This window comes from Panthera uncia (genome assembly GCF_023721935.1).
Source record: "Panthera uncia isolate 11264 chromosome B3 unlocalized genomic scaffold, Puncia_PCG_1.0 HiC_scaffold_1, whole genome shotgun sequence".
NCBI classification, from domain to species: domain Eukaryota; kingdom Metazoa; phylum Chordata; class Mammalia; order Carnivora; family Felidae; genus Panthera; species Panthera uncia.
Window position 1 is genome coordinate 84,325,602 of NW_026057582.1, and position 144,179 is coordinate 84,469,780.

The 144,179-nt window shown below is 42.6% G+C and overlaps 4 protein-coding genes and 2 non-coding genes across 10 annotated transcripts in view; 1 reads left to right on the plus strand and 5 right to left on the minus strand.

Moving 5' to 3' along the window:
* PLA2G4D (phospholipase A2 group IVD) overlaps positions 1–11,619 on the minus strand; it is a 27,016-nt gene extending 15,397 nt beyond the window's left edge. Inside the window, exons 1-6 of the mRNA XM_049614127.1 lie at positions 11,566–11,619; positions 3,454–3,526; positions 3,151–3,287; positions 2,428–2,559; positions 1,671–1,711; positions 1,285–1,327 (exon numbers count right to left, since the gene is read on the minus strand). Coding sequence (XP_049470084.1) covers positions 1,285–1,327; positions 1,671–1,711; positions 2,428–2,559; positions 3,151–3,287; positions 3,454–3,526; positions 11,566–11,619 — 480 coding nt within the window. The remainder of the gene's footprint in view (positions 1–1,284; positions 1,328–1,670; positions 1,712–2,427; positions 2,560–3,150; positions 3,288–3,453; positions 3,527–11,565) is intronic.
* Positions 11,620–42,523: 30,904 nt separating this feature from the next.
* Positions 42,524–57,236, minus strand: PLA2G4F (phospholipase A2 group IVF). The gene is made up of 20 exons (XM_049613430.1): positions 56,432–57,236; positions 55,352–55,424; positions 54,619–54,755; positions 54,410–54,538; positions 53,922–53,962; positions 53,616–53,658; positions 53,072–53,138; positions 50,834–51,003; positions 50,589–50,702; positions 50,338–50,375; positions 49,967–50,102; positions 48,144–48,280; positions 47,650–47,872; positions 46,417–46,531; positions 46,054–46,191; positions 45,844–45,951; positions 44,443–44,637; positions 44,025–44,191; positions 43,037–43,223; positions 42,524–42,744 (listed from the first exon to the last, which is right to left on the minus strand). The coding sequence occupies exons 1-20, from the start codon at positions 56,540–56,542 to the stop codon at positions 42,524–42,526; spliced, it is 2,550 nt and encodes an 849-aa protein (XP_049469387.1). The 5' UTR covers positions 56,543–57,236.
* A 1,255-nt stretch (positions 57,237–58,491) lies between these two features.
* VPS39 (VPS39 subunit of HOPS complex) lies at positions 58,492–105,316 on the minus strand. 3 transcript variants are annotated; one of them, XM_049613421.1, is made up of 25 exons: positions 104,399–105,316; positions 96,619–96,684; positions 93,311–93,375; positions 92,731–92,773; positions 91,456–91,550; positions 90,165–90,263; positions 89,679–89,771; positions 87,532–87,715; positions 84,290–84,410; positions 84,060–84,180; positions 77,224–77,353; positions 70,142–70,284; positions 67,062–67,205; positions 66,443–66,584; positions 66,216–66,302; positions 65,842–65,915; positions 65,402–65,500; positions 64,691–64,808; positions 64,081–64,209; positions 63,337–63,439; positions 63,071–63,116; positions 62,016–62,165; positions 61,716–61,850; positions 61,361–61,452; positions 58,492–60,570 (listed from the first exon to the last, which is right to left on the minus strand). In XM_049613421.1, exons 1-25 carry the CDS (start codon positions 104,469–104,471, stop codon positions 60,495–60,497), a joined length of 2,628 nt encoding a protein of 875 aa, XP_049469378.1. In that variant the 5' UTR covers positions 104,472–105,316; the 3' UTR covers positions 58,492–60,494. The 3 variants fall into 3 exon arrangements, with proteins under 3 accessions (XP_049469378.1, XP_049469379.1, XP_049469380.1); XM_049613422.1 differs by lacking the exon at positions 93,311–93,375; XM_049613423.1 differs by lacking the exons at positions 89,679–89,771; positions 90,165–90,263.
* A 2,010-nt stretch (positions 105,317–107,326) lies between these two features.
* The window catches only part of TMEM87A (transmembrane protein 87A), a 39,913-nt gene continuing 3,060 nt past the window's right edge, over positions 107,327–144,179 (minus strand). Inside the window, exons 3-20 of one of the 3 annotated variants that reach the window (XM_049613426.1) lie at positions 142,206–142,291; positions 139,015–139,128; positions 136,777–136,830; positions 136,656–136,700; positions 131,919–132,036; positions 127,314–127,375; positions 126,343–126,526; positions 125,248–125,347; positions 122,648–122,741; positions 121,811–121,882; positions 118,997–119,105; positions 117,906–117,964; positions 117,032–117,135; positions 111,728–111,801; positions 111,252–111,313; positions 110,543–110,598; positions 110,021–110,051; positions 107,327–107,526 (exon numbers count right to left, since the gene is read on the minus strand). In XM_049613426.1, coding sequence (XP_049469383.1) covers positions 107,485–107,526; positions 110,021–110,051; positions 110,543–110,598; positions 111,252–111,313; positions 111,728–111,801; positions 117,032–117,135; positions 117,906–117,964; positions 118,997–119,105; positions 121,811–121,882; positions 122,648–122,741; positions 125,248–125,347; positions 126,343–126,526; positions 127,314–127,375; positions 131,919–132,036; positions 136,656–136,700; positions 136,777–136,830; positions 139,015–139,128; positions 142,206–142,291 — 1,466 coding nt within the window. In that variant the 3' untranslated portion in view covers positions 107,327–107,484. Of the gene's footprint in view, positions 107,527–110,020; positions 110,052–110,542; positions 110,599–111,251; positions 111,314–111,727; positions 111,802–117,031; positions 117,136–117,905; positions 117,965–118,996; positions 119,106–121,125; positions 121,199–121,810; positions 121,883–122,647; positions 122,742–125,247; positions 125,348–126,342; positions 126,527–127,313; positions 127,376–128,876; positions 129,538–131,918; positions 132,037–136,655; positions 136,701–136,776; positions 136,831–139,014; positions 139,129–142,205; positions 142,292–144,179 lie in introns of those variants that run through there. The other 2 variants (XM_049613424.1, XM_049613425.1) reach the window with 2 other exon arrangements.
* LOC125910658 (U2 spliceosomal RNA) lies at positions 138,666–138,862 on the plus strand. The gene has a single exon (XR_007454140.1). It is a non-coding gene; the product is annotated as a U2 spliceosomal RNA (small nuclear RNA).
* On the minus strand, positions 141,121–141,222 carry LOC125910464 (U6 spliceosomal RNA). Its single transcript, XR_007453974.1, has one exon. It is a non-coding gene; the product is annotated as a U6 spliceosomal RNA (small nuclear RNA).

The following is a 144,179-nucleotide window of genomic DNA, read 5'->3' on the forward strand; positions in this document are numbered from 1 at the left end:
CTCCCTGGCTTTGCTCTCAGAACCCCTCTGTCCCAAATCCACCACACGCAGAACGGGAAGTGAGGGCCAGAGTGGGACTGGAGGCAGAACCCCTGACTCGAGACACTTCTAATCTGCTGCAACTGCCAAGTCAGGTGTTCTGGAGCAGCCAGGAGAGTCCCTTCTCCACCCTGCACACCCAACCCCCGGCTTTCCTAGATTTGCCAAACATCAGAGATCTTTGAAGGCCACCCAAGCCTCAGACACCATTCTTTCTTCTCTGTGTTTCTCTGGACTCAATCTGGAGAGTGTGTTCTACCATAACTGCCCCCAAACAGTAGCGTGCAAACCACTGGTCTATGATTGGAGAAGCCTTTACAATGTTAACAGTGAAGGTACCTCCAGCCTGTCCTCCTGTTGACCTGCTGGCCAAATGAGCCCGTAATGCCTTTCATTCTCTGTAATGCCTGTCAGCTGACACCCACAGTCCACCCGGCTCTTGTTACCGATCCTCTCCTGTAGACCTGCTGACTTTATCAACCCACCACTGGTCTCTATCACTCAGATAAAAAGCAGCTGCCTAGGTATGATGATTTTAACATGCATTTGTAAAAGTGATGCTAGCCCATCAAACAGGCACTTGCACAACCCTGAGGGTAAATGCTTTCTTCAGTTTGGGACTCTATGTGCCTTACCTCACCTTAGGCCCAGCCCTGCTCCCAGGTCATGGCTGTGTTGCTCACCTGTGAGCTTTGAGTAGAAAGTGCATTGGTTACCACTGCAGCTTTGTGAGTTTGCTCTGTTTTAAAAGAGCTGACCAGGACTGTCCAGTGTCTCAAGGAGGAGCTGACTGACCCCCTGATGCTATCCCAGAGCCCCCAGATTGGAAGCAACCACACTGGAAACTCCCTCTGAGCCTCTGCTACTTCAGTACTAACACCCCAGCCCGGCCTGGGCTTCATGACTTGCTCACCACCTTCCAAGGCTGAGAACTTAAGTCCATCACAGGTGACAACACTGTCAGGAACACCTAAAATTCCCCCAACACTCCCTCAGCCATCCAGCCTTGGGCTACAACCTCCTCTCAGCAGAGCCTCAAACTCTCTCTCTCCATATTCCCTGAAGGCCCTGGCCCTTCCAAGCCCCAGCCCCTGATCACAGCCCCGGTAACCACCTCGCTGGGAGGCCAGGGGTGGTAGTACCACAAGCCTCTGTCCCTGCCTGTCCCTTCTGCACCTCCTACCTCAGTTTCAGCTCTGGGGCCCCTCCCTCAGATGCCCTTACAAGCCTGAGGAGAGTGGTTACCACAAGGACGTTGTTGGTGATGAGGTTTTCTGGGCGTTCTGACCTGGAAAAATCAAGACATCGGGAGCTCAGCCTGGCAAAGGTGAATACTCCCTGCACTGGGCTGTCCCCTCACAGGCTAGCCTCCAGCCTCCCTGGGGCCTCCCCAGGGAGATGCTGAGGGACCCTAAGTCCTGGGTACCATTCATGAGGAGGGTGCTTCTGAAAAGTGCAAGGTGAGGAAAGAGAGGGACAGTGGGGCCAAGGAAGCAGTGACTTTCCTCTAAGACCCTCCACCCAGACTGGCAGGGGTGGGGACTAAGGGATGGAGAATCTGGGTCAAAGACATTTCCCTAAATAAATCCTGGGTCCTGAGACTCTCCCCAGACTGTGTGATTGTTACTCACATTTTTTCCATTAGGAACTCCACGTCCAGCTCCTCCTGTCCCTGAAATCAAAGACAAACAAGTCATCAACATTTACACATATCTTTGGAGTTGACACAGTTCTTTGACAACGCACTGTCTCGTCTCGAGCAGTGTCTCAGGGATGCACAGTATAACAATTCTTCCCACTTTACAGATGAGGAAATTGAGGCTTAGGGAAAGATGGTCTACCTGCCCAAGTTACCTACAGCTGATAAGTCTGCAGAGAGCAGTTCTCTCTTCTTGGCAGGGCTGAAGAGAGGGATGAGCACAAGCCTAAAGAGGCTTAAGGACACCCAGGGCCCATCTCCTGTTCCTCTGGTGGGGAACCTGACCCCAGAACCCTGCCTTCCCACTCCTTACCTGCTGGAGAAAGAGCAGAGGCCTTCATAAAGCAGGCCTTGGGTACCACGGGAGATCAGAGGCAGTGAGCAGGAGTGATGGATCCCACAACTGCCCCAAGGGTTAGTTACCCTGAGCTGTGTTTTGATGGACATTAGGAAGTTGTTCACCACTGAAACCTTCCTCCCATAGATGACTAAAATCCCTCCATGGAGTGATTCAGTCTGTAACAGTCTAGTTAAGCCTTTTCCTTTCCTATTAATGTGTAAATCTCTGGGAGGGGTTGCCATCTTTCTGAGATGAATTCAACCCAGCAGCATCCCAATAGATAGGCAAAAATGTAACTTCCTCAGCCTGGAGCTGAGAGAGGTGGGGCCCAAGGGGATCCCCCACCCACCTGGGGACGCAGGGAGAAGGTCTTCTGGAGCAGCTGGCCAGGGAGGACTTCTGAGACGTCATAGAGAATCTTGAAGCAGGCATCATCCTCCGTGACTGGGTCCTCATCATAGACGTTTAGCTCCAGAATATTCTAGGGACCCGAGAACAGCAACTTGACACATTATTTACTCATTACTGTACTTCACACCTGTTGAAACTTTACTTGATGTCCAGGGTCAGGAAAGATTATTATGCCTCCATACTTTGTACTTCAAAATAAAAAGGATAGTAAAACTTCAAAGCAGTAAAAGGAAATCTGGCAAAGTTCCTAATCTCCCCCACCCTTTAATTGTTTTTTATAAAAAATAAAATCCTTTCAGTGTTTCCTCACCTCCAATCTCCCCCCACCCCCCGCCGCCCCCACCTCCACCCCAGCTTGCTGGTCCCCCAGGGCACCATATGTACCAGGAGCTTCCATGCATTTATCTCATTTAACCTCACAACAACCCCATCAGGAAGGGATTCTTCCTGTCTCCCTTCCACCCATGGCCTTAGAGAGGACCAGCAACTTGCCAGAGGTCAGACTCACAGCCAGCTGCTGGGTCACACATTCTCTCCCACACAGCCGTATCCAGGCTGGGAACAAAGATACCTCCCCAGTGTCTCCGACTGAGCCCTGGAGGGAAATGTGTTCCAAAAGAAGGATATAGCCTGTCCTTAGGAGGGTGGCCCTGGCCTTTACCTTGACCCGACTCTGGATCAGGAAACTGAAGGTCTCATTCCATACAGGATGACTGGAGTTGGTGATTGTTTTGGTTTTAAACTTTGTCCCAGGTGCAGTGGGCAGCTGTAGGGTCACGTAGGGGTCTGCCTCACTCACTGCCAACATCAAGAGAACAGTGTCAGAGAGAATTCCTTACACTCCTCTCCAGGGGACTCACCAAGTTCCTACCACAACCAGCCCAGCCCCCAGGTTCTCGCCTGGGCCTTTCCCATAGGGTCTGGTCATCTCTGCACCCCTGGAGCCCAGGAAACCATTACTCACACAGGTCAGCCCAGCCCAGGTTCCTGGCCTCCAGGACCTTCACAGTAAGCCGCCAGCAAGCAGAGGCCTCCACCTGGAGAGAAATAACAGACTATTCAGTCCTTCCTGCCCAAACTCGAGCCCACAGTCTGTGCTGAGGTTTCTCCTAAGATGCTCCATGATGCTGCATGGCATTCTGGGGCCAAATAGCCTGTGCCCACCACTGTCCTCGGAGCTGTGGTTCCAGGCTATAGGAGTCAAGGCATGGCAGGCCACCCAGGGGGTGGAATTTGTGGGATCCCCTCCCCTTCAGGGACAGGATTGCACAGTGCAGTGGTGAAAGCAGGGAAATGAGGGCCAAGGAATGGCCACCACACTGGACATGTCAGTTTGGGGTTGCCCCCACCCAGGGCCCCCAGAGAGGGCAGCCCTTTGGTGAAGCATGTGAGTCTGCTGTTCAGCACCCCTCAGCCCTCTGGACAGGACATGGGACTCGACACCAGGGAGGCTGGGCCCTGGGAAGCCCAGTCATCTGTGACAGCCATGGGCACTCACCCTCTCTTGAGTGTGAAATAGGAAACTCCAAGAGCATCAGGCCATTACCGTGAGCAAGAGGCCATTGTGAACTAAGGCACTGGGGAGGCCACATTAGCCCACAGACAAAAAGCCCAGTGAGGAGGAAGAAGGAACTGAGTGGGCACAAGTGCACAGGGGCAAAAGGAGCAGAGGTGGTGAAGGACAAGCAGTAGGCAAGTAGGATGCCCCAAGTCCTGCTGGGGACAGGGCACCTGGGGGCTATCCTCACATCCCTACTGCTGAGGGCCTTGCTACTGCCTAGATCCTGGGTGCCTAGGGTTTCTGTTCTTCTTGAGGCCTGGCTATGGAGCTGTTACTGGGCACCCTGCGCAAGGTTCTTACAGCAAGTCCCTGCGGGCTGAGGTAGAGGTGACACTGTGCTTCCATGATAGACATTCGGCCTCATGTGGTGGGGAGATAGTGCTGCGATGACACCAAGGAGCTTTCTTGCTTTGTGCCCTCCCACCATCAGTCCCTTCTGTGCCCATGATCCAGAAGTCTCCTGCCAGGGCCCATCTCAGCTCTGCACAGACACTGCCTGCTGGGGGCTGCCTCAGTGTCCACAGACCAGCTCTCTATTCCCACAGAGAAACTTAAAGGACAATGGACCACAGCAGGGTCGCTCAGGACCAGTGCCCTGTGGGTCCCCACATCACTGTCCTGTGCCTTCATGCTGAGTATCTTTGTCATTCCTGTCAGCTTTCTGGCAGAGCATATGTGATATCCAACCCCCCCCCCCCGCCTGCCCCGACCCCGAACCCCCTGCAAGGCCTACTTGTTTCTCCCTTCTTGGGGCTTAACTCCAGTGACACTAGCAACACTTTGACCCTACACGCCTTAAGCCAGAGCTTATAAATGGTAGACGTTTCATGGCTTTTTAGACACCTGGTTCCATGTCCTCCCTGCACCCAGATTCTATCACTGCCTGGACAGAGGAAGTGATGGCTGGGGTCCTGGGGCCCAGGAGGGAGCTGTGCTTCCATGCCCCACTCCAGGACAGGGCAAGGACAGAGGCAGCCCCTGCTCCCCCTCATTCTCGAGGCCACAGCCTGTGCGCTGCTCTAGAGCCACATGGGGCTTCTAAGTGTCCCCAGTTGCTCCTTTCCAGACAGTCACCGTGCCCAATTTGAGCATTGTTGCCCATTTCTCTCTCTGGTCACCAAAAGCCTCTCAATCTCAGAAAGCCCACTGTTCCCTGGCGGGATATTTTTCCAGGGTGAAACCCTATTTCTTGTCACACCTAAAACCATCAATGTTGCAGAGCACCAGAGGATGGGCAGTGACAGTAATTACAGTAATTACTACTGAGGGAGGTGGAGTGGGGTGGTCAAGGCAGGCTCCCAGCCACGATAGCTGGATCTAAACCCTGGTCCTCTGCTTACTTGCTGTGTGACCCTGGACAAGTCACTAAACCTCCCAGTGCCTCCAATTCCTCATATGTAGTGGAATTAGTAGAGGCTAAATGTGTTAACACCTGTAGAATGCTTAGCAAAAAAGTAAAGTTTCCAGATAATTGCTCTTATTACTGTTTATTAAGTGCTTGTCATATTTCTAGGTACTAAGCATTTCTAGGTACTAAGCATGTTATGTATTCCAACTTGATTTATCCTCCTGACAACCTCCTAAGATAGTACAAGATAGTATTCTGCTTTCCTCCCATTTTACAGATGAGAGAACTGCTCAGAAAGGTCAACTTGCCATAGGTCACAGAGTTAGTAGGTGACATAGTCAGGATTCAAACCCAGATCTTTAAGGCCAGAGCTCATATCTCCTGTGCTGTTCTACCTTCCCAGGACTTTGCTTCTTTGTAAAAGCATGCAACTTTCCCCCACTGCCCTGTGGATATCTAGACAGCAGAATTTCATAGATTTGTTTTAGACCAATGTGAATATTGAACTAATAGGATTCTCCTGAGGGCACTGCGGCTTCCCCTTCCCTTTTGAAATGTCCTCCCATCTGAAATCATCCCATCAATCCTTAATTGATGACTGACCCTGGATGCTTATGGAGAGCTTCTCCAGGAAGGACCCCCAGCCCAGCTTCCTGGAAGATCCTGGGAGTACCTCCCTGCTGAGAGTGTCAGCCACTGTTTCTCCCAGGGCCTCCCCCAGCCTCCTCCCTATGGAGAGACTCAGTGCTGACCCCTGCTCAAGACAGGAGATATGACCCAAGGAAGTTTGAGGGGGCTGGAGTCCCCATATAGGGGTCTGGAGTATCTGTGACCATGGGGTCTTCATCAGGAGGAGAAAAATGAGCAGGCTGCCTTTCCCCCTGTTGGCACCCAGGGACCTGTGTGGTAGAGGAGGTTGGAGAGAGGGAGGTTGGAAACTTCAGGAACAGCCTCAGGCCCCGTGTCTCCTGAGTCATGCTGAGCTGATTCTCCCAGATCTCACAGCAGGCACGTTCCAGAGCAAGTCCTGGATGCTTCGCCTGTCCTGCCAGCTCAGCTCCTGCTGCCAGGGCAGGCTCCAGTTCCCTCTTCCAGTAGGAAAGACGCTGGGTGAGGCCACTACTGAGGCTGCCCCAGGAGCCAACTTGAAGGCTGAGGGTTAAGGGTCTGGTCTTGGGGACTCAGTCAGTCCCAACAACATCAGCTGCAGGAAAGGTGTTTTCCAGGCATGTGGGCCGACTCAAGCTCCCAGAGCCACTGCACCTTGAGCTTCAGTTTTGCCCCTGGGCTGGGCCTAGAGCAGGCAGAGGGTAGCAGGAAAAGATGCCCGGCCTTCCCCAGGGAGACAAGGACGAAGACAGATACTTCAGAAACTTCCACAGCTGGAGGCTGTAGGGTCAGGGGCTCAGGCTCCTGACAGGAGGAGCAGATTAACCCCGGGCTGTCCAAACCCTCCACCACCAGCTCCTGCAGCCTTGGGTTCTTCCCAGCCCCCCATCAAGGCGTTTTCACTAATGTCCACCTTGGAGGGGGTGGTCTTCTAGACCTCAGGTTGACACGGGCTGGGGCAGTGGGTGTCATCCTTCAGTGGAGGGGTGTCTCTCTATCCTTCCCCCGATTGCCTGGTCCCTGGACTGAGTCAGGCAAGTCTTCTGCAGAAACACCAGTCTGGAACTGCTGGACTGGATCTGACTCAGGCCTGGGTCTCAGGGTCAAGGTTCCAGAGGCCTGGCAACGTCTGAAGAATGAGGCAAATGCCTCAGGACAGTGTGCTTAGCACACTTAGCCCCTGTCATGGCCACTGCCTGGGGCACCAGGGGAGACCTGAGGAGCCAGTCCCTCTGGCCTTGGTCCACAGCAGAGGAAGACAAATCTGGGCTAAGGGGAAGCACACGGAAGGAGTGGGGCTAGTTGTTTATAGACCTCTTTGGCCTGGTTGCAGCCTCATCTCTTGGGCCCGGGAAGTAACTGGCAGAGGGTGGGGAGTTGGCCTGGCAGACCTCTTGAGACACACAGGGTGGTCCCTTGGCCCCAACCATTTCCAAGAAGTTCACTACCTGCAGTGGTGAACTATGGGCCTGGTGGGGTATCCTTTGGTGACACGTAGCCACTGTGTTCTCTGATGCAGCCTGTGAGCTTTTGTGGGAAGGAGGGTAAGAGCCTCTAAGGGGGCTACTGGCTGATCACTCACAGTGGAGAGGGAAGGCTCTGGTCTCCCAGGCCCTCTACTTTTATGAGAGCTGATCATCTATCCACCCCACCCACTCCCCATCCCCAAACACAGAACCCCTTACCTTCTACTTCCCACCCTTGGCCTCTGCCTAGGCTGAGACCCCAGCTCTGGGACCCAGGCCTTTGCCAGAGGTCAGAATTACCTCGGTGTTAGCTATGTCAGGCTTCTCAGAATGCACCCTGGCCCCAGGCCCTGCCCTGAGCGATGCCCAAGGGCTTGGCAACACTGTTACCTGGTGAGGATGGCCAGGTGGTCCCCTAGTTGTCAGTCTTTCCATACTGACACTCCCAGACTCCAGCTCCTCCCAAGATGCCAGCTCCCTCGCTGGCTGGCAGCAACTATTCCAAGGGAATGGGACTGAGAATCTGCCAGGCTCCGAGGAGCCATGATCCTATAAACAGGTTGGGGCTCCACCCCCCCAAGTCACTCCTTTAGCCTAGCACCTTCTCCTCTTCCCCAAGAGGCTGGGCCAACCAGCATCTCCAGAAACCTCTGGCAGGGCTCCAGGGCCCACAGGTGGAGCACCCCTTTCAGACATGGAGCAACAGAATTGCAGATGCAGCAAGGAGGGGAGACAAGTCCTAGGAGCAGTGGCAGGAAGCTGGTTTCCCTGAGGCTGAAGGTCTTGGCCAGGGTAGGGGCAGAACTGTGGCAACTGCAGCCCAGCCTCAGCCTGAGCCAGATGAGCCTCTCAGGGAGGAGGGCCAAGCATACGAGAGGAGGGCTGAGCATATGAGAGGAGACAAGAGGCCAGACCTCCTCAGCAGCTCTCTGCCGCCAGGATCCTGGGGATGCTGGTGTGGCCGGCCCTGTGCAGAACCTGAAGAGCTCTGGACTCTGGTTCTAAGCCCCTCACCCTCAACTGTACCCTCACTCCTTTCCTTTGGCTAATCCTAGGAATTTAGAGGATTTCCATTAGACTCAAATGGCAAACCTACCACATAAAGGTAACAGAGACAAAGCAGGAAACTCTTAGACTATGGATACCACAGAAGAAGACTTTGTGAAGTCACCTGTTTAAACTTTTCAGTGTACACAGTGGCACGAAGTGTTCTCCTAAAAGGACGTGAATTCAGTGTTTTCACTGTCAGTTCACTATGTAATTTAACAATATGATTTGTTTTTCAAGGCAAGTGAAACTGAATTAATGTTAACTTAGCACAAATGGATCTAAAAGGTATTATTACAGAATTGGCAAAAAAGAAAAAAGAAAAAGAAAATTAATAAGTCTCAAAAAAGTGAAAAATAATTTAATGGGGGAATATTTCTAATTTGTATGAGCCAGCTATAAAATCTAATGGAAAAGTCAATGTAAAACATAGATAGCTATGAATGAAGAACAACTTATTCCAAAGTGAGTCATACATGAAGCAATGCACAAAGACCCACAGCTCGTGAGTGGCAGAGCCCAGGATTATGCTCTCTGGACTAGAAGTCTGTGTCCCCTTCCCCAGGCTGGGCATAGCCTAGCCTGGAGCCCACCTACCCTCCATGACCAGGGCCAGTCTCAGAGCCATCCCTGAAAAACACATCTCGCTGAGTGAATAAACATCTCCCTGAACTGATGTGGGCCTCATCTGGAACCACCAGATTGGCAGGGGAAGCTACAGAGGCAGAGCTGAAGCATCACATACCATGAGGTAACCCCCAGTGCCAGCCCTCCACACATGCATGGCAGGGCCAGGCACCCCCACCTCCCCAGAGGACAGGGTCCCTGGGCTCAGCTCTTTGGACTAAGAGGAGAGTTTTGTGCTCAGTTTACTTCGTCTGTGCAGTATGGTGTGGTTGATGCTGAGCCTGGTAAAAACCATGGCATTCCTGACTCAGAGATTCTCAGCTTGAGCTAGGGCCCATGGATGGAACTTGGGGCACTCTGAATAGTTCCTGAGATTAGGTGCAGAATTACATGGGTATGCGTGCATGAGAATGCTTCTGGAAAAAAGGCCTAGAGCAGCACTGTCTAATAGGAAAGTCATGCAAGCCACATATGTCTTACTAAACTTTCTAGTGGCCACATTTTAAGAAGTAAAAAGATATAGGAGAAATTAATTTCAACAATGCATTTATTTAACCCAATAATTCAAGGTATTATCAATTCAACTATAATCAACATATGGAATTATTAAGGAGATATTTTACATTTCTTTCATACTAAGTCTTCAAAATCCACTGCGTGTTTTACAGTTTATAGCTTATCTTTTTGTTTACATTTCCTAGGCTGTATTTTTCATCCCCCTGACTTACTTATTTTATAACTGGAAGTTTGTACCTCTTAATCTTCTTCACCTATTTTGCCCATCCTCCCAACACCCCCCTGCCCCAACCACCAGTGTGCTCTCTGTATTTATGATTTTTGTTTCTGCTTTCATTTGTTCATTCATTCTGTTTGTTAGACTCCACATATAAGTGAAATCACATGGTATCGGTCTTTCTCCGTCTTGACTTATTTTGCTTAGCATAATACCTTCTAGGTCCATCTCTGTTTTTCCAAATGATAAATGATAAGATTTCATTCTTTTTTCTTGCTGAATAATATTCATATGTATATTCATGTATATATATATATACCACATATATTCATATGTATATTCATACACAAACACACACACACCCCACATTTTCTTTACCTATTTGTCTGTTGATGGACACTTAGGTTGATTTCATATCTTGGCTATTGTAAATGATGCTGTAAAAAACATAAGAAGGCATGTATCTTTTTTAATTAGTATTTTCATTTTCTTCAGTTAAATACCCTAAAGTGGAATTACTAGATTGTATGGTAACTCTATTTTTAATTTTTTGGGGAACCTCTGTACTGTTTTCTATAGTGGCTGCACCAATGTGCATTCCAACCAACAGTGCACAAGGGTTCCTTTTTCTCCATATCCTCTCCCACACTTGCTGTTTTCTGTGTTCTTAATATTAGCCATTCTGAAAGGTCTGAGGTGATATCTCATTGTGGTTTTGATTTGCATTTCCCTGATGATGAGTGGTGTTGAGCATATTTTCATGTGTCTGTTGGCCTTGTGAACGTCTTTTTTGGAGAAATGCCTATTCAGGTCTTCTGCCCATTTTCTAATTGTTTGTGTTTTTGGTGTTGAGTTGCACATGTTCTTTATATATTTTGGATATTAGCCCCTTATCACATATGCCATTTGCAAATATCTTCTCTTATTCAGTTTTTTTGATGGTCTCCTTCACTGTGAAAAAGGTTTTTAGTTCAATGTAGTCCCAATAGTTTAGCTTTGTTTTTATTGCCCTTGCCTGAGGAGACAGACACCAAAAAATATTGCTAAGACTGATATCCAAGAGTTTTCTGCCTGTGTTTTCTTTGAGGAGTTATATGGTTTCAGGTCTCACATTCAGATTTTTAATCCATTCTGCATTTCTTTTTATGTGTGGTGTAAGAAAGTGGTCCAGATTCATTCTTTTGCATGTAGCTATCCAGTTTTCACAGAACTTATAGCATGTCTTAGTTCAGACTAGCTACCTTTGAAGTGTAATAGAGTGGCCACACATAGCTAGTGGCTACCTTGTTGGAGCAGGTCTATAGAGGGGCCACGGAGTTCAGAGTGGACAAGAGAAAATGAATTATGTGCCAAGATTTAACATTTTACTTAATTCCTTTTCAAAGTGGGAAGAGGGAGGGACCAAGAACCAGGAAGCAAATTTGTTGGCACAAGTCCTGCTGATCTCCCCACACCAGACCTCCCTGCAAAGGCTGTGATTAAGGAGCAGGGACAGGGTGAGGTGGACCAAGAGGAACAAAGGTCAGGGTGAGAGGACAGGAGACAGGCAGAGGACACTTGGGGCCAGTCAGTCTGAAGCAGGGCCAGCAGGCGCAGCAGGGTTTGGCTAAGGCCACATGGTGCTCACCCAGGCCAGTGGGATCCTCGGAGGATGGACATGCCTGTTTAGTCTATCAGGGCCTTACCCAAGCTGCCAAGCTGGAGAGGACCTTGGACACCTCCATTTTCCATTCTGTCATCCCTTCTCTTTTGCTGGCCTTCCCCTTTCCTTCTGCTCTCTCTTCTCAGAGTTTGCTCTACATTCACAGGAAATGGACATCTTTTTTCTCATTCAGCATGCACAGACCCTTTAATTTTTCCAAACTGCCTCTGTGAAAGCAGCCCCTTCCCTACTCTCAACCCCCACCGTGTGGGGAGTATTCTTCCACCTTTAGCTGCAAGAATGCAACATGAGGTGTACAATTCGTTGGACCCATGACTCAAGTGGGTACAAACGAAATCCTGGTACATGAAGCACTGAAAGAGGCACTTTGTCTTTCCTGCTTCACAAGAACTTGGCAGGATATGAATCTGGAGCTACTGATGGTAGACATCCTGCCACCACAAGGGTAGGACTTTCAGAAAATGGAGCCAACAATAATAGTTAATGCTTAAGCAGTTCTTACTGTATGCAGGCAGAGGGGGGTTTACTGTGAAGCTAATGTTGCTTACACTGGGCCCTCCTCTTGCACATGCCCATCCAGGGCTCTGAGAGGACCCCAGCACTAGGTCTTTGTGTTAACTCATAGGTATTAGTAAAATTTGCAAAAGTAAGCTTTCTAAACTACAACTGGATGAGATCTCTGGTTTCCCATTCTTTCATCTCTCCTATTCACGTTGATGTGACTATGTATTTTTAGGATCTGGCTAACGAGAAGGTGAGTTAGAGATAAAATTAATTTTGAGTTATTGGGGCATAGTTATGTGGGTTGTAGTCAGTTTCATGTATACTGAAGTTACTGTTCACCTTTGTGGTTTAGGAATAGCTTCCAAAAATACCCCCACCTCCCACTGTGCGGACTCATCTGGCATTGTGACACAGAGGTACAAGACTGGAGGTTGTACTGAGGTATAAGAAGAATAGGGTAGAGGAAGAGAAACAAGATGTGAAATACACAAAGCCAGACACTAGTCTGTGGAAAATTCGTCCAGTCAAGACATATAAAATCCTAAGTGAAAGATTTAGTTTCCATTGACACCTGATGAAAACAGAGCCTCTCCTAACAGAGATGTTTTTGATGTCTGGAATGTCTTTTTTCCTTTATCTGATAGAAATCTCAAGAAATGGAAGTTACCATATTCTTATTCTAATGAGCACATCTACAATAGCTCAGGTATAAGAGACGCTTGAAAGATGCAGCAGATTTGATTTTTTTTTTTTTCTGAAGATGGTTGCAACAATATCTCCCATCCTCCATGCTCTTCTAGACAGAACCTTGATACTCCCTCAGCAAGAGATGGGGGCAAATTCCCCTCCTCTTGAATCTTGGACTGCAGACTCTCTCTAACTAATAGGAGATAAGGAACTTGATACTGCTCAACTCTGAGGTTAGGTCATAAAATGTGAGGCAGCTCCTTCCGCTGAGAGCCATATGAGATGCCCAAGTCCTCCTGCAGTTGCCCTGCAGGGAGGAAGCCAACCCCGGTGGAGAGGCCATGAGTGGGGACTGGACTCAGCAGTCCTGTCTCCAAATCCCCCAGCCCAGGTCCAGGTCTGGGGATGAATGAGCCTTCAAATGGTTCCAACCCAACTGTAGAGTTACCACCAGCCTGTGCCCCTTCTGAAGTTTTCTTTTTAAATGTTTGTTTGTTTGTTTGTTTGTTTGGAGAGAGAGAGAGAGAGAGAGAGAGAGAGAGAGAATCTCAAGCAGGCTCCACACTGACAGCACAGACCCTGACATGGGGGCTCAATCTCATGAACCATGGGATCATGACTTGAGCAGAGATCACGAATTGGACATTTAACTGGCTGAGCCATGCAGGAGCCCCACTTTCTGCATCTCTGACACACAGAATCTATGACCCTAATAAAGCGGTTGCTGTTTTATACCATTAGGTTTAGGGGGTCGTTACAGAGCCATAGTGACTAAATCAGAGGTGTTCCCAAATTTGCAAACAATCCTAAGTTTTATAAGACTATCAATGAAGAGAAGTGAAGCAGAAAGAAACTATCGATAATTAACTATATGACCAACAATTTTTAAGTTTATTTACTTATTTTGAGAGAGAGAGAGCAAGCAGAAGAGGGGCAGAGAGAGAAAGAGAGAGAGAGAGAGAGAGAGAGAGAGAGAGAGAGAGAACCCCAAGCAGACTCCACACTGTCAGCACAGAGCCAGCCAGACACAGGGCTTGATCCCATGAACCATGAGATCATGACTTGACCGGAAATCAAGAGTCCAACGCTTAACCAGCTGAGCCACCCAGACACCCCAGATCAACAATTTTTTTTAAGTTTTTTATTTAAATTCCTGTTAGTTGATATATAGTGTGATATTATTTTCAGGTGTACAATATAGCCATTCCACACTTCGACAAAACACCTGGTGCTCATCACAACAAGTGTACTACTCCTTAATCCCCATCACTTATTTTAACCCATCCCACTACCCTATGACTAACAATTTTTAAAAATCCTCAACCAGGCTAGAGGGAAGATTGCTTTCTATTTGCTACGAAGAAAATGATATTACAAAATTGGTGTTGAATAAAGAAGAATCAAAGAGTGTACAACCAAATAGCAAAGGGAAAAGTATAGAGGTTAATTGCAGTTTTTTAGAATGAATAGTATGTGGGGTGCCTGGGTGGCGCAGTCTGTTAAGCGTCCGACTTCAGCTCAGGTCATGATCTCGCACTCCGTGAGTTTGAGCCCTGTATCGGGCTCTGGGCTGATGGCTCAGAGCCTGGAGCCTGCTTCCGATTCTGTGTCTCCCTCTCTCTCTGCCCCTCCCCCGTTCATGCTGTGCCTTTCTCTGTCTCAAAAATAAATAAACGTTAAAAAAAAATAGCATGTTATTTTTAAAATTTTGTGCTGTTTTGGCATTTATCAGCCTTTTAAAATTTTTATTTTTGTGTGATCTCTTTTATCATTCTAAATAAATACTTTTGCACCGAATTTTGTATCAAACTTCAGGCTCCTTGGAACATGGATCTAGGTCACATACCACATTGTTCAAAGCACTTTATAAATATATATATATGTATATATGTTTATATATATGTATATATATGTTTATAAATATATATATGTATATATGTATATATAATATATATATGTATATATATAATATATATATACATATATGTATATATACATACATATATTATTATATATATTATATAATTATATATATTATATATTATTATATATTATATATTATATATTATATATTATATATACATATTATATATTATATATTATATATAATATATATTATATATTATATATTATATATTATATATATACATATATATAAATATATATATGTAACATATTTATTCATCCCCCCCCAAACCCTATAAGGCAGGTGTTATTATTATCCTCACTTTACAAATGAGGGAACTAAGGCAGGAATTGGTTGAGGGACTACCTCCAGATCACCCTGGGGATCTCAGCCGGAGGCAGTATTCTTAACCACCATTTATGATATGGTCTCTCTCCAGCAGAAGTGTAGGCAAGGAGGAGCATAAGAGAGTCCCTGGATCAAGCCTTGCCTGAGGGAGTAGATCTAGTTCTGGGTTTTTCATTTGGGTCTCAGCTCCTCCATTACCTACTTTAACTCCAGGGAAGAAGGATTCAGTCACTCCCCTCCCTTTCCCTTCCCCTAGAAAAGCACTCAATGACAGTGTCATAGAGGAGAGGATGCACCTGACAGGGGTGGAGGTGGAGACAGAGCTAATGCTCAGCTGAGTCTCAATTCCAGGCAAAAGTCCTGAAGCAGGTGGTGGGACAGGTGGCAAGATATATCGTGTAAGGCAGGGATGACACATGCTTCAGCATTCAGTACTAACCACCATGTCAAGAGCAAGGCACAGTCAGGTCTGCTCTCTTGCCTCACAAGGAAGTGGTTATTCACTCTGTTGACAAAAGAGAAAAGACCATTTCCTGTCCAGGACTGCTCAAAACCAAACAGGGAAGAAGCACTGGTCGTTCTCTCCATTCTAAGGCTATTGGATTGGATAAGCCTCTTTCTAAGCAATGGACAGTATACTATCCAGCCCATCCATTCATTCATTCAACAAATATTTATTGAGCGCCTACGATGTCCCACTGATCCCCACCTGAGGAAGCTTCTGTCAGGCATAAATCTGTCCTCCACTCCATGTCTCTCAGCCAATGGAACACATCGGTGTCTCAGAACCTGGGACATTACACTGCAGGTTCTGGAGTGCTAGGGCAGGTATCTGACCCAGAATAGAGCCTCTGGAATTTCAAAACAAAGAGCCGTGGAAGAGCTATAAACAAACATTATTCAGCTAATAACTTTGTCTGGAGGCAGTGGTAGCAGGTACATGAGCTTCAGGGTAAAGTTAACCAATAAGAACATTTCTCAAGAACTACTAATGTACCTGGACCAACCTCCCTTCAGGACTCCTCTGCCTCCCCCACCTGGCTTCCTCCATATTGGTCTTCTCTTCCTGGATTCCTCTTTTCATAAACCTTCCACGCACTGGAGATATGTGTGAGCATTTTCAGTTTATCATATTTGTAACTGTTATATTTTAGCTCATAATTTTATTTATTTTCTTTTTTAAAATGGAAATTCAAGTTAGTTAACATACAGTGTTGTCATGGCTTCAGGAGTAGAACCCAGTGGTTCATCTCTTACATATGACACCCAGTGCTCATCCCAACAAGTGCCCTTCTTAATGCCCATCACCCATTTGGCCCATCCCCCCACCTACTTCCCCTCCAGCAACCCTAAGTTTGTTCTCTGTATTTAAGAGTCTCTTAAGGTTTGCCTCCCTTTCTGTTTTTATCTTATGTTTGCTTCCCTTCCCTTATGTTCATCTGTTGTGTTTCTCAAATTCCACATATGAGTGAAATCCTATGATATCTGTCTCTCTGACTGACTCGTTTCACTTAGCATAATACCCTCCAGCTCCATCCACGTTGTTGCAAATGGCAAAAATTTTTTAAAAAGATAAGTTAAGTCTTTTATACATTCCAAAACACAAGTCAAAACTAAACTGTTGTAAGCATGAACAAACCCTCTAATGATTTTTATCTCTCTGGGTTAGTTTATCTCAGTAGAAGAAAAACCTTTCTCTAAACTTCATTGGTTTAGAGAATACCCCCTGACCACCACTGGATTTCATGTGAGAACCCTACCCAGACCCCATATCCAGAGTTGCAGTTGTCCTGCTCTGCTACCAGGAGTTCCTATGAAATTTACTCTTCTCTCTCCACCCAGCACTGACTCATCTGAAATGTGATAGTTTTCCTGCAAACACCCAGCAAACCAACGACCCCAAGGTGGAGGGCCCTGAGACAATGATTAACTTGCCTGGGTTCAGGAGGGGTATATGTTATACCATGCCATCTGCAAGGCCTGGAGCCCCAGCCAACTTGACCCCTTCCTGCCACTGAGTAGGGCAGCCCCTGAGACTTCTGTCTCGTGCCAAGAACACTTCCCTCCCTCAGGCTCCAAGGGAGCTGCAGTGAGTAACTTGGGATGGAACTGAGTGCTGGGGGTCAAGCCTGTCCCCTCATCACGCTCCTCAGCCACAGCTACAGTTGATATCTTTTCTCATGTAACAGGATTTTAAATATATATGTAAACATGCTTTTAATGTTTTGACCCTTCCTCCTGCTCATCTTCCCCCTCTTTGGCCAATGGCCAAATCTGGGATTAATCTTTGGGATAAAAAACATAGCTAGATATTAAAATATTATGATCTGTATAAAATGATAATTAACAAGTTTCAGTAAGATGTCCTCAAAGTTATCAAATAAGAGCTGGCCTTATTTGAGGGACTCGGAGGAAACCTAGAAGTTTGGAAGTTTAAAGTTTGAAAGGTTTTTTTTTTTCAATTGAAGTATAATTAACATTGACTTATATAGATTCCAAAAGAGCTTCTCCAGCACCTGGGATTATTGGCTCTTGACTCCAAGATAATAACTTTGACATTCTGAGTTTCTTAAGAACATACTTCTAAAAAATATCAAATAATATTAGGTCTCTGTCAACTTTCTATTATTAAATATTTATTTTTTATATAGTGTTTGTTATTTTAAATATTTTTATTTAGTTCATATACTGACCACTTATATTTAATGTTAGTATTTATGTAAATGGAGGACAAGGAGCAGTGGGGGCAGGGAAGCCGGTCATACAGCAGGCTGACTACAGGCAGCTCAGCAGTGAGGGGCACACCAGTGTGGAGGGATGAGACTGCTAAGTCAGAATGAATCTCCTTTTCACTAAAATCTGCTGACCCTGGAAAAGCTCTCAGTATTTGTTGGATCAAAGTGGCTTGGGGGAATGAGAAACAGAGACAGAGAAACAGACTTGCTCAGATCAAAGGATGCATCCATGACAGAGCCAGGAATCTGGACTAGGATCTCTCATGCATGTACACAACATACTCTTTTTACACACATCATTTAGTTTCCAGAACAATGAGCCCACGTTTGTATGGGGTGGCAGCTGTACAACTGGCCCAAGTTCAAAGAGCCGACTGTGGATAATTAGGGAGGAAACTGTGCACACCCATCAACAGGAGCCATGCCAGCATGGGTCCATCACCCCATAGCCTTCAGGAGGCTGAGCAGAGAAGCTTCTGGATTGTAAGAAGGGATGGGAGGGGCTGGAGAGCCAAGAGAAGGAGACAAAAGGATGGTGAATCAGAAGACAAGACCAGCAACTGAAAACAAAGTACCAGTATAGACATAATAGTGAGTAAAAGAAGACAGACACAGAAGACTATATACTATCAGGATCTATGATTACCAGGATCTGGAACAGACAAAATTAATCTCTGGTGATGGAAGTTAAAATGTGGTTACTTTTGCTTGGGATTATTTTCTGAGAGGAGGCACAAGGGAATCTTCAGATGTGGTGAAAATGTTCTTTTTAAAATTTTTTTTCTTTAATGTTTATTTGTTTTGAGAGAGAGAGAGAGAGAGAGAGAGAGAGAGAGAGAGAGAACACATCCATGAGTCAAGGAGGGTCAGAGAAAAGGAGAGAAAGAATCCCAAGTAGGCTCCATGCAGCATGGAACCCAGTGAGGGGCTCGAACCCACAAATTATGAGATCATGACCGACTGAGCAACAAATATTGAGAACCAGAGAGTCTCCAGATTAAAAGGGTTCATTGAATACATGGAATAATAATCAACAACAACAACAAAGACCCTCACCAAAGCACATTATCATAAAATTTCAGAAACCTGGATATAAAAGTAAATAAAAAACACAAAAAGGTCTTGAAGAGGACATCTTTTGGGATGAGCACTGGGTGTAGTATGGAAACTAATTTGACAATAAATTTCATATAAAAAATACAATGAAAAATACTATTAAAATATTTAATATAAGAAAAAACACAAAAAGGTCACACACAAAAAAACCTGGAAATTATAATGTAATTAAACTTAACAGCAACACTGGAGGTTAGAAGACAATGGGAAATACCTTGAAAATTCAGACAGAAAGTGACTTCCAATTTAGAATTTTATTCCCAAACTATCAGTTAAAAGTGAAAGTAGAATATAGGTATATACAAAAATACAAGTTCTCAAATTATTTTTACCTTTCTTATGAGCTATCAGAGTGCTTTCTAAGCCTTAAAGTACACATGGATCAGCTGGGGAACTTGTTATAATGTAGATTCTGATTCAGTAGATCAGGGGTGGGGTCTGAGATTTATCATTTCTAACAAGTTCTTGGGGTGATGCCAAAGCTGCTGGTCTATAGCTGGTGTCCCACCAAAATGAGAGAATAAACCACGAAAGAGGAAGGAAATGGATCCAACATAAAAGCAAGTCAAAGGGAATATCCAGAAGCATGCTGAAGGGAAATTCCAGGATATTTCCTCTAAGGCAACCAGTAAATTGGGACATCAAGGAAGTATCAAAAGGAGGAGGAGGTTAAAGAGGATAAAATAATGAAATTGATGAATCACCTGACATATTGAGAGATTTATACTTCTGGTGGAGAGTTTGAGGACAAATTCTGGATAGTAACATAGAAAACTAAGCAAATGAAAAAGAAAGGCAAGCATTAACTCCAAAGAAAACTAAAAGTTAAAACTAAAAGAAATATAATCATATACTACATAGTCAAATTAATATAAACAATATATATTAACCAAAAATTATAACAATAATGAGGGAGGGTAGGATAACAGAACTAAACTCTTATCTTCCATAGTAAAAAGACAATAAAAATCAAGAAGTAACAGTATGAGGATTGTTGTTTAGAAATATGGCGGTAAATACCAAAAAAAAAAAAAAAAAGCTAAAAGAATTCTAAGCAGCGGCTGCTAGGTGGGTTGGGGTAGGACAGGAAATTAACTTTTTTTCATCAAAAGCTTTGTAAAACTATTTGATATTTTAAATACTAAGTACATGAATAATTTTATTCAAAATAAAAATAAAGAAAATATTTGAATGTTTTGTCATTAATGATTTGTCATTAATAATAAACCACTTACAATACACATCACAATATATTGCCAGCCCCCAGGGGCAGGAAATATTTGGGGATACATCAATAATGAGTTCCAGAGATGTCTCTAAAACTTTCTGACACCCAGGGGGACATGGGATAAGGTACTATGTTATGCCTACTTTTTCCAAAGGAGAAACTTCCCTCCTGTGTTCCCTATTTCAGTAAGCAGTGATGTCCACCCAGTTGCCCAATGGATTAGTCAGGATTTTTTCAGTTGCAAATACCAGAAACCAAACTCCAGGGGCACCTGAGTGGTTCAGTTCGTTAAGCTTCTGACTCTTGACTTTGGCTCAGGTCATGATTTCATGGTTCGTTAGAAAGAGCACTGTGTTGGGCTCTGTGCTGACAGTGCAAAGCCTACTTGGCATTGTCTCTTTCTCTCTGCCCCTCCCCCTGCTCTCTCTCTCTCTCTCTCTCTCTCTCAAAATAAATAAATAAACATTAAAAAAAAAAAAACCGAACTCTAACTGACTTAAGCAAAAAAGCAATTCATGATCCCATGAAGCCCATGGGAAACCCTGGGAGAACCCCAGTTTCCAATCCTACCTTCAACATTAACCATTATGTAACTTGGACAAGATACTTTAATCACCTATAAAATGGGGGTGATAATAGTACTGTTGTGAATATGAAATGAGTTCACATTTTAAAGTACTTTGAATAGTGCCTGGTACACAGCTAACAATCAATAGATGTTAGCTATTATTATTATCATAAGCTATTATCCAGGAATCACTACAAATCTGGAGGACAAATAAAAATATTCATCCTGGACACATTGTAGTGGTAACTGCAGAATATCAAAGATACAAGAAAAAAGTGTTAAAAGCTTTCAGGAAGAAGAGATAAGTTACCTACAAAAAAAATATGGACAATTAGGCTGAAGTGGGCTTCTCAACAGCAGTAATAGAAGCCAGAAGAATGTAAAATATCTTCAAAAGGCTAAAAGGGAAAAACTACCAAATTAGGACTTCAACACAGCAAACTATTTCTCAGGATGGAGTATTACGTGAAGAAGAACTTACCAGATCAACAACAAAAATCTACCAAAAACAACCCTCACCAAGCATGTCTAAAGAATTACTCCAGGAAGAAGGAACTAGAACAAAGGATGACACACAAAAAGTACAAAGAAAATAAGTTAGGAAGTACATAGTAAATCAAAATATTGACTCTACAAATAATTATTATGATGATGACTAATATGGGGAATTTAAAAAAAGGAGGTAAAACAAAACAAAGTGATGACAAGTGAAATATAAGAACATACAAAGTATTATTAAGAATATAGAAGATTTGGGGTGCCTGGTGGCTCAGTCAGTCAGGTGTCAGACTTCAGCTCAGGTCATGATCTCACAGTCCTTGGTCCTGGGGTTTGAGCCCCACGTTGGGCTCTGTGCTGACAGCTCAGAGCCTGGAGTCTGCTTTGGATTCTGTGTCTGCCTGCCCCTCCCCTGCTCACACACTGTCTCTCTCTCAAAATAATAAATAAACACAAAAAAAATTTTAATTAAAAAAAGAATACAGAAGATTTGAATAAAACAATTAACAAGTTTATCTACTGGACATGGATATACCACCTACAGCCACAAAATTTAGAGAATACACCTTCTCAAGCACAATGGAAAAAATTTTTTTAAAGAATTTTTTATTTTTGAAAGAGAGAGACAAAGCACAAGCAGGGGAGGAGCAGAGAGAGAGGGAGACACAGAATCCATAGCAGGCTCAGGCTCCAAGCTGTCAGCACAGAGCCCGATACAGGGGTCGAACTCACAGGCTACAAGATTATGACCCAAGCTGAAGCTGGACACTTAACAGACTGAGTCACTCAGGCACCCCAGAATGGAATATTTAAACATTGATCATGAACAAAGCTTTATGGTAAGTCTTAAAAATCTTAGAGATTAGCATACAGATAACATCCTTTCACCAAGATGCAAAAATAATTAGAAATCAATTACAAAAATATGTTTTTTTAAAAATCTATGATTTAAAAAATATGAAACACACTTCCAAAAGGAAACATAGAATAAACTTACTTTTTAAAAAAAAAATGAACTTCATTTTTTAGAAGAGAAAAGTTGGGAAGATAGTACAGAGTGCTCATATACCTTGTGCCCAATTTCCCTGTTATCAACATCTTATGTGACATTTGTTACAATTAATTAACCAATATTCCTCCATTATTATTAACAAAATCCATACTTTATTCAGATTTCCTTGATTTTTACTGAATGTCTTTTTTCTGTTCCAAGATTCCATCCAGGATGTGACATTACATTTAGTAAATTATGTCTCCTTAGCCTCCTCTAGTCTATGACAGTTTCTCTGACTTTTCCTTGGTTTTGATGACCCTGACAGTTTTAAGGAATACTGGTCATGTATTTTGTAGAATGTCCCTTGATTAAAGCCTGTCTGATGTTTTTCTCATGATTAAGGATATGGCTTTTGGGGAGGAAGACCACAGAGGTAAATGCCATTTTCCTCACATCAAATCAAGGGTACATAGTATCAACATGTCTTTCCATTGTTGCTATTGGCCTCGATCACCTGGCTGAGGTAACATTTGTCAATTTTCTCTATCGTGACTTATTTTATTCCCCCTTTTCATACTGTACTCTTTGATCACTAAGTGTAGCCCATGCTTAAGGGATGGGGAATTATGTTCCATCTCCTTTGGCAAGGATTATCTATATAAATCATTTGGAATTCTTCAGCATAGGAAATAGATTTGTCTCTTCTCTCCCATTGCTATATTTATTCAATCATTTATTTGTATCAGTATGGCTTTATGAGTACTTATTTTATGCTTTGGATTATAAATACGGTATTATTTTGTTACTCAAATTTATGTGTGTGTAATATGTTATATATTTAATACATTATATGTACAAGTATATATAAACCTCTGTATGTGATATATATCAAGCCATGTATATACCCATATCTATAATTATTTCTATATCTTTCTATCAATATCTGTATCAAGCTAAACATGAGTTTTTACTCGAGTCTCTAGCTCTTATCCAATACTGTGTGTTTCCCTAGTCATCTATGTCTTTTTTAAACAATAAACTAAAAATTAAAAATCTAACAAAAGAGGGATGCCTGGGTGGCTCAGTCCATTAAGCATTTGACTCTTGGCTTCAGTTCAGGCCATGATCTCATGGTTCGTGAGTTTGAGCCCTATGTCGGGCTTTGTGCTGACAGTGCAAAACCTGCTTGGGATTATGTCTCCCTCCCTCTCTGTTGCTCGCTCGCATGCACCCTCTCTCTCTCTCTCCCTCAAAAATAAGTAAATAAACTTAAAAAGAAAAGAAACATCTTATTAAAAAAAAAGAAATCTGACAAAAGAGAAACTCAAGGCCCAGATTGTTTTATGGCAGGTCTTACCAAGCATTCAAGGAATGGACACAATTTTAACTGTGTATTTGAAAGGCATTAGCAAAGACCTAAAAATTGGGGGAAAAAAAATGCTATGTTTCTTCATAGAAAGACTCCGTATCTACAGATGTCAATTATTTCAAAAAATAATCTATGCATTTTTTAATTTTAATTTTTAATTTTAAAAATATACACTTGGGGCACCTGGGTGGCTCAGTCAGTTAAGCATCCGACTTCAGCTCAGGTCATGATCTCGTGGTTTGTGAGTTTGAGCCCCGAGCTGGACTCTGTACTGACAGCTTGGAGATTGGAGCCTGCTTTGGATTCTGTGTCTCCCTTTCTCTCTCTGCCCCTCCTGCTCGTGCTCTGTATCTCTCTCCTTCAAAAATAAATAAACATTAAAAAAACATTTTTAAAATAATCTATACATTTAATTTCATTCCAAATGAAGCCCCAGAGGATTTTTCAATGAAACTTGACAAGCTAAATCTAAAATTTATATAGAAGGACCAAAAAACAATAATAGCCAAGAAAATTTTTTGAGACTGACGCGCTGTCCACTGTGCTAAGAAAGCAATTAGCCAACAAAATTTTAAAGAAGAACAGGAAGGAGAGTTGCCTCACTAGAAATTAATTAGAGGCCTTTGATTTTAAAAACAAAGAGTTAGAGGGGCTTTTGGGTAGCTCCATCAGTTAAGTGACCAGCTCTTGACTTCGGCTCAGATCATGATTTCATGGTTTGTGAGTTTGAGCCTGCATGAGGCTCTGCACACTGGCAGTGCAGAGCCTGCTTGGGATTCTCTCTCTCTCCCTCTCTGCCCCTCTCGCACTCGTGTGTGTGTGTGTGTGTGTGTGTGTGTGTGTGCGCGTGCGCGCGCGCGCCCTCTCTCTTTCTTTCTCTCTCTCTCAAAAGAAATAATAACATAAACTTCAAAAACAAAGAGTTAGAGGGGCACCTGGGTGGCTCAGTCGGTTCAACTTCGGCTCAGGTCATGATCTCACAGCTGGTGAATTCGAGCCTCATGTCAGGCCCTGTGCTGACAGCTAGCTCAGTGCCTGGAACCTGCTTCAGATTCTTTGTCTCCCTCTCTCTGCCCCTCACCCTGCTCATGCTCTGTCTCTCTGTCTCTCTCAAAAATAAGTAAACATTAAAAAATTTATAAATAAATAAATAAAAAGAGTTAGATATTTACAGCATCAGGATAAGGAGGGATTTCTTAAACAAGAAACATAGGCCATTAAGGAAAACAATTATACACTTGATTACATTAGAAGATAAAAACTTTTTAATAAAAGAGAATTTCTAAAGTTGAGAAAATAAGCCACAGACCGAGGGAAAATATTTGCAACACATTTAGCCAAAATGTATTAGATCAAAATACATATATATATATATATATATATATATATATATATATATTAGTCAGAAAAAGACAAAGAACTGAATAGAAAAATGGGCAGAGTATATAACCAGGCATATCACAGAAGAGTAAACCAGAATACCAAAAAACACACAAAATATATTTAAACTCACTAGTATTTAGAGAAATGCAAATTAAGTCCACAGAGAGATACTATTTCATACACACCACATTTACAAAACTTCAAAAACCTTACAAGATTTTAAAATAGTACACAGTAAATTCAGTATCTTCCCTTTGGAAATCATCCAAAAGCAATGGAAGAAAATAACAGAAACACAAACCCTCTTGATGAAACTAAAAGACATTTGAATCCCAACCCATAAAATATCTGGAAAGACTGCCCAAAGCAATGAAAATCAAGTAGGAGTTCAGATAGAGGAGCAGGGACGTGGGTGAGGGTGGAACTCAGAGACAGCTGCAGACTGGGCATACCAAGGTACAGAGCATGCCCTGACTTGTAAAACCAAAGTAAGTAATGGGTGCATGGGCTTGGGGAAAGAACTTCCTTGGGATCGGCTTAATTATGAGAAACATAGGAGGTAGAGCTGATTGATAAATCCTGGAAACAAGCCCCTTGAACAAGAAGGTGAGTATTCCAAAAGCTGCCTCTCCTTTTGCTGAGTAATGATGTTCAAATACTAGGATGGATGAGGACACGGGCTGATGGCCAACTGGATGGGCCACCCTACTCATTTGTCTGGACAGTCTTTCTTCTACAACTGATAGGCACTGTCATTGGTGCACAGATGCTCTCCCTTTGAGCCCACTCCCCTAAGTCTGTCCACTTCTCCATCCATCCATCCATCCATCCATCCATCCACCCATCCATCCATCCTCCTCTCCCCTAGACCTGGCTGTTCCCAATCTACATTCTCCCCAGTCTTTGTTGCTCTTTTCCACTACCCTGCACAAAGGCACCCAGCTGTGGGAGGAGTAGAGGCCAATCTACAGCTCTTGCTATAGTCATCAAGTTGGTGCCCTGGCATGGGGCTGGGTCGGAATTAAACAAGGGGCATGTTTAGTATTTTATCCACCCAGAAGAGATGTTTCTACAATTTGCTGGCTCAGAAAAGGAATGGCTTTGTACTTTGCTTGTCCACAGGGAGTGTTTTATGCAATTCCTCTCAAAGGCACTGTGAGCTCATTTGATAGGGGACCAAATGAGAGGGTCTCATCATATCCTATAAACACTTTCTCATTTTAATCAAAAAAGCAAAATCCTGATTAACCAGAAACAGAAAGTAAGTCCAATCAAGATTAGTTCATTATAATATAAAGAATTATTAGCTGTGATAAAGGAGTAACATAAGATGTAAAGAAACTTTGTATGGTCCCCTAACACTGTTGGAGAAGGCGGGTTCAGCCCACCCGATGGCAGACAAGGTTGCTGGTTCAGCCAGGCCAGAGTGGGTCTGGGGTTGCCCAGCAAGCAGTAGGTGCTGCTCCAGAGTTTAAAATGGGGAGCAGGTGACCAGCAACTGGTGATGTGGGTGTGAGGCAGGGGCTGGGCACCAGTGCGGGCAGGAGACCTCTGCATGCTCAGAGGTTCTGATTTCCTCACTAAGAAGGTTGTGGAAAGATCATGGCCAGGCTGAGGCTATGAGTTTGGAGATGGCTGTCATCTGGGCCTGTGGCCTGGGCAGGCCCCTTGGGTGTTCTTACCCCCACGGCTGGCCCCCAGCTTCAAAAACAGCAGGAGAGTCTCTCCCGTGCCCTCTACTCAGGAGCTTAACATCGTGCTGGCCCTAAAGGAGAGATTCTTAGGGGAATCCTGTTGTCAATCACAGGGCATAGAAAGTTAGGGGGCACCATTTGGAACCCTAAGAGACAGTAAGTTGATAACTGACAAATCATCCAGAACTTTCCAGCACCAGGTCTCCCCTCAACACCATCACTCCTTTAGTGTTAGGCCCACCTTGAGAACCATGTTGCGATTTTCCTCTCCTTTTAGTCTCTGATGTGTCACAAATTCCCATATTCCTGTCGTTCTAGAAGGACTCTGAGACCTGTGTTCTCTCCACGCTGTCTCCCTCTGAACTCTCCCCTTTTACAGGGCTTTCAAAGACGCTTCCTTGTCTCCACTCTCCATCTTCTGAACCCCTGCCTTATTTCCTATCCCTGTCACACAGACATGCGCCCTCAATAGAGAACGTGCAGGAGTTCTGACTTGTGGATCTTATTGAGTCCAAACCCTTCTGCCTCTGACTCACAGGCCTTCTACCGCCTGGCCCTTCCTGTTCTCTGCACCTCCTTTCCTCACATTCCCTGAGGATGACCTCTTCCCTACCTACTGCCCCCTCACCCTGATGTTCCCTTTCCCCTCCTCTGACTGTCCTCTGTGACCCAATTGGGCCCCTTCCTTCAGGAAGTCTTCTTGTGTGGGGCATTCTGGCGGCTCAGTTGGTTGAGCATCTGACTTCAGCTCAGATCATGATCTCATGGTTTGTAAGTTCAAGCCCTGTGTTGGATCCTCTGTCCTCATTCTCTCTCTGCCCCTCCCCAACTCATGTTCTCTCTTTCTCTCTCTCAGAAATAAATAAACATTAAAAAAAATTTTAGAAAAAGAAATATTCTTGTGCAGAACACACCCACCCCTTCCTTTTCTTCTCCTCACATGTGTAGCCAGCACCAGGCTGTTCACCCCTCAGGGACTAGCTCTGTTCTTAGCCCTGAGTGTCTTCCTACAAAAACTGTTGAATGACTTCTCAATTTTTCCACAGGCTAAGTTCTGAGGTCCTATCCCTGGAATTTGGCCATGGGGCTGGCCCCAAAGCCGATACTGTTTGAGGGAGGATTCTCAGCTGTGCTGCAGATTGGACAGAAACAGCCTGTGCTGGTGACTAACAGCCTGCTGGACCTTGCTGCCCCAGGACTGAGCAGGGTTTCTCCCAGCTGGCTCTGGGCCTAGCCTAGGGTGGGCCCATGGGCTACAGGAAGTACCTTATGTAATTCTCAGGGGAGCCTGTGGGTGGGAGCCTGACAGCTGTCTAAGTCACAGTCCTCACCCAGGTGAGGGTGGGGCTGAGGGGCACAGAAGGGGCTGGGACCTGGGTATAACATCAGTCAGTCAGTGTGAGATACTCACATACCTGCACCCCCCACCCCAACATATTATCCCTGAGGCTCAGCCCAACCCACTATGGGGCTGAAGGGTGTGCTCCTTAAAAGATTTGCCTATATTGTCACTAATCTCTCTTCCCCCATTTTTCTTGAGCCGTCAGGTTTCTCTCCTACCACTCTACAAAACTGCTGGTCGAGGCCCCCAATGAACCCACATTGCTAGTGTGATGGGGGGGTCCACAGTCCTTCCTTACCAGGCCTCTCAGCTTTATTGAAAGTTCCCCAGGTGCAAAGTCTTTTTCTCTTTTCTTTTCTTTTCTTTTCTTTTCTTTTCTTTTCTTAACTTGCACCTCTCCTAATGTTCTCCACATCCACATCCAAAATAGAGCTTGCTAAAAAGTAAGTGCTCAAAAATGTACAGTGGTATGGTGATTAATTACTTGGGTGTAGGAATAAAAACTAAGCCCTGAGTTCAAGACCTGGTTACTTGTGACCTTAGTGTTCTTGGGTAAGTAACTTGTCTGAGCCTCAGTTTCCACATTTGTAGAACAGGAATCATAATATTACCTCCCTCATAGAATTGTTGTGAAGATAAAAGAAAACATATGTAAGATGTACAGCACAAAATAAGCATTCACTAGAGGATATATAAATATATTATTATTATCAAAAATAAGAGTTTGTGATAAAAAGAGGGGAGCTTTCCCTTCGGTAACTGGAGGTCAGTCACCTATCTCCTAAGGCCAACCACCCACTTGTCTACTAGGTTCCATTTTCTCTCACCTACTCAAGGAAACTCGTTCAGAAAATTTCCATTCTCTCTCCCACAACACCAATTTTTCTTCTGTTGGATCATACCCATCAGTGACTAAACATACAGTAATCCTTCAAGTGTCAAAACCCAAACTCTTGCTCCCCACATAGCATCTCCCTTTAGCTACATCCCCATTTCTTTGTTCTTCTTTACAGCTTAGCTCCTCAAAAGATTTACCTATATTGTCACCAACCTCTTTCCTCCCATTTTTTCTTGACCCAGTCAGGTTTCTCTCCTACTGCTCCGCCAAACTGCTGGTCGAGGCACCCAGTGAACCCACATTGCTAGTTCAACGATGGGTCCTCTGTCCTTCCCTACTGACCTTCTCAGCTGCATGTGATGCTGTCAGGGATGCTCCCCTCCTTCAAGTGCATTCTCCTCCTGGCTTTCTGCACACCACACTAGCCTGGTATCTCTCTTACCTCACCAGCTGCTCTCCTTCAGTTACCATGGCTGCTTCTCACCACTTTCCTGACATCTGCAGTTTGGAGTCCCCACAACTCAGTTCTTAAACTTCTTTTCTTCCTTTTTTCCCCCTCTGTCTATATTTATTCACTTAACAGTCTCTTCCAGTCCCTTGGCTTTAAGTAACATGTATACACTGGTGATTTCCAAATTTATATCTTCAGACCATAGAAGGCATGTCTACCTGCTAATGGACCATGTTCTTTGGGAAACATCAGAACCTCAGGCTGATGCAGGCTGTGGTGGCAAGCCCCTGACCATACTGTCCCTCAATGAAAGGGGTCTCTCACCCTGGGACTCCAAACTGCCTCTCATTCTTGATTCCCTAGGGTCAGCCTGACCCCACAGCAAGCCTTCTCTGGGAGTTCCAATCAGAAGCTAGATCCCAGGTCAGGCCTAGATTCCAGAATCAGGGCTCCAGAAGCCAGGTACAGTCTGGGAATGGGACAAGAAACCTCAGGATAGTGGCCCTAGTCACAGGTAGGCCATCATATGGGACACCAGGAGACTCAAGAAGGCAGCCTGCCTGCAGTAGTTCTTGTTCAGAGGAAGGCACAGATCAGGAGAGGGGTCCACAAGGGCTTCTACTGAGCATGAAACTCTGTAGGTGCACCTGCCAGCCTGGTGAGGCCAGCAAAGGAGGCCTGTGTGAAGGCTGTCAACTCAGCTATCAATCCTAACTCAAGAATGTTATGCCTGAGGAAGGCCACGTGGTCCCTTGGGCCCATAATTCCAATTCCTTTCATCTAAGACACTATTTGGTACCATCACTGATTGGGCACACTAGGGTCAATGTCTGCAGGGAGCTCGAGGAGAATGGTTGAGCGGGCTCCAAACACCCAGGCTCTGCCAGCCACCTAGAGTGCTGAGGAGCCCCATGTCTCCCATTCAGGAATATCAGAAAACAGCAGCCCAGAAGTGGGGAAGCCCTGTCCTTGGCTACTGGCTCATCTTTTCAGCCCTCCTGCCCTGGCTCCGGCTCCACTCCAAGCCCATCTCTTGACCAAGATACCTGCTCCCTAGGTGGCGGCAGTGATATGGCCAGCTCAGCAAGGCAGGGATTTGTGAGACTGGAACCTCCACCCTCTGGGCGGCTCCCATCCAAGGGCCTTTCCCTCACGTCTTGGAGGTCGGCCAGCACCACCAAGGCCTCTGGTGCAGCTAATACAAGGAGAAAGCGCATACATGTGCACACAGGGACACACGAAGGTGGAACACCTTCTCCCAGGCCGGGAAGAGGGAGGAAATGAGGCAGGTCCATGGGGCAAGGATGAGGAGCAAGTCCAGTGAAACATCCCTAAAGACCAAGTCCTTCCCCTGGCCCAGGAAGGGTTGGGACCAGAAGTTTGGTCACTGTGCCCAGCATAACCAGCCCCCTCCACCCCAGCAGTGTGGCGGCAACAAGTCCAAGTCTGAGCCAGGCTGCTCATATGCACCTGGCAGTGTGTACAGAGCGGTGAGGACCAAATCATTTACAAACAGCCAAGAGGCCACCTTCAGCAGCTCAGAGCACTCAGTACCAGTGCAAAAGAGTAACGCGCACGTACTGAGGACAGACAGTGTGCCAGGCACAGTCTCAGCACGTCACACACCGGGTTTCATTCCACCCACACAGAACCTTTCAAGCGGCCTCTGTGAGCTCTAGTGAGGCCGGCAGCTCTCAGACCAAGAGGCTCCTTACCCTTGAATGTGTCTGATCCAATTGGTCCCGTGGAAGATAGGACATTAGTTCAGATTGATGGTGCATTTGGGGACTGAAAAATACATTGGTGGTCAGAAAAACTCAGCTATTGTTAATAGAATAAAATGTTGCATAATAATAATGGCTAAAATTTCTTCGTTATTTAGGATGTGCAATAGTTAAATTGTTTCTTTAAAAGACAACTTCATAAAATCTACTGGGTAATTAAAAATCATCAAATTTTATTTTTTTAAATTTTTTAAAGTCTACTTTTGAGAGAGAGCATGAGCGGGGGAGGAGCAGAGGGAAAGGGAGACACAGAATCCGAAGCGGGCTCTAGGCTCTGAGTTGTAAGCACAGAGACCAACGCAGGTCTCAAACTTACGAGCCCTGAGATCATGACCTGAGCCGAAGTTGATATTTAACTGACTCAGCCACCCAGATACCCCTAAACTTTTTTTTAATGTTGGGAAGTGATCTTAGCCTGTCCTTCCTCTTTCTTCTTGAAATTGGAAATTCTCCTTTGTAATATTTTCCTTACCACCAGCACCAAACTCATCAGAATAACAACAGAAAAGATAAAACAGATTAATAAATTCAGAATCCATGATTCAAAACAAGAAAGGGAGCTGTTTAAGGATCAGAAACTCTGAGGAAACCCTAAATAAGAAGTCAAATCGGAGCCTGAGAGGTATGGTGGTGCCATCCTTGCCTTGGCTGTAAGATCAGAGGGGATGAAGCATCTCTTCAAGGCTCTCACTCCCAGGGCCACTGCACTGCTTCCATCTCCTCCCCTGACCCCGCACTGCCACCTAGAGGCCACCATTGCCAACTGCATGGCCAATGACATCCAGGAGCCATCACAACCTAGAGCACTTATAGATAGAATAGAACCCTCTGAGATGAGATTACAACTAAGAATTACCAAATATATAAAGAAGGCAACATCTACGAAGTAGGGGAAACAGAGAACTTACCCCAGGTAGATATTTCACAGGACAATCAGGAAAATGTTTAAAAATCCATATGTTAGGGGCGCCTGGGTGGCTCAGTCGGTTAAGCGTCGGACTTCGGCTCAGGTCATGATCTCGCGGTCTGTGGGTTCGAGACCCGCGTCAGGCTCTGTGCTGACAGCTTAGAGCCTGGAGCCTGCTTCGTATTCTGTGTCTCCCTCTCTCTCTCTGACCCTCCCCCGTTCATGCTCTGTCTCTCTCTGTCTCAAAAATAAATAAACATTAAAAAAAAATCCATATGTTAGCGCCATCTGAGTTAGAGGAGCACCATTCACATCAATGCAGTGAAAACAGATAGTTTTGAAGATCCTATTGGAGAATTTAAATTGAAAAATGTAATAGCCAAAAGTTAAACAAGTCTCCAACAGATGTATAAGGAGCTGATTGGATACAGAGAAATATTATATTTGTGAACCAGAAAGCATGCAAAGAAAATGCCCCCAAGAACACAGCACAAATGAAAAGACAGAATGTGTAAAAGGCAAGTTTAGTGACATAGAGATTCAATTCAGATACTTCTATATTCATTTGAAGGGAATTCCAGAAAGAGATAATGAAGAAGAGTAGCATTTTGATAAAATTGGTAGACAATTTCTTAGAGCATCAAAAAGACACAAATCCAGAAATTGAGAGAGCTCACTGATAATTCTTTTTAAGCTCATACTTTAGAAAAATCATAATGTTTTTGAAAGTCAAAGACAAAGAGGAACCCCAAGAGTTCAAGACAAATTACCTACAATGGGATGAGAATTCAACCAACATCAGATTGCCTATCAGCAATATCAAATCAACAAGGCATTAAAATCTGAGTAAATGTAAGTTTGTGTCAAGAGTTTTATATTCAGGGGCGCCTGGGTGGTCAGTCAGTTAAGCATCTGACTCTTGATTGTGGTTCAGTTCATGATCTCACAGTTCGTGGGATTAAGCCCCATATCAGGCTCTGTGCTGACAGCACTGAGCCTGTTTGGGATTCTCTCTCTGCCTCTCTCTCTGCCTCTCCCCTCTTCATGCATACACACACACACACACACACACACACACACACACACTCACACACACACTCTATCTCTCTCAAAATAAATAAATAAACTTTAAAAAAAAGAGTTTTATATTCAACCAGACTATTATTTGTAAATCAGGGCAAGCAAAGAAAATTCCAGACATAAAAGAACTCAGAAAGTTTACCCCCAATAGACCCTCCATTAAATATCTATTCAGTTTTGAAATCTAACAGAAATAAAAATAAAGGAAGAAAGGAGTTATAAGAAGATATAATGGGCAAATAAATAAGTAAAACATATTGTAAAGTTGAAATAAATATTTCTATTTTGAAGTTTTTAATACACTGGAAATAAAATTCAAGTAAGAGCCCAAAGTAGTTTGTACAAAGTTTGGGTGGGTGGGGAGCCAGATGTAGGGAAGAAACATAGAAAATGTGTTAGCATGCTCAGGTTCTTGTCTTATTTGGAGAGAAAAAAAGGAGACTGACTGGCTTTTTAAAAGTGCTCTTTAAAAATAAAAGTTGAGGGGTACCTAGGTGGCTCAGTCACCCAGGTAACCATCTGACTTTGGCTCAGATCATGATCTCGTGGTTTGTGGGTTCAAAACCCACATTGGGCTCTGTAAGTATACAAGAATTGAGTTCATACCATGCATACTTTTAGACCACAATGCTATGAAGCTTGAAATCAACCATAAGAAAAAGTCTGGAAAACCTCCAAAAGCATGGAGGTTAGAGAACACCCTACTAAAGAATGAATAGGTCAACCAGGCAATTAGAGAAGAAATTTAAAAATATATGGAAACAAATGAAAATGAAAATACAACAATCCAAACGCTTTGGGATGCAGCGAAGGCAGTCCTGAGAGGAAAATACATTGCAGTCCAGGCCTATCTGAAGAAACAAGAAAAATCCCAAATACAAAATCTAACAGCACACCTAAAGGAAATAGAAGCAGAACAGCAAAGACACCCCAAACCCAGCAGAAGAAGAGAAATAATAAAGATCAGAGCAGAAATAAACAATATAGAATCTAAAAAAAACTGTAGAGCAGATCAACGAAACCAAGAGTTGGTTTCTTGAAAAAATAAACAAAATTGATAAACCTCTAGCCAGGCTTCTCAAAAAGAAAAGGGAGATGACCCAAATAGATAAAATCATGAATGAAAATGGAATTATTACAACCAATCCCTCAGAAATACAAGCAATTATCAGGGAATACTATGAAAAATTATATGCCAACAAACTGGACAACCTGGAAGAAATGGACAAATTCCTAAACACCCACACACTTCCAAAACTCAAACAGGAAGAAATAGAAAGCTTGAACAGACCCATAACCAGCGAAGAATTGAATTAGTTATCAAAAATCTCCCAACAAACAAGAGTCCAGGACCAGATGGCTTCCCAGGGGAATTCTACCAGACATTTAAAGCAGAGATAATACCTATCCTTCTCAAGCTATTCCAAAAAATAGAAAGGCAAGGAAAACTTCCAGACTCATTCTATGAAGCCAGTATGACTTTGATTCCTAAACCAGACAGACACCCAGTAAAAAAAGAGAACTACAGGCCAATATCCCTGATGAATATGGATGCAAAAATTCTCAATAAGATACTAGCAAATCGAATTCAACAGCATATAAAAAGAATTATTCACCATGATCAAGTGGGATTCATTCCTGGAATGCGGGGCTGGTTCAATATTCGCAAATCAATCAATGTGATACATCACATTAATAAAAGAAAAGATAAGAACCATATGATCCTGTCAATCGATGCAGAAAAGGCCTTTGACAAAATTCAGCAACATTTCTTAATAAAAACCCTCAAGAAAGTCAGGATAGAAGGAACATACTTAAAGATCATAAAGCCATTTATGAAAAGCCTACAGCTAATATCATCCTCAATGGGGAAAAACTGAGAGCTTTTTCCCTGAGATCAGGAACACGACAGGGATGTCCACTCTCACCGCTGTTGTTTAACATAGTGTTGGAAGTGCTAGCATCAGCAATCAGACAACAAAAGGAAATCAAAGGCATCAAAATTGGCAAGGATGAAGTTAAGCTTTCACTTTTTGCAGATGACATGATATTATACATGGAAAATCTGATAGACTCCACCAAAAGTCTGCTAGAACTGGTACATGAATTCAGCAAAGTTGCAGGATACAAAATCAATGTACAGAAATCAGTTGCATTCTTATACACTAATAATGAAGCAACAGAAAGACAAATAAAGAAACTGATCCCATTCATAATTGCACCAAGAAGCATAAAATACCTAGGAATAAACCTAACCAAAGATGTAAAAGATCTGTATGCTGAAAACTATAGAAAGCTTATGAAGGAAATTGAAGAAGACATAAAGAAATGGAAAAACATTCCGTGCTCATGTTGGAAGAATAAATATTGTCAAAATGTCAATACTACCCAAAGCTATCTACACATTCAATGCAATCCCAATCAAAATTGCACCAGCATTCTTCTCAAAACTAGAACAAGCAATCCTAAAATTTGTATGGAACCACAAAAGGCCCTGAGTAACCAAAGTAATTTTGAAGAAGAAGACCAAAGCAAGAGGCATCACAATCCCAGACTTTAGCCTCTACTACAAAGCTGTAATCATCAAGACAGCATGGTATTGGCACAAAAACAGACACATGGACCAATGGAATAGAATAGAAACCCCAGAACTAGACCCACAAACGTATGGCCAACTAATCTTTGACAAAGCAGGAAAGAATATCCAATGGAAAAAAGACAGTCTCTTTAACAAATGGTGCTGGGAGAACTGGACAGTAACATGCAGATGATTGAAACTAGACCACTTTCTCACACCATTCACAAAAATAAACTCAAAATGGATAAAGGACCTGAATGTGAGACAGGAAACCATCAAAACCCTAGAGGAGAAAGCAGGAAAAGACCTCTCTGACCTCAGCCATAGCAATCTCTTACTCGACACATCCCCAAAGGCAAGGGAATTAAAAGCAAAAATGAATTACTGGGACCTTATGAAGATAAAAAGCTTCTGCACAGCAAAGGAAACAACCAACAAAACTAAAAGGCAACCAACGGAATGGGAAAAGATATTTGCACATGACATATCGGACAAAGGGCTAGTATCCAAAATCTATAAAGAGCTCACCAAACTCCACACCCGAAAAACAAATAACCCAGTGAAGAAATGGGCAGAAAACATGAATAGACACCTCTAAAGAAGACATCCGGATGGCCAACAGGCACATGAAAAGATGCTCAAGGTCGCTCCTCATCAGGGAAATACAAATCAAAACCACACTCAGATACCACCTCACGCCAGTCAGAGTGGCCAAAATGAACAAATCAAGAGACTATAGATGCTGGAGAGGATGTGGAGAAACGGGAACCCTCTTGCACTGTTGGTGGGAATGCAAACTGGTGCAGCCGCTCTGGAAAACAGTGTGGAGGTTCCTCACAAAATTAAAAATAGATCTACCCTATGACCCAGCAATAGCACTGCTAGGAATTTACCCAAGGGATACAGGAGTGCTGATGCATAGGGGCACTTGTACCCCAATGTTTATAGCAGCACTCTCAACAATAGCCAAATTATGGAGATAGCCTAAATGTCCATCAACCAATTAATGGATAAAGAAATTGTGGTTTATATACACAATGGAATACTACGTGGCAATGAGAAAGAATGAAATATGGCCTTTTGTAGCAACGTGGATGGAACTGGAGAGTGTTATGCTAAGTGAAATAAGTCATACAGAGAAAGACAGATACCATATGTTTTCACTCTTATGTGGATCTTGAGTAACTTAACAGAAGTCCGTGGGGGAGGGGAAGAAGAAAAAAAAAAAAGAGGTTAGAGAGGGAGAGAGCCAAAGCATAAGAGACTCTTCTTCTTTTTTTTTTTTAAGAGACTCTTAAAAACTGAGAACAAACTGAGGGTTGATGGGGGTGGGAGGGAGGGAAGGGTGAGTGATGGGTATTGAGGAGGGCACCTTTGGGGATGAGCACTGGGTGTTGTATGGAAACCAATTTGACAATAAATTTCATATTAAAAACTAAATTAAAAAAAGTGCTCTTTAAAAATAAAAGTTGAGGGGCACCTGGGTGGTTCAGTCACCCAGGTAAGCATCTGACTTTGGCTCAGGTCATGATCTCTTGGTTTGTGGGTTCAAACCCCACATTGGGCTCTGTGCTGATAGCTCAGAGCCTGCAGCTTGCTTCAAATTCTGTGTCTCCCTCTCTCTCTGCCCCTCCCCAGCTCATGCTCTGTCTCTCTCAAAAATAAACATTAAAAAATATTTAAAATAAAATAAAAATAAAAGTTTAAGTATTAAAAGCTTAATGAGAGCCCCAAACTGGAAATAATCCAACTTTCCATCAGCAGGTGAATGGATAAACAAACTGTGGTATGTCCACAAAATTCCTATTTAGCAATAAAAAGAAATGAACCACTGATACACACCAACAGTGTGGATGAATATCAAAAGCACTATGTTGAGTGGAAGAAGCCAGACACAAAAAAAGTACACACTAGATAATCCCATTTATACAAAACTCTGGAAAGGACAAAGCTGGTCTGTAATGACAAGAAGCAGATGAGTGGGCACTGGGAGCAAGGGCGGGAGATGGGTTGGGATGGAACCCAAGAGAAGGGGTGATGGAAATGTTCCATATCTTTTTTTTAAAGTTTATTTATTTTTGAGAGACAGAGAGAGAGAGAGAGAGAGAGACAGACAGACAGACAGACTGCTGGGGAGAGGTAGAGAGAAAGAAGGAGAGGGAGAGAAGCAGGCTCTGTGCTGTCAACATGGAAGTCTGATGTGGGGTTCGAACTCACAAACCTGAACCAAAATCAAGAGTTGGATGCTTAACTGACTGAGCCACGCAGGTGCTCCTGGAAATGTTCCATATCTTGATTGTGGTGATGGTTACATGTGCCTATAAATTTGTTAAAATTCATTGAACTATACACTTAATCTTGTATATTTACTGTACACTTAGAATGGGTGCGTTATATTATTTATAAATTATACTTTAATAAAATTTATAAGGGAAAACCATCAGCATTCTAGCAACAGAAAGTAGAACTTTCATACTAGCGGAAGGGGATAGTGGAGGAAAGGAAAGTGAATGAGAAAGCAAAAAACAGGAGGCTTAGGTGATACCTGCCTGAACCAGAGATACAGGGGTACCTGGGCCCTATTGTGGAGCCTTCAGCCTGAGTCCAGACAACAGAGTGGAGGTGGGTAGAACAGACCTCTGGTCTGCTAGACCAGAGCAGGCCCAGCTTAGACAACTGTACTGTTTAAACTTCCCAAGTGATTCTACTCTGTGACATTTTGGGACCACCACTCTGAGGTTAAAGGCTAAAGAGCAACAGAAGACTCACAAACACCAGCTAAGCAACCAGAGACTGTCTCAAAAGCAATTGCCCACCTCCTTTCCGCAGCCTACTCAACCCTGCCCACCTGACTGCCCCTCTGCCTTACTCATATTTTCCTCCCTCAATCTTTCTCTGACTTTCCCCCAAACCTTGCCTCCTTTTATCACTTACTTTGCCAAAGCTCAGCAATTAGACCTTTAAACCGTCTAGGGGCGCCTGAGTGGCTCAGTTGGTTGAGCATCTGACTCTTGATTTATTTCAGCTCAGGTCATGATCCCAGTGTCCTGGGATCAAGCCCCGTGTCAGGTTCCATGCTGAGCATGGGGCCTGCTTGAGATTTTCTCTCCCTCTCCCTCTGCCCCTCCCCAGCTCAAGCATGCAGGCACAAGCTCAATAGATAGGTAGATAGATAGATAAAATGAAAAATCTAATTAAATGGCCTTCTATTATATATATTTTTTCAAAGTCAAATTCTGACTAAAGTCAAAGGTTTTTAATATGTGTGGGCTCCTAATTGCTTAATATTCCCTGTGCCTCAGTTGTCCTAATGGAAAAAAATTAATCCCCAACCCTGAACTCTGGTGATCAATCTCACTGAGTTGCAGGACAGCCCCAGGAGAAGAGTCCTGGACTCCCTGCCCTGTTCCATGTTCCCCCACCATAGAGGGAGTGTCGAGGGGGAAATGGACACACACAGAGTGATGCAAGTAATCCTCCTTTCCTCCTCTCCAAAAATGACTCCATGTGAAATGAGGGAGCTTCCATTTAAACTCTCAGCCAAAGAATGGAGTAGCAGTGAGGCAATAAACTGCAGGGCCTGAGCTCTGGAGAAGGTGGGGGTACACCCATGCCAACCAGCCACCTACCAATACCTGAGGTCCGCCTCCCAGTGTTGTGCCAGCCAATGATTGAAGAAAATGCTTCTCCAGGCACCTGGGTGGGTCAGTCAGTTAAGCATTCAACTCTTGATTTCGGCTCAGGTCATGATCTCACGGTACATGGGTTCGAGCCCCTCATTGGGCTCCACCCTGACAGTGCGGAACTTGTTTGGGATTCTCTCTCTCTGCCCTTCCCCACTTGTGCACAAGCTCTCTCGCTCTCTCTCAAAATAAATAAATAAACTTAAAAAAAAAGAAAAATTATTTTCATTCTTCTCTTTCTTTGTCTCTCCTTTCCTTCCTTTCTTCCTTCTTTCTTTCCCTACCCCTCCACCCCACCCCGCACCTCTTCCCTTTCTCTGCAGGAGACTCTTGTGAATGTCTGGAGATATATCTGAAGAAGCAAGGGGGCCTAATATTTGAACAAGCCTCATTTCTCACATTCATTCAGCTAAGACTATGGGCCCAGGGCTGCCCTATGGTAGAACCCCATGGGGCAAATTCATATCATCACTTCATATGAATGGCACCCCCTGGAGTTGGGCAGTATATAGCCTGTATAGCCATACATGGCAACCTTGGTGGCCACCCTTTTCTTCTTTTGCATGGTGAGAGAGTTTGACAAGTTGAGGAATGATGTTCCTGCTCCTGTGTTTCTGCCCAGCTTCAGAATGAATCGGGCTCATAGCTGTGTTCTTATGGCCAAATCCCTCCAAACTGGCCACCCTCAGGACCTTGAAATGTGTTTCTGGCCATCTTGGTCCAGGGCTGGAGATGGGATAGGAATGCAGTAGAAATAGACTCAGATCCCTCCTTACCTAGGATCAGGAGCCAAACTGGAGTCAGGAGTCAAGGAGTCAGGGGTCAAGGAATGGCCCTTAACTCCTCAGTCTGGTTGGCTCCCAGATTCAATCCTGGTGATGGTTCCTCATTCCCTGGCTGAGGTTACCCCTGCATCTGCTGACCAATTTCTTGACTAGAGAACCAGACCAGCCTCCGCATTCTTGCCCTCCCATCCTTGTCTCATTATGTCTTCCCAAACCCAATCTAAGCCAAGGTGGCATTGCCTACATTTCTGTGTGAATCGAGTTACCTACCAACTCTGCACAAGCCCACGTGCCTGCTTCCTTCATAAAACCTGCTGGCCTGGGACAGCAGACACCAGCCACCACAAGGTGACAAGGTGATCACACAGTGAAGCAGAGAACTTGTTGTGTACAACTTTGCATATGTATGTGCGTTTTTCTTGGGAGACGGTCCATGGCTTCCATCAGTTTTCCAGAAAGGTCCAAATGGGTTAAGAACCACTAGAGTACAGTGTTGCACACCTTTTCACGGTAAGTAGGTAAAGATTTGTCTCTTTAGAATGTAAGATCCCATTCACTTACTTGTCAAATATTTATTGTACATCTACTATCTGCCAGTCACTGCTTTAAACACCGGAGATAGAGCAGCAAACAAAACAGACAAAAATCTCTGCCCTCCAAGGCCTTACTTTTCAAGCGCCAGAGACAGCCCCTGGCTATATGAGGCATGAAAGACAGACTGAAGATTCTAAGTTTTGAGCTCCATGAAGATCGAAGAACTCAGAACTCTCTGAGTTTGAAGTTCTAAGAACTCTACAAAGTTCTAAGTTATGAACTCTGTGGAGGTCTTAATAAGTACTGATGATGCCAGCACAGGGGTGGTGATGACAGGTGGCCATAGTAGGAGCTCAGGGGCCAGCCTGGGGCTACCCCAAAGGAAACCTCTCATTGCTGAGCCCAGAGACAGTAGTGGTGGTCTATGACAGGCAGCAATGGTTGGGAAGTAGGGGAGAACCAAATTGCTCCCTACCCATGCCAGCCAAAACCTGGCCCTTCTGAGGTCCAGCTTTTTCAGCCCTCCCTGCTCATGTCCAGCTGGAGGTCTGGGGATCCCAGGCCAGGCCAGGCTGGGGGCACAGGCTGGGACCACCTTTCTCCCAGCTAGGAGCCAGAACGAGGGCTTTCTTCCCAGAGTCAGGATGGGTGAGCCTTCCTCACATAGGTGTCCCTGACCGAAAAAAGGAATTGTGACTTTGGTCCTGGAGAGGGTGGAGAGGGAAGGCTGCAGCCCAAGAAAGCACTCCTGGAGGAGAGGGTAGGAGGAGCAAGTGTCCAAGTGAGTATGGCATCAGGGCCACTGAAGGGCCCCAGGCAGCTCAGCACTGGGCAGGGAGGACATGGGGACGACAAGGCTGCAGAGGCCAACGGCCAGAGGGCCCCCACATCATGCCTAGTCAGGGTGGACCCCCTGTCTACAGACCTGAAATCTGCCCATGGTGAAGAGATTCCAGCTATCAGAAGGTCCCAGGTGGGTCAACAGAGATGAAAAACGGAGAGAGAGGGGCAGTTTGCCCAGATCATAGCACGTGTCTGTGAAAGAGGCAGGAATCCAGGCCTCCGAGTTCCCAGCCAGGCCCCTCTACCGTGCCCATCCCTGCCCCACAGTGCTCGCCAGTCCCACCCTCACTAGCAACACGCACACCCACGCAGCCACACACTCACTCTGCTCCCTGGTAAACAAATGCATGCTCTAGACATACCCATTGAGCTTCTGGGAATGGCGAGACTATTTGCAGGAGGGGGCAGCTATACACCTGACAAGAGAGTGTGGCCCGAGTTTAAAGAGTAAAGTATCAGCAATTAGCAGGGAAACGTGTGCATACCCACCAGCCGGGATGCCATCAGGAGGCTGAGCAGAGAAGGGTGGTGAGCAGTGAGGTGAGGGGGCAGGGGAAGCCAGAGGTGAAGGAGAGTCGGCAGGCAGGAGGGTGGAGTTAGTGATCCAGACTGGCAATCCATGAGGTCTCCCTTTATTCTTGATAGCACTGAGCACTGCATCCAGGAGCCCGGCCATTTGCAGGAAGTGTGGATTAGACGGAGGAGTCTCTGCTTTTGGTCTCAGCTTAACCTGCTTTCACAGCTTCCAGTCTTGGTGAGGGTGTGAAGACATGGGCCCCCTAAGGTCCTTCTGGGTTTGGGCCATGCCCTGGGGCTAGATTGTGGCCTCATCCCTCTATACTCCAGTGTAAAATTAGCACTGCTCACTCGTGCCCTCCTCCTCCCCAAGGCCCCTGGGGGAGGCATCCCCCCCCCTTTGTCTCCCAGAAACACATATGAGAAGGGTGCAGCCCCAAAGCCAAGCTGCCGTTCTGCAGGAGCTTTCTGAGGCCTGAAGGACCTAGAGCCAGTCCCTGTAACCTGGTAAGAAGAAACCCCACAGAGTCTACCACTCCTCCCCGTACCAAGCCCCGGTCTGGGGCCCACAGTTGCTCCCCTCTCACAGCCCTCTGACTCCAGCCTGACTCAGCCTCCAGCCCTGCCCCCAGCCTGCCGTCGCTCCAGAGCCAGCCGGAGCGCATGCCTCAAGGTCTCCACATTGTTCAGAACATTGTATCGACTCAGAGCCACCAGCCGCTCAAACTCCTCAGGCTCATAGGTGAAGTTCATCATGCCATATGGAGTGTCTGCCCCATTGACCACAAAGTCCCCGTAGGCCTTCTCCTCGGCTGTTTGTCGCTCCACACCTACAGGTGGGAAGTGGCAAAGAGGCCAGGCTGGGGCATTCTGTGGCTAGGAACGGCCAGCCCAGAAGCCTCCACCCCTTGCCCTAGGACATCTGGCGGGACCAACATTTCAGCTCTCTCCACCATCAGGAGGAACCGGGCCAGTGTGGATCCTGAGGCCTGGAAGGTGTGGAGCAGTGGCCAACCTGGGCCCTCCAAGAGGCATGGGGTCCAGGAAATCCACTGTCAGAACGGCACCCCACCACCACCCTGGGCTGTGTGAGTCAGACCCCGCCCCAGGGCCTCCCCTCACCTGGGGCCAGGTGTGTGCAGAAGGTACGGTTGACGAGGGGAAAGTGCAGCACGATGGGAGAGCGGGGGTCCTTGGCCTTGGCGAACAGGTAGCACTCACGGGGTTCCTCCAAGTCCTCGGGGAGCACCTCGATACTTGGGAAGGGGATGCCTCGGTCCAGGCAGTACTTCTCTGTCATCTGTAAGACCTGGGCAGGGAGGCCAGCTTTGGACCCTGCCTCCGGCTGCCTGCACTCACATAGCCCGCCCACTAGCTGAGTGACTGCAGGTGGGCTACATCACCTTCCCCAGCCAATTTCTTTATTTACATAATAAAAAAGAGAATAACTCTAGGGGGGGTTGTGGAGATTAAGGACAATCATTAGTGTTCCCAGTGTCATTCCTCTCCTTCCCTTCTCTGGCTCCTCCCTGCTTCCTCTTAAGGGCTGATTTCAATGTCACCAGGTGGAAACTGAATGGTTACAGAAGGGCACGTGGGAAGAGGCTTTATTCATCATCTAATCCCAGGCTTTCCTTGGACCCAGGAGGATTAGGAGGAGGAAGCCAAAGATAGAAGGGCTGGTCCAGCAGCGGGACCAGAAAGCTCATCCAGATGATGGAACCCATCGGCTACCCCACAAGGTTTGAGGGAGCTGCCCCTAGAGACTCCCCGAGGGGACCTGATGGTAACTAACGGAGGGCAGACCCAGACGCCAGTCCAGATGGGAGCAAAGAATGCTATCAGGACAGGCAGGGGCCAGAACAGGAGCCTTCTCTTCACCAGTATGGGAGACTTCTGAGGACCTTCTTTGGCCTCTTCTCCCACCTCCCCCTCCATCTCATAGCCTCAGCAATCCCCCTCCTTCAGCTGGGGAGACCAGTGCCACTAAAAGTCTTCACAAGGTACCCGCCCTTGGATTAGAACCCAGGCCCTCCATGAAGGGCAATTCCCAAAGCCCAGCCAGGCCGCCCTGCAGAGAACCTCAGTTCCTCCCCACCACACACCTTACCTCGAAAGGGGCCTCCAGGGAGTAGTCAAAGGACAGAATGAGGTCCACCGCTCTCTGGGGCAGCAGGCTGAGTGGGAACGGAGAGTTGATGGCAAAGCCCCCATCCACCAGGCACAGGCAGTCCCGCATGGGAGTGAGCTGGTTGGGGAAGGCGTCAGGGTGCGTATCTGCAATAGGGACAAATGCTCACTCTTCTCTCTCTGTAGAGATCTCTCCTCCCCTTCTTCTGATGGCAACAGAGTCTCCCACCCCAGCCCCTGGCCCTGCCTCCTGGCAGACATCCCAGTCCTTCCCCATCAGCCCCTGGGCAGCAGGAGCCCACAGCCCAACCTCCAGGAACAAAGGCAGTGCTGGTCCAGGTGAGCCGTGAGCCGGAGGCAAAGGCAGCGGGGGGACCCCCAGCCAGAGCAGCACCCACCTTTCCAGGCCATGAACTCCCGGCCAGCCACATAGTCTTTGTGCAGGCAGAGGCCCCTGGTGAAATTACAGTTCTCCGCGAAGGTAAAGCGGGAGGTGAAGATGTCCAGCACTGCCTGGGAGAAGGGCCCCTGGCGGGTGAAGAGCCTGGTCCTCAGACGTGTGGGATCGTGCAGCTGGAGCTTCTGGCAGTCATCTAGATGGGAGCGCGTGGGTGAAATACAGTCAGAAGGGTGCTGTCTGTTCTCCAGTGGCCCTTATGGCCCAGGGGACCCTTCCTATCTCCCCCCACATTCACCCCTCCTTCACCCCACCTCCCAAGCCTCAGACCACTGCTTCCCAGAACCTCTTTTAAATGACCTTTTCTTTCAGCGTCCCTATATTTGAAAGTTGCCTATGACAGTGTATTTATTAAGTGATAATTTATATGCCCTTTGAAAATAAAGTTGTGTATGGGGCGCCTGGGTGGCTCAGTTGGTTAAGTGTCCGACACTTAATTTCAGCGCAGGTCACAATCTTGTGGTTTTGTGGTCATGAGATCGAGCCTGGCATTGGTCTCTGTACTGAGTGGAGCCTGCTTGGGATTTTCTCTCTCCCTGTCTGTGCCCCTCCCTCTCTCTCTGTCTCTCTCAAAATAAATAAATAAATAAATAAATAAATAAATAAATAAATTTTTAAGAAGTTGCTACAATCTAAAACCTTTTTTTAAAAAAAAGAAAACAAAGTTTTATATACAACTTCCAATCACAATTTCATCCATTAAACACCTACTGAGCAGTTACTGCGTGCTGGGCCCCTCCAGGGCTTATAGCCTACTTAGGGGGAGAGTCACATAAAGAGATCATAAATCATACCAATGCCCCAAGGTAAGGACAATGGTGGGGTGTGCACATAGTCCTATGAAACTTGGGTGCTGGGGGCGTGCAGTAGAACAGAGAAGCCCCCTGACAAAATGATGTCAGAGCTGAATCTTAAGGGATGAGCAGAGGTTATCCAGGGAAGAAAGGTAGAAAAGGTTCTGTGCAGCAGGGAGCAGCCCAAACAGGAGCCCTGAGGTGTGTGGACAGATATCCACCAGATGCCCAGTGGTCCTGGTCTGCGTTGACATAACTGGAACCCAAGCAGAGAATTCAAAGGTGCAGTCTTACTATAGAGCACTCACAGCTCCCACTGGCTTTTCTGAGGTGGGCCTTCCTCTCCTTCCCCTGGTCCCCCTGCCACGCTGCCTCAGCAGATCTCTGGGCATCCACAGACCCTAAGCTACAAGTCACTTCCTCAGGACTTCTCTGAATGCAGTGGGACAGCTGAGTCCTGCACCATCCCCTCCCTCATCCTTTGTGCCTCCACCAGGGCCCCGATGCTGGAAAGAGCAGTAGGGGGAGGTCAGGGTGTCTACCCGCACCTGTGATGTTTACACTCCCTCTGTGGCAGTCTAGGAAGCTGAGGCCCGAGCCGGCAGTCTTCAGGAAGATCTCATCCAGGCTGGCTGCAAAGGCGCTGCCCCACACACCTAAGCAGAAAGGCAAGGCCCTGGGCCCTCACATCTCCTCCAGCCCACCTCAGGGCCTGGCCCAGCCCCTGCCCTGGCCCCAGCCTTCCAGCCCAGACTCACCCTGCAGGTAGCAGATCCGGGGCTCGGGCTGGGGCTGCAGCAGATGCCCCATGAAGAACTCAGAGCCAAAGAGCTCAGTGGGAACATAAGCCCCGTACTTGGGGAAGCCGACCTCATAGGGTGTGAACTCGCACCATTCTGGGGATCCAGAGTGAAGGGAATGTCACCAGGGGCCTTCCACCAGGACCCCAAGGTTTCCCCTCACACCTGAGCACAGGAGCGGGAATCTCACTTGCCAAGAGCAGGAGGCAGCAAGCCCGCTATGCTCCAAGGCTCCCATCTATACACTGATAGCTCTGGCCTCTCCCACCTTCCTACCACCCATCGCCTCCACCTGCTTCCCAGGTCCCTGCACCCAGGCACCTGCGAAGTCTTCCCCGCTGATGTTGGTGTGGACATTGATGCTGGCGTAGATAGGATAAGGGTTCTGGCCCTGGTTGACGGCCTCCTGCTGGTCAGACAGCTTGGCAGGGTTTTTCTGGTAGGAAGGAAAGGAGGCAGTTGACTTTTGGGGGTCCCCTTCCTCCCACCCTCATGGCTTGAGGCCTGATACCCTGAAGGGGATGCCATGGCCCACAAGGGACTGTGGCTGCCAAGGCCAATGCTCTAGAGACAGCTCTCTAAGGACGAGGCTTTAGGCTGCAGCAAAGGTAAGGCCCCTGTGGGTTTTGTGGAATTCCAGGGGCACTGGGAACACTCCCCACTTGTTTCCCATTCAAGAAAGCATATTGGAACCCAAGGGAGTCAGTGACATTTGTTTTTTTGAGTCAGTGACATTTTTAAAGGAAAAATCGAAAACCAGTTTACTTTCTTTAAAAAGTAAATTGTTTGAAAATATGCATTCTTTCCTCAGACACGAGAAACCACTTGTGATAGACGTCCACAACGGAGAGCCACACACTGGGCCAGACTCCAAGGGCTGAGAACCCTGCTGGGTTCTGAATACTCTCACATACCAGCTCATACCCAGCCAGCAGTTCTAGGAGCAGCATGGCAGCTGGAACGCTCTCAAAACACACTGTGCTAGGGCTTCACCCCAGACCAGCCCAAATCAGTATCTCTGGAAGTAGGGCCCAGGCAAGGGTGTTTTTGAAAAGCTGTGCAGATGGGGGGCGTCTGGGTGGTTCAGTTGGTTAAGCATCCGACTTCTGCTCAGGTCACGATTTCATGGTTCATGGGTTCGAGCCTGGCATGGGGCTCTGTGCTGACAGCTCAGAGCCTGGAGCCTGCTTTGGATTCTGTGTCTCCCTCTCTCTCTCTCTTGCCCCTCCCTTCCTCCCTCCCTCTCTCTCTCTCAAAAATAAAGAAACATTTAAGACATTTTTAAAAAGAAAAGAAACGCTGTGCAGGTGATTCTAATATGCAGACGGACTTGAGAACTGCAGACCAGCTTCTCCCCTCCCAGGGGTGAGGAGCCAGGAAAGACGAAGTGGTGTCAGCCCACTCAGGGATCCACCTCTTGTCCTCAGAGAGCTCAGACCTAAGGGACCTCTTTGCAAATCTTAGATCTTACCTCAGCACCTAAGGTAGAAGTAAGTGTTGGCGGGGCAGGGGTGGAAAGGAGCTGTGTTTATTTATTATCTGCTCTTCTCTTACCTCCTGGTAAAGGAAATATTCAATGAGGAGACCCCAGATGTCGATGAGGGAAACTCTGTGGCCAGTGCTTTCCAGGCTCCCCAGTTCCTGGGCATAGTATTGTAGGCGCTCTGTGGACATCGCCCCCATCTTACTGCTGCAGACCCGAGCCTGGGCACGCTCAATGGGGCCCTGCAAGGCCACCTGGGACCAGGCTGGGTCCTTGTAGAGTGTGGAAATGCACCTGGGCATAGAGGGAATTAGGGGCAGTGGGACAGCAAGCACAGCAAGGGGAGTGAGGGAATGTAAATGTTGGTGAGTGACCCTGCCTCTCCATCCCTTGAACCTACTGCCCTGCCCCACCCACTCAAGGAGGCCTGGGCACTCAGTGCCCCTCCTAACCCCCTTGGAGGCAGGATCCCAGCACGCCCTCAGGGACTCCACCTATATCACCAGCCACATTCTTGCCCCTTTAGGGCTCTCCTTTACTCTGCATCCTACCCCACCTCACTTACCAGGTAGATCCAGAGACCCCACTCAGGTAGGTCACAGTGTCCAGGAGGCCAAGTTCCTGCAGCCCTGCCAGGCTGCCGTACAGGGAAGACATGGCTCGGGTTCCACCTCCCGAACCTAGCACAGCCACCACAGGCACCTGGGCACAAAAATAATCATAACATTGACCACCACTGTCGCTTATGAATTATTGCTTATAATGTCAGACATTTGTCTACGAGCCTTATCTGTATTATCTCATTGAATCCTCACAAGCAACCCAGTGGGATCCCCATTTTGCAGATTAGGAAACGGAGACACAGGAAGGTTGGACAATGTGCCCACAATCGTACGGGTAGTAAGTGATGGGCCATCAGACTGAAGCAGTATGACTCTAGAGATGGCTCTTGACAATTGTCTCGGGATTATATGTAACTGGAAGGTATCCTGGATTTCACCCAAAACTGTTGGAGCAGGGTTTCTCAGTCTTGACACTATTGATGATTTTGGACTGGGTAACTCTTTGTTGTGAGGAGCTGTCCTGTATGTTGGAGGATGCTTAGCAGCATTCTGGGTCTTTACCCAGTAGATGCCAATAACATCCTCTCCCCCGGCCCTGCTGGTAACAATAAAGCATGTCTCTAGACATAGACAAATGTCCTCTGGGTGGGGGGGTGGAGGGATGAAATGACCCCCAGTTGAGAACCATTGGGCTAAAGCGATGAAGACCACCAAAGAGCCTGGACTTGCCCCAGACGTGAGCAGTGCCCAGATGTCTCTTTGGGATCAGAGGTGCCTGGTGGGGTCAGACTAGAAGCTTTCTGGCTGCTCAGCTCTTCCATGAAGCTTTAGCTCATTCTGCCCACAGACTTTTGGTTCCTTTCCCTGGCCTCCTTTCTTCTATCTTGAAAGAAATGCTCCCTGGACAGTGCCCACAAGGACACTCTCCCTTCAGAGTGCTGGAGGACACAGAGCTCCCTGAGAACAAGATCTGTGCCCTCTTTACCCTCTACCTCCAGACAGGACATCTGGCACAGAACAGTCATTACCAAATGAACAGTCTGGTCTTGCTCACCTTGTCAGGACTCAGAAGAGGCTCTGACTCCTGAGTACACTTGTAGCAGGAGAAAGCCACCAACTTGTCCCCAATTTACCATAGCTCTCTGCCTTGGTGTGGCCTTGCCTCCTGCTTCCCAGCCACGGCTCCCGTGGACCCTCCACTTCCAAATTCCTTTGTCTACTGTTATGGTCTGAATTGTGCCCCTGCCCCTGCAAGTCCTTATGTCGAAGCTCCAGTATGACCATATTTGTAGAAAGGGCCTATAAGGTGGTTATATAGGTTATGTAAGGTCATAACAGTGGGGCCTTTATCTAATAGTATCGGTGTCCTTGCAAGAAGGGGAAGAGAGAGATTCCCCCCTTATCTCCTGTACATGCACAGTGGAAAGGCCATGTGAGGACACAGCAAGAACATAGTTGTCTACAAGTCAGTAAGAGAAGCCTCACCAGAAACCAACCCTGATGGCACCTTAATCTCGAACTTCCAGCCTCCAGGTGAGAAAATAACTGTTTGTTGTTTAAGCCACCTTGTCTGTGGTGTTCTGTTGTGGCAGCCCGAGGAGACTCATATACCTCCCTTGGCCAGGGCTGTTCATCCCTCATTACATACAGGGTCCTGACTCTCCTGATTTTGCCTATCGGCTCTGGCAAGCAGGACTGCCCCTTCCTCCTCTGTTTCCCACCCTTTCTCAAGGCTTCCTGTAACCACTCGGCCACACAGTACTCTCAAGGGAAGAGGCTGGATTTGGTCTTGGTGACCCTGGGGTCCAGCTCCTCCATTTCATACCTGGCCACTGTCAGGCACCTGGCTCAATCCCAGAACCTGCTGCAGGGCCTTGGACACGATCTGCTTCCTCTTGTCCAGAAACTCCCGTTCCCCATCACACAGGCCAAAACCAAGACGCAGGTCAAGGTCTCCAGAGCTGCCAGAGATGGAGTGGGGGGGAGGGGGCGGGTACTGGGTGACTGTTCATTGGAGGAAAGCCTTGGGCCCAGCCCATTTTTCACAGGAGCAGACCCCTATTCCATCGAACCCCTTAGAAAGACCTCAGCAGAACCAGAGATGCCTTCCACCACCGGGCTGAGCTGAGTGGGCAAAGAGCCCCTACATATTCAGCCTAGCATAAGAGCCTTCCTCCTGAAGTCAGCCTTCCTCACCTCATTTCTGCCTTCATACTCAGAACCACCTCCTGGCCCTGAAAGAGACAACAGCCCCATCCCTGAGTGCCCTGAGTTGATTCTCCCACCCACAGCTCCTGTTGCTCTGGTAGCTCTGGCCTATATGTGAACATCATGGCTGAGCTCCAGGCCGGCCTGAACTTGACCCCCTCTGAGGCCCCTCCCCCCAGCCTTCTTTTGGTGGTCACAGAGCAAGCAGGGGTCCCTCAGGCACCCAAGCAGAGCCTTACCTCCCCTAGGGCCACAAAGCGCTGTTCCTCTTGGCCTAGGGCCAGAGAGGAGAGCAGGATACCCCCCTCACCCAGCTTGTTGGTGTGGGCCTCCAGCTCAGCACTTGGACCACTCTGTAGAGAAGAAAACACCCAAGGAACCCACCATGGTGAAGGAAAACATGCATCCATGGTGGCCCCAGGACGCCCCTCTAGGATGGACTGATTCTATCATCCATCCCTTCCCAGACTATGGGCTCACTCACTTGCAGGACTGTGAGTCTCTCCCCCAGCTCCACATCCAGCCTGGAGCTGATCACTGGGTTCACGTGAAAGGTGAAGGTAGCTGGGAGGCCTCCCTCCATGGGAGGTTGCAGGGGCAAGAACTGTGGCTTCTCGTAGGCCCCGGGCACTGTCAGCTGAATCTGCCTAGAGCCTGGGAGCAGAGGGCCCAGGTAAGGGGGTGAGAGTGCAGGGGTGTGTGTGGCTCATGATGGCAGTGACCTGGATGGCAACTCCCCTTTGTTTCCTCTTTGGAGATGCCAACTCATCACCCTGCTCACCCTGTTCTGTGGCCCACAGCAAAGGCATCATGAAGGACACTCAGGGTCCTACAACATGCCCTGGTCAGAACTGGGAACCTGGGGAGGGTAGGAAACACACAATGCCTAGGGAAGGGAGAAGGGCAGGGAGGGAGAGGACTCCTTGCCCAAAGTTTATGAGGCTGATGATTTTGAGATCATGATATTAATTATATAAAATATAATTCTATAATAATTATAATGTTATAATTATCATACATTATTACATTAATTACCAACCTTCAACTGGTAGTTTCCCCATCTTTTGCCTCCATTCAAGCTCTGTGCTCATCACCTTGGGGAAGGTTTGTGGCCAGGGAAAAAAACAGATAGGCAATAAGTTGTTCTGCCCTTTGTTTCCAAAGTGTAAGACCTTGCGAGCACACAGAGGGTGTGCAGCGGAGGTGAGAGGAAGGAGTGGGTTCCTGAGTAGAGGCTCAGAGGAGCAGAGCAGAGCCAGCCCAGGCCAGAAGGAGGCAAAGAGGGAGGCCTGTGGGCTCACCCTGTTCCTAGCAGCATTCTCGGGAGGAGGAAAAACCCCAGAGAGAAATGTGCATGACATTCAGACAGGGGGGACCCCACAAAGGAGCCCCAGACCCTAAACATGACTTGGGAGCAACAGACACCCAGAAAGCCCAGAATGGCAGATGCCTCAGGAACAGAGGTCCACATGAAACCCTTCTCCCAACACACTCTCCTTGGCACTAAAATGAGACCTGGAGACATGACATGACTCTGGGTGGGAGGGAATTAGAGAAAATAAGGAAAGTGATACTTCTTTCACACCATGGTTTATGGATGGAGATTGATATGTGTTGTTCAGAGTCAGAAACAATACACCCTGGAGTGTCACAGACCTGGGTTTGGTTCCTGGCCTTATCACTCTCAGGCTGTGTGACCTTAAGCAAGTTTCTTCTTTGAGCTGGAGCTTCATAAATTAAGAGGATATAGTTGTATTTTCCAGGGTTGTTATGAGGATTAAAAGATAAAAGACATGTGAAATGCTGAGCACAGTGCCTGACTCAGAGTAAGTGCTGGACATTTTCTGGACAGGACTCATCCCATGGGCTCAGACCCTCAGTGTCAGAGGAGACCTTAGCTGTCACACAGCCTCTGCTGCACTTCTGCTTCTGCGTCTGAGTGGATACCCTCTGTGGCACACTATACCCGTAGCCTCAGTTCTTCACTTCTGGAATGCCCATGCTTTGTCATGTGACTTCACTTCCTCCCACTGAGAGGCCAAAATGTTAGTTACTGACTATGATGTGACCAAAGGCTTGAAAACCACCTGCTCATCTGGGCTTGCTCTCATACCTCTGCTGATGCCTTAAGAACACAACCAGTCCAGGGCTCCTGGGTGGCTAGGTCGGTTGTGTCCGACTTTAGCTCAAGTCATGATCTCATGGTTTGTGAGTTTGAGCTTCACATTGGGCTCTGTGCTGACAGCTCAGAGCCTGGAGCCTGCTTCAGATTCTGTGTCTCCCTCTCTCTCTGCCCCTCCCTTACTCACTCTCTTTCTCTCAAAAATAAATAAACATTAAAAAAATTAACAACAGCAAAAACAGAACATGACAAGTCTGCTAGTCACAGAAGGTTGTTGAGGGACATATGGCACAAAGCCAGGTCCCTCCTGCCAAGCCCAGCCTAGATCATGATGCATGAGCTCAATAAATGCTTCCTGTTGTCTGCCATTGAGATTTAGGGTTGCTTTTTGCAGAGCAATAGTTGGACTGATACAGCCTCTATGCTTGAACACTTCCAAGGAGAGGAAATTCACTACTTCCAGAGGCGAATCCACCCCATCCTTGGTCAGTTTTGAGTGCTAAAACATTAAGAACTTTCCGCCTCAGACCCACCTTCTTGAAATCAGCAGCCCAACCCCTAGGAGAGAAGGCAAGACCCAAGGTCATGGACCAGACTCACCATACTCTCGATGTGGGGCTGTCCCGCCTTCCCTGAGGGTCCCCTGGATTCTCAGACAGGGCTGAGCCTGAGGAAGACAGAGGCCTGTGGGAGCCACCCATTCACAGGGCCCCACACAGGGCCCAGACCAGGGTGGAAGGAGGGGTCTCTGGGGCAGGGCCCAGTTAACAACCTTCCCAGGGCCCGTGCCTTGTGGGTAGGAGTCTTCTGTAGCAGCCTCCTTCCCAGGACTCAGAGGAAGTGGCCCTGGTGGGAAAGGGGAAGGAGGAGAGGGGCTCTGATAGTGATGCCTTTGGCAATCCCAGCAGCCAGGGGCCCAAGTAAGTGATGTGCTGTGCACAAGGTAGGATGGTGGGCTTCTGAGCTGTCCACTCAGATGTGGGATAGCTTCTTGCCTCTGGTCCCTGGAGATGCCTCCCTAGCACATTTCCCCTCTCAGGAGTGCTTGAGTGTCCTTCACAGGCAAGTGGGCATATAGGCTCAGTTGTGGAGTCTGCAATGCCCCCCAGCCCTGGGCAGCCCCAAGCTCGCCTTCCCTACTCACCACCAGGACTCCATTGGTGATGACTTCAGACGCAGGCACCTGGCTGCAAAGGATGAGGGGCTCATGGGACATCTGGCTCCCCTTGAGATGGCTGTTACTATAATATGTGACTGAAGCAGCTGAAAGAGCCTGGGGATCATGGCCAGGTTTGGGGGTGAGAGTGGGTTTGTCACCAACACTCAAATGGGTGACTAGACTAGGACATTCCCCCACAGGCCAGGCCAGCGTAGGTCCTGGTGATTGACAGCTGGAGCTGTCCTGGAGTCTTGGTGTAAATGGAAGGGTATAGGCACCACCTGGACTCACCTGTTCTCCAGAACAAATTCCACCTGCAGCTCCTGTGAATCCTACATGGATGAAGCAAGGAAGCATCCATTTGCAAAGGGCTCTGAAAGCATCAGAGACTGTCCCTGCCCCCTACCCTGCTCAGCTCCAGGGTCTAGAAGAGGTGACCATTGTTGTGGCTTTTCATGGGCACAGGACAAGTAGTAGCATCTTCATGAGAAGCTTCATGCCTTCAAAACTGTGTTCCAGGCCCTGTTCTAGACATTGAGGGTTCAGCAGTGACTAAGACAAAGTGCTCTGCCCTCAAGGAGCTCACATGTTGGCTCCACTCAGGGAAGAAGTATTTGAGGGGAACCTTTGTAGGGTTTGTAGGGTTAGTGGTGTAGGATAGAGAGGGGCCTGTCTTGGAGGCCTGGCCTGTGCTGACCAGGAGCCCTCACCTCGGTGTCCTGTGCCCAACTTCCTCTCCTTGAGTTCAATTCATTGCTGGCACAGGTGTGGTGGCTCACCTGGTGGTTGAGTGGGAAGATGTGTCTGTAGGGTTGGCCAGACTTGAGGCTCCTCAGGTCAAAGAGTAGCAGGGAGAGCTGGTCACTGCCCAGGATGTCCTTATCACAGAGGGTGAGCTCCAGGACATTCTGGAAACAGGGCAGGCAAGAGGTGGGAGCCTGATGCAGGGCAGGAACATAGGCAGCCCTCTCCCTCTGCTGGCCCTCACCTTCACAGCACCATGGATCTGGTAGTGGAAGGTCTCGTTCCACTCAGGGTCACTGCAGTTAGCCACCATCCTTGTCTGGGCAGGGCTAGGGGACGCAGTGGGCAGGCGCAGTTCCACATAGCAGTCAGCTTTGGACACTGCAGGCGGGGTGAGGGAGGGGTCCTCACTCTCTAGCTCTTGTTGCTGAATAGGTTGCCTGGGGAAGGCTGGGGCAGAGGGGAAGGAGCCGAGGACAATAGAAGCTGCCTGTTTGGGACAGGGCGACGTGGAGAGAGCCGGTGTCCCTAACTCCATCTGGACCAGTTACACCACCCATTCAACTGTATCCTGTAGTGGCCAGTTGAAAAGACCACGTGGCAGCACAGATAGTTGAGTAATTCCCTAAAAGAGCCTGATTCAGACAAAGAACTCTCCTTCCATTGTGAGCACTGGTGTGGAAAGCTGCTGGAGAGCAGATGATTTCTGGCAACAGTGGGCCTCACATGCTCACTCAGGCTGGCACTGCTCCACTTGCTAGTGTCAGAGAGGAGTCCATGGTCCGCACAAGTCTCCCCTCCAGCCCCTCCTGCCTGCCCCCGGGGCTCCTTCACCAGGATGGATTCCCTCCACAGTCACCACGAGCCCCTCTGCCCCACTCCAGATACACACACACACTTCAGGCCAGCCCCTGCTGAGCTCTGGGGAGGCCCTAGGGAAAGGAAGAGAAGAAAGGGTGGAATTGGGGGTCACTCACAGAGATCTGTGCCCTGGATATTTCTGGCCCTCAGCACCTTCACCTGGAGGTCATAGTAGGGGTGGGTTTCCCGCTGAAACAACAGAACTCAGGAACTCAGTTCCAGGAAGCTGGGTAGGGGGCCTGATCTCCTCCCTGCAGTAATGCCCAGCTTAGTCTTCCCCCTTCCAGTCACAGAGCAGGAGCCTGGCCCAAGGTCACTGATGTCGCTGTGCCTGGGAGCTGAGATGTCTTGGCAGGGTCCTGGCATTGGGAGTTCAGCATGTTGGTGATGAGTTCAGGCTGGGTTCAAAGCTAAGTTCCACTAGGGACTAGCTGAATGGACTTGGGCAAATTACTGGATTTCCCCATGCTTCATTTTCCCCATCAATAAACGGGGGGTTACAACCTCACAGGGTTGTGGGGAGTTTTAAACGAGAAGTTGTATAAAGTGCCTGGTATAAGTGCTTCATACATGTGGCCATTGTTACTAATTATGGTTATGAGGTACCACAAACTGGCAGCTTCCCTGTCATGCTGCTGCTATAGCTTGGGAACATAAGGGAGAGCTGGAGTGATGTACTTAGATTAAATATTAGACGGGAAAGCTGTAGTCCATCCCACACACTAGCTCGCTGACAAAGGCCACACCTCCTAGGAGGCGGCAGGTGAAGGGAAACCAGGTGTCATCCAGCTTGGACTGGTCCGACTAGTCGCTAAGGAGACAATAGCTTGGGCCAAAGAGAGATAACAGCAGGCTGCAGCCTCCTGGGAGTGAGGCTAGCCCCTCAAAATCCCAGCAAACACCTTCCTCCTTTCCCCTGAGGGGCTCTACATCCAGGCTAGGGCATTCTGGGCAAAGCCAACAGCTGTACGTATCACATGACCTCACTCTCCATTCCTAATTGGGGAGGGTGGGGGGTGGAATTATTTCCAAAAGCCAAGGTCTTGGCCAATCACTTTAAGCTCCACCAGGTTGGCTAGAGCAAAATGGTCCTAGCCCGGATCAAAACCCAACCCTGGGCTAGCCTGTCTTCAGAGGGGACTGAGCTCCCAGGACTCCTGCAGTCCACACGCCCCGGGGAAGATCAAGTACTTTACCCTCCATTGCCTCCACTGAGGTCCCCTCTTGTCTCTCTTCCGCAGCAGCACTGCCCCCAGGAGGGGCAGCCCCTTGCCTGCCAGCCACCTTGGCCAGAGCGCCCAGAGCATGGCCAGCCAGCCCAGTTCTCAGCAGGAAGCCCTGCCTGCTTTCCAGAGCCACTCTGTTCTCCTCTGGCTCCACTCACTGCTAGCTCAGGTCTGACGGTAACACCAAGGTGGGGAGGGTGGAGCTGGCCGCTCACAGGAGGACTGAGTTGGGTGGCCTGCTGGGGCTGGAGGTGGAGTTTGATATGCTCCAGGAAGTGGCTGGGGGCCCAATTCCCTCAGGCAGGAGGCACTTCAGTCCCTCTCCAAGAGGATGAGGAACTGGTACTCTGGCTCCCAAACCCAGCCTCTGGTTATTATTGAGCTGCTCATGGAAAATAGATACCTGAGTCTCACCCCCTAGATGATTTGATTTCGTGGGTGTGGGTCGAACCCAAGTGTTCATATTTCCAACAAGCCTTCTAGACAATGCTGATGCAGCAAGCCCAGGGAATGGAAGCCAGTAAGTTCTGCCTCAGGGCCTCCGCTCCTCCAGGTAGAAAGAAGTCCTAAAACCATCTGCCTTCCAAGTCCCACCTTCCCCATGTTTCTTAAGCAGGAACATGGAAATCTCCGGTTCAGTTTTATCTGGACTCAAAGGTGTTTCTAATCTCTTGTGGCCTCCCTCATTTATTCTCCAAACACAGACAGTCTGCTGTGAACCAAACCTGCACTAGGCCCTGGAACCAAAGATGAGGAGGACCCATCCATATCCTGAGGAAATTCACAGCAGCTTTTGGCCAGGGCCCTCTTCCTGAATGGGTAGATATACCTGGATGGTCCGGGTATACAGATGGGGATACAGTCAGGTGGTATCAATAGTGACAGCTAAAAAGCAAGTCTGCCTATCCTTAAGCTACTAGAAATAAGGCTTTAGTTCAGAGGGTCCTCTTTTGACCACCATAAGCCTCAGGCTACAGATGGTACGTGATGTCCCCTTTTCTGTGGACCACGACACTTTAGGTGGTGTTTTTCCATCCAGGCAGCTTCCAGAAGAAAAGATTTCTGGGGCAGTGAGCTGATGGGAGATAATTTCTATTCTTCAACCAAGACTTAGTCATCTCCACTCTCCTCCCCAAGGCATGAGGTGGAGACTGAAAAAACAACATCCAAAAAAGAGGTGATTCAATTCCAAAACGAACACTGTAGGCAAGTTGAGACCAGAAACTCCCAGAAAAAAAGGGGATGACTGCCACTGGCCAGGCTCCAACAGGAGGGCCTATTTCTGCTTAATTTGAGCCATGAAGCCAAGACCTGTGCTGAGGTCTCAGAAATGCCTTAGTGCCGCCCCGTTGGTGGTATCCATGCACAGCATGCAGGGGACCCGTGGATCCACACCAGAGGGGCATGAGGAAGGGCGCGGAGCTGGCTGGGGCGGACATGGCAGTCTGGCGTCCGTCTCCTGACTGACGTATTTTCTGGGCTGTACAACACTCTCTCCTGGGAGTCACAGGTCCTGTGCCTCAATAAAGCCATGCTTCTTAGTTCCAGATGCTTTTCATTCTCAAAGAACACTCAGGATGACCAGAGATGGCTAAAGAGGGGGACAGAGAAAGACCAAACTGCCTTTTTGGAGCTGGCCAAAATGGACCAACCCTTCTCCACTTCTCAAACATCCTTGGATATATGTTTCATGATTCTCTCGGTCAGCAGGAGCTGCAGGAAGAGGCCATGAGGCCCTAATATGTGAAGTGCCCGGGGAGACAACTGGGATTAGCTGGAGTTCCTGTGTGTCCAACACAACTTGGTGATGTCAGAAATGTTCTATACCTGTGCTGTCACACCATCAGCCACCAGCCACACTAGCTGTGCTGGACGACACAGATCGAGACACACAGGTGCCACAGGTGTTCTACTGTCTTTTCTCTCTCTGTCACGAATTGGCTTATTCTTCTCAATTCTTACCTAAATCAGTATCTTCTCATTGTTATCTCCATCATAGGACGCGTGGAAAAGAGACCCAAACAGGTTGGTTTCTTACTTTATGATGTTTATTATGAGATCCTCAAGAGTCATTACAGAGTTTCATGTCTAGCCTTCTCCACATCTCCATAGAGGGCAAAGAGGGTCCAGGGAAGGAAAAATGGAGTTTGGGAAAGCTGGATCGTTTACATATTCCAAAGGAAGAAAACACGCATTCTTTATTCTATTGCTTCAAACACATGTGCCACACAGGTTGTGGGAATGGAAGACACAAACAGAGCAAGCCAGGAAGACTGGGTCTGCATGGCAGGGCGAGCTTCTGCTGCACAGAGGAGGGCCGGCCTCATGACTTCACTGCTGCTTCCAGGGGAAGCTCCTCTGAACTGGTGCAAACAGGTCCAAGGGCAGCACTGCTTCTCATGGGCTGGCATGGCCAGCTGGGCCTGGCTCTCCTGAAGTGCTGCTCTGTCTCCCAAACCTGAGCAGTCCCCATCTGCGTGCATGATGCCGAGGGCACGCACTCTGTCCCTGCAGACCCTCCATGGACAGCATGCCCGGGAGGAGCCTAGTCTACTACACCAGTACGTCAGCCTACAACAAAGGCCCAAAATGGCACGGTGCTGCGGGTTAAAAAGAACCGTGGCATGTCAAGGACAGGCTACTAAAACACTGTTGGGGCTGGGCACCATCACCCACCCTCATCACCATTAAAAACACAGCAGCAACAAGACTGTGCGTTGTAAGCCCCACGGAGGACAGGACACAAGGCTGCTCTCCCCGTGTGTCTGCCTGCAATGCTAAACACTCCTCCTGTCTGTCTCGGATACCCGCGGGTGTGGGGAGTCTCCCTGCCCCTCCATGGATGTGGTAGGGAGTGACTTCACAAACCCATGTGCTGCTGCCACCTCCTGCAACGCTCTTGGCTGTCCCTGGGCACCTCGCAAGCGTGCCTGACATCACATCCCTGTCAGTTCCTGATGTGAGCAGTCCTGTGTGTGGCAGAAACCCACCCACCCGCAACAAGCCAGCTGGAGAGAACAATGGCCAGGCCAAGCTGTGAGAGGTAAGCGGGCCGCACTGGCTGCAAAGGGAAAGGTGCCCAAGGCACAAAGCTCTCAGCCCACAGACTAAACCAACCTGTCCTGGGTGGCTGGTGGGTGAACCAGGAGCAGGAGGCCCCTCAGATGTCTAAGAGATATGACAGGCCATCCTCAGGGCCACCGTCACACCTGGCCCTGATGGACGGAGGATGACCCTCTCCTAAGCCTCTAAGCATAGAGCTCTCAGTCCAAGGAGGATCTATTTACAATATACCTGACAATCAATTATCGGTGTATACTGGAAACTGAGACCTCCTCTTGCTTCTCATTTTACCTTGTTCAAAACATTAGTTATTCCCGGTGTCGGGAAAATGGGAGACAAAGCTGGGGTAGAGCAGTGAAGGGAGATAAAGGAAGAAAATAAATAGCGAGAAAGAAACGGAGACTAAAAACATAAAGGGATGAGTGGGGAGCCTCCCAGGGAGACAGAGGGAGTGGTGACTATGGAGAAATGACTGTCATCACCTAGAGAGCCAGTGTCCGGCCTGCGCAGTGAGAAGAAACCTAGGACTGCTCTCCTTCCAGACCCCAGGCCAACTGCGCAGGGGGCTCCATGCAAAGTCCTGCATGTGCCTTCACAGAAAACTCTGAATAAACAATCTCAGGGTTATGGACTCTTGAGACACTTTCCTTGACCAGGTGATTGGTGTACAAAGGCAGGACACTGCCCTTCGTCACCTCCTCCCATCCAAGCAGGTAGTAAATTCTCTGCAACTGCCTGCAACATAATGGTCTATAAGGTATAGCTAATCTCTTTTTTCTATCAAAAAGCTGGTAACACCAGACCACAAGTCTGATAAATTCAGAGATGTGCCAGGGCTCAAGGTAGCCAGTAGTGTCCAAATGGGGAGACACCTGGTGGTGGAAGCAGCCCCTCATTTCTAAGGCCAGTGCTCCTTCCCCTCTCTGGGATAGCTGAACTGTCCATCTGAAGAATTCCTGGCATGCTGGGCTCAGGTGTCAGCTGGGTTTACCTCTTTGGAACAGAAGTAGTGCACGACCACGCCATTGGGGTATCTTGCAAATGCACTGTAGGGAGGGAAAGCCACTCAGGAGTGAGGACCACCTCTAAGAGAAGGCGCCTTACCCATATGCGACCCCAGAAGCAGCCCACCCTAACCACGAGGAATGGCCCACCCTGAGGGTCTTCTGGATTTACATAGCCACCATCTCTGTCACATAACCAAACAGAGGATGAGCTCCATGCAGTTTGAAGGCATGGGAATATTTCTTATTAAATCATCAATGTGCAAAATGGGGCAGATGGAGCAGGACACCGGCCTGAGTCAGCACCAGCTTATGCAGATGTGACAATGCTCATTAGAACAAGTTTCAGGCCAATTCTAACAAAAGACAGAAGTAAGGTCTTTTTGGATTCTTCCACCCACATAAGAAAAAGGACAAAACACCATGCTTTGCAGGAAAGGGGATGGATTAGAATATATGCTTTGAAATACAACGTTGCTGGCTCAGGATTTTACTCAAGTCTTTTTCTTCCTGCAGAGGCACATCCTTAAAAGATAAGAACTTTCTGCCCACATACAACTCACACACACCCACTGGCTACATCACAACGCATAGTTGCCAGAAGGGAAAGGCTTTATAGGCAGAAAATCAAGAGCCCCATGCCATTTCAAGTCTTTAAATCCTCAAGCCCACCCGCAAAACACAACATGGACTGCTCTCTGGAGCCTCAAGAACTAACCATGGCCAAGAGTCAGCAGCCATGCTTTCCCCCTCAGTTAAAGGGCCGAAATCCGTCCCGAGCCTGACCACTATCAAGGCTGAAACTGCATAACTGTGAAGAAGGAAGGCTCACCTGTTCCCGATCTTCTTCTTACACACCATGCACACCTTCTCCTCGGTGATGATGCACTTCACCTGCTGGTGTAAAATCCTCTCTTCCTGGACCTGGGAGAGCAGAGCGACTGGGAGAGAAGCCCCACCTTCCAGCACACAGAACACCAAGCAGAGGCTGGCTGGGTCTCACCTCCCAGCTCCCACAGAGTCCTCTAACTACAACACTTGCAACTAAATGTCAAGTCGGTTATTGTATCGGTTTGAGCTATGGTGTTAAAGCAACACAAAGCTCTGCTTTTGTCTACAGGGCTATGTGGTAACTATCTCTCATACTAAAAAGTATAGCTGCACCTTAGAGTTGGGAAAATTCATACCCTCAGAAATTCCGCATGGAGAAGGTTCTTGAGCACTTGATTGAACCGTTTCTTTTGTGCATTTTCTTCCAAGACCTTTTCCAGAAAGATGCGTATATCATTAATCTGAGTGTTTGCTGGGAGAAGGTTGATGGCCTAGGGACAGGAACAGAGATGGGAACACGGTGAAACAGAACAGAAGTAAGCCTGAGGAAATGTCTGAAGCCACAGAGCTCTCGAATCCCAGTCCATTTCTCTGTCCTCTCCTCTCATTCAATGCTCCCCCAAGTGCCCTCCATCTTCCTGAGAAGAACTCCTGACCTTAGTGGTGTCCAGCTTGCTGTGGTGCAGCTCGAGGACCTGCAGGGCAGCCTGGAGGTTGGCTTGTGGCTCCAGCAGTTCCAGCTTGATTGGTCCCAGGCAGTGAACACTGGGGGGTGACAGGTACATCCGGAGCAGGGACAGATACACCTGTGTCTCATACAAGTACAAACCACATACGTCAGGCTGGCAGAAAGCCTCCCAGAAACCCCCCAGCATGACCACATGTAAAAGTACGAGGGGTTAGTCTGTGGTAAGAGCTGACAGGAGACACTTAAAACTCATCATTTTTCACATTTTAAAAAGATTTTGGTAAAGTCAGTCAATTGCAGATGTTAAAAATTAAGGGCTGTTTTTCCTGAGAGACAAAACTCAAATGCCTTATATTTGTTAAGCATTACACTACTGACAAAATGCCAACACTGCAAAATGACTCAAAAAAGATCCCTCCAAGGAATCTGGCTTTGAGGCTGAGGCCCTATCACATTTTGGCAGAGAAGATGAACCCAAGATGAGATGTCGTAATTTCCTACTGGTACCAGTAATGCAGGATTTCTCATCCTTAGCACTCAAGATTTGCAGCCGCATAATTCTTTGTTGAATTTTAGCAATCTGTTTAGCAGCAACTCTGGCCTCTACCGCCTAGATTCCAGTTACCCCCATATCCCTAGACAGGACGATCAAAAGTGTTTCCAGACACTGACAAATCCAAGTGCATTCTAGACGGCGCATGTAAGTGCCCCTTATCACAACCATTAGATGTTCCTTCTCAACAGGCTGATGACATAATTTACCATTCAAGCTAGGACTCTTTTGAAAGTAAAGGGGCAGGGACGCTACTTATAATCACGTGGATGACAATAAGCCAGAAAATATCCCAAGCAAACCAGGATGTACGGTCACCCTGCCTCTTCCTCAATAAACACATGCAAAACCAATCAGTGATCTTAGCAATTCACACCAGTGTCACCTATGGCCAAATTAGAGAGGGTGAGGTGTACTCTGAGGGACAGTGAAAAGCGCACATGCTCCCTGGGGCCAGGGTCACTACTTACATCTTTGTTGCCATCTTTATTTTGGTCATAATGTTTGTGGCAGTACCTGCAAGGGAGAAAGTGGTGAGACAAGGCCGGAGCAGCCATGTCTAGACAGAGGTCATCAATGCTGCCTCCTGAGCAGCCTCCTGATGGCGCCACAATCGGGGACCAGTACAGGAGGCGGGGGGGGGGGGGGGGGGGCCTTCTTAACCTCTCCCGCCTCTCCTCTCTCTGTGGGGCCAGCTGTTAGACTCCTTGGGTGATACGTGGCAAGGTCAACGTACTCCTCAGCCATCTTTGTGTCCTTCAGGATGTGGACGTAGATGAAGAGGGCTTGCTCATGCTTCCCCATGCGCCCCAGCAGCAGTGCGCGCTCTTCTAAGAGGCCTGGGAGGAAGAAGCAGCATTAAGTAGTCATCGCCACACCATGTAAGCACAGGCCAGGGGCTAAGCTGTTAGACAAATGGGTGGCAACATTTTTATTACTTGGGATTTTGTCAAGAACTGCTAAAATTTAAAAAAGGGTGGAGGGAGATATTTTAGGAGGTACTTTATCCCATCTGTTTTGTGATCACTTCTAAAATGGGTAAGAACCCTCACTGGAAGAGACCAAGTACGTGATAAGTAAGCACCGACAATGTGCCAAGCACTCCAGCTAAAGAAAGTTAACACTTGGTCTCTTTTCTCCCGGAGCTTACACATCAGACAAACATGTCCTTTTCAGATAAATTATGCCAGATCACAAATATTGCTAAATAATGATCTTGACCAAGAACATGTACTGATGCAATAAACAGGTTTCAACCTGGCCATCAATTACCAAGTGGTTCACACCCAGAAGAGACTCCTCTCAGTCATGGTACAAAAGTGAGTCTTCAGATGGGACAGGAACAGCAGCACTGGCCTGAAACACGTGGTTTTTTCCAGAACCCAAATTTTGGGAAGACTAGGGCACTGGGGAAAAAGGGAAGAGGAGTTTTTGCATTGCCTTCTGCTGAATGGCTTCTGGCCATAAGGCAGACACTCACCATCAAAAGGGAAGTCACAGATGAGCCGGCCTGGATCATAGTAGCCAGAAATTTCCAAGAATATAAGGAGCTTCCGTCGGTATTCTCCCAGCTCACCTTCTTCCTCTCCAGCAGGAACTGGAGTTTTGCCTTTAAAGAAAACCAAACTCAATATGAAAGGATGCTATGGGGCAGCAATGTAGGGTCATCAAGAAAAACGAATGATATCACCACAATAATCAGAAAGGGCCTCCGCAGTGGGTTCCAGTTGGACTTTTCTCAGTTTATGGTCTCTACGTGACCCCAAAACATCAGCCTGAGGTACAAAGAAAAACAAGCTGCTCAAACACCCTTGTAGGCAAACCTGTTTCTTATCGGCACAGCTGTCATCTTGCAGACAAACCTGTTCCTTCCCCCACCCACAAGGGTGATGCTCAGAGATGCCCAGATCCAGACAAGGGCTTGAGTCTCCCCTGCTGGGTCACTTAGCTTCCCTGGATCCTGAGGAACTTCCCACCATCTGGGCCTGCAGGGAAGAGTGGGGTCTGCTTCCCTATGCCACATGTCACCCTCGGGTCCCCAGGTCACTTCTAAAGCACAGGACCAACTGGCTGCCTATGAGAACTGGTACCTGCAGGGAAGGACAGGAGATACTCTTTCATCAGACCTTGCACCTTCTCACAGTACAGCTGGATTAGGCAGTTGTGGAACTGAGAGCCTGTCTCCTCCCAAACGTGGATGACATGTTCCTGAGGCAAAACACAGGTCAATCTGGTACCCTCTGCACTGTGACCCAGTTCCGTCACGCAGTCTCCCTCACATTTGTAAGGCCCAACAGGTCCCATCAGATTGTTCCCTAATTAAGCGATAGCTCTTTTAAAACCACCAGGAAGTTTTGGAATACAACCTACAAACATCAGAGATTATTTTCTTGATTTGCAATCTAAGCTCCTTTATTAATTTTGTCCCATGATCCTCTAAACTCTCACATCAGCCCACGGAGTTAAGGTTAAACAGCTGCATTCTAGTACTTAAAACCAATGTGGTTGTCCTGTGGTCACTGCTGAGTGGCTGTACAAACGTGGCTTAGAGAAGTTTTTCTCGAGCATCATTCTTTTATTCCTCTGTACTTTACCTAGATTTAGAAGGCACTCATCAAAAAATTACATTTCCAGCTTCATCTACCAAGATCTCTTTCTTCAGAGGATGCTGAAATCATCTTCCTTACATTCTTACCAATCCCAAGTGACACAAGCCCCAATCCAAATTGCCCAAGAACTAACCCATGTGGTCCTGGATCCCATGTTTAAAGGTTTTTAGTTCAGCCCAAAAAAGATCTTACCAGATAAGGAATAGCCAGACTCTTAAAATTCTCCACCAAGAAGCCAAGCACTCGGTCTCGTGGCAGGGACTCTACCTCTGGGAGATCTTCGGTAAATATCTGTGAGAACAAACCTGAGTTCCAGTGGTGGAACGATCTGTCTGCATTGCCACCAAACACACACACACACCCAGGTGGAGGGGTCAAGTGGACTTCTGAAGGCAGAAGGGTGTGCAAGATGGCACCTGTAGCTAGTGGGACAGCCTAGGTCGCAGGTCCCCCAGTGTCTGTGCAAGGCTCTCTGTGCTACATTACACTGCTGTCTCATATTTCCCAGTCTACTCCTCTGAACACCAGAGAAATTGCATGAATCCCCCCCTCCCCCTTCATCTGCCACTGCCCTAACTAGAATCAGGACCAAGCATGGTACTAGATAAACCCAAGACACCCCCGTGACCTACCTTCAGGCCATCCTCTGGGAAGTCTCGCAGCACCCACACTGAGTAGGAAAAAATCAAATGCAGGTTTTCTGTGCCTGGAGGGGAAAGTCAGCAGGTGAAGCCCACCTGCCCATAGGACCGGGAAGGCAGGTGCACAGGTTGCCCCAGAATTTACTTTCCAGGGATAGTTCTGTCCAAGCACCAGTCACCTAGGGCTGCTTGGCCCTACTGGGCTGTCACAGTTCCACCACAGGAGGGCTTTTACCCCAAAGTAAAAACAAAGCTGGGCGAACACAAGAGAGAGAGGGCACTGACCAGCCAGAATCAGAAATGGAGGGAGACTGGGTCCATTGGAACACAATCCTTTCCCACTTCCCTTTCAAAGCTGGACTTACCCAAATGTTGCAGATACTGCACGGTCCTCTCATGGCCTTTCAGAGGGGAGTTTGCTTTCTTGGACTGGTCCACCAGCACCTGCAGAGCTGGCCATGAAGCCCAAAAACAAGGTCATAAGCCTCTTCCAGAAGGTGCGTCCCCATGGGAGAATTATCACACATTAGTAGGCTTCCCCGATCTACATGTAAGAGACCCTCCCAGATGAGAGGAACCCTCGTCCAGCCACCTTTCTCATGGAGCCCCTTCTTCTCATACAGGATTATCAGTTCGCTGTACTTGTGCGCCTTCTTCAGCACATGCTCGCTCTCTTCGATGTGGCAGTGATTGTTCTCCAGGCGCAGCAGAGGGGCCACCAGGGCCACGTTCGTCTGCAGATGAAGCAGGACTTCAGCAGAAAGTCCTGCTTCATGGAGGAGCCCCCGCCCCACCTAGCCCAGGCCTGCCTCAGGCTGAAAGGCCAGGGTGTTAACACAAGCAAGGGAAGGCAAACCACCCCTTTTCAGGACTATAGGTAGTGGCTTTTACGGCATCATGCTCGTTCACACAACAGATGTTAATGTTCTGGAGGGGAGTGGGGGAAAGAAGGTGATGCATTCAGGAAACACTGCCCCCATCCACCCTGTAGCACTAACCCCAATCTTACCAGAGACCAGCCCACTGCAAATTCTGGGGCAATATCTTGCCTTATCCTCTTAATTCCAAGAAGCTCACAGGTGTCATGAAAAGACCAGGTGGTTCCCACCATCAAACATTTCACTTTTACTAGTGGCAAGTACCCCAAAGTAGCATTTTCCCAGTTTCAGCAGACTGAGAATTGTTGGTACCCGAATGCCTGGAGGACTCACATGCAGGTAGCACTTGAGCAAGGTGGTGTCGATGATTTGCAACAGCTTCTTCTTGGATTTAATGGTGGGAGTGCCTTCCATAAGCGGGGAGGTGCTAGACTGGTGATCAGAGTCATTCAGCTTCTTTACCAGTTGGCTTCGTTTCTGCGAAGGCCCAAAACTGTAGGGTCAAGGCCAGGACTAAATCATCCTTATCACCTGAGCTACCAGGTAATTCCAAAGACCTCCAAAACAGTTCACATACCCACCTTGATCTCACATTAGGACATAATTTTTATTAGGGATCAAAACAGATGAATGCCAAATTGCCACAGATACAGTAACAATTACTGATTGGGTAGTTACTGCACACCAGGCACTATGCCAAGAACTTTATGTTATCCTATTTTAAATCTAAAACAAATGCAAGTATTATTCTCCCCACTTACAAGTGAAGAACCCAAGGCATGGATGTTACATCTCTCACAAGCAGCAGAGGCGAGTTTCAAATTAGGGTCTAATCCCAAAGCCCATGTTCTTCTTCTTCTTCTTGTTTGAATCAACTTTATTGAGGTAGAAGTAACATACAATAAAATGTGTCCTTTAAAAGTATGAGATCCATTCTGACGGACACACACGTGCATGTAACCACGACTCCAATCAAGGAACAGAACATTTCTATCAACCCGGAAAGTTCCCTTGCGTTCTTCTGAAAGGATCCCACCCCTTACACCACTGATCTGATTTCTATCATGAGAGATTAGTTTTTCCTATTCTAGAACTTCATATAAACAGAATCATCTGGTTTGTACTATCTTGTGTCTGGCAGTGCCCACAGTCTTATCTGCTCCATCATCTCTCTGGCATAGTAACAGTGTCAGTTAACTTCACACATTCCAAATCTCAGTAGAGAAGTCCAGGGAAAAGTGTGTGCTTGGAGTCTTAATGCAAGACAGTGGCAACAGAGAGCCTTCTTTATCACCACGGGCTTAGGAGACGGTCCACCCTAGGAATGTTTCTCACTTGGCACAGCCGCATGAGCTCTGCAGAGTGCAGACAGAGGCATGTCTGTATGTTCTTTGCAGGCCACCAGCCACAGCTGGATAGCCCTGGAGCCCAAGGTCAAGGAAATGCCAAGGCCATGCATGCCTGATCAGACCCAAAGGACATTTACTAACCCAGAAGCAGGTGGCTTACAATTGCCTAGCAGTAATTCTCAGGGCCTGGACAGGGGATGCCTTACAGAGGTCTTCAGAATATATAAGGGGAAAACACTTGCTAAGTTCTCTGACTCTGGGTGAGTGCCCAGGAAATTAATAGTAACCCTTGGTGAGAGAAGTTCAGGGTGAAAAGTCTTTAATGGAAACATTAGTTTCAGTGTTTACTTGAAAATTTCACTTACCAATCCATAACAGTAAACTGAAAAATAAACTTAAATCTAAATACTCCCTCTAAAAAAAATCATGTTATAGAAGAATACTTATTGATAGGAAAGAACTTTCTCAGTATACAGCCAGATTTTTAAAAAGTAAGCTAAATTTTAAAAAGTAAGCTATAAAACAACTTTAGTTTGATATCCACTAGCAATGATAATCCAATAAGTAAATTTTTTAAAAACTGAATTCACAAATACATATAGGAGCATACCTCAGAGACACTGTGGATTTGGTTCCAGACAGACCACTTCAATAAAGTGAACATCTCAATAAAGCAAGTCAAATGAATTTATTTCACACTGCATACAATGGTATGGTAGTATTATGTCTAACAAAATAATGTACATATCTTAACTTAAACATACTTTATTGCTAAAAAATGCCAACTATCATCTGAGCCTTCAGTGAGTTGTAATCTTTTTGCTGGTGGAGGGTCCTGCCTCGACGATGATGACTCAGGGTGGGGGTGGCTGTGGAAATTTCTTAAAATAAGACAATAATGAAATCTGCCACATCAACTGACTCTTCCTTTCAAGAACAATTTCTTGGGGGGCACCTGGGTAGCTCAGTAGGTTAAGCAACTGACTTCGGCTCAGGTCATGATCGCATGGTTTGTGAGTTCGAGCCCCGCGTTGGGCTCTGTGCTGACAGCTCGGAGCCTGGAGCCTGGAGCCTGCTTTGGATTCTGTGTCTCCTTCTCTCTCTACCCCTCCCCTGCTCACACTCCGTCTCTCTCTTTCTCTCTCTCAAAAATAAATAAAGACTTTAAAAGAAAAAAAGGAATGGTTCCTTGGGGTGCCTGGGTTGCTTAGTCGGTTAAGCATCTGACTTTGACTCAGGTCTTGATCTCGCGGTTCATGAGTTCAAGCCCTGCATCGGGCTCTGTGCTGACAGCCTAGAACCTGGAGCCTGCTTCGGATTCTGTGTCTCCCTCTCTCTCTGCTCCCCTCCCGCTCATGCTCTGTCTCTGTCTCTCAAAAATAAACATTAAAAAAAAAAATTAAAAAGACCAATGATCACAGATCATAATTATAAATAATAATGAAAAAGTTTGAAATATTGTGAGAATTACCAAAATGTGACACAGAGACACGAAGTGAGTAAATGCTTTTGGAAAAATGGTGCCGACAGACTTGCTCAATGCTGGGTTGGCACAAACCTTTAATTTGTTTAAAAAAAAAAAAAGCATCTGTGAAGCACAATAAAGAAGGCTAGTGTGACTCTAAAGATCTAGAAGGACAACAATATAATGATTACTTTTCTCTGGGTGGGAGAGTTATCAGTGATTTGCACTCTTGCTTTATATTTTCCTGGGGAAAGCACATATTTTTCCACAAGTACGTATGCTCCAAAAAAGTGTTTCAAAAAAATTATTATTTCCTATCAACTAAAATTTATTCTTTTTAGTTCCTTTAACACCTTAGCGTAAATTTATCAGAAATCAAGTAAATTTCCTGGTATTAAGATTTGGCAACAAATAGCTCAATGGTATTAATGAACAGGGAGATGAAGGAGAATGAAATGTGTGAGCCCACCGTGATTGCTACAGGATTCATTTACAGAATATGCCTGTGGTTTAGAGAAGGCCCTCACTTCCATGTCATAGAAAAGCAGGTTCTAGAAGTCCCAGGCAAACTCTTCCACACACCTCTGTACTATACCTACCTGTGTCAGGTAGTCAATCAGAGCTAAGTGTGCCTTCTCCAATTCAGCCCCCGAGAGCACAGGCAGTGGGTTAGGGTACTGCAGCTGTTTCCTGTAGTCTGTGGGCAGCAGGTCCGGGTACAGGCCCATCACATGGGTAGGATCTAAATGGAAGGTAAACGTGATTGCCCAGGAAGAATCATGTAGCAATTTAAGGAGCCAATAAAATGAGACTATTATTATGGCAAAATAAGTTCCAGACTGATTTTTTTTGAGGATTTTTTTTTTAATCTTTTAAGTAATCTCTACACCCAACATGGAGCTTGAACTCACAACTCTGAGATCAAGAGTCACATGCTCCACCAACTGGAGCCACCCAGGCTCCCCCAAGATGGGCTTTTTAAAAAAAGGAATGACTCCAAGTTCATAACGACTCAATGAGCTATATACACTTACATAATTCGAGCACTATTTATATTTCACCAAACCATCACAAAAATGGCTTGACTCTACATTCCATTCATGGACACATACACATACGCAGAATTCGAACTGAAAATTTATGAGCTCTCTGAAAATGGAGAAAAACTTTTCCAGGAAAAACTGATAAGGCAATTAAAGTTGAAAAGATCAATGACCTTATCTGTCAAAAAAGGAATATTACTAAGACAAATGGCCAAACGATAGGCTAGGGCATATATTTGCAGCATATATGGCAAGAGATTATTAAGTTGATTATATAAAACAAATCCACACAAATTGGTAAAAAAAAAAAAAAAAAAAAAAAAAAAAGAATAAATTTCATTTGATGAACAGGCAAAAGACATGAACATCTGACAAGAAAATAATGTAAGTGGGAAAGCATTCTGTTACATTAAGAATCAAAACAGTACAGGGAGTCTTGGGGGGTTCAGCTGGTTAAATTTCTGACTTTGGCTCAGGTCATGATCTCATGGCTCGTAGGTTCAAGGCCCACTGAGCTGTCAGCACAGAGCCTGGAGCCTGCTTCGGATTCTGTGTCTCCCTCTCGCTCTGCCCCTCCCTGCTCATGCTCTGTCTCTCTCTCTCAAAAATAAAAAAAACAGTAAAAAAATTTAATAAAAGAAAACAGTACACACTAAAAACATGTACACATTTTTATATCCATTTAATTAGTAAAAAAAAAATTTATATGATACTACCCAGTGCTTGAAATATTATGAAACTGAATCCTTTTTACACTGTCAAGGCAAAAAATACTGCTACCTCAATAAGGAAAAAAGCACCTGGACCCACTAATCCCAGTTCTAGGAGTTCACTCTAACAAAATAGTCTACAAATGGGAGGGGGAAAACACATCTGAATGAACAGGTAATGTTATCATCATTATTTGCAACGATGCAATTCTGGAAACAATGTGGAATTTCTTCAGCAGCAGAAATAAGAACGTATTTTTCATTCGACTAAGAGATTATAATGCAATCATCACAAATTATAATTATGAAGGGCACACAGCAACATGAAAAAACGCTCTAACAATTTTACGTGACAAAAGCTATAAAAGTGTACACCTTTATGATTATAATTACATTAAGATGTGGACATGTGGAAAAAGTTTGGATGAGAAGGAGACAAAATGAGAGTCAAGGCTAGATCTGGAGTAAGCTTTGTTTCCTTTAACACCGTAATAATGTTTTGTACTAGCATTACTTTATTTTCATTAAAAAAAAAATTTTTTTTTAAAGTTGGAGGAACATGAGAAGGCCATGTCCTTTCTGTAAGGAGGCGAGCACCACGCAAACAGACCAGAAGAGAAACGCTACACAGCCCTGAACCCTCCAGGACCCACATCATCCCCAAGGAACCTGTGTCTGGCCACAAAATTTCTGCCCAGCCAGGAAGACGGTGTTCCTCAAAATCAGAGAATCATGATAATGTGAGGAAGACACTCGTGAGAAGCAGCACCTGAATGGCCGAATGGGACAGTTGACAGTTGTACGTGGAGGCCACACAGAAACACAGTCTAAGGAAAGAAGACGGCTGTTGGGGAGCTGGAAGGAAGGGTGGCCCACAATGTGAGCCTCCATCAGCCTCCTGCACCACAGTGTGTGTCTACAAACAGGGCTCTGATGGTGTCATTGTACTTAAAACCGTGTGCCCAAAGCCAATCACCCAAAGCCTCCAATATGATGTCTGAACTCCCTTGCAGCATTCAAGGTCCTCTGAAATTTGGCCCCAGCTTCTCCTTCTAGTGTGATCTATCCAGCGCCACAAACATCCCACTGAGCTGTGGTTCACAGATCCTCAGACACAACTGTGTCCTCCCGCCACCTGCCTTCCTTTACACTCTCCTTTCCCCTGTATCTTCCAGGGCCCAGGTCACCTCCTCTCTCCCCTCCTCTTGAGACCTCCTGACTCAGTTCTCCACAAGCCTGAAGACCTATTTCACGCTTATTCCAATGTTTTCCTGAGCAGTTTTACATGCAACCTCTTTATGGACACACAACATGTCTTATTTATCCGTGAAGCCCAGGACTGAAGGCAGAGCTGGTGCTGACCAGGCTTATCTGATCTGCCTTTGGGCTGAGTCCAGGATTATGCCACACATCAAATCCCCAGTAATACAGACAAATAATTAACAATGGGATTATATTTCTTATACAGAACAAATGATACAGATCAACTCTGCTCTGGCCACATGGATCTGGCTGCTCCCTGAACATTTCAACCTCACTGCCTTTCCACTAGCCATTCCCTCTGCCTGCAGTGCACCTCCCCAGACGTGTGCCTGCTTCAATAGCCTCTTTCAGTCCCTAACTTCTCAGAGATGCCTTCCCTGATCATTTAATCTCAAATTTCAATGCTAATTCTTATCTTCAGTACTCCTTACCCCCCTTCTCCTGTTTTATTTTTCTTAGGACTTACCACTTCCCAACATATTATAATTTTGCTTGTTTATTTCGTTGTCTGCCCTGTCTCCATCAGAATATAAGCGCACGACACGGTATCCAGAATTGTCTTCAGTGCATGGTAGAAGCTTGATAAAATTTTTGTTGACTGAATAATGAATATACTATGTGAACCAATTCAACAGGCTCAATTTCAAGATCTAGATATGGGCTTCAAGAAATACAAAAATTATCTTATTCATATCATACTCAACCACTCAAGACTCCAAAACCCCACGGCCTCAATGCAGTGTGTGTTCTTATCAAGCCATCATGCAAATACCGGCAGCACTTACCTTTCTATTTTGCATTAGAGCTTTTTATGTACAAGTTGTGGATTACCACAAGGAAATACTGCTAAAATATTGGTTCTTAAACATCTTTAGGATCTAAAACATCTTAAAGAATTTGATAAAAGGTCCTGATCCTCTCTCTAGAAAAACCCACACATGAAAAAATTTTTGTATCAAGTCTAGGGTGGTTTATAGATTTGATAAAGCCCACTCACAGGTCCCATGTCCCCAGTGGCAGGAGACACAGCTTCTTTCTGACTCATAAAAGCTAGAAATAGGACACCCTTGTAAGAAGCCTATCCGTGGAACACAGGAAAGGAAAGGGCAGGAAAGCAAACCTGGGCCCAGTCCATCCTATACTAGAGGGATGAAAGGACACTGGGCCCGGTAGTATTATATTCCAGCCATTTGAGACTGTTTTCTGCAGCCTGGCCTCACTCTGGCTCAGAACATGCCTCCACAAAACTTCCTTTTGCTCCCATTCTGTGCTCTTGAAGCATTCTTCTGACTTGGCATCCCAGGTACATTCTTTTCTGCTACAACCTGAGTTTCTTTCATGTGAATTAGTTCATGCACAGTTGGTAAGTGGGAGAATGAGATCATTGTGAGGCAAAAATTGTGTCCATTCGTATGCAAAATTTCCCCAACTTGTTAGTGTTTTCAAGTGACCAGGCAAGCTTCCTCATAATTAAAGAGAAAGCCTAATTATACTGGGAGACCTAAAGAAAGGAACTTAAAAGTGACCTTTTTTAGCCCAGGGAGTGGCTGGTTAGTAGCTTCAAAACCGCTACACTTTCTATTAAGTTAAACCACCTGCAAAAGCTGAGAGTCAAAATGAAGCAAAGATGTTCTCCCCATATTAATTATTTGAGGGCTTCATAAAGAAGTCTATATCCAGGATGAGACGCTTTATTTTGATGAAACTAGTTTCTATTAGAAGCAAATATTCTCAAAGATTTGTATCTCAAAGGAGAAAGCACAGCCCCAGGATTCAAGATTGCCAAGCACTGTCATGCTGGGTACCAACACCAGTGGGAATTTAGTTTTAGTAGGACCGTTATTGTTTTAATTAGTGTTCCACTTACAAAGTTGCCTATGTCTTGAGTGGTCTGCCCCAGTCCCATTTTTCCCACAAGCCCTGTTATGTCCCATTAAGGATTTATTTATTTTAAACTTTGAGAGAGAGAGAGAGAGAGAGAGAGAGAGAGACAGAGAACAAGCGAGCAGGAGAGGGGCAGAGAGAGAGAATCCTGTGCTGTTAGAGCACAGGCCAACACGGGGCTCAATCTCATGAACCGTAAGATCATGACTTGAGCCGAAATCAAGAGTCAGATGCTTGACCGACTGAGCCACCCAGGCGCCCCTACAGGAGTTATTTATTATAGAATATAGGTTTTGCAGAACCCCATTCAAAGCATCATAACAAAATGCCTGTACCTCAATACACATAAAAAAGAGTGCCCTGGGTGCCCTGTACGAATATTCTAGCCACTGGAAAGAGATCTGGCCTCTCTACTGTAAATAAATAAAGGGATATTCTGTTAATATATTGGTCTCATGTGATTTTCGTCAGGGTCAGACTATACTGGTAGTCCGATGATCTCTGGATATACTAAGAACATCCACTTCTGGACCTGAGGACCAGACCTTAGTCTGAGGTCAATGGAGATGCTGCCCACTAGACAACATCACCACCAGCACACCTCCTGCCATTGGTAAGGGTCCACTTGGGCCTTAGTTCCCTACAAGACTGCTCTTTGAAAGCAGAATTTGTCTGGTTATAGTTGCTTGGAGCCCAGTGGAGTGCACTGTATGTATTTGTGGAATGAATAAATTAAAAGATACTAACTTCATTAAGACTGACTTTAAAGCTTTAGGATTGGGGTTCAATTATCATTGGTACATAGAAAAAGTACCAAGTTACTATGGTATTTATAGCTTATTATTCCAGGGTTTTCCCAAAGAGCTGGTAGTACACTGAAGATAAATGTCCCAAATGAGTTCATTCGGAGGAAGGATGGTACAAATTTATTGATTCAGGTTGCCCAGCTTCCACCCCCCTTCTTAAATAGGTGAGCTCCTTCTTCCATACCACATGTGGTCTTGGAGAATAGTTCTAGGCACCTACGTTTGCCTTCAGAAGCAAAGGGTAGCCACAACCTCTTTCCCCACCCCTAGTAAAGTCAGAAGATGTGAGACTCTGACCCAATCCTGGTCAATTGGATACCCTTGATCTTGAGAAAGTGACTCAAGGATGACAAGCAGTTATGGTACACACCAACAAAGATCACAGCCTACATGGTTCTTTTATGTAATGTTGATACTCCTCCAGCAAGAGGTAGGGTCTGTGTTCCCCTGCCTTGAACACATAAGAATATGGCAGAAGTGACTATGATAAAAGGCACTGAGGCTTCCACTGAGGTCTCTTGGATTGCTCACACCAGGAAAAGCCAGTCACTAGGAATGAGGACACTCAGAGGGACCCACTTAGATAAGTACTGAGGCCTCCAGCTCACAACCAGCACCAACTTGTCAGCTATGAGAATGAGCCACTCTGGAAGTGGATCCTCTAGCCTAGTCGGGACTCCAGATGAAGATAGCCGAGCCAACATACAACTACAATCACACGAGAGATCCCAAGCAACAACTGCCTAGCTGATTCCTTCCCAAATTCCTAACCATAACACATACCGGGAGAGATAACAGATGATTTGTTATTTTACGCCACTAAGCTTTGGGGTGATTTGTTACATGGTATTAGATAGCTAATACAAGCTGGTGAGGGGCAATTTTCATTGAGGATGTGGTAACAGGCAGTAGCAACAGCTCAGGAAGTAACTGTGCCAGTGGAGGACTGCTCAGCCTGTCCTGGTTCCAAAGGGATTGCTGTCCAGCTTCCTGCTTCTTGTTGGGAGGTTCTCTGGAGCTCCCTTGGTTCCTATCATTCCCAAGCCTGGTCTCCATTAATTTTGTGTCTACCTACCATTCTCTTAATATTCCAAGAAACCACGCTTCATTTATCCAGATACTGCTTTAATTAACCAGAACTGGTCTCCATTGCTCACAACCAAGAACCTTAACTGATACAGGGAGTTATCTTTAGCTCATTATTGGCCAATGATGAGGGAAGGAGAAAAAAAGGCAAAACAAAAGAAGAAGGGATAAATATTATATAGAGTCAAACCAAGTATATATAAACGGACCTAAATTAAGCAAAAATAGAATGTACAGAAACAAAACAATTTAATACTAACAACAAGCTAACTTTATTTGGCATTTATCCCGTACCATGCACTGTTCTAAGTACTTTACATAATCTTCACAATGCTTTGAGATAAGTATTATTATTCACCCTGCTTTGCAGAGGAGAAAACTGGAACACAGAGAGGTCCGCTAACTTTGCCTGAGGTCAGCAGTCAGACTCCAGCGTCCCTGCCCCTCACAACCATGTTCTAATGTCTAGAGAGTTTGTAGGTCTCTGAGAACAGGAAGGGCTTTGCAGCACTGCCTTGTGTGACTCTCAAAAGTAACCTACTGTTTAATCCTACTAAGCTCAGGTCAGGGACTTTTGCCTAGAACGGCATTCAATAAATACTAGATGACTGAATACACACTTGTTCACTTGAATTACTTTCTGTTTTCTTTCTCTAATGGCAAGGGTAAACCACTGTGGGCAACTGGAAGTCTGTGTTTATGGGTGAGACCAGATGCACAAGATGAGGGCTGTAAATATATAACCTGTGGTCACCCACCAGATCCTGTGAGGCATGAGGATCAATTGACTTGAGCACTGGTCTCAGATGTCTAGTATCACTTCTTCTGTGCTTCCCAGTTTCCCTTCCCTCCATGAAGTCCTTATCCCAGGGCCATACCCGCTTGTTACCTGTGCCAAGCTTAGCAAAGACCTGCATGGACTCATCAAAACGCTTCTGGCAGAAGAGGTTGAAGGCATACAAGTTCTTAATGTGATGGATCTGTTGCTGCTTTTCACTGTCGGAATCATCTTTCATTTCCTAGTAAGACAGCAGAATAGGTAAGAGTTCACTCACTCACCAAGTATTTATTCAGTATATACTAGGTATTAGACACACCCTATGAGGCCCACATACCAAAGTGTACAAGACAGCCACATGGCATCTGCCCTCATAGACTGCCCTGATATTCTAACCAAAAGACTGAGAAGAAATTATGTAATTAAAATATAACTGGGTTTCCACAAAATATGTGTGACCCGTATTCCTGAAAATTGTCAAGGTCATGAAAAATAAGGAAAGATTAAGAAACTGTCACAGATCAGAGGTCACTGAAGACATACAACAGCTAAATACAACGTGATTTCTGGACTTGAAACTGGAACAGAAAAAGGGCGTTACGTTAATGGAAAAACTGGTGAAATCTGAGTCAAGTCTAGAGTTTAGTTTAAAAACACAAAAAAATCAAAACCAAAACAAAACAGGGTGAGTGATGACAGAAGCACATGGGAGGGGTATCTAGTCTAGTCTGAGCAGTGGGTCTGAGAAGGACACCAAGAGGAATGTGGACTAAGACATAGGCTGAGCTGGACTTAACCAGGGGAGTCTGGGCAGCTGACAGATGGAAGGGAAGAAGAGTATGTTTTCCCAGCAAAGAGGACAGCACGTGTGCAAGGCCCTAATGTGACAGAGGGAATCCAGGCATGCTCAAGGATCAAAGGACATTTAACGTAGCTGGCACAGTAGGGACAGGTGCTGTTCACAGTAAGCTATTTATTATTTTTGTTTCTCCCTTATAACCCTTCATTCCCCTTATATTCTTTTAAACCCATCTTTAGGTTTAATTTCTTCCTTCAAACTGTCTTTCCATTTTTCCCTTCTTTTCCTTTCCTTGTGCCATCTATTGCCTTGTCTAGACCACCATCACCATGCGGCCACACCTGGTCTAAGCCCTCTTGGGTGCTTTACAGGCTTTCAAAACCTGGCACAGCCTCCTTATCTGGATTATTCCCAGACATTCAAGCATCACCCTCTGCTTCAGTCAGGATGGGCTCCAAACAGTTTCCACACTTGTTTTCACTTCTTCAACTTCCTTAGGCTCTTAGCATTCTCTGTTTCCTCACCTGATTCTGATCTATTCAGAAAGGGTCCAACCTGGGGATGCCGTGTCCAGCCGACAGGGAACTGCCCCTTGGCTAAAATTTTGCTCCATGTTTTGTCAATGGTAAAAACTTTAGTATGTTAATTGTCCTCTGAAAGTTTCATGTAGTTCTTTAATTTCTTTACAGAAAAAATAGGTTCCTCAAGAGCGAAGATGGTATTAACCAACCTTCTTTCATCACAGCACAGGATACCTACTAAGCACAAGTCTAGAAAAGAGAAGGAAAAATGGAAACCCACTTCTACCTTCTCCACTGAAGATTAAACACACAACCTGCAGCAGGAAGATCACTGAAAAGACCCATGATCTTCCTGTGGAGAAAAATAAGATACTAAAAAAGCTATGCGCTGCATCATACCCTTTAAAGTTCAAAAACTAAATACATATTCTAGCACACAGATATATGTAAATGATTAAACAAGAAGCAACTTCTTAAAATTTAACTACAGGGGCGCCTGGCTGGCTCAGTCAGTTAAGCGTCTGACTCTTGGTTTCGGCTCAGGTCATGATCTCCCAGTTCGTAGCCCCACATCCGGTTCCACGCTAATAGTGCTGAGCCTGCTTTGCAATCTCTCTCTCTCTTTCTCTCTGCTTCTCCCTGCTCATGCTCTCTATCTCTCTAAATAATAAATAAACTTAAAAGGAATTTTTAAATTTAATTCCAGTACAGGGATGCCTGGGTGGCTCAGTCAGCTGAACATCCGACTCTTGATTTCAGCTCAGGTCATGATCTTAGGGTTGTGGGATTGAGCCTCACATTGGGCTCTGCAATGAGTGTGGAGCTTGGGATTCTTTCTTTCTCTTTCTCTCTCTCTCTCTCTCTTTCCCTTTGCCACTCTACCCACTTGCACTCTCTAAAAATAAAAAAAATAATAATAAAAAAACATTTAAAATTTACTTCCAGTACAATTAACGTAGTATTATATTAGTTTCAAGTGTACAATATGGTGAGTTGACAATTCTATACAATACTCAGTGCTCATCACGATATGTGTACTCTTTTTAAAAAATGTTTATTTATTAGAGAGTACATAGATGCGCACATACGTATGGGAGGGACAGAGAGAATCTCAAGCAGTCTCCGTGCTCACACAGGGCTCAATCTCATGAACTGTGAGATCATGACGTGAGCCAAAATCAAGAGTCTGATGCTTAACCAACTGAGCCACCCAGGCACCCCATGATACGTGTACTCTTAATCCCTTTCACTTATTTTCCCTCATCTACCCACCCTTCTGATAACTACCAGTTTGTTCTCTACAGTTAAGAATCTGTTTTTGTGGTTTGTCTCTTTTTTTCTTTGGTCTTTTGCTTCTTAAACTGCACATATAAGTGGAATCATATGGTATTTGTCTTTCTCTGACTGACTTACTTCACTTAGCATTATACTCTCTAGATCCCTCCATGTTGTTGCAAATGGCAAAATTTCATTCTTTTTATGGCTGAAAAATATTCCACTGTGTATATATACCATATCTTCTTCATCCACTCATCTATCAATGGACACTTACATTGCTTCCCTATCTTGGCTACTGTAAATAATGCAATAAACACAGGGGTCCATATATCTTTTAGAATCAGTGTTTTTGTGTTCTTTGAGTAAATTCCAGTAGTTGAATTACTGAATCATATAATAGTTCTATTTTTAATTTTTTTAGGAAACTTCATACTGTTTTCCACAGTAGCTATACCAATTTGCATTCCCACAACAGTGCATGAAGGCTCCAGTTTTTCTCCACATCCTCACCAACACTTGTTGTTTCTTATGTTGTTGATTTTAGCCATTCTGACAGGTATGATGTATCATCTCATTGTGGTTTTAATTTGCATTTCCCTGATGAGGAGTGATGTTGAGCATCTTTTCAAATGTCTGCTGGCCATCTGTATGGCTTCTCTGGAGAATGTCTGTTCATGCTTTCTGCCCATTTTTAAATTGGATTATTTTTGGGGTGTTGAGTTATATCAGTTCTTTATATATTTTGGATACTAATCCTTTATCAGGTATGTCATTTGCAAGTATCTTCTTTCATTTAGTAGGTTGTCTTTTAGTTTAGTTGACTGTTTCCTTTGCTGTGCAGAAGCTTTTTATTTTGATGTAGTCCCAATAGTTTGTTTTTGCTTGTTTCCCTTGCCTAAGGAGACATATCTAGAAAAATGTTGCTATGATCGATTTCAGAGAAATTACTGCCTGTGTTCTTCTAGGATTTTTACGATTTCAGGTCTCACATTTAGGTCTTTAATCCATTTTGACCTTATTTTTTGTGTATAGTGTAAGAAAGGGGTCCAGTTTCAATCTTTTGCATGCTGTTGCCTAGTTTTTCCACCACCATTTTTTGAAGAGATTGTTTTTTACCCATTGTATATTCTTGCCTCTTTTGTTGAAGAGTAATTGACCATATAATCATGGGTTTATTTCTGGGCTCTCTATTCTGTTCCATTTATCTATGTGTCTGTTTTTTGTGTATTATAGTGCTTTTGTTAATACTGCTTTGTAGCATATCTTGAAATCTAGGATTGTGATACCTCCAGTTTCATTTCTTCCTCTTTTTCAAAACTGCTTTGGCTATTTAGGGTCTTTTGTGGTTCCATACAAATTTTAGAATTGTTTGTTCTAGTTCTATGGAAAATGCTATTGGTATTTTTATAGAGATTGCATTAAGTCTATAGATTACTTTGGATAGAATGGACATTTTAACAATATTTGTTCTTCCAGTTAATGAGTATGGAATATCTTTCCATTTGTGTCATTGTCAATTTCTTTCATCAGTGTTTTATAGTTTTCAGAGTACAGACCTTTCACCTCCTTGGTTAAGTTTATTCCTAGGTATTTTATTATTTTTGGAGCAACTGTAAATGGGATTGTTTTCTTAATTTCTCTTCCCTCTATTTCATTATTAGTGTGTAGAAATGTAACAGATTTCTGTAGATTGATTTTGCATGCTGAAACTTTACTGAATTCATTTATCAATTCAAGCAGCTTCTTGGTGGAATCTTTTGGGTTTTCTATATACAGTATCATGTCATCTGTAAACAGTGATACTTTTACTTCTTCCGTACTGATTTGGATGCCTTTATTTCTTTTTGTTGTCTGACTTCTATGGCTAGGACTTCCAGTACTATGTTGAACAAAGCAGTGAGAGTGGACAATCTCACCTTGTTCCTGACCTTAGGGAAAAGGCTCTCAGTTTTTTTCTCCATTAAGGATGATGTTAGCTGTGGGTTCTTCATATGATATTGAGGTACAGTCCCTCTAAGCCTATTCTGTTGAGAGTTTTTTATGAATGGATACTGTACTTTGGCAAATGCTTTTTCTGTGTCTACTCAAATGATCATATGGTTCTTTATCCTTTCTCTTGATGTGACATAACACATTGATTAATTTGCAAATATTCAACCACCCTTGCAACTAAGAAAGAAATCCCACTTGATTGTGGTGAATGATTTTTAAAGTACTGTTGGATTCAGTTAGCTGGTATTTTATTGAGAATTTTTGCATCTGTGTTCATCAGGGATATTGGCCTGTAGTTATCTCTCTCTCTCTCTCTTTTTTTTTTTTTTTTTGTGGAGTGTCTTTATCTGGTTGTGGTATCAGGGTAATGGCCTCATAGAATGGATTTGGAAGGTTTCCCTCCTTTTCTGTTTTTTTCAAATAGTTTGAGAAGAATATGTATTAACTCTTCTCTAAATGTTTGGTAGAATTCACCTGTGAAGCCATCTGGTCCTAGACTTTTGTTTTTTGGGAGGTTTTTTGTTTGTTTGTTTGTTTTTTAATTTTAGAGTAAGAGTGTGCAAGCAAGTAAGGGAGAGGGGCAGAGTGGGAGAAAGAGGGAGAGAAAAAGGAAATCCTAAACAGCCTCCACACTCAGCATGGAGCCTGGGGCACGGCTAATCCCACAACCTGGGGATCATGACCTGAGCCGAAATCAAGTGTTGGACACGCAACCAACTGAGCCACTCAGGCACCCCGGGAAGTTTTTTGATTACTAATTCAATTTCACTGCTGACAATCAGTCTGTTCAAATTTTCTATTTCTTCTTGATTCAGTCTTGGGAGGTTATAGGTTTCTAGGAATTTATCCATTTCTTTTATTTGTCCAATTTGTTGGCATATAATTTTTCATAATTTTCTTATAATCCTTCGCATTTCTGTGTTGTCAATTGTTAATTCTCCTCTTCCTTATTTCATTTATTGGAGTCCTCTCTTTGGCTAATGGTTTATCAATTTTGATGATCTTTTCAAAGAACCAGCTCCTAGTTTCATTGATTTGTTTTATTGTTTTTTAGTTTCTATTTCATTTATTTCTGCTCTAATCTTTATTATTTCCTTCCTACTACTGGTTTGGGATTTTGTTTGTTCTTTTTCTAGCTCCTTTATGTGTAAAGTTAGATTGTTTATTTGAGATTTTTCAACAAGAAACACATTTTCAACGGGCGTGATAAATACAAATTTAGGGTAATGGCTATGTCTTGAGGGAAGGTAGAGGGATGGGATGGGGAGGAACATATAGGTTATATAAGTTATTTTTCTTGGGTAAGATGGTGCATTCATGGGTATTATTTCAAAAATGAAAATAAAATAACAGAGGGCAATGCATAGGTGGCAAAAAAAAAAAAAAAAAAATTAGTAAGATGTTAAATTAAATGCCCTAAGAAAGAAACAATCTTTATGGGATATTAAACGTGTCTAACTATTAAGAATGGATTTTTGTTTTAAATCCAGAACATGTATATCCAAGATGAATGTTACTTTTCAAAAGTATCTACCACATGTGACTACAAACATAAATTCCAAAACATGCAACCACTGCTTTCCTTTCAGAAAGAACTGACAAGATACTCTAAAAAGTAAGCTTTTAAAATATTATCTTCATAAAAATCTCTTTTACTAAATTAATTTAATGAGTAGGATCGGAATAATCTTTGGTTGTTTCCTAAACTCAAATCCACTCTCTACAGACAATAATCACCACTGGGGATGTTTAAAAGAATAAGACAAATCTCAGAGATCAGCCTCCAAAACTTGGCAATGAGAGAAACACCAAAATAAGAGCATGGTTACTACTTGGCTATGAACCTCGGCTATGAACAATATCCCATGGAAACATTCAAGGACAGTGGCAGCCATAAAGAGTGCATCCTTCTCAAATGCAGCAACATGAGGTGGTTTCAGAATACCTGAAGAAGGCCTGCCTATCCAAACACAGGGGAACTACTGTTGAAAGGGATTTTGAGTGGCCCTCCAGTTGTTGCATTTAACCAGACTGCGGTCTTACATTTATAATTGCTACTTTAATACCTGCACTGTCTTTAATTTTTCAAGGCTGTAACGTATCTATTAAATTATTTTATTGTCTTATTAATTCTAGGAGATATTTGGCATTCTTCTCCATTTTACAGATAAGCAAACTGAAAGTGTGAAATTATTTAGAGTTTATGGCAGCATCAGATCCCAAATCCAAGTCTCCTAACTTTCAGCTCTGTGCTTATTCTACCAGTCTAAACCAAATATAAACATCTAAAACAAAAAAACCTGCTTTGAACAACGAGAAATGCAGACTCAGATCCATATCTCAGAAATAATACTTACTGCAAGCTGTAGAGCCAGTTCAAACTGCTTGTCCTGGAGAAGCTGTTGGATTTGGGTTGCCATGGGGACAGGAATGAGTCTCCAAACAAAATGATTGCTGGCCACATAGATAATATTTGATCTGGGGGCAGGAATAAGAGTATCAGCAAAAGGACACAGGCTTTATGATGACATAGGTGATTTTAAAGCTTTGCAATCTGGCAGCTACAGTAAAAAAAGAAATTCCTTACCCTCCCGAGGTAATGAAGCGGGGCCTTTGCAATTCAATACTCTGGACCAGAAGCCTCGGTTCGAATGTTCGGATCTCCACATATCGAGGCAAAACTGCAATGATGTAGGGAGGCTGGTGCTCTAAACAAGAAAGAACACCTTGAATTGCAGATCTGGTCTATGAACTGCTTCAGTTTCCCATTTCTAAGCTGCACTTAAACAGGATCTCCCAATAGTCCACTAGTCAAATACCAAGTCAGGATCCTACATTGTGATATCCAAAGGGAAAAGATGTTTTGTCCAAGTGATGCTAAGAGAAATCTCTTGCACAAGAAGGATGCATCCAGCTTCGCTGACAGTGACCTGATCCCACTCCTACCATCTCCTCCAAAGGACTGGGTGAAAGCTTCACCTGCTCCCTTTCTCACCAGTCACAAAATTAAGCCAGAGAAAGGTCAGTGGCAGCTGCCCCTAACAATGCATCAGAGGGAGAATAAGGTTACATGACCTCTTCTTTCATTCTCTTAGGAAGGGCAGGAGGAAGGTAACTTCTTTTTTCCCTAAAATGAGGCTAACGAAAGAATTCCACATTTCTGGCCAAAGTTATTTCTGCTTAAGATTTTCACAGGGAAAAGATGCACACTCCACCTGATGCTTAATGGTTACAGAGAAGGCAACTGGATGGCATTCTCAGGGTAGCAGTTTTCTACCACTGATGTGAGGTATCTAGAAAGTAGAGGAGTGGTTGCCAAGGGCTGAGGGAGAGAGAAACGGGCTGTTACTTAATAGATATGGAGTTTTAGTTTCGCAAGATGAAAATATTCTGAAATCTGTTGCACGACCATATGAATATATGTAATGACTGAACTGTAGGCTTAAAAATGGTTAAGGTGATAGATTTTATGTTATTTTTTATCACAAAACTGAAAATTTTTTAAATGTAAAAAAAATAGTAAGAAATGAACCACTAGATGGCATCATTATCAAAAAGAAATGTAACCTCAAAGAATGTATTTGTAGTTTCTTAGTCTGGCTAACTTCCTATGAATTTATTTTCCTCATTTATTTTCTGATAAAAAGTTTTTCATATTATGTTTGCAATTTACACTCTAAATACAGTAAAAAATTTACAGCCAGAAGGGACCTGGCCTAAGTAATACTTCTATCACTTTGAACACCATCACTGTTATTAGGCTGGTATTTTTCATCTTACAAAAAAAAATAAAGTAAAATAAATGTGGTTTTGTGTTGGATTTTTTACTTTTCTTTTTTTGCTGGCCTCCTTTTTAAAAGCTAGTACAATTCCCTTTGGTGTTAATTTGTATAAATTTGAAAATTTCTCTCCTTTAATCTGGTCTAATTTAATGAAAAAGGTAATCTATAATAGAAGCACTCTTATCATTGCCCAGTCCCCTCAACTCTTTGACGATAGAGATGGTCTATATCTGTTTGTATCTTCAAAACTTGGCAGAGTGCCTGGTATACAGCAGATATATAACAAATTGCCAACAATGACAGTGATTCACCTATTCAGCAAGCATTTCCTAAAAGGCTATATGATGTCTCAGGCCCTACTCAAAGTGGATCAAGACATGAGTCCAGGGTTCACAGGGCTCCTACATGAGCACAGAAGACAGCTCAACTGTATCCAGTGAGACAGTGTCGGTACCATGACAGGGAAAGCTGAAAGAGCTTTGGAAGCAACAAGGGGAAGTGACTAATTCTGCCTGTGCATCAGAGAAGACTTCACAGGGGGAAGTGCCACTGAATAGGGCCTTGTCATGTGAGCTGGACAGGGCCAGGCAGAGAAGAAATCAAGAGACAACAGCACGTGTGATGATCACTCAGTGAGGGGGGTTCCACGATGACTGGAGCCTGGGTGAAGTGGTAAAGTTGAGAGCAGAAATATAAATGAAGTTTAAAATGCACACCATCTAAGGAGTTTAGTCTTCCTCTGTCCGGTGGTGATTCTCCCACCCTATCTAGAAAGAATGCCCTCTCCCCACCTCAGTATGTTAAGGCACAGAACTGTTTCTGAGAAACACTGCCAAAGGCAAAGGGCGCTAACAAAGGAACTCATACTAGGGAATCAGAAACATCCTTCAAGCGTATTGCACACATCTTCATCAGTTCTCCCACAGCTCCTCTTCTGAAGGGAAAACAAGGGCCGCCTAGAATACCACACGAAGCTTCTCGCGCAGCTCTGAGCCCCTCAAACTTGTTAATATACATAATCTCGGGCCTTATAAAATATTGTCCTTTTGATTTACCTTCCTACTGAACTGTTCATCTCTAACCACCACCAAAATACCCTAGAACCTGATGCTTTTATCCAAACATTTACCATTTAGGAATCTACTGCTCTGTGAGACCTTTGCACGGGCCTCTAACCGGCACTATCCTTATTCCTCCATAATTTGAGCCACCTGTTTTAGCCAGGGCAGTCTCCCTGCCTGGTCCAGTCCAATTGTACCTATGTAATGAAACTTCTTCCTGACAAGTTGAACAATGAACTTCCCCTTTCTCAACTACTGAATCTCAGCTCATCCAATTTAACCGCTCCAATGGTGCCTTATTTTATCTCTTTATCCAAGATGGAATCTTTACCTCCCCAGCTAGAGTCTTTAAAGATGGCATGTCTGTACGCCCCCCTCCGCAGTGGTAACTATTTTTAAAATGCTCACTGTCCTGACTGAACATGAATTGCTGCAAGGGTGGTCACATGCTTCCAGGCAATGCCACTGCTGAGAGCCTGAGGCAGGTGTAGGAGCAGAAACCCTTAACATGGAGGGCAGACACTGACATCTAAATGCAATGTGCACCTCCAAGCTACAAAAGCAGAAGCAATAACCACCACATCAAAAACACTTCAATATTGAGTTGCATGTATTACAGGAATAAATAAGGAATTACCACTAATTTCCAAATGTAATCTATCTGGCAGAGGACACAATAAAACCATTAAAAAGAAGGTATAACAAAAAGGACTAAGAAGTAAAAATATACAGCAGTAGACAATCACTTCCTAAAACACACAACTCTGCTCATTTCTTTCCCCCGCAGGGGCAAAACCCAGCTTCCTACAAAAACCAGAATATCCCATTTTTAATGATCTTACAAACTTGTCTACTTATAGGAAGGGGAACTGAGAGTAAATGACACTGTAACCACAGTATGCTGAAGCTATGAAAGGGATTCCATTCTGTGAGGATGGCGCACAACCCCAGCCCACGGTGGGAAACAGCAGCTATGGTGGTCTCACCCATGGCCACTGGTATGTCTGTCCAGTTCAAGGCACACTTCTGTGTGCATATCCCCTCCTCATTGAGCACCACGGTGAGATCATCCTGACCCACAGCCACTTTTCCATCTGCCAGAGGTGCAACTAACGGCTCCAGCTGTTTTCCTGTTGGAAAGAGCTCTTTGATGGACCCCTTTCCATCCACCTATAGGAAGACACAAATTGAATCAACCAGCGTTCTCTCGATAGAGGCATGAACATGGCCTGAAAAACCCAAATATAACTCCAAGCCTACAGAAGCCAATAATATTCCTTGCTTGGCATAAGGAAATATTATAGAGTTTGTTATGACAAATTTTGTCATCACAATGACAGAACCAGTTCTCTTTTTCTCTAACACAGAGGCACAAGCATCTGGCCTGGCAACTAACAATGTCAAGTGCTGGCGAGGATGCAGAGTGACTGGGACTCTCACTCGCTGCTGGTGAGAATGCAAAATGGTACAGCCATTTTGTTTGTTGGCTTCTTATAAAGTTAAATAGACACTTACCATACAACCCAGTAATCCCATTCCTTAGGTATTTGCTCAAGAGAAGTAAAAACTTATGTTTACACGAAAACCTGTACGCAAATGTTTATAGCAGCCTTATTCATAGTGGTGAAAAATTGGAAACAACGTTGTCCTTCAACTGATGAATGAATAAACAAACTATAGTACATCCATACCATGGAATACTACTCAGCCATGAGGAATAAAATGACACGCACAACAATACAGATGGATGTCAAATGCATAATGCCGAGTGAAAGAAGCCATATTCAAAAGGCTACATACGGTAGGATTCCATTTATATGACATTCTGGAAAAGGCAAAACTATAAGAGATGAAGAACAGGTCAGTGATTACTAGAGGCTGGGGCATAGAAGGAGGGGTTGACTTCAGAGGGGCAGCATGACGGCATTTTTTGGGTGATGGAGCTGCTCTGAATCTTGATTATGGTGGTGGCTACACAACTCAAGGCATCTGTTAAAACTCAGAACTATACATCAAAAAGAATGAATTTTACTGTATGTATATAAATGAATAATTTTTTAATAGCTTGGGTCTAAACCAAGATTTCCCACCCTCAAGACTGTACCCTTGAGAAGATGATGCCAGAATTCAAGACAGTCAGAGGGAGCCCGCTCCAGCTTCAGGCTCTGTATCCCTACCCCTCATGGACTTCTTTTGGCACCTATATGCCTCACTGTTATTCTGCTAATCAGTCAGCTGGAGAGCAGTGACTCCTCTATGAGTTTGCAACTCTGATGCTGATAAAATGAGGACACTCTAACAACGTAAATGTGGAACAGATATATTAACTAGATAAATAATGAAGAGCTAACATGGTGGGGAGTGGGGAAGTGGGGAGAAGTGAAGATGGAGAGAAAGACTTCTAGAATTGCCAAGTCTGGAATATGAGAGGGGTATAAAGCTCAGAAGTTTAGGTTATGCTATGAAATGAATGGTATATCAACCATTTCTACATACAGTATGACTACTGGAGGAAAAAAAAACAATGTCGTGGATATTGATACCACTTAGGAGAAGGAAAAAAAGTTGTAAAACAATGTGTACGACATCTTTGTAAATAGGCAGAAGTTCATATGCCCAAAGATTAACAATAACTATCTCTGAGTCAATAGATTATGGATGATTTATATTTCCTTTATTTTCCTTATCTATATTTCCTTATTTTTTTATAATAAACACGTGTGGCTTTTGAAATTTAAAAAAAGAAAGTAAAAATAATTAAAAAAATAAATATACAAAAAGATTTTAGGCAACAGGAAACTCAAGTCTTAAAAATGCTTAATACTAAAGTTAGTTTCTAATTCTTGAGGATTGAAGCCTTAAGATGGCAGTCTATGACAATGCTGTTGGACAGAGGCAAGCAGCCCTTATGATCTGTTCCAATAATTAGATACAAGATATGGATAATTCATGACGCTGCCTAGCTTCAGACATCTATTTGTGGAGATGCTGAGAAGCATAAAATATAACCAAATATACAAACACAAGCCTTGTTATGCCCAAACGCTACTTAAGGCAGTCTCTTGGCCTGTAGTTCAGATGTGCATAATCATGTCCCCCAGGTAAACTAATACATGCAAAATAATAAGTTTACCCTTATTAGGTAGTAGTCTCTCTTGAAACCCACACAGATAGAATTTTCACACCATGCCATGGACTTGGGCACATCTGGTACACTAAAGTCCCCCTGAGGAAAGAGAGCAAGAGTTCAAATGGAAAGATGTTAAAAGAAACCATGATCTTCCTGTTATTCCATGCCCACTCTGCAAAATGAACCTCACCCTCATCTAAGCACAATTCTGTAAACACAAGGCTAGGAAATCATCTGTGATAAAAATTTAAGTCACCCATGAACTGGATGACTAGATGCCTTTGGAAAAGGTGAAAACCCACTCTGAAATAAACCCATGTGTATAAACACTGCTTCTGAAGGCCGGGAGACTCTTGATGAGTGGGCATGAAGAGGCTCTCAGGTACTTACGGCAGAGCCTTCACCTGGAGAGAACTCCAAGACTGAGGCCCTGACCTTCAGTATCACTGAACAGGAGTCTTTCAAGCGGTGAATCAACATGGACTTTACCTGCAATTCGTGAAATTCCCTGTCCTTCCAGAAATAGAGCTGCAGCTTCTTTTTCACTGCCACACACATCCGCAACACCTCCTCACCAGTCTCTGTGTGCTGGGAAGAGACACCCAGAGCAAATGAGGATGTGTATACGATGGCTCCACGACTGAGTGACCACTAAATGAGAGACTGCCTACCTTGAAATGGCTACGAATCTGAAAATCCCCTGTAATACAAAGTTACCCTATCAGACAAGCTGGGTGGAAGAACACCATTTTTCTAAAATGTACTTAGAAACAACAGGCTGAGGAGCGCTTCCTCCCTGAGGGCTGCCAGTCAAAGGTCCCAACCCCAGCACATCTCTTAAACATTCATAATTCACACGGAAAATCCCAGGGCAGGCCTCCACCTATGCAAACGCTTCCTCTTTTTTTCTTAAATGTTTCTCACTCATGGATGTCAATATCTGCTGGTCAGGGATCAGCATGTGTCAGTGACACTTTTAATCCTTAAAGGAACAGGGGAAAAGAAAATGTCTAAACATAAAGCAAAGCAGTGTCAATGTAGACCACAAATACTAAAAAGTGATCAAGCTGAGTAGAGGGTAAGGCAGATTTTGAATAATGTAAGGAGGATAAATTTGGAAAAATTAGGAGAAATGTCTTTCCTGAATAACAAAAAACACCCTCAAGACAAAGAAGACAATAATATGTTCAGAACAAGGTCAATATAATGTCCTATAGTTATGCCAATGATACTCATGGTACTGTTAAGTCTGGATTTTCCCCATAATGGTTTGTCCATGGCAAATGCTTTTTTTTTTTTAATGTTGATTCATTTTTGAGAGACAGAGACACAGGGCAAGTGGGGGAGGAGCAGAGAGAGAGAGAGAGAGAGAGAGAGAGAGAGAGACAGAATCCGAAGTAGGCTCCAGGCTCTGAGCTGTCAGCACAGAATCCGATGCGGGGCCTGAACTCACGAACTGCAAGATCATGACCTGAGCTGAAGTCGGACCTTAACCCACTGAGCCACCCAGATGCCCCTCCATGGCCAATGCTTTTATCCTGAGTTTGTTGCCTCCTCTGGTGCTCTAATCAGCACACACACAGGGAACCCAAATGTTTCACCTTCTGACCACATACAAAAGGGGAAAATTTCTCTAATACAATCCAAAATCAAACATTTTCTTTGGATCTCTGCTGGATTTGGATATCCATGTTATTCTTCCCATCTGATGGTAGGAATAATATAGGAAAGAATGTATTTATCAAAATACAATGTCAAAATTCATCTTGCCTAAACTTACCTCAAGGTCACATGTGAACAGTGATGCTCCCTTTGCCTTTGAAACCGTAGTGATTTGTTGAAATGTCAACAGGTCATGGACATAAATGTTATTTTCTGTTTGGAAGGAAGTATAATAATCCTATAAATTATCATAATTCTCCACACACACGAATAACAAACAGAAGAACCGAAGTGAATGTTGGTTGAAGATGTATCTTTCAGTTTCACTAACAATGAGTTATTCTGATCTATTATCAGAATTACACTCCAAAATGTTTAAGAGGTCACTTCTGTTCCTTTAAATTTGGGCTGGCTTGTGTAAGAGAGCTGTTTCACTAGCAAAGCCCTCTTATACTCGGTCTTCCTCAAGTCTGGAAATTTGTGATGCAATATTTGTACAAGAATTGGCTTTCGAAGCTACTTCCATTAGGAGGCCTCAATAAAAGAAAGGAAATCCTCTGTGGACTTTGTATGATCCCATGATGAGGAATTCTTTTCTAGCTGCAAGCAAAATAATTTCACTCAGGCCTCCTATCTAGTTTTACTCATTAAGACATAGTTACTTTAAATGTTCCTCTCTAAACCTAGAAGCTACGTTTAAAATTATTCTACCATTTGGGCCCTGGGCTGAACAGTACAAACGTGAGGCAAGTTTCTAGTTCTTTGTTGCCAGTAAAAGGCCTCACTGGCTGCCCTCAATTGAATCTATGGCTTTTCAAACAAGGTCTGAATAGTCTGGCCTTGATCTGTCTCTCCCCTATCTCTTGCCACTGTGTCACTCTTCACCACATATCCTAAGTCTGGTCAGACTGCAGGGCCTCTGCTTAAAATGCTCTGCCTTCTTCTCCCTTCCTATCAAAATTCTAATCATCCACTAGATGATGCTGTCACTCCCATTACTAATATCCACAACATTTTTTATAAATTTCCATTGTAACTTATCACACTGAATCATGATTATTTTTTGTCATTTCAGTCTTCACAATCAGAACATAAACTCAAAGACAGAACCTATGTCTCTTTCAATTTGGTATCCCCAATGCCTAGGGCAGGGCTCAATAAATATCTGCTCAATAGCAATAAATATCTGTGACTGAATGAATGAACAGCACTCCTTGGAGAACAGAGCTCAAGTTTATGAGAGATGCTGTTGTCTTTAATACTCGTGTACCCTGCTGTGTCTGGTGTGGTACAGGTCAGTTTCACTGACTCTCAAATTAACCATGAAAGAGTTAGTCAGGTCACAGTTTTTATTTTTTGACACATGAAATATAACTACAACCCCTTTTCTTACCTAACAAGCTGACCAGAATCTTAAACTGGGAAACCACATGGATCTGGAAAAGAACAAATCATTAGACTCAATTAAACATTTCTGACAGGACTTAACAAAACTTCATTTAACTACAGTACTAAAAAGGGACTTGGGGTACAGGGGTGGCTCAGTCAGTTGAGCATCTGACTTCAGCTCAGGTCATGATCTCGCAGTCCATGAGCTCGAGCCCCGCGTCGGGCTCTGGGCTGACAGCGCAGAGCCTGGAGCCTACTTCTGATTCTGTGTCTCCCTCTCTCTGCCCCTCCCCTGCGCATGCTCTGTCTCTCTCACTCTCAAAAATGAATAAATGTTAAGGAAAAAAAAAAGGGACTAAAGAGTCTATGCCAATGACAGGAATCTGACTTATATTTATGTGTAATCGCAATTTCTGCTCATTATAGAGGATCTCAGGCACATGATGGATGGACCACGATCTCTGCGTAAGTGGGAGAACAGAGAGCAGAGGATTCAGAGTTATTAAAAATGTTACCGAAGTTCTAGTTTTGACATGGTCCCATAGAAGTCAAATATTCTTGTAATGACAACCATCACTGCCTACCTGTTGAATCTTTTTGGAGAAGTTTTTATTGGATTTCTCTAGTGTCACTTCAAACCTGTTGCAACCTATAGAAAAGAAACAAACATTCACAGTTCCAAACACAGGGATACATGTAAAACTTAACTATAACAAAAAATGCTGCTCCATACTGCTCTACTACATGAATCTACAAATTCCTAAGACTAGAGGCTAGAGATCTACACTAGAGAGCTCTCTTCACTGAGTATAAGAAGTCACTTTCAATTCTAATTTTAGAACAGGGGGTTTCATGCACCTTCACTTGGCATTGGCAATCATATGATGGAAGTTCAGTGACGCTACAAGGTACTTGTGAGTCTGAAGGTCTTATGCTGCAATATAGTACCTCGGCTAAGTGTTTGTAAAAAGTCACAAATATAAGAACCCAAGCAATGAAACCCAGCCCAAAGCATCCTCAGATCTAGACCAGCTAAATCCCAGCAGCTACCCTATGTTCTGCATCACGGGACAGAGCAAACACTCAATACTAACCCCAGGACTAAAGTAATTTAATACATCTACACTTACTGCCACTTTCAGGAGATTCTACATCTGTTGGCACTGCTGCAAAAAGGGAAGAAAGTTACATACCACAAAAATATGTCATGCTAGCTTTGTGGGAATGACAAAAATATTCAGCCTCAAAAATCACCAACAAGGCAAGAAGAGTAATTATAATTATCATGACAATGACATAACAACAAACTAAGCAAAAACTAGGTGCTGGGTTCTGGGTTTAAAAATTGATGTATATTTGCTAAAACCTCACAACTATTCCAAGAAGTAGGTATTACTGTTCCAATTTCATATGTGAGGCACCTGACAGGTCAAGCAGTCCAGTGAGAAAGCGCCCAGAAGCAAACTCAGGGCTGACTGGAAAGCCCGTGTGCTGAGCCTACACTCTACCTGTCTCCCAGCTTGTGAAGAGACTATTCAGGCTGCTGACCCCAGGCTGCTCCCCACAACTAGTGGGGCCCACACCACCAAAGCTGATCTTACTTTTTCCACCTGTCCCTCAGCAAAGGAGATGAAGGGACTCGGGAGATTCAAGAGATTCAGAAATGTGCCCTGTATTCTGCCATTATATTTCACAAGAAAAAAAAAACCAGCCACTTCACACTTGATACAGAGCTCTATATTTGAAAAGAGCTTTATTTTAACAATTCTCCTCAAAAGCAGAATTATCTAGGACTGAGGTTCTCAAATTTTTTGGTGTCAAGACTCCTTCACAACCTTAAAAATTATGGAGAATCCCAAAACTTTAATATGGGTTGTAGTTATCAATGTTTACCAGGGTAGAAATTAAGACAGAAATTTTTAGGGGCACCTGGGTGGTTCAGTCAGTTAAGCGTCCGGGTCTTGACTTCAGCTCAGGTCATGATCTCACATTTATGGGTTGAAGCCTCATGTCAGGTTCTGTGCTAGCAGTGTGGGGCCTGCTTGGGATTTTCTCTTCCCCTCTCTCTCTTTCACAAACCCTCTACTTTGACTTTTGGTTTCTCTTCTAACCAGGTGCCTTCCTCTTTTCCTATTTCAAGGGTAGCAGAAGAGTAGCAGAATAAGGTAAAGGGTAGCAGAATAGGCCACCCCAAAATCTGCCACTTTTGTACAGGGATTATTTTGAGCTGAAGGCAATTGAGAAGAAACAGGTGCAAGAAAAGCTCTCTGCCCTCCAGTTTGCCTAAAAACAGAGCATACATTTACACAGGTGTCCCTCTACCCCCTCTCTACCAAGGACAGGATTTAATTAGTTGGAGACAACACTAGACCTTCAGCGGCCCACAGAGGATACCAGAGCAATCTACTAACAAACCTTACTAACTAGTCCTTTTTCCATTAGTTTCCCATGTGTGTGTCTTCTAGCAGTTTGCCATCCTAGAAACTCTAAGTCCTTTTCCCTTGCCTTATTGCTTCTTTAAAAATGGTTTGTTCATTGTCAAGATGCTATATAAGCCCAAATTCCAACCAGCCCTTTCAGCTACCCATCACTAAATGCTTCCATGTGTATGTGTAATACACATGTTAATACACTTGTCATTCTTTTGTTAATCTGTCTTTTGTCAGTCCAATTTACATATTCCCACCCAACGAACCTAAAATTGGTAGAGGGAAAAATATTCCCCACCCCACACATCTGAAAGATGCCCTTTTTTCCCATGTTACCCTTGCTTAAGGCTCCAAAGGGAAGCACTATTACCTTAAGCTATTTACTACAGAAAGTCTATTAGGTTGAAAATTATGAAATGTAGTTTTTTCTAATACAGTCAAATAATGAAAGGGGCAGGGACGCCTGGGTGGCTCAGTCAGTTGAGCATTCAACTCTTGATTGTGGCTCAGGTCATGAGCTCACAGTCATGAGATCAAGGCCTCTCCTCCCCCTCTACCCCCTCCCCAACCCCCCCACAACTGTGCTGGGCGTGGAGCTTGCTTAAGATTCTTTCTCCCTTTCTATCTGTCCCCCCGCCCACTCTCACTCACTCTCAAAAACTAAACTAAACTAAACTAAAATAAGACAATTTCATATGGTTCGACATACTTGGGCATTTACAGCAGATTTTTATAGACTCTACAGCTCCAAAGTATATTATCTAAACACATCAATTTTCCATAAAAAGAACATCGAAGTAAAATTATGAAAAGGGAGTGAGGTACTTCTTCTCCCTCAAAGGAAGAAACTCTGACAAAATAAATTTCAAATACTTATGGTTATTATTCTACATTTTGCTGACAATGTCACATTTGACAGAGCTTTAGTTTTCAAAGTCCTTGCATCTGACCTCAACAATTTTCTGAGACAGACAGGCAGTTTATAGAAGAGGGAAATGACATTGGGAAGGACCTACTCATAGTCATTTAGCCAAGGAGAAGGAAAGCTGAGCTCAAATCCAGGTCTCCTCTCTTCTAGTCCACCCCTCACAAGTTAATAAAAGTTTTTAAACCAGTGGTTCCTAATTTTGTTTCCCACCCCCACATCATTCACACAAAAATCTTATACCCATCAGTAATATTTATTTCTGACAGGGAGTCACTAAGAAGTAAGGAGGGGAGGAATGTTCAACCCCACCTACAGGCGGGGGTGGGGGGGTGGGTAGGGGAATAGAGTCTGAAAAAAACAAAAAACCCTGAAGATGTTCATATGCTTCTCCCCACTTTACCACAGTATTACTCTCAACCCCAATGGTTTTTAATGATCTAGGGATCACTGATTTCACAGTTGTATATTAGCTATCAACATTTTTTGCATGAGTAGTAAGCCATCTCTTTCTCAATTCTGGAGAGCTGCTACTTACCAGCATCTTTCCGGATCCTATAGAGAAGAAGATGTCCTTGTTTGGTGCCAACAAGAAGCCATTCCTCTGCAAGAGAAAAGAACTGTGAGAAAGGTCAATCAGCTTTACTAAAACCCTACTTCTTGAGCTGGGGCTTGTAATGAGAAGTCAAAGGGTCAAGAAAAGGAGTTGCTTTTGATAGCAGGTATTTTGCAAAACTAAGGAATATTTATATTCAAGAAATGTTTGAGAACCAACCAATCAAAAAAGCATCATTACTAGACTAGACATATCAGGGAACAGAAAATGGCCCTGCCTTCACGGTTTCAAAATTAAACTGACCAAAAATAGGATGAAAATTTATATAATCATAAAATGGGGAGTATAAACATAAAAGTAGGTCTCTAATGTCAGAAACAAAGCTAAAAGGTACCCTTTGGAGGCTTAATGATTTTATCTTAAGGAAAATTAGAAGTGCCACAGAGTATTAACCTTACAGAATTCATTATCTCAAAAGGCGGCCTAGCAGATCAAAACAAACAACTGCAACTCTCACACATTGTTGGCAGCAATATAAACCAGTACAGTCATTTTGGAAAAAAGTCTGGCAGTTCCTCAAAAACTTAAACGTACAGTTACCATGTGACCCAGCAATTCTACCCCTGGGCATATACATGAGAGAAATGAAAACATATGCTCACACAAAAACTTGGACACAAATGTTCAGAGAAGCAGCATCTGTAAAAGCCAAGAGGTAGAAACCACCCAAATGTCCATCGACTGATGAAGGGATAAGCAAAATGTGGCAAATCCACACAATGGAATATAAGCCAGCCACCAAAAGGAATGAAGTGCTGACATGTGCTACAATAGCAGGGATGAACCTGACATTATGCTAAATGAAAGAAGCCAGACGAAAAAGGCTACAGATTTTATGATTCTATTTATATGAAATGTCAAAAGAGCCAAATCTATACAGACAAAAAGATTAGTGGTTGCCTAAGGCTGGTGGGCTTATAGGAAAATGAGGGAGTAAAAACTAAGGGGTATGGGGCTGATAGGATAATAAAAATGTTCTAAAATGGACTGTGGCCATACTTGTACAACTCTGTGAATGTACTAAAGCCCACTTAACAGTATAGTTTAAATGGGTGAATTGTATGGTATGTGAATCACAGCTCAATAAAGCTCTTATAAGGAAAACAAACAAACAAACAAAAAGACGATCTAGGCCAGTGAGTGGTTCTTTGGTATGTATCAAAATTATCTGAGGATTTGTTAAAACACATTGCTGGCCCCTGCCCTCAGTGTCCGAGTCAGCTGGTCTCACAGCAGCCCTGGAAACTTGCATTTCTAACAAGTTCCCAGGTGATGCTAACACTGTTGGTTCAAGGACTGCTTTGGAGACACTAAAATGGTCTATGCGAAAAGTAAAGAGGCTTCAAAAGGGTTTAAATAATTACCCTGACAGATGTATATTAACTCATTAAGGTAAGTTAAGCATGTACAGGTACTTCCTCAGCTTTTTGATGTTGTAACAAACATAAAGGTCATTCATTCCTTTCATAAACTCTCTTGATCCTTTACGAGATAAAATATTGGAAAATGGTACAAACAGATACTTTATTGAGAATGTATTGTGTTCCAGGAAATGCTAAGCACATATCATATGTTAACTTCACTAATCCTCATAACTATCCTTTGAGGTACATCCTTCTGATAAAGCCCCATTTTATAAATGAGGAAGTTGAGGCCTAGGGGATAAATAATTTGTCCCGATTCATACATGTAGTAAGATGTGTACGGAAGCATCAGGACGTAACTACATGCTGTGATGTACTTACTAAGGCATCACATGTCAAAAGAATGGATTTTGGCCAGAGGTTGTCTGAACGACACTGGTTATATTTCTAAAAACAGGTAGGGGTGCTCTGGTGGCTCAGTCGGGTAAGCATCTGATTCTTGATTTCAGCTCAGGTCATGATCTCATGGTTTGTGAGACTGAGTTCCACGGAGGGCTTCTTGCTGACAGCATGGAGCCTGCTTAGGATTCTCTCTCCCCCTCTCTCTGCCCCTCCCCCACTGGTACTCTCTCCCTCTCTTTCAAAATAAATAAATAAAGTTTAAAAAAAAATGTAAAAACAACAAAAACAGGGGTCAAAAGCCACATCAGGAACATTTCTCCTGATTGGAGAAATCTTCCTAAGGTTGATGTCCTTAGTCTTCCAGGAAAAGATAATGACTCTGTCTTCTTTTATTTTGTGTCGACACAGGAAGTAGGAGAATGTGTGCCTTTTTTTTTTTTTTTGAGAGAGAGAGAGGGAGAGGATGTGCGTGTATGTGCAGGAGAGGGACAAAGAGAATCTTAAGCAGGCTCTATGCCCAGCGTGGAGCCCAACGTGGGGCTTGACTCACAACTGTGAGATCATGACCTGAGCCAAAACCAAGAGTCCAGTACTTATTGGACTGAGCCACCCAGCCTCCCTAACAGTGCATTCTCTCAATGACATAAGAGAAATCAGAAATAACACTAGCTCTAATGGAATGCTGGAGATTTATGTCAGAAGAGAACACAGAAAACAAAAGAATTAAGTTCACAGTGCTTGCTTTGTAAAAGATATTGTGCTCAATACTACTGTATTGAGCAACTGGTAATGCTAAAGTTGATTTTTAGGACACCCACTGCTATTTCAGATGTCAATAAAATGAAGTAGAAAAGTTTTTAACTCACTTAAAACATACATAAAAATCTATAACCAAAAGGCCAACATAATGTTCACCTTCCCTTCCCACTCTGCTTCCCAAATCCCTACTGTTTTTCTTTGTGTCTTTGAGAAACCTATCTTTACACCCAGGTCTGCAACATCTATCAATTTCACCTCTGTAAGGTACCTTGCAACAGCCGTATCCCAGGTCTTCAGTAACCCCTGTGATGGCCTCACCGGTCTCCCTATATGTGTCCTTCCATGTTTGCTATAGACAGATAGTAAACCTTAGACAGATCTGTGATACTGTCACACTGGGGCTTAAACCTTCATGAAGCTGCACCACTAACAAATGAAGTCAAACTTGTAAACATGACATTCAAGAGTCTACTTTCCATTTTTATTGCAATGTTTACTTGCCAATAGATGTTTCTTATCAAATGCCTACTCTATTGGTCATAAAGTGGAATCAGACAAATTCATTGTAAATAAATAAACAAATAAATAAAAATTTTAATTGAGATTTTATTTGGCCCTTTTCACGTTTTCATTTGAAGGTGCTGGAGAAAAATGCATTTATCATACATGCAAAGTATTGTAACAGCTTTCCTTTATATAGTAAAAGCAACACACACACACACACACACACACACACACACACACACACACACTGCTAATACTCAAACTCACAAGGGAAAACAGTGCATCATCCAGATGTGATAATGGCACAGAATCTTGAAGAGGCTTCATTTGGTTTTGGAAGTCAGTGGGGGCTCAGGTGACCAGAAGACCTGACCCATGTTGGGCCTCCACATTCTACGACATGTCATCTTATAATACAATAATGGATACAAAACAAAGAGAATGAGAAGTCTCCAGAGCAGGCTCAAAATTTGAGTAGACAGTCCCTTCTGAGACCCAATACAGCAAATCAGAGAGTGGGACACACTACATAAACGGTGTATTCTGTGGATAACACATACATAAACAGATGTCAATCAGCCCTAGAAAATTCCTGACAGACTAATCCTGAGCCACAAGTTTGGAGCTTATTCCCCCTGGGAAGTGAGGAAGTGCTGAGCCCTCTTGCTCATAATAACCCTAATGAAGATCTGTCCAACAGTGCAAACCCAGCCCAAGCTCATGCGATATATAATTCCATTCCTGGCCCTATGCTGGCCACTGCAGGGAATACAGAAATGGAAAAGGTAGTGGTCATTTTCCTTTTTTGGGGGGTCATAGAGCAAAGAACAGTGTTTCTTAAAGCATAATCCTGATTAGCTATATCAGAACGACTTAAACTTATTAAAAATACACATTCCTGAGTGCTGATCTGATTTAGATACAATAAATTCTGCAAGAGTGACCCAAAATCTGCATTTTTGAATTCAATTTTTTAATTATACGACACATTTATGTAGTTTCAATGCTAAAACTGTGGGAAGTCTAGCTTCCATTCTTGTCCACTCTCTCCTGTCTGCTACAGGCAACCATTTTAGTCCTTTTCATCTTTCTATTGTTTCTTTGGAAAATATAAGAATGACTGCATACACACACACACACACACACACACACACATTTGCATTTTTCTTTACAGGTTCTGAATATATATTAAAGTTTGGGTACCAGTGTCTAGAATCAGACATGATTTACTGGATATAGGACCTTGGAAAAATTACTTAAATTCTCAGGTTATTCCTCTGCAAAATGCAGTTATTGTTTCATAAAAGCTTAATACAGACTAGTACTCAATAAACGGAAGCTATTACTATTAATATCATCATTCATTCATCAAACATAGGTTTAATGAACACCTATTATGAAGAGCTATTCTAGGAACTATAAAGCAATATACAAAACAGAGTTCCTGCTCTGAAGGAACTTCTATTCTAATATGGAGTGAAAGAGACAATAGTATAATATAAAACAGCACTAAGTAGCAATCCATAATAAGAAGAAGGATAAGCCTGAGTAAGAGAATAGCACATTGTCTTTTATATAGCATAGTTGGGGAAAGAAAGTCTTGCTGATTTATGTGGCATTTCAGCAGAGACCTGAAGGAAAGGAGGAAGGAGGAAGGAGCAATGTAATATTTAGAGCAAGAGAGTTCCAGACAGAGGAAAGAGCAAGTGCAAAAGCCCTGAGGTAGGTACATGCTTTGGGTATTATGGAATAAAGAAGACTGTGTGACTAATAGGACAAAGGAGACGGGGTAAGAGCACAGGAGATGGGGTGGATGAGGGGAAGTAACCAGAGGTCTGATGATGTCAGATGTATGAAGCACAGAAAGGGCTTTGGAACTTATTCTAGTTGTGATAGGAAGCTACTGAAGGGTTCTGAGCACTGGAGAGATGTGATCAGATTAAATTTTCAAGGGATCACTCTACCTCCGTGTGGATAAAAGACTGAGAGCAGCACAATAACAAACATGGTGATCAGTCAGACAACTACTGCAGTAATCCAAATGAGAGAGGTGGTGCTCTCATCAAAGTAGAAACAGTACAGATGGAGAGAAGTGACTGGACTCTAGACTTATTCTGAAAGTAGGGCACACAAGATTTGCAGATGGACTGGATGCAGCATGTAAGAGAAGTGAAGAATGATTCCAAGGCTTTTGGCCTTAGTAAAATAGGTACATAGAAATGTCATTTGCTGAGATGTGGGATGCAGCGGGACAAAGCATGTTTTGGGAGAGTGGAATCAAGAACCGTTGTGGCCATGCTACTAGACGTCCAAATGAAGGTATTTAAAAATCAGACGGATTCTACAACTCTGGAGTTTAGGGAGAAGTCATCATCATCAGCATCCTCATTTCCATTTCCCTCATTTCCATTTCCCAAGAGATGGACTATGGTGTCTCTAAGACATCTTCCAGCTCGAATACTGTCTGGCCCTGCATGATCTGGTTTCTCGAGGTCCTGGATGAATTTTAGGTAAAAAGGGTAATGACTAGAAATAGTAGTATTTACTGCTGCTCAGGTCGGAAAATAGTTTTGAGTCAAGAGTTGGTAAATAGCCTCTTGTAGCCTAATATCTACTGCAGTGTCCTAGGAGGTAACGAGCCCGTCCCCTGCTGGGATCAAGGCAAAGAGCTACCTACCATTTCAAGTTTTAATTTATTTACTCATTTTAAGTAATCTCTGCACCCAATGTAGGGCTTGAACTCACGACCCTGAGATCAAGAGTTGCACGCTCTTCTGAGCCACACAGGTGCCCCAGCCCTAACATTTCAAAACTATCTTTCTGGAAAGCTCAAGTACAGAGAACCTTTACGGTGACAAAGTGGAGTTGGTGAGAGGCTGAGATACATGTACTACTAGTTCCAGAGAGTATCAGTCAAGGATTCTGACAAGTATGGTAAGCAGCTGCATTCATCCTTTTTAGAAGCATATGTCCTAGGCTGAGCTGGGTTCCTCTCTCCCATGTTTCTATATTAAGCAGCATATGCCTCCAGTATCATTTATCTTACATCATAATCTGTTCATATGTCTTTGTTTCTCACTCTGTGTCCTAGGAACACAGGCACTGTTTCCTAATCATCCTTTAAGCCCTGTCTTTAGCAGAGAAACTGGTCCATATACATACATCTAATACATATTTGATGAAAAATTAGGGGAATGTGTCCCTTTGTACAGTGTCAAGTCTTTCATTTTTTACATTTCTTTTCTCCTCTATTTATTTATTTATTTTTTTTTAGTGTTTATTTATTTTGAGAGAGCATGTGTGCACACATGTGTGCAAGATAGGGAGGGGCAGAGAGAGAGAGAGAGAGAGAGAGAGAGAGAAAGAGAGAGAGAGAATCCCAAGCAGGCTCCGCACTATCAGACCCTATGCGGGGCTCAGTCCTATAAACTGCCAGATCATGACCTGAGACAAAATCAAGAGTCCAATGCTTAACCAACTGAGCCACCCAAGCGCCCCTCCTCTGCTTATTTTTAATTTTTACTGAGCATTTAATCACAGAAAATGGAGGGTTTCTTGAGATATCCAGAGGAAGCAAGAGTCTCTCCTTAACCCAAGGGACTAAGACAGCTGTGAAGGTGTGATTTTAAAGCCCAAGGCTGCTAAAGGCAAGACAGTGCAAATTAACATGAAGACCTGTAGTGAAAGCACCTTACTGAAGAGGCTGTAAGGAACTCTGCAAGACTGACTTGGTGGTACTGTCTGTAAATGATCCAGAAGACACCAGCCACCACCAAGATTCCACCAGGCCCATCTTAGGCACCTAGCCCAGTATAAGATCTGATTAAGACTTCTGGGCCACTTTTTTATGGCCTTTGATTTTTAGCACTTGGACATTAACAAGAAAGACTTAAATTACTTGTTTGGTCTTCGGTGACTGTTATCAGACACAAGCACTCAAAGATAAGAGCATAACGTTCATAACTGAGAGTCAAGGTTTAGACTCCTGAAATCATTTTCATTCTAGAGCATACAGGAGATGCCAGACCCTGTTTTCTGTAATGACCAATCCCAAGAGGATTACACAACTTTTTAATGGGTTAGATTCCATGACAGCCTGGAATGATGCTCTTCTACCCACAGTTAGGTAACTTGGGACATTTTGAATACAAGGCAATCAACCACTTGGCTAAACTGAGTTTAGAACAACAACGTGAGCTACCTAGAAAACTGACAAGTGAACGATGAGTGATTACTAAGAAAAAAGGCATACGGTATTAATGTATTTAATGCCCCCCCAAAATAGTGTTGTCTTTCACCTAGAAAACAACAATCATCTGGACAAGTTCAAGCCCCCGGTAGGTTGAAAACTCCCCAGTGCTTGCTTGCCCCTCCAAACTGAAGACTTCTTGGGAATCGAAATGACCCAAAGCTGAGCACAGTTAATAAGAAAAGTTCAACCTTCAACTCTGTACCGAAAGCAAGGATAAACGTACCTAAAGTCTGGGTCCCTGAGGACTTGCCAAACAGTCCCATTTGACCTCGCTGTCTACAATACTATGCCCTCCCTCATCCCATGCCTCTCGGACAGCGTCCGATCGGAGTCCATACAGCCAGACTCCTATCCACATCCCCAGCCTTGTGAAAGGCAGGAACCGCTTCTGCGCTAAACCCGCCTCGGGCCCTCGGCTCACCCCAGGCAGCCAGACAGTCGATCTGCAGAGGCAGCTTTTCCAGGATCGGCACTGGCTCGAAGGCGTCATGCATGGCGGCGAGAAGAGTCGCCGCAGCAGTCTCACCCGAAGTGTGCGGGGACGGGCCAGGTTTGGGCCTGGGCCGGGAACCAGCCCAAAGGAAGGGCCAAGCGGGACGCTGACCGAGACCCCAGCTACAGGCCGTTTGCCAACACAGCCAACACCGGACTTCCTGCCGGGCTAAGCCCGCCCCTTCCGCAGCAGAAGCCCACCCCTTCCGCGCAAACTCCTAACGCTCTTTCGAGGAACGCGCCGGCGCTAGGCTTCCCACCTTCACCCTAGACCCAGAACTTGTGTGTCATGGAGCCTGATTAGCGACGGGGCTTACCTAAAAGGCGGGGAGGGGCGGGGAGGGGCATCTTGGAACGGTCTCAGACAGTGTAGCATGGTGGTGAGTTCGGGCTTTGGCGTCACTTAGTCGGGATGGAGACCATTTAGGAAATTAGCCTTTGTTTCTTTATCTGCTAAAGGATGGTAGTGTTCCACACTAACTTGGTGTTGTGGACATTAGCAACTCCTGACACACTCTAAACACCCAACAAATGGTGGTTTTTGCATTACCATTATAATCCCAACTTCAACTATTTTACCCTTTTTTTTAAAGGTTGTTCTAGGCCAGTGGTTCTCAAAATGTGATCCCTAGACTAGTAGTATCAACATCACCTGGAAACTTAGTGGAAATGCAGCCTCAGGCCTCATTCCTGCCCTACTGGATCAGAAAATCTGGATGGGGAGGGGGGTGTTCAGGGGGTCCAGCAGTCTGTGCTTTAGTAAGTCCCCAGAGTGAGTCCATGGACTTTAATGTTTGAAAACTACTGCAAGAATGAGGTGTATCTGGCAACCCCCCCCCCCCCCCCCCCCCCCAAAAAAAAAAGCAGGTAGGTCATTAAAGCATTTGAGTTTAAAACAGAAGTCTACGATAAGTAAAAAAAAAAACTGGCCTTGGTCACTTTATTTTTATACAATGTCAGTTTCTTCACTTGTAAATTAAGATTACTGTCCCATCTTTACCAAATGCTGTTTCTGATAATCCAGTGAAATACTTTCAAAGTGTCAGTATTAACACAAAAACTGCTAAATGAATTGAGCATTATGGGTGATTTTCACCATAGAAAATGAACACCTTGAAAATATAGAACTGCCAGCTGCTGTCCTCAAAGAAGGCCTGATACCTAGCAGTTTCAGGCCCAAGGACTAAGACCGATACAAACTCTCAGGTAACATGTCAATGTAACAACTATAAATTACTTCTGAACCAGTTCTAAGAAATGATACGCTGTATGTAATCACAGTGCCATAACCCATAAGAGAATGCAGAAAGAATTATCAGGTACAGTCTACAAAATTTGTTACTTTACACTACTGCTTAACACCTTAAGATTTTTTCCCTAGTCTTAAGTCAACATCTAACCACCCTCAAAAAATATTTGACCAACTATCTTGGTGCATTATAACTATTATTCACTTGTTAAGTGTCTCTATGGAAGAACAGCACGCAACAGTACCACTAGCCCTTTGCTTATGGATTAACCTGAGAATATAGTCAGTTCTTCATATGTTCCTTAGAGATACCGCCTAGGTGACTTTTTTTTTTAAATCACCACAGCAAAGAGCTATACAGAGATGTCAAATAAATGTAAACACTTCCACTATAGTATGAGTTAGTAAGATTGTGGTCATGTGGTCAATGGTTTCAACAGATAATAAGACAATGTAGAGTAAAAACCATGGAAGGAAAATTCCCACAAGAAATTGGGAGAAAGGATGGTCTTTAGAGAAAGTCTGAAAAAAATGAGGAAAATATATTAATTTTGTTAAAATTTTTTATATTAAAAAGTGGCATGAACTTTCTATGTAAAACAAAAATCTTGGGAAGGCAAAATTGGACAAAACCATTAAAACAAATATAGTGCTTCAAATGAATCCCATCACCTTGTGATGTCTCTTATAAACAGTCTCTAAACCAACACCAGGTATAAGAACAGTCGATCCTAAAGAATGAGCAGCAGTCCAGGGCCTCCACGCTACTTCATGCAGGAAAAACTGTTTCAATTAAGCCAGAAGGACCTGTTTCCTTTGTATTAGCTCCTGCTTCCTAAGCATTACAGTTCCTTTAGCAGGGCACTCATTCACAAGCACTTAGACGGAGTGCCTCTCTGCATCTAGTGCAACACCCAGTGAATGGCACGAAGGCAAACAAAGCACTGCCTAGGACTCCGCAATGCCACCGCCCTTGGAGGCTTACAAAACAGTAGTTAAAAGTTCTGGAGTGTGCACCACATTGCCAGCAATGGGATGTGTCACAATAGCAGATGTCAAGAGTTAAGCTAATATTTCTCTCTAAAGTACATCTGAGATAGAAAAATCTTTAATATACACCATTTGTAAACAAAATTGCACTTGATTTTTTTTTAAATGATCTGAATCATACTGTAACAGTTTGCTTCTCTCTTACATACTCTTTTGTTTTTGTTTTAAATCATCCATAGAACCATGGCTCCTTAGCTCGGGACTCTTTTTTTCTCCAAATTACCTCTGTAAGATGTAACCTTGGCTTCTCAGGAAATGGAAAGGTAATTGATAATTTCCCCCATCACCTATGTAACTCTCTAAATAAATAAAAATTATAGGCAGTTGCTCCTGGAGATTACATATTATGGCGTTGATGTCATAGTTCTTTAGAAGATGTTAAACTTTTTAGTTTGACAGATTAAACAATTTAAACGTTATAGAAGGTTCAGGAACAACACACATAAGTTGCATAAACATCCATGTCAGGGTGTGGGAGGGAAAGGGGCATCAATGTTGTAAATAAAAACTTGTAGATTTTTCTTGTCCTATGAACTTGTTTTCAGTAAGATGTTCTCCTTGTTCTGACACCTCTCACCAGCTCCAATGCACAAAGGTCAAGGAATAGATCAGGTTTCACTGCCTCCTTTAATTCCATGGAGGAGTGTAGAAGATTGACACAGAAGCTGATCTCTTCCGAGTTACTACCCATCTTCAACTGCACATCTTCCCATTCTTTACTCCATTTTGGACCTTTCAAAGTGTGTGATCATTCGTTCCTAGGGGGGAAAAAAGTCTTTTCTAAGCATATTAATTTCAAATGGTCTACATTCCAAGTATCCTCTATAAAGAGGATGCACACACACATTTCCCACAAGTACTTTTGCTTATGTCCACTAAGTATTTAGAAATGGTTCCTATCTATGAAGATTTTGAAACACACAGATGCCTAGGCCCCACTGGAAATCAACTGAATCAAAATTTCTAGGTTTCTGGACACCAAACCACAGATCAAAAGGAACTGTATCTTTCTGAGTCAAATAAGATGATTAAACAAATATTTACTTAAGATTAAGCTTAAATGGGGGCACTTGGGTGGCTCAGTTGGTTGAGCGTCCAGCCCTTGATTTCAGCTCAGGTCATGATCTCATGGTTCTTGAGTTTGAGCCCCGCATTGAGCTCTGTGCTGGCAGTGCAGAGCCTGCTTGAGGTTCTCTCTCTCCCTCCTTCTCTCTGCCCCTCCTCCACTTGCTCTCTCTTTCTCTCTCTCAAAATAAATAAATAAACTTTAAATAACTCAAAAAAAAAAAAAGATTAAGTTTTAATGAAAATGTGGACCTCCTCTGATTCAAGAATTTAACTTGAAGAAAATGTCAAGGATGTGGGCAAAGATTTAGCCAGAAACATTTCTACTGCAAAACTCAAAATTATAACAAAACAGAATTAAATGTTCAAAAACACAGGACTGTTTAAACAAAATATGGTATATCCTTAAAATGAAAGATTACACATTCATTAAAATTACACTTGACGAAAAAGTTCTAGAGATGTGTTGTACAACAATGTGCATATAGTTAACACTATGCACCTGACAATAATTAGGATGGCAGATTTTATATATTTTCATAATTTTTCTAAAAATCATGTTAAAAATTAGGTCTGATTAGAAAACAGTATTTATATATGCCATTTCAATGAAGAAAATTAACGTGTTACCATTAAATTTCCTCTTATGTAATTTTTCACCTTAGAGTTAACATTTTTCATTTTGTGTTGTTTCACTTGCTAAAAGCACCTATCACCAATTTATCCTGAACTGTAACAGAAGTGTAAATACTTTTTCAATATGATCAATTACATCAGCCAATCTATCCTTTTTATTTTATTCTTAGAACTACTCCTCCTGAAGCTCTCTGGTCTGCTCCATTCTGGACTGGATGCCCTCTAAGATTGTCACCCAGCTATTGCTCTTGGAGTTTCTTACATCATCATCCTGGGAGTTTATCCTTGCCCCTCTGTTGGACCCTTTATTTCCTGAATCCAAAGTCTTTCTCTTTTTAGTTCTCTCAATTTATAAAGAACATTTTCTATTACTTTCCTGAGAAAGCACATATAGAATGTTAATTATTTTATTTTTTGCATGACTGAAAACATCTTTATTTTACCCTCATACTGACAGTTTAGTTGAAAATACAATTCTAGGTTGAAAATGATTTTCCTCAGGGGCCTAGGTGGCTCAGTTGGTTGAGCGTTCCATTTTGGCTCAGGTCATGATCTCGTGGTTTGTGGGATCAAGCCCCACGTGCTGGCAGCTCAGAGCCTGGAACCTGCTTCAGATTCCGTGTCTCCCCCTCTCTCTGCCCCTCCCCTCCTCGTGCTCTCTGTCTCTCTCAAAAATAAATAAACGTTAAAAAAAAGAAAATAATTTTCCTCAGAATTCAAAGACATTGTTCTATTAACTTCTAGCTTCCAAAACTGAGGCCACAAAGTCTGATGCTGTTTTGATTCCTTGTCCTTTAAAACTTGTTTCTCTTGTAATTCATTTAAGTTCTTAGTTCTTGAATAGGTTTTTCACACAGGGAAATATGAACAGATAGGTGAAGTCGATATAACCAAAAGTACTGTAATAAACCTGTAGTGAACTGCCCAACTGGGTTTCACATACTCAGCCTTCTTTGACTGAAACAGAGCGATGGCTAGAGAGCTAAAGTCAAAAGGAAGCCCTGAGGGCAAACTATTAGCAGAAGCCCACAACAGGGAGATCTAGGAACTGCAGAATATACCACAGAAAGTAAAGTGTTACAAAGATAGGTTTAATTCTAAATGGTAGAGTTCTCAATTATTTCAATGCATAGAACTGCTAAGGAATTTGACATTGTATGCCGCATCACACAGCAAGTCAGTGGGAAATGAACAATTTTTCTTAGCAGCCAATCCAACAAAGTAAGTTGGATTCAGGCAGATGCTTTCAAAGGACATTCAAAAATCAAGGGATACTAGAATAATCTAATATTCAGAACAAAAGACCTGTCCTCAAATCTGATCATAAAACTTTGGAAAAGAAATAGGGGACAGGTACAGAAAGGAAACCTTCTTGAATAATATCTGGGTTCTAATATTGGTATTTCTATTCTCATCCTTTTTCAACTATACCAACTACAGCCCTTCAGGCCGTTACCGAGTCAAATAAATAAAATTCCCCTGAACAAAGGACCTATGATTCCCTATTAAATCATGAGACCCACAGTTTATGCACATGATTTGATTACTAACCTCATCTGAATCCAGAAGGGCTGGAAGTGCTCTGCAGAGAGGAAAACACCAAAATGAACAACGTAAAGTCACAAATGGTTCATAAAGGAAATTATGAATACAATTTAAAGCCCTTTCAATAATTAAGATCTGCATCTTATTAATGGGCACTTCAGGGGGAAAAAAGCAAATATGAAACAGAAGAGTTACTGGAATTGTACAGAGAAAAACCATGTCATGCACTGTAACAGGGCCAATATTTAATTAAAAATATAGTCATGGAACTAAAAAATCTCAAAAGGATTATCCCAATGATTTTGGGAAGGTGTACAGCTAAATCTTTCTAAGCAGAAATGTCATCTGAACATATAATCCTGATTGTTTGTATATCATTCCTTATTTTTAACATCTTTTTAACATTTTTAATATTCTTTAATTTTCTATTAGCATTCGCATTAGCATGTTCTTCAGCTCATTTACTTAAAATAATAAAAGTTATACTAACTGAAATAGGATCCTTATGATAACAATTCAAAAACTTACACATCTGTCACAGAAGAAGGAACATTCTCTTCTACCCATTTCAAATCATCTTCCTGCTGGAAACATACAAATACCAGTGGTTACTAAAATGCACCAGATAATACATGTCAAGTAAGGATCTAAAGAGGTCTCAACATTTTTAAACTTAGTCTTTTGAGAATTCTGAAGTAGTATATTCACATTAACAACTGGGACTGCTAATAATTTAAAAAATTACATAGTCAATACTTTAAAAAAATCCATGTAAGTGTAATATAAGTATGTAAGTGAAATATAAAATTGTCTTTAAATGCTTTCTTCTCAATGTTCTAATACCTAAGAGTTTGCTTCCTGTAAGTTTTGCTCCTTAAAAGTGAGATAAATTCTAAAGCCCTTAACGTAGACTGCATGCATAGTTCTAAAAAACAAACAAGAAACTGCTGAATGAAAAAAAATCTTGATCTTTACTACAAATAGCATCTTAGGTTAACAGGGCTATAACTTCCATTGATGAAAACAATTAAACAGAACCATCAGACTAGTCTGAGGTGCCTTTTCAGGACACGGTAACAAACCAACTAGGTTAAAGATAACTTGATCTTAGAATGAGAATCACTTACTGTTTCTGTTTTTAAAAATGTAAATGTAATATATATTAAAAGATGTATAAAGCAAGCTTAATTACTGCATAGATCTAAAAAATCATTAAGGCCTGTATACAATTACTTACCGCTTTGTTTACTTTACTATTTCCATTTGGTTCTTGTTTAGTACTTCTCATTTTCATTCCTTCTGCAGAGGGAAAACAAAGTAGATGGGTTAAGTGTATCAGAGACCAGCAATAATTTCAAACATGGATTCAGAACTTTAGGTTTATGGACCCTGATTTATACAACAGCTTTTTCTCTACTTTTATGCTAGAAGTTCAAAGCCAAATTTCCAGCTCATCCAGTAAGCAAAGTGTACATTTACTGTGCAATTATTCACTGAATTTACCATGGCTTCACCTTAATATTTATACCCTTACTTTTGATTCCCCCTAACTTCACCACATACCAAATTGAGAAACAATTGTACAACAGTTGTAAAATAATAAACTGTATCAAAGTATCTTGATTTTGATACTCACAAACTGTTATATTTGCTTTACTCTATTTCTAAAAACCAGAAAATAATATTTAAAGCGCAAATCAATTTTATCACTACCAAAGCTTTCTTTTAGCATAGGTTCTTTTTGTTCATCTTCTTCCTCTTCCTCAGACAATGGTGAAAAGGCAAACCTGACAACGGAAAGAAACAAATTAGAAAACTACAAGAAATGCTACACTCTCTAGATTTTACAGACCTTATTACTGAAGCTGCAATCAGTCATTCATAAAATTATTTTAGTGAAACAAAATAATTCTTCCCCTTCAGAAAGCTCTTATTTGCCTTTATTAGCAAGAGAAGCAGGACAGTATCACATTTACAAGTGCAGGCTCAGCCACATACTACCTGGGACTTGAGACAAGTTACTTATTCTCTGTGCCTCAGTTTTCTCATCTGAAATTGGGGATAAGACATTACTCATAGAGGTGTTTTATAAAAAGTAAACAAGTCATTTCAAAAAGTGCTTAGAACAATACCTCACATGGTAAAGCATTTACAAGCATATATTACCAAGAAGAGGAAAGTAAATTCTCATGTAATTTAAAATCTCAGCCTTTCAATTTGTAGTTAAGAGACAAAGTCCTGACCTTGTATGTACCAGGTAATTTAAAATCTCAGGTTCCAAGTGGGGAGTTGAGAAGATGAAGGCTTCATCTGGTACATCTAAGATATCTTTCCTTTACAACTTCCAAGAGATTCAGCAAAGCAGCTGCCAGACAGGTATCTCCTAGAAAGCTTCCACTTTGAACTCACTCTGTACTTACTGTTGTCTCTTATTTTAATTCTACTTTGTTTTTAAATCACCCTTTCATGAATTAAAAAACAAAAACTCCACAGAACTCTTTAAAAGCTAGGAGTAACAGGGAACACCCATAACCTATTAAAGGATAATTAGCAAAAATTAACACTAGATATCAAAGTTAATAATACTTGAAAAGCACTTTTTAAAATTCAGAATAAAATGAGGAGGCCCACTCTCAATGCCTCAGTTCAATATTATACAGGAGAGCCTAACCAACAAAGGAAACAGTAATGAGGCAGCAGTGTTAGTTGGAAAAGAAAGAGTAACATTGTCATTACTTTCAATAACAATCAATCTAATGGGGAAATCTAGAAATTATCAGAACAAGACAACATATGAAGGTTGATGGATATGATATATAAAAATCAATAGCATTACAAGGCTCTTGGCTGGCCCAGTCCATAGATGATGCAACTCTTGATCTCAGGGTTGTGAGTTCAAGCCATGTTAGGCACGGAGCCCACTTAAAATTTGTTTCAGGTCATGATTTCACGGTTCTTAGGATTGAGCCCCACATAGGGTTCTGCGCTGACAGCATGGAGCCTGCTTGGGATTCTTCCATCCACCCCTCCTTCCTTCCCTCTTTCCTTTTCCTTCCTTTCCTTCCTTCCTCTCTTCCCTTTCTTTCTGTCCTTTCTCTCTCTCTCTCTCAAAATAAACGTTTCACTCATATATGGAATTTGAGAAACTCAACAGATGAACATAGGGGAAGGGAAGGAAAAATAACATAAAACAAAGAGGAAGGCAAACCATAAGAGACTCTTAAATACAGAGAACAAACTGAGGGTTGCTGGAGGGGGGTGGGTTAAATGGGTGACAGGCATTAAGGAGGGCACTTTGCCGGATGAGCACTGGGTGTCAATATGTAAGAGACGAATGAATCACTGGGTTCTACTCCTGAAGCCAAGACTACACTGTATGTTAACTAACTTGAACGAACGAATGAATATATAAATAAATATTAAAAAATTTAAAACAATCAATAGCATTCCTACATTTTTGCCAAAGCCACATGTATTATTTTAAAAGGGTGCATCCATAAGAGCCATAAAAATTTTTAAATATTTTAACAAAAGTTATAAAACAGGGGGGCCTAGGTGGCTTAGTCAGTTGAGCATCCAAGTCTTGATTTTGGATCTCATCATGATCCTAGAATTGTAAGACTGAGCTCTATACTAGGCTCCACGCTGAGGGTGAGGCTCTCGGGGCGCCTGGGTGACTCAGTCAGTTAAGCATCTGACTCTTGATTTCATCTCAGGTCATGATCTCATGGTTCCTGGGATACAGTCCCACATCACAATCACCGCGGAGCCTGCTTGGGATTCTCTCTCTCCCCCCTCTCTCTACCCTTCCCTTCCCGCCCCCCCTCAAAAATCAATAAACTTAAAAAAAAAAGTCTCCTCTCTCCTTCTGCCCCCTTCCCTGCTCATTCTCTCTTAAAAAAAAAAAAAAGTTATAAAACATAAAGCACTGAAAAGATTAAAAACAATAGGACATACCATATGCAAGGATGGAAAAAATATATGTAACTTCCCTAATTAACCTATCAATTCAATTAAATTCTAATCAAAATCCGATAAAGGTTTTCCTACAATTAAATAAACTAGTTAAATATTTTATTAAAGAGAAAAGACCCAATAGCAATGGATATTTTCTAAAAAAGAAGATTAAGGGGAAAGACACATATGAAGACTTATCAGTAAACTAAGATAATTTGAGAAAGTGTACTACTGATGTAGGATCAGAGAGAGAGAAAAAAGCAGAATAGAGAACTCACAATTAAACAATTCTTGATGAATAAAAGCACAACTGTGAAATTTTGAAAAAATCATAGAATAACTTTAGACTTCACCTTAAGCCAGGAAAAAATTTCTTAGACAAGACACAAAAAAATGGGGCACCTGGGTGGTCCAGTCAGTTGAGCATCCGACTCGGCTCAGGTCATGATCTCTACAGTTCATGAGTTTGAGCCCCACACTGGGCTCGCTGCTGTCAGCAGAGAGCCAGCTTCAGATCCTCTGTTGCCCTCTCTCTGCCCCTCCCCCATCTGCACACTCTCTCAAAAATAAACATTAAGAGGCGCCTGGGTGGCTCAGTCGGTTGGGCGTCCGACTTCGGCTCAGGTCACGATCTCACGGTTCGTGAGTTCGAGCCCCGCGTCGGGCTCTGTGCTGACAGCTCAGAGCCTGGAGCCTGTTTCAGATTCTGTGTCTCCCTCTCTCTCTGACCCTCCCCCATTCATGCTCTGTCTCTGTCTCAAAAATAAATAAACGTTAAAAATAAATAAATAAACATTAAAAAGAAAAAAACAATGGGAATGCAAGCTGGTGCAGCCACTCTGCAAAACAGTATGGAGGTTCCTCAAAAAACTAAAAATAGAACTACCCTACGACCCAGCAATTGCACTACTAGGCATTTATCCAAGGGATACACGTGCTCTGTTTCAAAGGGACACATGCAGCCCCACATTTATAGCAGCACTATCAACAATAGCTAAAGTATAGAAAGAGCCCAAATGTCCATCGATGGATGAATGGATAAAGAAGATGTGGTACATGGGGCGCCTGGGTGGCGCAGTCGGTTAAGCGTCCGACTTCAGCCAGGTCACGATCTCGCGGTCCGTGAGTTCAAGCCCCGTGACGATCTCGCGGTCCGTGAGTTCGAGCCCCGGGTCAGGCTCTGGGCTAATGGCTCGGAGCCTGGAGCCTGTTTCCGATTCTGTGTCTCCCTCTCTCTCTGCCCCTCCCCCGTTCATGCTCTGTCTCTCTCTGTCCCAAAAATAAATTAAAAAAAAAAAACAAAAAAAAAAAACGTTGGAAAAAAAAAAGAAGATGTGGTATATATATACAATGGAGTATTACTCGGCAATCAAAAAGAATGAAATCTTGCCAGTTGCAACTACGTGGATGGAACTGGAGGGTATTATGCTAAGTGAAATCAGTCAGTCAGAGAAAGACAAAAATCATATGACTTCACTCATATGAGGACTTTAAGAGACAAAACAGATGAACATAAGGGAAGGGAAACAAAAATAATATAAAAACAGGGAGGGGGACAAAACAGAAGAGACTCATAAATATGGAGAACAAACTGAGGGTTACTGGAGCGGTTGTGGGAGGGGGATGGGCTAAATGGGTAAGGGGCACTAAGGAATCTACTCCTGAAATCATGGTTGCACTATATGCTAACTAATTTGGATGCAAATTTTAAAAAATAAAAAATAAAACAAGTTAAAAAAAAGACAAAATATACAATACATAAAGGAAAAAAATAACACATTTGACTCCATACTTCCAACTTTTTCTATGGCCAAAACACCATTCAATTGTTCAAAGATAAACTAGAAGAAAATATCTGGAATGCTTGGAACAAAATATTGGAATCTAAAATATATAAGGAATTCCTACAAATCAATATAAAAATGATCAATAAGCTGATAAGGAAAAAAAGTCAAAGATATAAAAAGCTGACTGGCAGAAGAATAATATGACCAGTAAATACATAAAGACAAAAATTTAGTCTTAAATGCAACTAAAAATACAGTGAATATTCTCATTTACCAGATCTGCAAAAATTAAATAATAGGGAAATAGGAAGGTAGAGGAGAGAGCTCCTCTCACACAATTGTTGGTAGATACATAATTTGTTTCAGATTTTTTTGAGTGCAATCTGATTTTAATACGTGAAAAATTATAATATGCATATCCTTTATCCCAACAATCCCAAGTCTTCTCTATTTTTCTCAATTTTCTTAACTTTTTTTCAAAGAATACAAACATTAAATGCATAATACGAAAAGACAGGCTATTTTCATGGGATAAAAAGATGTCATTTATCTCACACACACAAAAAAAATGTCACTTATTTTCTTTCTAAATCTTTTATTGATATGTCTGATTATAAAATTATCCATTTAGTTATACTGCCTCATCCTTTCCTTCTTTGGTGATATGGTTGGGTAATATAAGCTCTTAACCATCTAAACATAAATGGGGGGGGGGGTAGCGTACCAAAGATATAGATATTCACCAAATAAAGATAGCCAGTTTCTAAATAACTGAGATTTGCCAACAGCTGAACAAAGCAAATTCACATATAGACTTTTAATTCCCAAGTCTGTCACATAAGTTTTCCTTTTACCCTATTGTTACAAAGTAAGCTGGTCTACTGATCATAAAAATTGTTCTTTCTTTCCCAACACTAGACAGATGAGACCCTCATTAAAAGTGTCACAATCTATGTACTTCCCTTCTTTACTCATATACATACATATTACCAGAACATGTCAGAACCGAAAATCACCTTGTATCAATTGATTCAATTCCCTCACATTATATGAAGAGGAAACTAAGGCCCAGAGAAGTGAAGAGAGGCAACATGCCAAAAGTCACAGTGCAAATAGGAGAGTTGGACAGGAACCCACTTCTCTGGATTCCAGACCCAGTGAATATCCTTTCCAATATATGACATGGCCTGGACACTGTCACCCACTGAACTACCTCTAACTGATGACATGGCCATTCAATGGTTAGCAATGTAAATAAGAAGTGTCCAAGAACCTCTGGTTGTTTGCAGATGGTCGCCAGAGAACCATGATGACAAACAGGATCATGGAGAACAGCAACCGCCAGATGGCATCATCCACCCACAGCTCCCGCCAATCCTACCAAAAGGGGGAGAAGCACATTTTTATACATAATCTTAACTCAATTCACAAAGTCCTTAGCAGAGAACAAGAATCATTTATTTATTCGTTCAACTTATACAAACTAAGGCCCTGCTATGTGCTAGGCACTGTGCTAAGTACAGGGAATAAAAAATAAATGAACACTGTTTCTTCCCTGGTAGTGTTTATTGCTAAAGAAAAGGCACTATACTTTGGTGCTTACACTATGTTTCCTATAGCTCTGAGAATCTTTAGGGAAGGACTTTTATACAAGGTAAGAGAAAGTAACGTTATGTTGTTATTTTTTATAGTTTTCATTTTATTTATTTTTACCAGCTTAGCTCTGGCTTCCAAAGAAATGTTTTGCCAGTCTCTGTGCTCAAATCTTAAGTACAGGGCTTCTAGTGAGTAGTGTTATTCACATGTACTTAATGTTTTGGACTCTGGATTTCTTGTTGAAACTTTTTAGTTAAGGAAAGACTGGGTTATGACAAACTATGACGATCATTTATAACGTTCTCTCTCACTGTTGGGATATATAGTCAGTCCTTTCTCCCAACGTCTGCCCAAAAAACCCATAAAACAAATCTATCATACTAAGCACAGTGTTAATATAGAATACTTAGGAGGAGGGAAGGATTCTAACCCTCAAGAGTGGAAACCTAACCCTAATTTCCTAAAAGGTATGAACCTTACCATTGTCATCAACATCATCATCTGTGTATAGAACAGTACACTATTCACAAATGCATGTGTTTATAACTCACCGACTGACAAGTCACTATCCTGAACTTCATGGTTGTCCAGATGATAAACACAATAGATGCTAACAGGAAATGAAAAACCTGGTCACGGTATGAATATTAGTTTACATCCCTAATTACATTCTCTGAGTCTAGTTAAGTGGAATCCCACACATCCCTAACTCCCAATACATCACAATCATTTTCTCTGTTATTTTAACACATTTATTCAATACAAATTTACTTACAACTGCTGTAAGCAAGGCCCACAATTCATACTCTAGCCAATTCTTTCTGTAAAGAATAGTTTTGTTTACCATTTGGCTACTTTAGTCATCCTCAGAATTGGAAAAGAAGGTATTAGAAACATGGCTTTTTCCAGCATTATCAATAATATGATTTTTTTTTCCTTTTCTTTAGCCTTAGTATAATAATGCTAGTTTTTCTTTGGTTGGTCGGATGCAAAAAGAGGTTGATAAAATGACTGCAAGACAAACAGAACTGTTGGTTCCAATTATAGGCCAGACCTCTCTATTCCTGGTACAAAAGCCAAAAGGCCGGCAAATTAGCCTACATGGGCTATAGTCTATGCTAATGGATATGTGTAACGAATATGTTATGCACGTTTAGTGATATATGTAAAGCCAATATAATAGCAATGTACACTAATCTAAAATCTAAATACAATTCTGTATTCATTTTAATAAAACCAAATAAGCAAATATTAACATCTTCTAAAAGAAATCTAAATGCTGTATGGTACTAGTGCTCACTTGCCTAAAAAAAAAAAAAAAAAAAAAAAAAAAAAGAGTATCTCAGAAAAACAATGGAGATAGGAGAGAGATATACCAAGAGTTGAAATTATATGTAGTTGATCTTCACTTATTAAAATAAGTGGTTCTAAACTTTTTTTGTACCACAGACCCCTTTGAGAATTTGACAAAAGTGAAAGACAACTTCCCCAAGTGAAATGTACAAAACTGTTTATGTAATTTTAGAGAGCCTACCTAACTCTCAGGTTATGTAATTTTAGAGAGCCTACCTAACTCTCAGGTTAAGAATCTCTGTTCTAAAAGAACTGCATTTAAACAGCAGGGAGCAAGTCTCCAACTTACCTGCCACTGCCAAGATAAGTGTGTTGGTAAAATGTCGGTACAAAGAGAGTTTTACAATGTTCCTCCGAAGTTTTAACAGCTTCATTGTTTGAGTCAGGCTAATAAATATGTGTTTGCAGGTCAAGGAAATCAACATTCAGAAAAAACAATAAGCTAGTAAACTAATCCTTATATTTCTTTGAGAATCTGGGGTCAAACTGACAGAGTTATGGACACCAGGCCTAACAGCTCTCACTCTCAACCTCACAAATACCCCAAGCCTCACCATGATTAATAAGAAAGTCTTCGTTTTCAATGAGACTTAAAGAGAACACAAAACCCAGAGAAAATGAGAATGCAAAAGAGAAGAAAAAATAAGAGGAAAAACATAAAGGAGAAATAAAGATAAGAAGAAGCTTTCTAGAGAAACAAGGAAGAAGAACCAAATGAAAGACAAAAGGAAGAAAATGAAATAAAAATGAGTTAACAGGCAAAAAACGGGAGTTAGCATCCTCTTTCCTCTTTTAAAGTAGTGGCTCTGTTCTCATTGTCCTAGCTAATCCAGTCTAGAGTCACACATTCATGCCCATAACCTCCCACAGTTTATACTCAGTCCCCTTGTGCCATGTTAAGGAACCTGCCATCAGTTGCCTGAGTTATCCTGAATGAAAAGGACCATACAATTACAAACTGGCTGAGAATCCCAGGCAGTTAGGCTCTAAAAGCAACAACCTTCCATTTTCAAGACATTATTCTTAAGTACAAGTTGCTGCACAAAGATACAGGAGAACTAATGACCAATATAGACGATTACCTGCTCTGATGTTCAACTTTCAGAATGAGGGGCAGATATGAAAGCAAGTGTGTTGGAGCTCACTTCTGCCCTTTAACAGAGCCTTGGCTGCTACCTAATTACCGGGTCATCTTCTTGTATGGTCCAGTCCCTCTCCCCACATCTCTCAATATGCGTGGTAGAGGTTCACAAAGCACCCTTGAAAGATACTGACCTAGAAAAGCTTCGGCCTTTTGGGCCCAGGATACTTCAATTTCAAACATTTTTGATATAGGACAATCCCCCCCAAATTCACAAAATTACAACTTTATTTACATTCAGCCTTTTATAACAGTCACAGTCCATCAAGACTATAATATCACACCAATTATATATAGGACCAAATAACACAAAAACCAAAATAAATTTCTAAAAATCCCCAAAAGACAAAAGTCCAAACACCCGAATAATAGATCAAGTCCCTAATAAACAAATGTTTACTCTTGAAAAGCAAGAAAAGATTATTCAAATAGAAGCTTGTTTGTTATCTGCTGGTTGACTTCTCCTGTAAATGAATCAATATTTATCTCAAAGAACAGAAGTCTTCAAACAATCCCAAGTCTACTTTTAAATTAGAGGATTAAAACACTCCTGTTATCCTGTATGGGTTAAAATCTGCTAAACCTACTTAGAATTTTAAGAGAGTCAAACAACCTGGGGGCACCTGGGTGGCTCAGTTGGTTAAGCATCCAACTTCGGCTCAAGTCACAACCTTGCAGCTCGTGGGTTTGAGCCCCTCATCAGGCTCTGTGCTGACAGCTCAGAGCCTGGAGCCTGTTGCAGATTCTGTGCCTCCCTCCCTCTCCCTCTGCCCCTCCCAGTTTATGCTCGGTCTCTCTCTCTCTCTCTCTCTCTCAAAAATAAACATTAAAAAAATTTTTGCTTTTAAATAAAAAGGAGTCAAACAACCTCATATAGTTCCTAAAATCATATTTTAAGAATCAAAATATTTACATAATTTTCAAATGATTTAATAATTGCCAGAGGCTGAAAGAAATAGCAGGACCAGAGCAGTCAGTGATTCTAACACTAAGAGAGATAACATTAAGCCCAAAATTGAAGTGAAATGCTTATTTTTAAAAGAGCCAGAAGCTTTTATCTTGTGCTCAGTCTACAGTCACCAACTCTTACTGCAATTTTTAAAATTAAAAACAAAATAACTGCTTACCTGAACTCTCAGTTCATTAGAATGAAAACACCCTATTCCCAAAGTAAAGAGTAATCAACAAAACTGGTAAAAACCATTTGCAGAAAGATCAATGGAAACCCATCTCCAAGGGGAGAAAATGGACCACCATCAAACAAGCCAATGAGAAGGATATCCACCAGCACAGGGCAGTGTCTAGGAAAGCCAAGGGGATAAAGGCCAAGGAAGCAAGATCAGTCTGGGCCTGCAGACAAAGAAAAAGAGGTGGTGAAAAAGAGATGTCTAGAGAGCACAGAGAAGAAACCAGCACATGATTCTGCATTTACATAATCATCTGGAATGATTTTGCATTCAAACTAAAAGAAAATAAGGAATACTTTGTACCTACACCATTCTTCCCTTCTGACAAACGATCACATTGAATATACAGCTGTAAGCATTTCACACAAACTGTTGATTACAATGTCAATACAATAAAACATGCTGCTAACTAATAAGAGGCAACCACCACAAAACTCCTAGCATGCTAAGATCCATGTTAAGAAGTGACACACTAAAAAGCTGTGGTGTTACAAGCCGACATTCCATTCTATCTCCTGTGATTGTGATTTTGGCTACATGTCTAAAAAGACCGTTCACATATTTCAAAGTACTGCAGCATTAATATATTAAGAATTACTAATTTCCAAAATTGTAATATAATGTAAATCTACAAATAAGAGCATACCCCAAAATAAAATGTAAGGCAAATTATCTGTCCCCAAAACTATGCTGTTTGTTTCACACATTTATGTATATAAGCCGCTATTTATATAACCCTGATTGCCCAATCACCAGGACATTATTGAAAGGATATCCATAAAATAATACAGGCATCAATTGATGAGAGGGCCAGGTTTCCTATCAGAGCCAAGGGATAAGAAAAAGACTACAGCAGCATAAGAAAGAAAACGAAATAGACAAGAGTTAAGATTAAAATTGCTGAAAGTTGAAGGAAATTACATAGAGGACAGTGTGATATGAAAAACAAATATGCATCCATAAAGAGTTTTATTTTACGGGGCAATTTATTGCAAAACTTACAGAGCTCAGTTTTCTTGAGGGCAAAGTCAAATTTACAGTATTTGCCACCATGAATCTAATGGGTTAATGCTGGGAGTAACTTTTAAATAAGTAACTGCTGAAATGACCAAGTTCTTCTTCACATTAATCCACCTCTAACATAAATTTCTTTATCATTTATATTTCAGTGCTTTGGTTCCCTTCCTGGCAAAGGGCATGATTTTATAATCCTCAAGAAGGATGTGAAACATTTAGTTGCATTTTTAGAAAAGCCTTTGAAACTCAAGTGGTGGTTAGCAAAGAGCACTGCCACTTTAAAACAATAAAAAAGATTATGGAGCAAGTACATGATTACCATGTCTGCCCCTTACACAAGAATGAGAGCCCCTGTCTGGGAGGAGGAATAGGTAGCAATATGGAGACAGGAGGGAAAGCATTCATTCCTGGTCACACATTAAACTTACAAAGCTCTAAGAGATTAAAAAGTAATTTGCATTATACATACATTTTGAAAATCAGAGTTCTAAGGTGACTTAGAAGAAAAAGCCCACAGACATTTCCAATTCACCCTCTCAAGACAAAAACGATATATATGAACTGACCACAAATACTCAGATTAAGCAGTACTGACCCCAGTAACTCTGAGGACCCCTTCCATTCCAGAGAACAAAAGATAGAGGGCTCCTGCTACCACAACTTTGTGAAGAGTGACTCCAAGTCGAGGCCTAAATAGAAGAAAGCAAAGACAAGAGTTGAATACCAACGCTACAAACTCCAAAATAAGCTAAGTAACAGCAACTCATGTTGATTAATACAGGCCAACAAGTTAGCAGAGATAAGCCAGACATACTTGATGTATCTGAGTAAAAAAAAAAAAAAAAAAAAAGGAAGAACAGATAGTCTTAAACCAAGAAAGTGAATACCAGAACTTTAGATCTGGCCCTGGTTACTGCATTTAAAGTTTTAAAAAAAGTCATTTTTATTATAGAGAATTTTCAAACATTCAATAGTATAATGAACCCCTCTATATGTATCATCCAGTCCCAAAAACCACTAACCCATAGCCAATCCCGCTTCATACAAGCCTCATCCACCTCCCATCATCCTGATCTTTCAGCGTATTTTTTTTTTAATCAATAAGGACTTTTTAAAAACATAACCACAATACCATCTTCAAATCTAAAAATTTTAACAATATAAGCAAATATCCTATTGTAACTCATTAGATAACCTGTACAGTTGTAAGCTCAGAATCCAACAAAATATAAAGTCTTCCAAACAGGTTCTTGAAGGAAGTCTTGAATCCATGACATTCAAAATGCCACCCAATCAGAATCTACATTTAAACAAGATCTCCACGTGATTCATTAGTGCACTGTAAGTTTGAGATGCACTGCTGTAAATCATGTCTACCTAAGCCTAAGTGATATTTGTGCTTGTATTTTTTTGTTATATGCTAGCAATGTTCTGTATGGGCAAGGATTTTTCTCCCTACTGTCATATCTTAGAAATCTACTTCCTGGAACATAGGAGGCACTCCAATATTTATTAAATGAATTAAGTAACTTTACAAATGAAACCCACCCCATTCCCCTTAACCCACTGAAAGCAAAACTCCTTTAAATGAATAAATTAAAAGAATTGAAACTCAAGTGTGCCTGGGTGGCTCAGTTGGTTAAGCGTCTGACTTCAGCTCAGGTCATGATCTCGAGGTTCCTGAGTTCGAGCCCCATGTCGGGCTCTGTGCTCACAGCTCAGAGCCTGGAGCCTGCTTCAGATTCTGTGTCTCTTTTTCTCTCTGCCCCTCCCCTGCCTATACTCTGTCTGTCTCTCAAAAACAAATAAACATTAAAAAGATTTTCTTTTATTAAAATTTATTTATTTAATCTCACTTAAAGCAAGACTACTTGAAATAACTGTCTATACCTGGCTAATTCCAACTCCTCTGCTTCTATTTTCTCTCTTGAATTCACTCCAATCAAGCTTTTATCCTAGCACTTCACCAAAACCGTCTTGTTAAAGGTCACTTACATCTCCCATGAAGTTAAACCCAGTGGACTGCTCAACCCTCTTGATACAATCACTCTCTCCTTGAAACAGTCTTCAGGTTTGCTTCTCACCACAATGGTCCTTCTCAACTTCCTCTGGTCTAATTCTATTTCATCTCACTGAATTCTAAAGAATTAAAATTGTTCAAGGTTCAATCCTTTGACCTCTTTTCTACATACACTCACTTCCTTGGTGATCACATCCCAGTCTCATGGCTTTACATAACATCTATATATTGATGACTCCCAAATTCATATCTCTACCCTACTCTCTCCCCTTTATTCCCTTTGGGCATCTAACACCTCCTAATATTCACTCTACTCCAAACTTATTCTATCTAAGGTCTTCCTGAACTCATAAATATCAATTCCACCATTCCTTGCTCAGACCGAAACAGCTGGCATCATCCATGATTCCTCTTCTCTTTCACATCACACATTTGATCCATCAGAAAATTCCATTGGCTCTACCTTCAAAATATACACAGAATCTGACCATATCTTAGGATCTCTTCTTCTAAGTGTACATATAGTTCCCTCACCACCTTGAGATCTCTGCTTAATTGTCACTAAGTGAAGCCTTCCTCGGCCACTGTATTTACAGCTGAAAGCTCCACTTCTTGCTTGGCACTCTCTAAATCCTCCCCCTGTTTTATTTGCTCCATAGCACTTATCACTGAAATAAATATTAAATATTTTACTCATTTATTTTTATCTTTGTCCCCTCCCTCCACAAATGTAAACTCCAAGTCTTTTGTTTACTTGCTATATCCCCAGGGCCTAAAACACTATCTAGTATATAGAAGGCACGCAATAAAATTTTTTAAATAAAAAGTACATTATTTTCAGATTGTTTTTTCAGACTGAATGACATTCCCATGAAAAACTGTGATTTGCAAAAATATTTTGGAAGATTAGAAGTCACTGCAATTTCACTCTAAAAGTTTGATGTTTTAATTGTCATTCATTATGTTGCAGATTTTCCTGCAAATGCTCCTTGAGTTCTAAGAAGTGAAATGAAACACTTTACATTTCCTGGCTTTTATAAATCTACAAAATTTCAGATAACCGTCTTACTGCGGTTCTTACATCAATTCTTTCAGAATTACAATGGGAACCTGAAATACTGATTCAATTTAATCAGCATTTTAATACGTTCTTCATATAAAAAGTTAATACTTACTTGACTATGCCATATCCGAGGCTGACTATGATGACCAGGGTTCGAGCCAGTGAGCGTTTAACTGCCGATAGCAGCTCTGCAAGGATCAGAGCGCCCTGAACTGTGAGAAAGAAGCAGGAAAGGGTGCTATAATCTAGGTTTGGAAAAAGGCGCGACTCTAGAACCAGAACATAGAGCTAGATCTCTAACAGTCGTCAGAATAAGCATTGGGATTATCCTGTTCAAAGAGAATACCTCTCTTGCAATTTTTACAAGTACACAAGCTGATTTTACTTACCTTGCTCATGTGAACAGCAATCTGGGTGTGCTCAAATCACCTTCCCTCCCCAACCCCACTTCACTAAAACCTCAGGAGAACATCTCACCTACCTGACAGTTTAGAACACTTAGGAACTTTCCCCCATTTTTAAAAACTGAAGAACACACATTGAAAATATATAAACACATTGAATATATACAGTGAAAAGTACAAAATACACAGCTTTCAAATCATTTTCACATCTACTATTTTCACGCCCTTTCAAAGACAGGGGAAACTAATTAGTAATCTTACGACAATAATCATTAAAACTTAAATGCCTGATGAGAAAGAACCAAAACTATCACAAAAAACTTCAGTACAAAACAATTTCTATCATTACCTGTTCACTTTAGTAAACCTATGCACCCTCCTATTTTCCTGATATTACTGTATTTTACCAGTTCTTGGATTTTAACATCTTTGAAATGAAAGTATGTCCTATAATCAATGGTATCTTACTATTAAATTGGCAGTAATTATTTCTTTTTCAGATGCACATAATAATGGTGCCTTAAAATCAAGGCAATTGAGATTCAATGATGGTAATAATCTTACCCAAAATGGCCACTACTATTGTAACTTGTATATTTCAGTACCATCACTCTTAAATCACTGAACCCATAAGTTATAAGGCTAAAAACAAGAGTCACGATCATAATGATTATGCTTAAGTTATTCTAGTAATTAAGTAACTGAGAAGTTAAAACCATTAATGACTGCTGATCTGAGTTAAACTGTCACATGTCTTACCTGCCAATCATTCACAAACTGGTGAACATTTTTTGGTTACACACCTGATTCTCCTTTGTATCGAATATTCTGAAATTCTGCATAGAAGACAGCTTTCTCAAGCATTCCCAAGAAGATGACAGCACCAATCCAAAACTGAATTCTCAGGAGATCTCTCCAATAGCAGGCAGACCATGCCAGCCACAGAACACCAAACAGGACATATACGATGCACATCACCATGAAAAACTGTCATCCAAATGGGTAAGAAATAAAAGGGAAAATTAGGGCCAAGAGCCAATCTGGAATCAATACACAGTCTTAAACTATAAAAAAAAAAAAAAAAAAAAAAAAAATTCTACCCTCTACTTTAAGAATTTATCTTGTTGGAGTTCCATATTAACATAAAAACATGATCTCCTCTTGCATATTGAGAGACTACCTAAGGACCTATGAATAAGAGTAACCGCTCTTCTGCATTACAAATGCATTTTCAGCTCACTATGTAAAATTACACAAATGAAGATAACACTAAAGAGGAAAAAAATATGGCAGGGTTATGATACATCTGAAGGCAATGAAACATAACAAAGTGGGAAAATTATGAAAGGGAAAAGAAGAAAACCACGAACAAAGGAAATCTGAAAATAGAGTAAGGATATTCCCATAGACACAGACACACATGAGGCAGTGTCATCATTTAGTTACTTTAAACGGGATCAGAAACTATAGGGCTGTAAGAAGTGCCCTGCTTTGGATTCTAGAGAGAATGTGAGATGTGAAATTATCTGTGAGGTACTTTCCAATTCTGAAATTCCACAAGTCATCAATCTCCTCATTCTACAGATGAGAAGACAAGGCACAGAGGAATTCACGGACACTCTGAATGTCACAATCCAGTAAGAAGTACAGAACTACAAGCAGTATTTTCTGAACTGTTCAGGAAAAATTCTTTAAAGAATATTGCCACAAAACATGGACAATCTTTCAGGTTAACTCATGTAATGTTAAGGTTAAAGAATGTAAGTTCACTTACAATCATCAATGGATATTCTTCAAGCGTGAGATATTCATACGGACCCTTCACTTCAACAGTCACTGCCAAAACACAGTCCTCAGAATTAATGTAAAGGATGCAGAAATTAAACAAAAACGTTGTGCAATATTTGATTGATGAAATTAATGAAAATCTCATTGGGTTATTTACTTTTAATCGTTTCAATTCTGGTGAATATTATTTATAGAGCACTCTGAAATTCACGAAGTTTTATATTCTCAAGGTTCATGCCGTGTACCACACAAACCTCCACTCTCTGCTCCAGTCAGTATCCTAAGTGGAAAAGCCCTCTGTTGCCATATACATATCCTTTAAAGACTAGAATGGGGGCGCCTGGGTGGCGCAGTCGGTTAAGCGTCCGACTTCAGCCAGGTCACGATCTCGCGGTCCGTGAGTTCGAGCCCCGCGTCGGGCTCTGGGCTGATGGCCCGGAGCCTGGAGCCTGTTTCCGATTCTGTGTCTCCCTCTCTCTCTGCCCCTCCCCGTTCATGCTCTGTCTCTCTCTGTCCCAAAAATAAATAAAAAATAAAAAAAAAAATGTTGAAAAAAAAAAAAAAAGACTAGAATGAATATATTTCCTCCACAAAGCCTTCTGTGAGCTGCCCACTGGAACTATAACCCATCTCCTCTAAATTCTAAACACCTTTCATATATACTTTTTCTTATAACACATCACTAATGTGCTTTGAAAAGTACAGGACTTCATTCCTTCATTCTGCTGTCCTCTTTGTCCTCTATCTATCTTTATCTAGATTTTCCTATTACTTTATTTTTTTTACCTATTTCAATTTTATGTGACTTTGCGACATTAATGTATCATTTTCAGAAGGCACGCAATAAGTGTTTAATGATAGTAACAAGAATTTAAAGACAGATTTGCCTTACTGAAGCAAAACTATGACTATTTTTTTTACTATGATTATTTTAAAATTATAATTGATAAAACTATTTGGATAAATTTTAGGTATAATTAATAAAGAAAAACTGATTTATATGAGAAGTGATATCTATATCCAGAGACAGACTAATAACTGTCTAGTCAATGAAAATTTCCTAGTTTTTATCAAGCAAAAAGGACATACCATTGTTAAAAGTAAACCTGGTCCCCCTCACCAAAAAAAGTAAACTAGGTCCAACACTCATATAAATGAGCATCCCACAATAGCAATAATGAAAGTTTAAAAAAAAATTTTAACATTTATTCATTTTTGAGAGGCAGAGAGAGACAGAGTGTCAGTGGGGGAGAGGTAGAGAGAGGGGGAAACACAGAGTATGAAGCAGGCTCCAGGCTCCAAGCTGTCAGCACAGAGCCCAATGCGGGGCTTGAACTCACAGACCACAAGATCATGACCTGAGCTAAAGTCAGATGTCTAACTGACTGAGCCACCCAGGCTCATAAATCATAAAAATTTTAAGCAGACTGGTTATTAAATCTATACCTTCTTAACTTAATAAAACAGCAAATAAAATAATTATTTATTATTTATTACACCCTTTGTTTACTCCATGCTAGGGGTCAGCAAGTACAGCACATGAGCCAAATGTGGTTATCCACTTTTTATAAATAAAAGTTTTATTGGAAAACAGCCACATCCACTTACTTACATATTATCTAAGGTTGCATTTATACAACAATGGCAGAGTTGGGTAGCTGTAGTAGAGAGAACATTTACTCTTTGGCCCTTTAAGAAAATTTGGCTACCCCTTGCTCTATGCCACAACATAAAATAACATTTATTGAGCACTTACTATATGACACACACTACAGAAAACAGGAGATAAAAAGATACATAAGATGTTTTCTGCTAGAAGGGACAGTAGGAAAGCAATATAGAGAACTATCCCTCTGAGCCAGTCCTTAAAGGATGAATGTGTATTTCCCAGGACAAAGTAAAAGGCCATCTGGGATGAGGAAACAACATGAACAAGGACAGGTGTGAAAATGCATGATATATATTTAAAGAACACGTAGTCTGAGGCTGCACATAGTACCATATAGTAGCATTTTGAAAAGGAAGCAGCAAAAGGTAAACTGGGACAAGCTGCAGAGTTTTATAAGCCTTCCTGCAGAATGTAAACATTTTACAGGCAATGGGGAAACATCAAGGATTTACTGAAGGGAAAAAAGATGGTAACACTGTTTTCGAAAATTCTAGGAATTTCACACGGTGTAGTTAAGTCCATGCTTCAATGTATCTTCCTCCTAGCTCCAAACAATAGATGAATAAAACAAAATGAGGACATAAGCTCGAAAACAAGATAAATACCTCCAAATATAAAAACTGAACAAAAACTTAGAACAGTATATAAGGCTGAAGCTATGGTCATGTTTGACTCTGGGCCCAAAAAGCAAGCTACGGCAGTTGGGCTCGAACTTGGGAACAGCGAGATCATGACCTGAGCCGAAGTTGGACACTCAACCAGGTGAGCCACCCAGGCGCCCCTCCATTCTTTTCAAAGAAAGAAGGCTGAAAGTAAATGCTGGCAACTGCTGCCTTAGACTATAACTTACTAGAAAGCTGTGGGCCTAGAAATACAGGAAGATACACATATGTCTTAGGCCCAGAAACTGTGCCAGGCCAGCTGCTGGCTTACCTGGTATATGCTATACCCCATATAATTATGGAGCATAAGAGCCACCTCTGGATTGGGAATTAAAAGCATTCAACCCAAGAATCTATAAAAAACTAAAATTTTAAATTAAGTCAAACAAAAGAAATAATGAAATAGCAAATACCAATAGTTTGTTGGTTTGTTGTATAGTAAAATACAATTCTACAAAGATTTAAAAAGTTAAAAAAGGAGACACAAAGACAATAATAAGAGTGAAAAGAGAGGGTGCCTAGGTGGCTCAGGTGGCTGAGCATCTGACTGTTGGTTTTGGCTCAGGTCATGATCTCATGGTTCATGAGTTTGAGCCCTGCATCAGGCTCTGCTGACAGTACAGAGCATGCTTGACACTCTTTCTCTCTCCCTCTCTCTGCCACTCCCCACTTGCACACTCTTTCTCTTTCAAAATAAATAAAAACTTTAAAAAAAAAAAAAGAATGAAAAAAGCTACACTTATTTTTTTGCAAAGAAATACTATTAATAACTTCATGCCAATACAGTTGAAAACTTGAAAGATATGGACAATTTCTCAAAAACGACACTGATTCAAGAAAAAATAGAATCACTAAAAAAACAACATATTATTAAAGAAAATTAATCAGTTGTTTAAAATCTCTATGGAGGAAGGGAAAAAAAGAACATTCGGCCAAAACACTATCATAAGTTAAGTTCTACAAAACATTCAATAACTGGATAATCCTACCCTTACAAAAACTACTCCACAGAATTTAATACAGGGGACATTCTCCAACTCATTGTATTAGACTAGCATAACCTCGATGCTAAAACCCATAGATGACAGTATGAGAAAACAAAATTATAGGGGCACCTGGATGGCTCAGTCGGATAAGCGTCCGACTTCAGCCTGGGTCATGATCTCACGGTTTGTGAGTTTGAGCCCTGCATCGGGCCCTGTGCTCTCCATGCAAAGCCTGCTTCAGAGCCTCTCTCCCTTTCTCTCTCTGCCCTTCTCCTGCTCGCTCTCTCAAAAATAAATAAAACATTTTAATAAAAAAAAAATGTCATAAAAAAAAGAAAAAAGAAAAGGAAATTATAGGCCAAACCTATTATGAACATAGACCAGAAATTACAAATAAAATTCTGGAAAACAGAAGCCAGCTGTGTGTGTGTGTGTGTGTGTGTGTGTGTGTGTGTGTGTGTAGACCAAATATCGGCATCTCAGAAATTCAAGAATGCTTTAACATTAGAAAATCAATTAATATAATGTATTACATTAAGAGATTAAGTGGGGAAATCTACATGATCAGTTAAATCAACACAATCAAAACAGCTGATAAAGCTGACCATTCTTCATACTAAAAAAAAAAAGGGCAGAAAAAAATACACTTAGTAAACGAGGAAAAGAAACATCCTTAACCAAACACAGAATATTTTGAAAAGTCTACAATAAGTGTAATTGTGAAATGTGCTAATATTGCCATTAAAGTCAAGAGCAAGAGAAGTATGGTCATTATCACTGTTCCTATTCAATATTCTACTTGAGAAAGGAGGGGTGGAAAGAAAACTATAAAGAAGGAAGAAGCAAAAAAAAAAAAAAAAGAAGAAGAAGAAAAAGAACTACAGAAAATAAGACCGGTTAGTAAATGACCACAAAATTCCAAGTAAGGAATGGTGACCCATGAACTGGGTTAGTAAGATTAGAAAAAACACTAAGTAAAACTGAGACATTAAAAAATTACCAAACTCAATTAATTCAAAAATTTCCAAGTTTTGAGTTGGTAATCAAGTTTTGCCAAGTCTATTTTCAGGATACTGAAAAGATAACACCAATTAAAAAATCTAAAAATAGGAAGATCAAATGAAGGAAAATGAAGAAAGTACAAGCGAAGTACCTAAGACTGATACACAACAAACATTCTTAATTATTCCCTCCCTTAAAGCAATTTTACACTACCCATTACACATGACACAACTAGATAATATTAATGGTAAAGAGGAACAAAATGTACTTACTGGTAAAAAGACTATTAAGTGAAGTTTCTTTTGAGGATTCCTTTGAGGATGAAATGCCAACATGTACAATAAAAATGTATGGTGCATCTTGCCAAGTTTTCAGTGGATCGTGCATTGCCTGGAGAGAGAGAAAAACAAGGACATCATATCTACAAGTATTAAAACCTAAGAACACATGTTAATATGAAAATCTTGTTCCAGAATGTGCCCAGGAATATGGCTGAGTTCTTCATTTCCATTCATTAAAATAGTGGTAGGCACAATAAAACAAACAGGTTTATAGTACATACAATAAAGTAAGTTAGACTATAAGTTACTAAAAGACAGGGCATGTTATAGCTTTATGCATAAAAATCACATACTTAACACTTATTTACAAGGAAAACCTCAGCTAAAAATCACTACACTGAATCTGTTTAATTAAGCCATGCTAGGATACTTGGTTATGTTTCATACGGATGAACTAAAAAGATTTAAATCATCTCAAAACAAAACAAAAACACCCATGATGCTGACAGTGAATTACATTGTAAACACTAATTCTTGAATTAATTCTCTTTGTTCAATGTTCTTCTCAAGACTACCAGAATTTCTTAGAAGCATTCACATCTTTATCAAAAATTTAATCATGGTTGGTCTACGTGGAAAGAAAAAGTCACTGTTCCTCAAAGTAAAGGAAGTGGCAGTAAGTGCCTCCATGTTTACAAAACTGGTTACTTGGGAAGAATCTGCTCCAAGGCCAGTGAATTTATACATAGCCTGAGCAAAAAGCCTTTGAGGATTTGTTGCCACACTTGCTAGGTGGGACAATGGACCTTCACAAACACAAGACTAAAACACAAAGATAAAGGAGATGAACACAGAAAATTGTTGGCTTCTTCTTTGTGTGTAAAAGGAAGTACTGCTACTTAGACTTGCAATTTATTACCTGTGGTCTTAAAAAAAACTTTTGTCCAGACACCACTGAGTAAGCTTCATTGATCTATGAAAACCCTCAAACTGGGTAACAAATTTTGCATATTTATGTGTTTTCCTGTAGAACCACAGGTTTTCTCAAATGCTCAAATTATCCTACAACCCAAAAAAAAGCTAAAATGAGAGTTCAAAAATTACATTCCATGATACAAACCCAAAGTGTCAAAGTAGATTAAATGATTCCACAGCTATACATTTCCTAGGTTATCTCAGTAACTTAAGAACATAAATGCCATGCTGAATCATTCATTGGTTTATCTCTGCCTGAAGGACTCTTTACGACAAAATTCAGGAGCAATTTATGAGAAAAACTGAGAGCTTCAAAGTTACAGGTACATCATGTACTATTTATCCATATTGACTGAACCTTTCCTGAACTTACTTATTCAATAACCAATAAAACTAGGCATAACAAGCTGCTCTGGTATTAATTTTATATATCTTAAAACTACCTCTTACAAATTTTAAAAAGGACTAATTAATTCTCATATTCTAGTATTTTATAAAGTTTCCGTTTAATTCTGGAATATAGATATTTTGACCCTGTAAAAATAACATTCAGATGCCAGGCACTCTGTCATGTTTAATATTTATCACAGTCTTTAATCTTCACAATAACCCCATCAGATGGGTACCAATATTAGCTCCTTCAAAGATGTCCTTTAATAGGTGAATGGATAAAATAAACTGTGGTACATTCAGGTAATGGAATATTATTTAGCACTAAAAAGAAATGGACTATCAAGCCATGAGAAAACATGAAGAAACCTTACATTCATAATACTAAGTGAAAGAAGCCGATCTGAAAAGGCTATATACATTATACAATGCCAACTATATGACATTCTGAAAAGTGCAAAACTATGGAGACAATTAAAAAAATTTAAAAAAGTAAAAACATAAAAATAAATCAGTGATTGCCAGGTGCTTGAGGGGAGGGAGATGACTAGGTAGCAGTATTGAGGGTTTTTAGGGCAATGAAACAATTCTGGTATATTATAATGGGGGATATCTGTCATTTTACATTTGTTAAAAACCAAACACTTTACAACACAAAGAACTAAAGCAGCTAATGTAACTATGGACTTTGGCTGGTAACAATGTGTCCACACTGGTTCATCAATTGTAACAAACGTGCCACAATGGTGCAGGAAGGCCATGGTGGGGAAGTTTGAGTGTGCATTTGTGGAGGCGGTATGTGGGAATCCTGCTTTTTGCTCAATTTAAGGAAAAAAACCTTTCTTAATATTTATTACTTTTGAGAAAGAGAGACAGAGCGTGAGCAGGGGAGGGGCCGAGAGAGACGGAGACACAGAATCTGAAACAGGCTCCAGGCTCTAAGCTGTCAGCAAATGATGTCTAGCTATATTTTTGTGCACATTTATGTTTTCTTAGCCTAAATTCCTAGAGGTGGAGTTGCTAGGTCCAAATGTATGCACATTTTATAAGTACTTTTCTTGTGCTTGTCTAAGTGCTCTGGAGAAAAATTGTAGCAATTTATGGTCCCAAGAAAATAAGATTGAGCTTCCCTCTTTCCTCATACTGACTGTTATAATTTCAAATAGATTTTATATAGTTTGTCAAGTTAAATTGTTATAAATTGTATTTTTAAAAAATTGTTGTAAGTGAATATTTATTTATATGCATACAGGACATATGTAATTGTGCATTTTCAGTGGTCTTCTGTGCATAGCATTCTTTTTAATTCTTCTCAAGGCTTGAGCTCTGTTCCTAGTGATTAAAGCTGGCTGAAAGATGACCCTGTTGAATATCAAAGTAGTATTTGCAGGCATTTAGTCAGAGTATAGTCAAAAGAAGTTAAAAAACTATCTTTCCTCATTCTTCCTGAAAATTTGCCTAAGAGGAGAATAGTTTAATAATTCTATTTTTAAAGGGTTCTCACAAGTTTAGCACCTCTATCCCCTTTTATTAAAGTTCTGATAAGACATTTTTTAGACAAAGGGGCCTTTCCCTGCTGCCCCTACTCCCTAAAAACAGATTTAATGCTTTTATTAACTCAATTTTATGGTTCGATTCAAGCAAAAATGTGATATATTTGCCATTATAATGTTTTTTAAATTAATAGATTTTTTTAGAGCAGCTTTAGCTTTATAAAAACATTGAGCAGGGGCTCCTGGGTGGATCAGTAGGTTAAGTGTCCAACTTCGGCTCAGGTAATGATCTAGCAGTCTATGAGTTTGAGCCCCTCGTCCAGCCCTGTGCTGACAGCTCAGGGCCTAGAGTCTGCTTCGGATTCTGTGTCACCCTCTCTCTTGGCCCCTCCCCTGATCGCACTCAGTCTCTCTCTCTCAAAAATAAATAAACATTAAAAAAAAATTTTTTAAGAAAAGCAAGCTTGTGGTGTTTTTGTTCATCCTCATCCCATGTCCCTCTTACAAGCTCCCTGAAACCAAAGTTCCCACAGCAGTAACAGCTGTGGAAAAACAGCAGTTTGGCAGCCATTGGAAAAAACAGGAAAAGTTTAGAGATGCCCTAAAACCCAGGGCAGAACTGTCTGGCACTTATCTGTTATGCCCAGGGCTTATTTTTTATGACCTGATTCAACCTCATTCAGTGGAAAGGACCCTATACTCAGGGCACTGTCAAAGACTCTCAGCAGCAACTGTGAAAGATCATGGCTGCCCCAGGCAATGTTAGGAGGTGAGGCTATTGAGAGGCTGACTAAAAACTTAAAAGGAAAAATGGGGGGGGTGGGGGGGGGCGGGGCCTGGGTAGTTCAGTCAGTTTAGTGTCCAACTCTTGGCTTCAGCTCAGGTCATGATCTCCTGGTTCATAAGTTTGAGCTCCAGGGCTCCACACTTACAGTGCAGAGCCTGCTTGGGATTCTCTCTCTCCCTCTCTCTTTGCTGTTCCCCTGCCCACGCACTCTCTCAATATAAATAAATAAACTTAAAAAAAAAAGTTCCTTCTTATTTACAAGTAACATTTATGGGGTGATAATCACAAAAACAAGACTGACTATAACAAATAGGGAAAATACAGGAAACACAGAAGAAAATAAAAGTCACTCATAATATTATCCACAACCATTATTAACATTTTAGTGCTTAAGGTTTATTTATCTATTTATTTTTAGTAACCTCTACACCCAAAGTGGGATATAAACTCATGACCCTAAGAGCAAGAATCGCATGCTCTCGGGGCGCCTGGGTGGCTCAGTCGGTTGAGGGTCTGACTTCGACTCAGGTCATGATCTCACACTCATGGGTTTGAGCCCCGTGTCGGGCTCTGTGATGACAGCTCAGAGCCTGGGGTCTTGCTTCGGATTCTGTGTCTGCATCTCTCTCTGACCCTCCCCAACTGGCATTCTGTGTCTCTCTCTCTCAAAATAAATAAACATAATAAAAAAAAATTTTTTTTTAAAGAATCACACGCTCTACCAATGGAGCTACCCAGGTTCCCTAACATTTTGGTGTTTAAACCTCCATTTCTAGGTTTCCTTTTTAAATAGTAGGATACTGGGGTGCCTGGGTGGCTCAGTGGGTTGAGCGTCCGACTTTGGCTCAGGTCATGATCTCGCGGTCTGTAGTTCAAGCTCCACGTTGGGCTCTGTGCAGACAGCTCAAAGCCTGGAGCCTGCTTCGGATTCTGCGTCTCCCTCTCTCTCTGCCCCTCCCCCACTCATGCTCTGTCTCTCTGTCTCAGAAATAAACATTAAATAGTAGGATACCAAGATAATTCAACACAAATATAAGAAAATTGAAATATGTGTCAATGCCCCAAATTTCCTACTACACTTACAGTTTTGTCTCCAGTAAGAGTAAGGTTTGTTCCATTCTCCTTAGCCTAAATATTAAAAAAAGAAAGTTAATTTAGAATTTTTACTTTATGCTTAGAAATACCTAACAATGAAAACAATTACCTCTTGTTTTTCTCCTAAGAGAGGCAATCGATGTACAAAATCCCCAGAAAAGCTCTATGAAAAAAACATAACATTAAAATTAATGTTTAATAGTAAAAAAAAAAAAAAAGTTCAAAACCTACAAAAACGTGGTTGAAGCAAAATACACTGTAACACTAAATAATATGGCACTGACAAACAGAAGATTTCCAATTAATTACAAACAAGTGAGAACTAAAAACTACTATCAAACTAAACGGGCCACTCAATTTCTCTGTTAAGAATTAAAAATATTTATGAATTAAAAAAACCTTAAAACAGAAGACATATGCTTAGGATAGAGAGATCTTATGGTTCCCTCTCTTGCCTCATATGAGAAAAATATGGCTCAAAGCTATCAAGCTTTAGATACAGAAATGGAATTTCAACTTGGAATTTTTTTTTACTGTTTATTTTTATTTTTGAGAGAGAGTGAGAGAGAGAGAGTGTGTGAGTGGAGGAGGGGCAGAGTGAGAGGGAGGCAGAATCTGAAGCAGGGTCCAGGCCCTGAGCTGTCAGCACTGAGCACAATGCGGGGCTTGAACCCACAAACCCTGAGATCATGACCTGAGCTGAAGTCAGACGCTTAACTAAGCCACCCAGGCGCCCCTCAACTTAGGATTTCTAACTCTTGGGTCTACTGCTCCTTCCACCACAACACTCTCCATGCCTATAAAAAAACCACACTAATGTTTTCTTACCAGGTATCAGCAGATGAAGCATTCTCCTTCCTGAGTAATTAGAGCATGTATTCAAACTCTGTTACATTAGACTGAAGGAGAGGTAACCTTACCAATAGGGATAATATGCTAAGACCCTGGAAAGATTATAGCAGATCTAAAAGCAGTGAACCTACGGCAACAGTATACAGCAGGTAGCTTTCCATGATCAAATCTAAGAAAGGCCAACCAATCCTCCCAAGCTAGGGGATAAACCTATAAAAACTAAATGAAAGCCCCCTAACTAACATCACATTTTTTCCAGCTTTCTTATTCTATCATTTTAAAGATATCTTCTTTCTCCTCCAAATCCATAAAATCTAAGCTATGACAAGAACTCAATTATCAACTGTTATAGTTCAATTATCAATTTTATTTTATTTGCTTATCAATTACTAGTTATTAAAGTCTCATCAACAAACTTTATTTCTAGTAACTGGACAGAAAACTTAGCGTTCCGTGAATGCTTTGCCTCTTCAAGGCAATTTGCTAAATATTCTGAAGCAGTATTCAAATGCAATAAGAACAAAGAAAAGGCTACAGTTAATAATAACTATTTTCGACACCTATAAAACATGTAATTTTTCTATCAAAAAACTGGCATCATATTCTATTTCTAAGAAAAAAGACTTTAGAATCAAAATTCCACTTACGTGATTACACATATATAAGCATTAAAAATACATATTATTCACCTCTTCCCCTTTACTCAAAAAAAGTTGAGTTCAGGCCTGTAACAATAAAATCTAGAAACACTGGTATTTCTGGGAATGTATCAATTAAATGAGATCACAAAAGAACTGAAAAACTGGAAGTTTCAAATGTCTACCAGTGGATGAATGGATAAAGAAAATGTGGTATACATGTACAATGAACTATTATTCAGCCTTAAAAAGGAATTAAGTGGATACATGCTATATGGAGGAAGTTTGAAAACATCCTGCTAAGGGAAAGAGGACAAATATTGTATGATTCCACTTCTGTGAAGTATCTAGAATAGTGAAACTCATGGAAAAAAGCAGAGTAGTTGTTACCAGCGATGTGAGGGGAGGGGGTGTTATTGTTTAATGATTATGAAGTATCAGTTTGGGATGATGAGAAAGTTCTAGAGATGACTAGTATACCACTAGCCATCTCCAGAACTTGCATTGCATCGCTTCTCGGCCTTTTGGCTAAGATCAAGTGCAGAACTTGCATTGCACAACAGTGCAAATGTACTTCATACCCTTGAATGGCACACTTGGAAATAGGTAAAATGGTAAATTTTACTTGTATTTTACCATAATAAAAAGTGGGGATTTGCTTTTTACACACAAAGGAAAGCACATCCTCTTTTTGATGAGATAAATATTAAGTGGCTGAATGTGCAATTAACAGAACATGCTTCTAACTTATTTCTGTCAGAACAAAGAATTCAGAAGTGGGAAATGGAGATCACCAAATATAGAGGTATTATGTAGTTTATCTCTTCTATGTCCCTCCAACCACTATCAAACATTACCTGTGTTTTAAAGAGCTCACTGCAGTTCTGGAACAATTTTGATGATGTCTGGTATTTCCCAGACAAGCCTTTTTTTTCCTTAAGGTTTTCCAAATATGTCTCCACTTCTTCTGCCTGGAAAAACAAGAGAAAATACAACGCACACAACTTACTTTTCACAAGTAAAGTATTTAGAAGATAACAGATAGATTTCCTATAGGGCAGGTACAGTTTTGGATTTGCTATTTTAAAAACTTACAACATCAAATAAAAACTGTAATAATGTCCAAGAATCTAACGGTAGTAGACTCTAACATACAGAATTCTCCCTTTTTTTCTAAGCTCCAGTTTTGCATCTCCAACTATCTGCTTGTCATTTCTGTAATTCTGTCCTATGGCAACCCAAGATAATTTTGACATTCTTAATTCTTAACTTGTATTACCTATCTGGGGATCTGCTAAGCTCTTGACCAGCTTATCACAAGTTTCAAATGTATGAAGCTTTTAACTGTAAATTCAACTAGCGATTGATTAAAAGAAACATCAATAATGCTTCAAACTACATTCTGGACATATTATCATTTCTCTCTAAGTTCTTCAATCCTTTTAGTCCTCATCATTATCAGTCATACCCAACATTGTATAACAAGAGCAAAAAACAAATCAACACCATAAAAAAGATAATGTAAAACCCTAACACAAGGCAGAAATTCAAAATGCTTAAGGTTTGAAAAACCAAGTGAATGGCAGACGTTTTTTAAAGACCAGTTAGATTATCTTCGGAAAGGAAGAGAATAACAAATGGAGAACAGAAACGGAATGAAAAAGGCCTGAAAAATCCACCCTGGAGCCATATATCTTCAGTGCCCAAGTACAGTGTACTATGTCAATTGTGAAATGAGGTCTAAAACTATTTCCATACTATTACTAATAAAATACTAATGTTATTTGCCTTGTACTGATAATGCAAAGTAATGGTGGATAAAATTGCTGCCCCCTATCAGGAACCAAGGCAGTGGCACCTAATTATACCAGTCGTCATTGTAGTCAGTCACAAACTTACAGCTTAAAAAATAATTTTAAATACCAGTTTTACATAAGAACGCTTCACTAAAACAGCAAAAATTATTAATCTTATTAAATCTGGACTGTGAGCACATGCCTTTTTAAATATTCTATGAGACAAAATGGAAAACATGCAAAATACTATAAATGACTTGAGATAAAACACTTTACAACTATTTTGACTTACAACCTAAGCTATCCACTTTTTTCATTTACCTAAAAGAATAACTGACAAACTAGTTATTCACACTTGGTTATTTGGGAAATATTTTCTTGAAAATGGGCAAAGGAAGGCTGTCACTTCAAGGACAACACCTGACAGTATTATTGCCAATGACAAAATTTGAACTTCCAAGCCAAAACTGGACTTCGAAAAACTTGTATCTTCCTCACCATGAGCTCAACAGCCTCCAGTACTTAAGGAGTTTCTGATGTGACAGAGGGTGATGCTAACAAATATAACTTCAAGTTAATTGTAAAATGAGGTAGTATTTGAAAGAATGATAAAAATCAGTCAACAAGTATTTTCTAAATAAACCCTGTTACAAAATCAGACATGGATAAAAGACCAAAGTGGATGACACACCAACTCACTTAGTAGAAAAAGAACCCACTGATATGGTTTCAGATTCCACATTGCCACCAACCTTTAAGAAACTCTCTCTACTTGTTATGTTTTGGTACAGGATCAAAAAACAGTATCTACAATTATCTGAAAACACTATTAAGATATCATTCTTTTTTCCAACTATGTATCTGTGTGACGCCACATTTCAACCAAAATAATATATTACAATAAAGTGAAGAAGATATAAGAATCCAGCTGTCTTCAATTATCCAACATTAAATGAAAGGCGTTGCAAAAATACAAAGTAATACCACCCTTCTACGTTTCTGAAAAAGACATTTTTCATTAAAAAAAGTTTTTCATGTTAACATGCAATGGTTTATTATTGCTATTTTAAAATAAATTAATAAATATTTTTTGTATTTTGTGTTTTAATTTCTAATACGGTAACCCACATGAACAAAGGCTTTTTGGAGACTGCAGTAATGGTTTTTTTAAATATTCAACGCTTCACGAATTTGCGTGTCATCCTTGTGCAGGGGCCGTGCTAATGTTCTCTGTGTTGTTCCAATTTTAGTATATGTGCTTGTTAGAAGGTGGGGGAGGGACAGTAAAGTACCCCCCAAATTGAGAAAGTATGTATTTTTTTTTTTTAACGTTTTATTTATTTTTGAGACAGAGAGAGACAGAGCATGAACGGGGGAGGGGCAGAGAGAGAGGGAGACACAGAATCGGAAGCAGGCTCCAGGCTCTGAGCCATCAGCCCAGAGCCCGACGCGGGGCTCGAACTCACGGACCGCGAGATCGTGACCTGAGCTGACGTCGGAAGCTCAACCGACTGAGCCACCCAGGTGCCCCGAGAAAGTATTTTAAGACCAGAAAACAAAGCAGGCGACTCTCTACAGTTTATGCAGAGTTTTATTCGGGGTAACTTACTGACAGGGGGAGGGAAATGGGCAGAGTGTGATTCACGGCAGCTGCAGTTATTCTCCACAAAGTCCAGACCTTAGTCCACAGATTTTATACAGTGAGGGGACACACAAAAGGACACTGTAGTGAGATCAAAGGGCTCCCATGTACCTCCAAAGGGCTTGCATGCATCTAATTAAAAGCTAAGCATTAATTAGATCTTGTGGCACCAACTGCGCATCAGGAGGGGGAAAGACTATGTTATCTCTAACAGATTAATGGAAGGCCAAAACAAGGCTCCCCCTGTCCCAGCCTTGGTGGACATTTTTAAGGTATGTATATTCATCTCCAAGGGGTCTGGAACACGTAGCCCCTCAAGAGAGGTAACCGAACACACATGAACAAGATGGAGGGCCAAAGATAGAGTCAGCACTGTCAGCACTTCTACAGTGCTGCCAAGGTAAGCAAGATTCTGCAGTAATTTTTAAGGATTGAGACCAAAAAGTTTGTGAATTGCTAGTACAGTAAGTCTATAAATTGGGAAGCACAGATTCTAACTTCAGCTTGTCTCCTACCTCCTCCTAGCTATGTGACACTCCTCCCTCTATCAGGTTAGGACCTGATGATATCTAAAGTCCAAGAAAAAGTTTGTTAATCTTATACTCCTTACCTTGAAGTTGTAGATTTCATTGTAACAATCAGCACTTTTCAGATACCAGGTTATATTCAAAGATACCTCACAAGGTTCTCCATCAACTATAAAAGAAGAAAACTTTGTGAATAAAGATGAGTCCCAAACAAAGCATTTTTCCTAAACTGTTACCACACATCTTATTTTTTCCTGCTAAATTTAGATACTCAAAGACCATCCCTTCTCCAAACTTGAGGTAATGAAATAATTTATGTAAAATAACTGGATATTCTTCAGATAAAAGTAAATACTGTTATTCACAAAAGAACAGTTTTTGACCTGCTTAAGTTTATCTACTTTTATGCCTTAAAACCTCAGTTTCTGGTTCTCTGCTGGGAAAAACCTGGAAGTGATAAAGCAGTCCTAAGTTAAAACCACTCTTCTATTATCATTCAAGTATTTACTGAGCAGAGCACTTAAGTATACAAAGCTAACTGACAGTAAGCCAGAGGAGACTAGGACCCTTAAAAGGCTACATTCTAGCTGGAAAGACAAGGAGTAACATTAGGGTCATCACAAAGCAGTACTCAAAGCTTTACTGAGGGAAAAATTAATGGCTTAGACTTTGAAAGATACCAAACTGGACTACAAGACAAAGAACTACAAACAAAAAGCAAACCTGGCTGGGGAAGGCAGAAGAGCAAAAGCAACACCAAAAGAGCATTAGACTCTTTCCAAAACCCACCTTAAGAGAAGCCTCAAGGAACTTCACGAAATCATAGTGGCTGCGTAACTCATTAAATGTAGTTTGGAACACAATATTCTAGTGGACCAATGCATTAGTCTGAAGATTTGAGAGTATAAATCTGACTATATGACTGATCAGCTGTCCCACCTGGAAGTCAGCTTATCTTTGATTGCAGCTGCACTATGGAACTCTAAGATACCTGCTTTATGCACATGACAAAGATAAACATGACAGCATCTAGGAATCTAATTTTGATTAACGGAAGACGGGCACCTAATATTTGTTTTATTTTCTCAAATTAATTTTCAAGTGACACACTTTTTTTTACAAGGTTCAATTAAAATACACAAAACTCTGTAATGCCTAGGTGGCACAGTTAGTTAATCATCTGACTCTTGATTTCAGCTCAGGTCACAATCTCTTGGTTCATGGGTTCAAGCCTCATGTCGGGCTCTGTGCTGACAGTGCAGAGCCCGCTTGGGATTCTGTCTCCTTCTCTCTCTGCCCCTCCCTGACTTGCCAATACATGTGTGCGTGAGCGCTCTTTCTCTCAAAATAAATAAACAAACAAGAAATAAACATTAAAAAAAATGTTTAAAAATACACAAAACTCTGATATGCTGAATAGAATTTACAGAAATGATAAAAAGGATATTGCAATCTCAATATAAACTACTCAGAAGAACCATACCAAGGAGAGATTAAACAGAAGCTAATAAGAAAATCCCCTAAAAGAAGATCTGCAGGAAAACTTGGCTGCAAAAATACTATTATGTTAAAAAACACCATTCAGAACTTTGAATGGTTAGATTTAAGAGACAAAAATGGTCCTAGCAATTTCATGGAAAGCTATTTACCATACGCCCAAAAGTATAAAATCAGAGTCAAGGCATATGTGAGAAAGCAGAGAAGTAACAAGTGAGAGATAATGTGATTTTCAGGGGCTTCAAATTCTCCAAAAATATGAAATGCAGACACTACAAAATATGCAGCTTGTGCAACTTGGCAAAGCACCATTTGACCAAAATACAGGTAAGAAAAGACTACACATAATAAAAAGGTAGAACAGCATGCAAGTTGTCAGGCTATCTCAAAAGACCAAAAACACTGTTCTCCCTGAGAGTTACTCTTATCTAGCACACCAACCTCTTAAGACTGACCAGTTTGTCAGAGTAATGTAATTTAAACCAAACTGAAGTCATTAGTCAAGAGATTGTATTTTCATGGATATAGTCTTCTCTTCATAGAAATTCTATAGGTCCCCT

Bases quoted from the DNA above. Each gene is read 5' to 3' on its own strand.
- PLA2G4F (XM_049613430.1), bottom strand. From the start codon at position 56,542: ATGCTCTGGGCGCTCTGGCCAAGGTGGCTGGCAGGCAAGGGGCTGCCC. The intron at 53,139-53,615 runs GTGAGTAGGGAA...TGTCTTCCTCAG, and splicing joins TCACCAATGGAGTCCTGGTG to GCTCAGCCCTGTCTGAGAAT. The intron at 50,376-50,588 runs GTAAGGCTCTGC...TGTCTCTTTCAG, and splicing joins GCTTTGTGGCCCTAGGGGAG to GGCCAGGAGGTGGTTCTGAG.
- VPS39 (XM_049613421.1), bottom strand. From the start codon at position 104,471: ATGCATGACGCCTTCGAGCCAGTGCCGATCCTGGAAAAGCTGCCTCTG. The intron at 91,551-92,730 runs GTAAGAAAAGGG...CCTTCCAAACAG, and splicing joins GATTCTGGTCAGCTTGTTAG to AAAATAACATTTATGTCCAT. The intron at 89,772-90,164 runs GTAAAGTCCATG...CTCTTTCCTCAG, and splicing joins GGGAATTTCACGAATTGCAG to GGGGACTTTAGTGTACCAGA.